General features: G+C 38.9%; 6 protein-coding genes and 1 long non-coding RNA gene across 13 annotated transcripts; 2 read left to right on the plus strand and 5 right to left on the minus strand.

Annotated features, from left to right (window-relative positions):
* Window positions 1-23,641: 23,641 nt before the first annotated feature.
* On the plus strand, window positions 23,642-32,453 carry LOC135945577 (zygotic gap protein knirps-like). 2 transcript variants are annotated; one of them, XM_065493353.1, is made up of 4 exons: window positions 23,642-24,423; window positions 25,352-25,454; window positions 29,710-30,152; window positions 31,844-32,453. In XM_065493353.1, exons 2-4 carry the CDS (start codon window positions 25,377-25,379, stop codon window positions 32,142-32,144), a joined length of 822 nt encoding a protein of 273 aa, XP_065349425.1. In that variant the 5' UTR covers window positions 23,642-24,423; window positions 25,352-25,376; the 3' UTR covers window positions 32,145-32,453. The 2 variants fall into 2 exon arrangements, with proteins under 2 accessions (XP_065349425.1, XP_065349426.1); XM_065493354.1 differs by having other exon boundaries at window positions 25,355-25,454.
* Window positions 32,454-34,228: 1,775 nt separating this feature from the next.
* Window positions 34,229-38,287, minus strand: Ubc2 (ubiquitin conjugating enzyme 2). 2 transcript variants are annotated; one of them, XM_065493355.1, is made up of 5 exons: window positions 38,010-38,287; window positions 36,862-37,000; window positions 36,623-36,818; window positions 35,847-35,994; window positions 34,229-35,071 (listed from the first exon to the last, which is right to left on the minus strand). In XM_065493355.1, exons 2-5 carry the CDS (start codon window positions 36,996-36,998, stop codon window positions 34,974-34,976), a joined length of 579 nt encoding a protein of 192 aa, XP_065349427.1. In that variant the 5' UTR covers window positions 36,999-37,000; window positions 38,010-38,287; the 3' UTR covers window positions 34,229-34,973. The 2 variants fall into 2 exon arrangements, with proteins under 2 accessions (XP_065349427.1, XP_065349428.1); XM_065493356.1 differs by having other exon boundaries at window positions 36,623-36,806; window positions 38,010-38,285.
* Window positions 38,288-39,111: 824 nt separating this feature from the next.
* LOC135945466 (vesicular acetylcholine transporter-like) lies at window positions 39,112-53,812 on the minus strand. Of its 3 annotated transcripts, XM_065493181.1 has the most exons (13): window positions 53,344-53,812; window positions 49,181-49,287; window positions 47,750-47,779; window positions 47,239-47,430; window positions 44,821-44,993; window positions 44,519-44,696; window positions 44,054-44,240; window positions 41,784-42,001; window positions 41,025-41,239; window positions 40,841-40,963; window positions 40,467-40,626; window positions 40,216-40,410; window positions 39,112-39,823 (listed from the first exon to the last, which is right to left on the minus strand). In XM_065493181.1, the coding sequence occupies exons 1-13, from the start codon at window positions 53,795-53,797 to the stop codon at window positions 39,617-39,619; spliced, it is 2,439 nt and encodes an 812-aa protein (XP_065349253.1). In that variant the 5' UTR covers window positions 53,798-53,812; the 3' UTR covers window positions 39,112-39,616. The 3 variants fall into 3 exon arrangements, with proteins under 3 accessions (XP_065349253.1, XP_065349254.1, XP_065349255.1); XM_065493182.1 differs by lacking the exon at window positions 47,750-47,779; XM_065493183.1 differs by lacking the exons at window positions 39,112-39,823; window positions 40,216-40,410; window positions 40,467-40,626; ... (7 more) ...; window positions 47,750-47,779; window positions 49,181-49,287 and adding an exon at window positions 49,343-53,127 and having other exon boundaries at window positions 53,344-53,483.
* Window positions 53,813-55,064: 1,252 nt separating this feature from the next.
* ChT (choline transporter) lies at window positions 55,065-66,890 on the minus strand. 2 transcript variants are annotated; one of them, XM_065493472.1, is made up of 11 exons: window positions 66,444-66,890; window positions 65,590-65,763; window positions 64,287-64,394; window positions 64,010-64,165; window positions 62,858-63,006; window positions 62,506-62,655; window positions 62,273-62,402; window positions 61,180-61,397; window positions 60,057-60,160; window positions 59,548-59,805; window positions 55,065-59,158 (listed from the first exon to the last, which is right to left on the minus strand). In XM_065493472.1, the coding sequence occupies exons 2-11, from the start codon at window positions 65,753-65,755 to the stop codon at window positions 58,843-58,845; spliced, it is 1,755 nt and encodes a 584-aa protein (XP_065349544.1). In that variant the 5' UTR covers window positions 65,756-65,763; window positions 66,444-66,890; the 3' UTR covers window positions 55,065-58,842. The 2 variants fall into 2 exon arrangements, with proteins under 2 accessions (XP_065349544.1, XP_065349543.1); XM_065493471.1 differs by having other exon boundaries at window positions 66,412-66,890.
* Window positions 66,891-69,221: 2,331 nt separating this feature from the next.
* Window positions 69,222-70,177, minus strand: LOC135947083 (uncharacterized). The gene is made up of 2 exons (XR_010575583.1): window positions 70,108-70,177; window positions 69,222-69,883 (listed from the first exon to the last, which is right to left on the minus strand). It is a non-coding gene; the product is annotated as an uncharacterized LOC135947083 (long non-coding RNA).
* A 1,442-nt stretch (window positions 70,178-71,619) lies between these two features.
* Window positions 71,620-96,481, minus strand: Adcy2 (adenylate cyclase type 2 Ac76E). Its single transcript, XM_065493142.1, has 22 exons — window positions 96,347-96,481; window positions 88,449-88,581; window positions 85,105-85,272; window positions 82,411-82,572; window positions 81,475-81,669; window positions 80,475-80,578; window positions 80,155-80,266; window positions 79,911-80,038; window positions 76,998-77,156; window positions 76,801-76,933; window positions 76,593-76,733; window positions 75,485-75,702; window positions 74,908-75,112; window positions 74,260-74,385; window positions 74,032-74,201; window positions 73,848-73,977; window positions 73,353-73,463; window positions 73,149-73,298; window positions 72,986-73,093; window positions 72,483-72,597; window positions 72,305-72,429; window positions 71,620-72,131 (listed from the first exon to the last, which is right to left on the minus strand). The coding sequence occupies exons 1-22, from the start codon at window positions 96,361-96,363 to the stop codon at window positions 71,994-71,996; spliced, it is 3,048 nt and encodes a 1,015-aa protein (XP_065349214.1). The 5' UTR covers window positions 96,364-96,481; the 3' UTR covers window positions 71,620-71,993.
* On the plus strand, window positions 88,497-103,485 carry LOC135945447 (ankyrin repeat domain-containing protein 13C-B). Of its 2 annotated transcripts, none has more exons than XM_065493143.1 (10): window positions 88,497-88,611; window positions 98,958-99,198; window positions 99,363-99,404; window positions 99,507-99,611; window positions 100,355-100,486; window positions 100,537-100,748; window positions 100,912-101,223; window positions 101,641-101,790; window positions 101,843-101,972; window positions 102,025-103,485. In XM_065493143.1, exons 2-10 carry the CDS (start codon window positions 99,084-99,086, stop codon window positions 102,156-102,158), a joined length of 1,332 nt encoding a protein of 443 aa, XP_065349215.1. In that variant the 5' UTR covers window positions 88,497-88,611; window positions 98,958-99,083; the 3' UTR covers window positions 102,159-103,485. The 2 variants fall into 2 exon arrangements, with proteins under 2 accessions (XP_065349215.1, XP_065349216.1); XM_065493144.1 differs by having other exon boundaries at window positions 100,927-101,223; window positions 102,025-103,479.
* Window positions 103,486-115,979: the final 12,494 nt, after the last annotated feature.

The raw sequence follows: 115,979 nt of genomic DNA on the forward strand, positions 1-115,979 counted from the left end.
CTTTTTCAATTGTATTCGATTTAAAGAAAGCTCGCGTCTCTTCTCTCTACATGTGTGTGTGTGTCTGTCTTTAATATTATAATGAAAACCACCAGCTGAACAGCACAGCGCACGTGAATTAAGCAACACCTGCTGCGCCTCTGCTCAAAGTTCATTTTGTCCTGTGCTGTAATTTTTCACCCATTTAACTAACTCGCGCTCGTAAATCTGCCGATCACATGAAAGGTGGCGCACCGAGCAATCAACCGATATTATTCCAAGACCAGAAAACGGATGCTCCGCATGATTAATAAACTAATAAAAAATTCTTTCGTGGCATACAGAACTCTCGTCTACTGTTTCTCTCCTGCTTTAGAGCCATAAAGTTGTTAATTTCCTGAACAAAGCAACAATTTCCCCGAACCCCCAAAAATTGTTTGCAATTGATTTTTCTTGTAAAAAAATGTAATTTGAATTGAGCCATCTTTTGGGTCAATTTCGAAATGATATAGCTTTTCACCGAAATAGCTATTAATCTAAAATGGGCTTTAAAATCCTCTTGTATTATTTATTGCCTAACTCAAGCTTCGAATTTACTGTAAATCCCTATGGATAAAACCATTATAACGTTGTATTGATTGATTGGCATTTGACGAAACAACTCGTAAATTAATGTAAAATTAAATTCTCAACTACTTAAATCATAAAAAATGACATGCTATAACATGAATGTATTTGACGAAATGTGAGAATAACCAACAATATTATAATATAACTAATTAATTACAAAATCTTGTGACATTATAAATGAGCCACAATCTCTCGAAGCAACAAATTGTTGTCCAGGGGTCGATGGATTTTGATGAATTCTGGGAATTTTGAGTACTTGATAACTTTGCTCAGGGTGGTCCTAGAACAAAAATTAAAAAACCCGTAAACTCGTCTCAACAAGGCAAACCACTTTTATAATGACCTCAAAGTGATTAGTCAAAGTTCAAGGTCATAAAAATTAATTTTTGAACTTTAAACTCAAATTTGAAAATGAATATGTATATTAAAATTTTTTAATTTTTCATAACCATTTTGTAGATCACAAAAAATTAAGTTAAAAACGTTTAAATTTGGAATGGCGTTTTTCCTCATTTTGTTAATAAAAATGTTAACTTCGAAAACCCTTGTTTATGCCGGGTTGGTAAAAAACGATGATTGACCAAATCTCGACTTCTAGTCATCCGAATTTCAAAAACCGGATACCATTAGACTCCTCTCGACGTCCTTAAGTGCACTAAAGGGGTATAAGACCCACCAACCCCCAACCCTCTTTTATACCCCTCAAAAACGTGGAATTTAGAATTTTTCGTCTGTTTCAACACCTTTGCACGACGTTGACGAGTAATTGTCTTCTTCAAACCAATTCAGTTACTTAGTTCACTTCAAATCGAGTCAAACGGCACTTAATTTTTGTTAATAGGACCACAACAACCTGAGATTCGGGTGCACAAAGTTTTTTTTATCGAGAGGCGATGCAATAAAATTCTGGATGATCGACCAAATCTCGACTTGTAATCATCTGATTTTGAAAAACCACATACTGTTAGACTCATCTTGACATCCCCTCATGCACTGAAGGGGGATGAGACCCACCAACCCCCTACCCCCTTTTAACCCCCTCAATAACGGAAAATTTAGCATTTTTTCGTCCGTTTCAACACCTTAGCACGACGTTGACGAGTAATTGTCTTCTACAAACCAATTCAGATACTTCATTCACTCAAAGACGAGTCAAACGGAACTAATATTTTGTAAATAGGACCACCACAACATGAGATTCGGGTGCACAAAGTTTTTTTATGGAGACGGATGCAATAAAATGCTTGATTAGCACCAAATCTCGAATTCTGCACTAAATGGGTTGATGGTTCTGGGAAGTTAATAGAAGACAAATTTGGATATTTGGGATCTCCATTTCTGTTGTCAGTGTCTCGGAAGTGGTTAAAATACACTTTCCGCACAAAAATGAATACAAAAATAAACGCTCGGGATGGGGTGTGTATTAGGGGTTGAATGGGATGGCACCATTTAATCCCGAAAGGGATGTCAGGACAAGTTGAATGGTGTGCTTTTTATTTTATGATTGCGACGAGATAAAAATTTCATCAAAATCCATCGATCCCTGGACAACAATTTGTTTGCTTTGAGAGATTGTGGCTCAAATACAAAAAAATCAGGTAAGGATTGACCATTTATGGACCAACACAAGTGGCTCCAACATGCACAGCCAACAATAGAATAAACCAAAAAACATTTTCTTACACAAGACCAAAGAATAGGATCAAGTTTAAAGCAAGGAAAATGCTTGTTGCCAATGCATAAACTCGCCCCTTAGGATTCAGTTAAAGCCTAAATTGACCTAAGAAGCACTGTAATTTTTTGAGAAAATTGGCTGAAAAGTTAGCATGCTTTTCAAATGGTAATGACTGTCTCCTTACTTGAAATCCGATTTATTTTCAAAATCAAGAGTTTCCCCAATAAGTGGCATACACCGTTGGACAGATCTCGACGAGAGGAATCGGATTATGCCAAGAAAATATGTTCAAGCACTGTAAATTTTGAAGAAAATTGGCAAAATTTGAATTTTTATTGTTGGAAGGTCCGTTTTTATAATTGCAAATTGTTGAACAAATTGTTTATGGCATCCAACAATTCAAATAATTTTCAATTTTCATTCCACTTTAATAAATTTCGCAAGTGGTATATTACTGACGGCTGGGACAGATGCAAAAAGAGTAAAATTCTTGCTACAAATTTAAAATTCATTTTCGAGCAAGATGGTACTTTCATTCTTGCGAACGCTCAAAGTTGTTTTTAATTCTTTGAAGCGCACTCATTACAAGTCAATTTATATGTGAAGAATGAACGAAAGCAGGAAACGCGCAGCTGCAAGAATTCGCTTGTCTTATATATTTAGTTGTCCGCAGGATAAAAGTGGCTATGAAAAATAAATCCAGCCGCTTTTGTTTACTGCTGGGTAACATGCGTTTACCATCGATGAGTGAGCAACAGAAATTTTCCGTTTCGGTAAATGTTTCGAAAAGTCAATGCACCGTTGGTTTAAAAATTGAGAAAGCATGATCCAATCTTGTTTGTAAATCTTTAGCTGGAAATTTACGACACTGCGACTGTTGACCCCAAAAAAACAAGATCAAATTTTATTTTTTATTCGTGTCTCAAGTCACTTTTCAAGCAAATTGCATAAATAAAATGTGTACATACATAGTGTTTTGGAGCCAGAAGTTGCAACATATATATGATATCGTAAAAAATTTATGTCACTTTTGCAAATAAATTTGCATTAAATTTTAAATTATAAAAGTATAATTTAATTTCTAACGGTGCAATCGAATCCAGAATCATGTTTCTAAGGGTTATATGGTCTACATTATTTACAATCATCCTGATTTTCTGGTGTTTGTTGTTTGAGTGCCAGATATAGAGGTGATGGAATAACCAAGTTTGCCGGAAATAATTAAAGGCGGTTTTTTCCGGAAAATCGGACTGAAATGTGGAGAAATGGACCTTCCGGCATTCACAAAAATGAGAATATCTCGAGTTCAAATGATGTTTGAGCTTGACACTTGGTACCAAAAGACATTCAACAATTTGAATGACATTAACCAAATTTCTGGTTTGTAGTTTAGAATACTTCTCGACAATTTTCTCCGTCTTCAGAGACTACATCAGAGCCGTAAGAATTTAAAATATAGAATTTTCGTTAAGATATATAAATCTCAATTTTGAATATTTTGCACTTGGAGCAGGTTTAATTTTACTAAAACTAATTTTTGTATATTTTCAAATCAATTTAAAATATTAACACTCTTCTATTCTATTGTTTCAAAGGTTTAGACGAATTGGCTACAATTTTGTCTGTATATTGGAGCCATTTTCGACTGCTTGAATTTTTGAAATTTTTGAAATTAAATAAAATTAAGGAGTCGATGAATTTTAATTATATAACCGCGGCCCATCCTGTTTTATAACAAAAAGGGTAAAATTTAAATAATTTTCAAAGTGAGGAAATTAGAAAAACTTATGTTTTTGCGTTAAGAAGAAGAGGCGGGGTTTTTTCCGCGGACTTCGCCGTCTTATTGACCGCTCTGCGAAAAATTGAGCAAAACAAATCAAAGTTCATGCATGCAGCTGCGGTCGGGAGTTACAATGCACTATTTGCAGTGGCAGCGGCGGCGGGCAGAAGAATAAAATCAAACACACAATATAATAATAATAAAGCTGCTTTTGAGGCCACCTACTTGGAAGCTCGCGCATATTTAAATGAAGCTTAGATGAATTCCACGTGATCCTGCATTGAAATGCCGAGAGTTAATGTCGCGCAGTTTGTTGAACAATAGATTTTCTTCTTTTCTTTGCGCGCGCGATATAATTGAAAATTATATTATAGCACTTGCTGCATACCTCGAACATGACATTTACTCAATTGTGTGTTGCTTGAGAAATGCAGCCGCGCAGCGCACGTTATGTGTTTATATAGAAAGAGAGAGAGAGAGAAGCAAAGAAAGATGGTTCGATGAATATGTATTGCGGTACATCTTCTCCTGCCGCTGCTGGAATCGTACCGGCCGAATATAAATTATTTCTGCTTCCTCCATGACGTGTGCGGTCGTGCATATGGATTAAAATGCTCTCTGTGTATGTATGTGTGTGTGTGTGTGTGTGGATTATACATATTCTTCCGAGGCAATAATGCATGCTCGCGCTGCCGTGTATTTGTTATACTTTTATGCCGCATATATGCAACCGCATTGATCAAAAACGGCAGATGAGATGCGCATATTCAAGGCTACAAGCCAAGAAAATCAAAGTCAGTTTCAATTAAGTTGCGACACACTGCAACGCAAGTCATGCAGCCGCGGATTTTGTTTTTTTTCCGCCGACAAAGCTTTCGAGATCACTCACAATTGTGTTGTAAGGGAGCGTCGGTTTTATTTTTGTTAAACTTAATGCCTTTTCCATGATTGCGGTAGGTGGAATATTATTATTTTTACAAATCGGTCATCTTTGTGTTTAATGGATAAAATAAATCATGATTTTTAAAGTTGAAAGGGAATAAAACTTTAAGAGGATCGAAATTTTCTAACAGTTCATTGAACGTGTCTACTAACCAATTAGCTGGTTTCCACATCTCTCTGGTGACTTTAGGGACGAATTTCTGGAGTTTTAATTCCTCAGTGCGGGGAGACAAACAGATTGCCACACTGGATCCTAATGGGATGTGCTAAGTTGAGGTTTCTAAAAAACAGTTTTTATGTATCTATTTATTTAAGAAACACCAAAGGTATGTACAACAGTTTACTTGCACGCATGAGAGTAAATGGGATCTCCTCGCACTTCAAAAAGTTGTATAGAAATTCCCATATTTTCATCACAAAACACACATTTTACAATCGAGACCCAGCCTTACTATGTTACACTATATTTCTCATCTGTACAGTAAACATAGTGATAGTCGTGGCAAGCGTGCCTGGTGATTACAAAATGGCATGCTGGCAAAATGGTCTGGTATTTTTCCAGCCCTGATTAGTTTTTTGGACAAAAGGAACCTTTCTTTAGGATGACTGCATTTCTTGTCTAATTAAATCAACCAAATTTACATCAGTTTGTTTGTCAACACGAGAATCTGAGAACAAATGTATTCATTAAAACATTTCAAGGAACCCCGGATTTAAAAAATAAATGTATGTGCATTTGATTCGTCTCGTCAAGTATGGTCGAATAAATTCCAAATTAAGATCTTCGTTCAAGGGGAAAGGGCATTTTTTAAAATTGATTTTCATGCTAAGCTCAGTTTTTAAAACACGCAGCCCATATAAGCTCCCGTGAAAATTTCTGAGTATTGTTCGCTGTTGGTTTTGAAATACTTATTCATTAGGATTTTAACTGTTAGCTCACTTAAGTTTTTTAATTAAAACTCTACTTCACTTTCACAAAAATGTTAAGAGTTGATTTCGGTAAAGATAAAAAACTATTGTGACGAGAATAATATTTTCACGAGGCTAATATTATGGAAATTTGACAGAGATTAACGTTAAACCAACCGTAACTCCAATTATTGCCACAAATACATACAAATGTAAACATTTGAACATCATTATTTACAATTAAAATAAAATGTATCACTACTTGTGCACGTGTTTCCTAGCCACAAAACATATGTTATTTGTATTAGACTCAATTGAAATAAACTAGTTTTGTAAGCCGAGAGAAAAAAATTGTGGATCTTTTCTTTCGTCATTATTAGTCAATAGTTAAGGCCTGTTGAGTCACGCTCCAGTTTCCGCCCTGGGAGGTCAGCAGACAGATTCTTTTATATTGATATTCATTTTCCGTCTTTTTATGGGAGTCTGTTCTTATTCTCTGCGTTCGAATCAAAGCAGGGGCGCAGACTGCGTCGAGGAATATTAATATAAAAATTAGATTATATAGCCGAGCGCGGAGCAGAAGCGTTTGAGAGAGAGAAAGAGAGAGAGAGAGAGAGACGCGCGCGTTGTGAACTGGTCTCTCTCGCTCTGTCCCTGGAAGTTAGTCGATTGCGTCACGAGCTGAATACTAATTAATACATGTCTGCCGAGGATAATTTATTAGAATCACGCGTATTTTTATTTGCTCACCAGCCAGCTTATCAGCACTATAAATTATTCATTTCGCACTCTTTTATATTTTAGCCCGCCGCGCGCTAAAACGAAAAACAAGCATCACATTCGGTAGCCGCGCAGATGCGAATCTCGCGGTTATGATACACATAAAATGTAAAATTAGAGCCGCTGCGTGAGGTGTGACGAGATCGATAAAAAAAAAACGCCCAGCGCAGCAGGAATAAAGTGCTTTTATTGTCATCTCGCGCGGGAATTCCGCGACTATTTGCTTTTCATTTCGCACCAGACACGAGAGAGGAATTTCTGCGGAGAAAGCAGTAAATGATTTGTGATTGCTTTTAGCAGAGAGTTTGTTGATAAAAGCCCTGCTAAAAAAAACTGGTTCCTTCCCGAAAACACGACAGATTTTTCACTCCACATTCCTGCGTATGCCTCTTAATTTAATTAAAACCTCCTGATAGACACGTGATGCAACTCGGCGCGTGTGCCGTTTGCCTTTAATTTCTCTAATTTAGTTTTCTACTCAGGATCAGGAGTATGCAAAACCAACTGTCGGAACGAAACAAACTGTATTTTAGTGCTTTTTAAAGTGCGTTTTATTTTCAGGTTGGTCTACAAAAACTTCGAGGTTTTTCTGGAAATATTTAAAATTTTTATTCTATTTTATAAATAAATTAAAATATAGAAATCTTAATTTTACATGCTTGGTATAAATCAGTGAAACGTGGTCAGCGACTTTCCCCATTGTATAAAAAATGCCAAATATTAAATGTCACCGATAGACGTAAACTGCATGTTCTAGTCCAGACTCACAAAATTTTGTATAATAATAGTCCCGAATACTCACGCAATCTTGTAACAACAATGCATGATGTATTGTCGATACTTTGGGTAGGTCACGGGGCGCATCGAATGCGCGACTTCGGGTCTCCTTTGTCAGTGTAACAATGTCTGAGCAGTGCATTCTGCAGTCATTTGTTATCGTCTGTGGAACTACCTGTCGCCGAACCTGTGTATGAATGGGAACTCAAGTGCATTCAAACAAAAAAGGAGCTAAACATTTCTTGCCAAATACTGATATGATAGACTGATTTTACTATTCCCTCTGTTATCAAATACAAAAAAAATGCTTTGTTATATTTTTGTTGTGTTCTGGATGTGGATGTATGGGGCACAGTTGCCCTGCTGATCCGTAATAAACCAAATTTTGAATCTAAATCACTGTAACTTTATCATTTCGCTGTAATTTATAGATTTTAATAGTTTTGAGCTGTTATTGTGCCAATAAATATTTCTCAGAGCAGATAAGAGCTAAATACTACGTAATACGTAACGGTTTTCACATGAAATCTGTGTTTTTAAAAATCAATATTTACCAGGTTTAGCTTAACCGATTATTTAATTAGTTTAAAGCTTTTATTATGACTAAAAATGGATAAAAAATTGATTTTTATTTCTTTAAAAAAGGTGTATGGAAACACCTGACTGCCTGTGTGGTTTACCTCATAAACTTTAAACTTTTACTCAGTATTCTTGAATGAATTTCTTCAATTTTGTTACTCAAGACACTTGTTTCTAAATGTATTTCAACCCTTTTTCTTGTTCAAATTGATTCTACAATAATGATTGTTTTTCTCCATGCACTTGATTTCAAAATGAGTCACAGCTCCCAGAAAAACACCAAACTGATTTTTTGTCTCAAATTTACTCCCCACGGAGAAGCAACATTATTAAAAATTTCCTGTTCAGGTGGAAGAGAAACGATAAAAAGAAAAAAAATTCCTTCACGGAATTAGCTATTCGAATAAATCTCTAGGTCCGAGAAATTAGCACAAAATCCTAGAAAGACCATAAATTTTTGCTCTCATATTTTACGTGCGTTCGCAGGCAGGCTGCTTCATATTTTGTGCTGTGTGGCGCATTAAAATATATCGCAGAGACCATTTTGGAGAAAATGTCCGGGCCGAAACGATATATTTCCAGCAACTGCTTGCGCGCGAGGCATACCAAAAGCGGTTTGATCAGGACGCATGTGTCGCGCGGCATAAATTATGACAGATTAACAAACTGGTCCTGGCCCACCAAATTTATCATAGAAATCTAGTTCACTTGTAGAATTTCTGAATATTTGTATGGTAAATAACAACGGCGGAACGGAATTACCCGCGGCCGCGGCCGCCCGGTGATGACGAGAGAGCAGAGCAGAGCACCACGGCGCAGTGAATTTTATTTTTTCCATAATAATAAAAATAAAAAACGAGTTTATAAAAAGCATCTCGCGCGGCGCGCATTAATCTTGAAAAGCAAGAAAGAAACACAAATAATAAAAAGAAGGTCAAAGAGATGTCAGAATAAATAAGCGTAGGTTAATTTTAATGAACGCACCCATATCAGCGTTGCGAGCTGGGGTCAGGGGTCACGATATAAGAGCGCTGGAATATTTTAAAACTTCGATCTCGTCTCGGCGGCTCTTCTTCTCCGCGGCTCGGCTCCGCTTGGAGCAGAGAGGAGCGCACTATAAAAAGCAAAACGATTTCTCGGCCGGCCGGCCGCTCTGCTCTTTCGGCCCAAGTGTTTCTTTCTCACTTTTAATAATTTACCAATATTACATCGTTTGTGCTCGCCTACTGCTGTGAGACGGGCATAAATTTCAGCATCACACATTTTTCCTTCCCTCGGCCGCCGAGCGATTCGAATCTGGCGGCGGCGCGCATTTATTCATCGGTTTGTGTTGGATGCGTGGACAGGATTTATGCGTTTTTCGGATGCGAACCCGGTGCCCCGTTGGACGAGAGCAATCCGAAAAAGCAGAATCATGGCGTGACTCGCGAGTTCGATACAAATGCCCCACTCTAAGCCCAAAGTCTGTTCCAAATCGCAGCTCGTCGTCGTTCCTTTCACCCTTTGAACTGGAGGACGCTCGCAGACAAAGCGGCAGCGAATTTTTACATACACCTGCACCCATGGAAATGCTATAAATGAGAGATCTCTATGGCATCGCAGGCGCTAATCAACTCAAAGCGCTCTGCCGCCCGACATGATTTTCTTACCACTTTTCTCACCTCTCTGTATTTTTTTAATGTGCGCCTCTGGTGGTTAAATTCATTAGCAAACGACACAATAATGCCTGGGCGATGAAACTGGATGAAAAGGCAGTTGAGCATTTTTTAACAGGGATTTTTGTGTGTAAGTCGTTCACCGCACCATTTCCACTCTATTTTTTTCGGTTCTTGTCGGCATGCTGTGCCTTATTAGTACTGCCCAAGGCGCAAAACCCAAAAACATTTTTTATAAGGTTTATCCAATCTTTATTAATGAAACTAATTCTTCAATAAATCATCATCATCACATTTTATCTTCTTTGTCCTTTAAATTACATGCGCTTTTCATGTTTATATACTAATTTCATGACAGTTTGTTTTTAATGATTAAAATACATTGATTGGAAAACTATAAATCTGTAAAATTAATTTTTACAAGTAAAAATGGTGTTTCGAGATTTTTTATACAGGTTAAATTTTCCCAGGCGTTCGTGCAAATTTCCAAGAAATTCGGCCGCGAAGTTTGCATGCTTTTCAAGTGGCCAGTTGAAAATCGTGATCTATTTCACGAAAAAATAAGAAGGTTCTCTCTCACAAGTCAAACATTTTAAGACTGTTGGTGATGAGAGGAAACTATCAAGATGAGCTGGTTTTCAATTGCTGATAAAATTAATATATGCTCAAAAAAATTTCACGGAAATACGGAGCTTATTCGTGCATTTGCATCGTTTTCCTCACATGATGGTAAAAAATGTGCCTCATTCAAGTCATTCACCTTGTGGTTTATTTTGGTGAAAAATGGAACAAATGTATAACCTACACAAATAAAAAGAAAATCGGTTTAATGAAGAAAGCCTAAAGAGTCTCAGTGGGGGTGCCATAAACGCATCTATCTTTTCTAAACCAGGTAAAGCCTTCACCTGAATAGGGAGGACGCTATTGAGGTCATTCCTTGAAGGCCAAAAAGGGGGCTTCTTAAAAAATATGAACTTCCTGGGAATGGTTTGACGCGCGCGTCTCTCGAATTGCGTCGCGTCTCAAGAAAAAAATTTGTGCACCCCAATCTGGCGTTGTGGTGGTCCTATTTACAAAAAAAGGTTCCGTTTGACTCGTCTTTGAGTGAACTAAGTAACTGAATTGGTTTGAAGAAGACAATTACTCGTCAACGTCGTGCTAAGGTGTTCAAACGGACGAAAAAATGCTTAATTTACCGTTATTGAGGGGGTTAAAGGGGGGTTGGGGGTTGGTGGGTTGTAATATACCTATGCTATATTAGCAAGTATAAAATAAATTTCGCTATAAATAGTGCAATAAAATAGGTAATTAAATCGAAGGAAACCCAATAATAAATTAACTCAATACTTGTGCAATGATAAATTCTCCTTGGGTGACCAGGGATATAAAGACACCAGCTTTGACAGCTAAAAGAAATTGATTTATCTTGAAATATAAAAAGGACCATGAGAAGCGGTCCCTCTCTGTATGATGTCCAGATGTGTTAATCTAAGGAAACTACGTATTATTGTGTACGAACAGGATAAGCAAATTCGACATGCACATGTGTTTGCTTATAGAATAATAGCAAAATGTAGATTTATGACAAGGGCGAAAGTGCTCGACCTTTTTGACAAGACATTGTTTCTGTAAACAGTGCTATTCATTATTATATGAACCAATGAGATGACAAGACCCAACAATTGGTTATTTTCCACCAACCAAGTTGAAGGAGGTTTGTTGCGAAGGAGCAAGAAGAAGGCTGCGTCCGAGCGGACGAGGCGAGATCTTGGAGATCAGTCTTTCGAGACACCCGAGACTAAGAAGACATCATCTGTCTTCTCAGTCTGTCCAAGTGCAGTGAAAGTGCTAACTGTGGCCAAAGACTCAGCAATCAGGCCCTATCAGAGGTGAGAGTGAGTTCTGCGATACAGGTTTTATGTGTCCGAGCCAAGCCAAATGGGCAGAACTACTTTTCCTGTCCCACACAGGAAAGGTACATTCAAGTGAAGCAGACAATCATTGTTTTCAACAATAAGCAACCACAAGAAAACTGCACTGAGAACAAGAGGTCACCAGCAGCACAGGTGATCAGCAAAGCAATACCATTCAGGTCCATAAATGACCAGGTCAACAAGCCGTGAGTACAAAAGCAAGTGAAGTAACGAACTGAAAGACACACAAGTGAAAAGACTTGACAAGAATCAAGATTTGAGTGAATATTTGAATTGATATCATTTGTAAAATCATATGCACAAGTATTGAGGTTTTCTTAATTAATTAATACACGTTAACTGAAACTTACACGTCAGTTTTTTATTATGCATGCAAGATCCTGCGCTAAATCTGCTTTAATTAATTTTTCAATTATTAATCGGTATTTGTCTCGATTAGTCAAGAACACCAGAGGGTACCTTTTAATTTTTACAGGTATTTAATTAATCACCATAAGATTTACCTTGCTAAAAGAGACATTACAGGGTTATATACCAATTTAGTGCACATGGGGACGTCGAGACGAGTCTGATGGTATGCGGTTTTTTAAACTCAGATGATTAGAAGTCGAGATTTAGTCGATCATCGTTATTTACCATCCTCCAAAAACAAGTGTTTTCGAAATTTTCATTTTTTATTAAAAAATTATGAATAACGCTATTCCTATTACTAACGTTTTTAACTTAATTTTTTGTGCTCTCCAATTTGGCTATGAAAAAAATAAAAAATATCAATATCTTCATTTTCTAATTTGAGTTTAAAATCCAAAATTCAATTTTTATGACCTTGACCTTTGACCTACAACTTTGAAGTCAACATAAAAGTTGTTTGACTTGTTGAGACGAGTAAATCGGTTTTTTTAATTTTTGTTCTAGTACCACCCTGAGCAAAGTTACGAAGTACTCAAAATTCCCATATTTTGACCTTTGAACGTCCGTAAAACCCGCAAAAATTGGAAAGTCAGAGTTTTCTCTACTGTTTTGTCGATCAATTAGGGATTAGGGCAAAGTTTTGGCAAAAAACTTTCGTCATAATCCATCGACTTGGACAATTTGTGGCTTTCAGAGATTTTTGCTCAAATAGAATATATCAAAATTCTTCGCAGTATTATTTTTTCGAAATTTAATTTCATGTTTTCACTTACAACAAAAATCATGTTCACGTCAAACTGCGATGTCACGAAAATAAAATAATTTCCCCCCTGATATTTCTTAGAGTGATGTCATCATATTTTATTAATTCATCTTAATTAATTCTAAAAAGTGAAAAAATCTTCAATTAATCAGTGCAATTAAAATTTCTAAGAAAACCAAGTTAAAGAGCAAATGCAAATTAAGCGGTGAGCACTGTCTCCTTATTGTAAAACAATGATTTATTTAATCAAAATGGTTAAATTTACCTCGTAGTTTGCACATTAAATAAATAGATCGTGACTGTAGGAATCGAAACTAACAACAAGCAAAAATATCCCATTTTTGAGAAAGCTACTTTAAAATATTTTAAATTTAGTTTGTTAATTGATCCTGATTTGATTTTTGCTCATTTTGAAGATTAATTATTATTGCTATAAATTCCCCAAACAATTCAATGGACCAGTTCCTGAAGCCACCAGTTCAAAGAACTGATTAAAATAAACACACACACACATACACGTCACCGACGAAAGCGAAAATGAGCCCATTTCCATTTACGTGCAGAATTGGGAAATTTGCCAAGGCGAAAAAAAATCGGCGCATCATTCATTCTGGGGTGTCATCGCTTTTCCGGTGCGCGGCTGGCCGGCAGGACATAAAAGTAAAATTTATGCAAATGCGGCCGGACGGACGGGGCAGGCGTTGAAATGTATCACGTTTCACGAAAAAAACCATTCCACTTGTGCGCGTTACGAATTCGTCGCGCGCGTTTCCTGTCCAATTGATAATTTTTTCAAGTGCGTGGCCGTGGCGCTAAATCAATACTATTTTTTTATTTTCTTATAAGTCGGTGGGGGGATGTGCTTCGTATTATTTGAATGTGAATCGAGTCAACACCCATGTTGCGCCGAGAGACTTTATCTTCCCCTTCGCGCTGATCTGACAAATCAGTTTTGCATTAGGAGCACGCACTTCCTGCCGCCGGCCTGTCCGACGCCGCCGCCGTTGTCGTCGTCGCCGCATGCAACTATTACTCGCGGTGTTTGTACATAAGGGACAGACAAAAGACCAAGACTCTCGCTTGTTCTAAAGAGGATTATTTCAACCTTTCAACACCACATTAGATGTTATAAACAGGGTATTGGGTTTTCAAAACCGCAATAAATTACACAAAATACATTTCAGTAACCGCCAGATGACCAGATAAAACATGAAAAAACTTGTCAGCAAAAAAATAAGCTTAACGTAATCCGATTTTTACTGTTTTAAGTTTATTCCTATTGTTTATTCTCAGTTAGTCAATATAAATTCATGTTATGGCATAGCCAATAAAATTTATAAAATGATGATAAATTGAAAAAGATTACAAAACCCACCGAGATCATTATCTTTCTTTTAAGGGTTTACAGCTTAATTTAATCCTGCATTGTCACCCTTTCTAAACATGCTTCTGGTGTTTTTGACCAGTTTTGGACCTGTTCACCCTGGCAATGAAACTAATCACGCCATCTCGCCCTTGGTTGGCCTTCAGGTGATTTGTTAACGCCACTCCATAAGAAAGCATGCATTGCAGTGGGAGGGGGTGGCAATGTTAGCGAATGAGCGGTGTTGTTAACACCACCACGGCAACAATAGCTTTCACAGGAGATAATTCCATTTGTATGTCACAACTTTCGGTGTAGCATTATGCTTGGTTTCATTTTCAATTCAAAGAGTTTTTTGAACAACGTAAAGCAAACGCGTTTTTTACTTAAATTTATATAATAAGCAATTTCTTTTGGATGAAATTAATTAGACTGAAAGTTTATATAATCCGTATATTCACTAGTTTTGATATTCGTTTAAGTTTGAAGCCACCATGCAATAGATGGCGCCAGCGGTAACATGGATTATCCGCGGCGGAAGTTCATAGCTGGTGTGGCGGCCGGCACTTTCCGAAATAAATATGGCCGCAAAATTCACAGTCGTCCCCGTTTACCGCCATGTCTGAGCGCTTTTAAGAGACTCGATTATCGATGAAATGGTCATTAAAAACCCTGACAAAGAACAAAAGTCTTAAATAAGATGATGTATGTACTAAAAATATTTATAAATTTAAAAAATTGGGTGCCTAGAAAATTTATTTTTATTTAGCTTTATTTGGTTTTCCTTTTTAACCATTTAAAAAAATACCTTTCCTGCAACAAGGACAATTTTTCCAAAAATTATCAATAAAAAAATTAAATAGTTTCAATCCTCTTTAATTGTTGGGGGAGATGTGCTCGAGCCGAGATTGTCGCTCTTTCCGCGTGTTTCCGGTCACTTCCTGCATGCGCGTGACTCACCTCGCCAATGAATACTCACATATAATATATTTATTTTCTTCCTATCTCTGCAGTGACTTGGGCTCCGCGCCAAGTAGACGCCCAGCATAGAGAAAGAAATTAATTGTGAGATGAGAACAGACTCGATTCATTACTCTCTGCGCTGTCGTGGGAATGAGATTTCAGTGGAAATAATTCGCCTTCGAGAGAGATTTTAACGCTCGCAATTATTTGAAAGTAAGACTCACTCCTCGTTGCTGCATCCACGATTCGGATGTACGTGTGATTATCAATCCACGACTTATTTTGTCTCTCTCGTACAGATTTCTTGAGCAAACCTTAGCATTTGAAATGTGATTTTTATATATAGGTTATGTGCTTGTGAGGCAAAACGATGGCATTTTGATAGCTTTCACAGGAGATAATTCCATTTGTATGTCACAATTTTCGGTGTAGCATTATGCTTGATTTCATTTTCAATTCAAAGAGTTTTTTACAATAATTAAGAACAACGTAAAGCAAACGCGTTTTCCACTTAAATTTATATAATAAGCAATTTCCTTTGGATGAAATTAATTAGACTGAAAGTTTATATAAACCGTATATTCACTAGTTTTGTTAAACCAGATAGTAAAACCCGGGTTTTTTAAGTTTTTCATTTCTTATAGCATAAAACCTAAAAAATTTTAATGATGAAATAATTTTCTCAGAGTGAACTTGTGTGGTGAAAGTGACACGAAACCAAGAAACAGTCATTTTGGGCCAAACTGGTTAAAACCTGCTTTAACCCGTTTAACCCAGCCCAGTATTGAGGTTTTCTTAATTAATTAACACACGGTAATTTAAAACTCAACTCGTCGGCCTTTTATTAACCATGCAAGATCCTGCTAAATCTGCTATACTTAATTCTTCAATTATTATTCGGTAATCGTCTCGATTAGTTAGGAAAACTAGAGGAGTAGCTATAGTTTGGAAATATTAATTTCACGCAGGTACTCTAGCAATCAACAGCGATCGTCACCTTTTAATTCTTACAGAATCATCTCGCTAAAAGAAACATTACAAGGTTCATAATGCCTTGGGGGTTAAAAATAGTCCCACGGACGTTGCCCCTGGATGATTTTTTGGTCGGAAAAATATCCAATTTACCTAATTCGACCCTGAAGAATCAATTAGTGTGCTCAGAAATTTCGTCAAATACGGTCTTTAACCTTCAATTAGAAGGGGGAAAATCCGAAGTGGCCCATCTTAACAAATAATGATTTATTGGTCCTTATGTCTATTGAAAAGCACTTTTTTACTATCAACAAGGCCAATTCCAAGAATATAACATTATCTGTTTGGAAATTTTCCATGAAATATAAAACTGCAATATGTTAACTTATTGCAAAGTTTTATAACAGGTTCTACATAATTTCTGTGGAAATCTCTGGCTATAAACCGGCAATGATTTTTATGTAACATCACTGTTACATAAAATTTTGGGCCTCTTAAAACTACGAATAAACAAAATCGGTCGACAGCCCGGTGGTCGGGATGTTCGGTATATTTCTTTAATTTAACGACGGAGAATTCCATTCACTTCCTAACTATCTCGGCGAACGGTTGTCCAAAAAAAATAGATATTAGCATTTTTTAATAGTGACATGGCAGTTTGGGGGTAGTTCAAATTTTATTGTTCATTTGATTTTTGATCCGATCGAAACTAAACACGCTGAAAGCTGATAATATTTTACTTTTTTATATGCTAATAATATCCATGATTTTTTCGCGTCATTTTTATTTTGGGAAAATTGTGTTTGTGAAGTAAAATAAAAGATGAATAATTTTTTATAAAAAATGGAGCTTCATGACCTGGCGGTCTGTTCAGAAATTTTTATAACCTTATCTTAAACTGCTAATGAGCCTTTTTCCAATTTCCCGAAAAGTCCCGATCAATTTTTCCTTGTAAGACGTTGGGGCAGTTCCGCCACTTACTGGCGCAAGTCAAACTCATATTATTCTCCCAAATCAGTAGAGGGCAGTGTAACTGCATGTGCGATAAGCGCTTTACCTGCACTGACCCTTCCACCTCGCACGACGATGGTCATGTCAACCGCTCATCCGAATAGGAAGTTCCGTGCGAGGAAATATTTTGAAGCAGCAACGAGATTATTGTAACTGACCCGCATTTGATCGGGGTAAGACATTAATTGTGATAAATTATTTTTGTTGTAAACAGTTCAATATTTGTGATTGTAAATTATTTGTATTACAGTCCTGTACTACTACTAAACTTAGACGTGAATTAAAAGCTGAGTGGAATCAAAAGACGTTTTTCCATTATGGGCTCTCCTCCGTAGTATCTCGCAACGTGTAATTCGACCCTCAAGAATCGATTGGTGTGCTCAGCAGAAATTTCGTCAAAGACGGTCTTTAAAAACATTTTGAACTAAAACAAAAGCCATTTTTAACACCCTTAAACAAGCTCAGTAAATGTTATTGGCATTCATTTTCGTCGTTGACAAATAGCAGACAGACAGGAGAGGCGGAAAGCTGTAAACATAAAGCTCGGGGCCGCTTGCAAAGAGAGCCCTTGGATGAGTCGGCGATGTAGAGCATGTGCATGGCGTGCGCGATATATCAAACTCATGATCGGTCACTTGCGACACTCAGCATTGATTCGCGAATGTGGCAATTGAGCTGGATTGCGTCAACATCAAGCTGAGTGCTCGTAATAATTTATAATAAATTTTGCCCCGCCGCGTGTGAGTGTGTTTGCTCGCTCGCGCGGCGTTGATCTATTATTCTGAATTCAGGGGACGTCGCTGAAAAAACAGAAGCCACGCAAGGCGTGCGTGAGACCTTCGCATTGTTTCAGGTAGCAGCCGATTAAGGGCGACGGTGTTATTGTTTGTGTGTGCTCCTCTTTTCTGTTGCGACTCAATCATTTTGTAATTCAAATCAGAATCGCACCAGCGAAGTAACTTCAACTGCGGCGGCGGCGGCGGCAACAACGACGCCGACGCGCCGATCAAACGTGTCACAATTCATTTCGATCGATGCGCACCACTGGCCAACCGAAAGGACAATAAAAAAGTACGCACCCACGCCAATAAAACGCGGCGCAAGGCGAAATTTTCTAATCTCAAATATATCCAGTCAAGTTCGTCACGCTTGCGAATTTCAGAAATTTATGCGGCAGATTAGATTTGGTCTGCAATTTTAAAATTTATGTTGATGCACCTTTTTTGGTATCTTAGGTTACTATGGTGAGGTTTGAAATTACCAATCTGGATTATACTAGCTCGGGCGGGAGCAGGGTTTAGGATTTCGTCTTGATTCAATTAAAATTTCCAAAATATCCAAAGGTTGAAGTGGAATTTTTCCATTTACTTGTACAATAGTTAATAATTGTGCAACAAGAAAAATTACATATTTTCAATTGGAGCAATTTCGGCTTATCCTTATCAGCTCATCCTCAAATAATCTGGCTATTGAGAACCACATTTAGAAATAATCTTATATTTTATTCAAGTATCAAATACCAAGGTGTTAAGAAAATTCAATATTTCTTAACAATTTTATCCACAAATCGAGATAGTATAAACCTTTAATCGGTTATTATACAAGATCACAAATTTTCTGACGAAACTTCCGCAAATCTTGTAGAACTCTTTATCGTTGCTACAATCATTATCTAACTTCAAATAAACATTGCGCAACTTTCAAAAACCAAGGTGCTAATTTCCTTGTTGCAAGAAAAGGGCAACAATCAATTCGACAATGAAAATTTGGGTGTTTGTTGACAGTTGCGCATATTTTGCCGGGACCAGGGTATATATTAGTCGACAGTGGTGCCAAGAAAATCTAATTTTTTTTTAACAAATGTAATGGTACTCTGATGTTAGTGAAACACATTAATTTCGATATTTGACATGAAAAAAATATGTAACAACAGTATAGGCATCAAAAGGAAAATAAATAAAAGATACAAAAATGTATTTTTCTGTCAGCCTAATACCGAATTCAATGGTAACAAAATGTATGAAATCATAACAACCTTTATAAATGGACCTTTTTTCATTTGTACCCCTGCCAAAAAGGTATTTGTTAATGATCAATAATCTGCTCACGTTCACTTGATTTTGGGGTGGAATTCAGGTTTCGTCAGAGGATGACAAATGTGTGAGATACAGAAGAAGAAAAGAAAAATATTTAAAAGCGGGCAGCGTGGCGCCGAAGACAAAAGCATTTTGGCTGCTGCACAAAAACCTCACTCACTTTTCATTCACACACGACAGCTCGCCGCCGTACGTGTACTCTAAATTTTTTCGCCAAATGAACCAGCTTTTGTTTTTTTTGCGCTTATGCGCGGCGCCTGCCGCTCTTTCTTATCTTGCTCTCGCAGAAACGTAACAGCAGACAAGAAAAGCAGTTTTAATCAACAAAATCCGTGTAAAGAGCGTATTATGTTTCAGATTTCGATAACTTTCGTAACATATTAGTTCTGAAAATAAAAGAAGAGCAAAAGTGGTGGTATAATGCACCTTAGGAAATTTAGATCAGTTAATCCTCTTTATCTCTATATATTCTGTGTAGTATTTTATAATTTCGAAAAAATATTATCATTGACGATCTATGAACATCTCGATTAAATCAGCGAACTGAATAAAAAATTACCAACGAGACTGCTGTAAAGACTTGGTATTCTCCAACTCAATCTTTTGGCTACAAATTTGGAGCATTAAAAATAAATTAAATATTATATTTTCTGACACTACATAAAAATTTTTCATCACCGAAGAAGATTGGAAATCTATTGACGCTGTAATTTATGTAAATATTAAGCGTTAGTTTAAATTGTTTGCTTAATCAGGTGCAATAAATTTAACCATCCATAGCTTTATCGTCTCATAAAACCCCCAAGGGAAAAATTCAACAAAATCGCTCAATATTCTTCAAAGAGAAACGCGTGACACATACGCTTGGCAATTAAGCTATTATTCTGCATACAATATATCTTTTGTGACACATATAGCTGAAAGAAAAGCAGCTCCAAATTTCCTGACCTTCCACCTGCAGGGTTTCACTTCCAAAAAAGAAGGATATAATATGCTTTGTTATATATTTGTTGTGTTCTGGATATGGATGAATGGGGTAAAAAGTTACCCTGCTGATTACCGTAAGCCCAAATTTGAATTTACTCACTGTGTACCTGGAACCTGTGGTGAGATATTTAACCCCTTTCTTTGGGGTTATCACGGTAACGGAACCTTGAGAAAAAATGCCTACGCTGGGCATAAGGCAAGCATTGTACTGTATGTCAAGGTCGAGCTAAAAAAAAGAAATGAGGTGGAAATTTGGAGGCGGTTGCAATGGAATGCTCAGAAAACGTTATTAGTAACCCAAGCCACCTGCTTTGTGATGTGTGGAAAAATATTTTACGCGCTGAAAGGGGAAAATTTAGCTCACGGAACAAAAAGGTTCCCTACCACCTGTGAGATGTGCGTGTTATTTAAGAAAGGGGTGGCTTAGAATTTGTTACATTTGGTCTTTGGAGCTTGCCTCAAGTGCCTCATGAATAGGTGGGTGTTTTTTAAGAATTGTATGCAATTTGTATGATTTTAGATGTGACATTATTGCATTGTTTGTTATTTGATTGTAATTGTAACTCATGATTAGGACGTACTTGATGACGTCGAAACTGGTCGAGAAATAAAGAAGACGAATTTCTCTTTAATTGACAATGAGGATGAAGCCTGGTTTTAATTATATTCAACATAAAAAAAAGAAGCCGTGATCCACCCCCTATGGTCGCAGGTAATTTGTAAATATCGTCACGTCCCCTCTGTTTACCCTCGGTCGTGGCACTCTTTGACCGCATACCGACAAGTCAAGAATAACATTATTTAATGTATAGAATTCCCCAGTTGTATAAACCGTCAGTGTTCAAGCCGCCAACAGATATGCGCCTTATATACCTTTGTAATAAATTTAATTTTTAGGTTCTTCCGCTGTGATTTCAGTTTTTCACTTAATATGTTTTCTTTTGACGTGTTGAAAACCAAAATCAGTTCAGCCATTCGCCGTAGAAACGTTGGAAAAGATTTTATATTCCAAAAAGCTCCGTAAAATTGTGTGCGGTTTAGTTACTTAAAGGCTAATATGCCATGTAATGTGCGAAGGGTCATGTATTTCTCTCTGGCTCATTCTTATTTGAATTATGGCATAACCGCATGGGGAGCTGTGAACTTGTCACCTCTATTGCACCTCCAAAAAAAATACTGTATAAAATGTGTTAAAGAAAACACCAACAAAACATTGAGAATTTCTTTCATTTTTGGCGCGTGTTGCCTGTTGACAAGATTTATCAGCTTAATTTATTGTGTGTTAAATATTTTGATGGTGACTTTGGTGATCAGAGATTTCACCAGTATAATACACGATTGTTACTTACCGCTCCAGTTGTCGAACCAATGTTAGATAACAAATATTTCAATAGAACATCTGAATGTATTTTGCCGAGACTGTGGAACATGTTACCGAGTGAGTTAAAAAATCTGAGAGACAAAAGTGATGTTAAGCGAAGAATCAAAAAGTGCCTTATAAACAATTAAATCGAACTCTTATCGACCATAATACTGCATTAATTTCATGATAATGTGTACACGACTGTATTAAATTATGCTGCCTTGTGCAGCTATGTATAAGCACCAGCAGTTAATTCTTCGGAATTGGCTGGACTTCCAAAGATTACAAATAAATATTATTCTTTTTAAAAATATATCTCACGCTTTTGAAAGCGTGAGAAAAGCGAGCAATGGTTAAGTTTAACGCTGCTTTCGCGCCCCCAGCGCATGAATGGTCAGAACCTACCACTGGCTGCCAAATGCACCTCCCCCAAATTCTTAAACTCCCCTCTAGAGAAGGCTATATTTGTAGAAAAACTATTTCAGCCACATTCGCTTCCCTACCGCTCTACGAGTCAGTTCGACTTAAACGGGGGTTCTGGCTTTTTGATGTCTAGAAACACAAATTGTGTGGATCGAAGAGTAATGGCATTTTAATGATTATTCCATTTCTATTTCTATACTTCTCAACGATTTCTGAAGATGCTGATGCCCGGGAAATCATTTGGTATACTCAAGATTTGATTATTTCTCGAAACAAAGCGCTTTCCTTGAGATTTGTTTCCGTAAAGGTAAGTGTTTTAATTTTTTTCTTTTGTTTTGAAAATTACCCGGGGAAAAGTCAAAATTTCTACGTTAAATCGGATACGGATCGTTGGTTAGGCGTTTTTACAGTAGAAAATGGGGAGCGTGTAAGATTTCCGAAATGATTAGAACGGAATAAGCCCGAAAGACCAAATTTAAGTTATCAGAAACGGAATGAGCCATAAAATTCATCAGTTTAAAAAATCCTTTACTTAACCGTTCGAATAAATAATATCTACACAAGCTACTTTCCGATTTAAAAAAACTAAGTTAAAAATTTTGTAAACACTTAAATATTGTCAAAATTATAAAAAATTACATCATTCAATTTTTCTCGACAAGGGGAGCCGGCACACCAAATTTCATGAAATTTGAACAAAAAGTGCACATTTTTTTAAAATTAAAATGAAAATCCCCAACACGGCCCTAAACTATTAAGGTTTGCCTCCATAGCTCACTCACATATAGATACTTTTCACCGATCACCGATCATTTTATTCTAAATAATCATGAAATTCTTCACGTCTGATGCAATTTCAATACGGGTTTTCTTTGTTGCGTGGCTTAAAATGAATAATTTACAGCCATAATCCCAATGAAAATTCTTATTAGCTTTTTAGAAAATATCCTACAAGTGAGGTGTGAAATGTTCCAGTAGTTTTGAAGATGATGGGGATTTTATAATGTGTTTGATTTTTTCAACTAATTTTTCTGGAATGTGTTACAAAAAAGTGAAATTTTAAAATTAACTTTCAAATAACTATTTTGAATCACGTGGGTCCAGCGATTCACACAACGGTCAGATATGGCGTATGGTAGAGTACGGCGGGAAAGTTAAAAATGAAATTGGCTTGGAAAATTTATCATGAAAATACTATTTTTTGAAAAGAAAATCTTTTCCAACGTTTCTACGGCGAATGGCTGGAATGATTTTGGTTTTCAGCACATCAATAGAAAGCTTATTAAGTGAAGAATGCACAGTAGCTAGATTGAGTCTGAAATCGCAGCGGACGTGCCTTAAAACTAAATTTTTAATAAAGTCTAATGGTTGCGCCATCCGTTGGCGCCTTTGAACACTAAGGGTTTATACAACTAATAAAACTTGAAGTGGCGGGAAACGCCCACAATATCAATAAGTGCAGCCGATCGGTGCTCCACGTATTAACCTGTCTTTAACTTATTCTGTGGCATGGATTTGATTTTCGAGTGCCGGTGAAAAAATAATTTTCCTTTTTTGCAAGTAAAATCTCAAACTTGTTATAAATTTTTATATTCTATAAATTAGCGATAGGATTTCTGTTTTCCACCAAGAGGCCATTTGTATAGTCAAATTTGAAAGAATTTCAAACAAATCTAGTTAACCCAGAGGAGGTATTTAAGAATTTTGAGCTAAATTTTACAGCACATGTTTGAGGCATAAATTTTGTAGTAAATTTGGCTGTTTGGAATACGAATGTCTCTTTCGTGACTGTTTTTCTTTATTTTTCGTTTAATTAAAAGACCGATACACGCGAGGCATTCCGAATTTCTTGCATTAAAGGGCAAAATAAAAAAGCAATCACGGTGAAATATGCAAACTGCGGAATTTGATGCGGCATATTCTGCGAATCCTAATAGAGCAAGTGAACTTTCTACCGGTGGAATTCCAGAATTGAAGAGCAGCCGGGAACGGCGTATATGGTCCGAGTAATGTTAACGCACGCATATAGCACGGCGCAAATCGGCGCAAAAATATTGCCAAGAATGCTGACGCGCGGCCGAAAGAAGAAGATCACTTATTTTTTCATACGTCTCTCTTTCTGTGTGAGTATATGCACTCGCGGCTTACTCGCAGCACACGCATACTTTTGATTTCGCCCCCTCCCCTCTCCCGCGGCTAAGGTACAGGCGTTTGGCAGGAAGAGGTTCACCTGTGGAGGCAGCGCGCTCGCTGCCAGGCAGTCGACTTTTGCCTTGTGTGCTCCTCGCGCGCCTCTCCTCCGACCTCTGCCGCCGCCGCAGCCGTGAGAGTAAAGATGCTGCGCAGGTGACTCAGGCTTTTCATCCTTTTTCAGGAACCACCCTGATGCGAAGGCCCCCTACACGAAAAGGAATAATCAACACACTTGACGGTAAGACCTTAAAATTCTATTATTCCGTATTATTGTTGCTAGTTGGTCTAAGGGGGAAATTGTTATTTTTTTTTTTCTAAATGTGCGAGCCCGGGAGGTCACACGTGTGACAGAACAGGTTTTTTTAATGCTCTCCTAAGCGATGTAATTTTCAATTGCGCGCAGTCCTTTTCAATAAAATTCCCTTTTTCGAGAAATATTAGGGGATGAGGAGCAGAATAACACTCAGTTGCTCCACACCTGCACATTCCTTTCTGATAATAGAAGATGGATAGGCGTGTTGGACCTTTGCAACATGAAATTGGATCATTTCTAAGGTCAGATAAATTTTAACTGTAAGGGTAGCTGCGATCGAGAGTTGGGAAACTTTTAGACAGAGGAATGTTGATAGGACGGAGCGTGCCGAGATCTAGATCTGCTTAATGGAGAGCCCAGCGTGAGGAAAGCTGTTGAAAACACAAGGAGGATCAAATGTTGCTCATGAGCGCAGCATTATTTCGAGACAAACTAAAGGTCGTTGCATAATGCGCGCTACTTGGCCCTGGCGCCCACCATAATAATCGCGTTCAGAGCTGCCGAAAATATTTTAATTGAAGCAAATAATTTTAATCAATTAAATCAATTGACAGCAATTTTACAGTATCAAAAAATCGGGAAATTTCTTATTGTTTGGAAATTTCTGGGAGCTTCCATTTCGGATTCAACCTTGCTACTGTGCAATTTCAGCATAAAAGCAAAATCGGTTCTTCAAAAGCGGTAGAAACGACAGCAAAGTTTTTTGTGGTGGCTTTGAATATTTTTCCCAATCGACCAATTTGAAAGCCGTCGGAATCCAGCAGCAATCAAAAATAAATTTTTGAATTTTCGTTTACACAACCTCCCGGACTAAAATTTAATCAGTTTAAATATAGTTGTTTTAATTTTTCAGCAGAAACTAAACAACAATTCAACAGATGAATCAGATGTGCAAAGTTTGCGGAGAGCCAGCGGCTGGCTTCCACTTTGGCGCCTTCACGTGCGAGGGTTGCAAGGTGAGTATTTTTATCTATATAAATTTTAAACGTCGTCGATGATCGAGCTGAGCAGCAAAAAACGAGTTATTTATCACCGTATAACAAGCAATTCCATATAGTTTACAATAATAAAACATTTGGCCAGAGGGCTATTATTAATTCAGGTAGTCGCGAGAGTGCCGCGCCCTGTCGGCTTTTAACGCCGAGCAGACTGCTCCCTGCTATTATCAATACACCTTTTTTACGGCGGCTGAAAAATACTGTGTATACATTTCATTAATTTTCAATCAACTAGATTGCAAGCCTCGGGAGTTTCATCGCGCTAATTCTATATATTTAACCACAACTTGGAATTCAAGGTTTTTATATATATAGAAACTGAAATTTTGCAGAATGAAATGAAAAGCTCACGCACGTGTGTGTTGCGAAGTGTAAAGAGCGGTGCATAATGAATTGGTAAAGAGAAACAATTGTGTTTGCGTTGGCCGAAAGCGGAATTAGGCCGCGCGCGCATTTTACATTTAGGTTGTGTTCTTGCGAGGCGCCGACGCCTTGCACACTATAGCTGCTTTATATTTCGTTCTACCTTTGGCGCAAGAATAATTATTGCAACATAGGTTATGCGGTTCACTTTATTATAAACTGCAACTACCGACGAGCAGGGCTATTGCGACGTCTTATTACCTCTGGTGTGCTCTCGTTATTAAGGTCACCGGAAGTGGTCATTTACCCATGAAGGATTTTCTGCTACCGCCGCCGCTTCTCCTTATCGCACACCTTAGCAACACTCGCGCAATTCGCACACATAAATAAATAAATCCTCGATAGTGCTGAAAACATCGGAATTAAGGACACTCTAGATTTGAATTACTAAATAATTGATAAGTAGTAAATTAATTTTATTGGCAGATGTCAAGGTGAAAATTTGGTTTTTATCAGTGGAAGAAATGGAAGAATGTTATTTATCGGTTACAGTTTCACAATACTCTTTGGTTCTTTATTTAAAATGTAAGGTCCCTTTACTTATATAGCTGTGGAAAATATTTTACCTGCTGCTCGGTCAGTCTCTGAAAGGGATATTTTTCAATTCATTTATCAGTAAAGTTGTTGCTCAATTCAATTAAATGTTGCGTGTGCGGCGTTTACATTGGTATTCGAATCACGGCAATCAGAATCTGGCGAATTCTTCTCGGAAGATTTGACGTCAGCGTTGGAAATAGTGGCCTCTGTCTCTGTCTCGCAATCGATTTCACAAACACACTCGGATCGCGGGGCAGGATGCGCGGCGCGGAGAGGCGAAGGTGCGATAACGATGAAGACATTTCATCGAATTCTCACGGATCCGCTGTTTTATGGCACAATCTGCATTTGTTGCTGTAAAAGTATCAATTTTACTGCGAAGCAATTGACACCGTTTTGGTACAAAAGGAAAAACATAAAACATATATACTGTGCGGTTTCTTAATCTCTGTGAGAAACACTCGAAACGGAATTATTGCTCCTTCCGAAAACAAAAGTGTATTTGCCATTCACAGAGTGTTAATTTTTACAGTTGGCTGAGCACAGCTTATTATATTGAGTGCTAATTGCACCAAAAATAAAGCACGAAACATCCTCTTCACTCGAGAGCATCAGCGAGATCTGCTTGGTGACTACGTGTAACTGTCGCGAATAACTAATGAGCGACGACCACGGTAACAAGGTCACCAATTTTAATCTGGGCACAGATCCGCCGCCTCTGGTGAAGTAATATTATAAGTGCTTCTCGTCAGAATAAAAATTATTAAATGGGAAGGTTGAGTTAGACGTGGGATTTTTTTGCGAAAAACTCTCATTTGCCATTTCATTAAGAAATTTATATAGTGTTTAGCACACAAAATGCAATGTCCTAAACGCGCATTAATTTTTATTGCCTGTGACAAAGTTGAATTGACGTTTAAAGACCAGGAAACGATATATTGGAAATATCAAAATAATTGATGTGTCTTCGATACTAGTCTGGGCCCACTCCGGCTCTGTCCTCCTGGACAGGGCTTTCGTAAGTTGTTTGCCAGGAGTGCTGCCTTTTCTCACATGCTTATTATATTTTTAATGACGTGCTTTAACATGAATGTATATGACAATTTGTGAGAGTGAACAACAATAATAATAAAATAATAATTTGCAAAACACAATTTTCCTTCTGGGAACGTGGATTGTTTTTAACAGAAGTTTTAAACATGCACCTATTATAAATTATCACCTATTAGCACCTATTGTTCAACAACCAATCAGAATGCTCGATAATGGAGTGAATCTGGGTTGACCAATCAGCCTGAGCTTTTAAGCATTGTTTTAAACAATTATATCCGGTACTCCAATTTTAATTTGAGCAACAATTATATATTTCAACAAACTAGCAGGAGTCCTATAATGATTTTAACACATTGTTCTTAATTGTTTTAGCAACAATAATAGTTTTTATTTTACCCTAGTTTAAAAAACAGCCAAGCAAATCCCTGTTAATAATTTTTTAAATTTATTCTCGCAAAAAATTTCCCTTTCATGGTGGCATGCTAGAAATTAATATTTTTAAAGGCATTTCCAAGTAGAAAATCGTAGGTATTCTCATCCATAAAAATAATATCCCTCCACTGGTCGAATGCAGTTGCGTTTTTTCCAGTGAAAACCAGTCCGTAGAAAGCGAATATTTAGAGGAAATGCAGCATCCGAATTTCGAGGAGATAAAAAAGCAAAATTAGAGTGTCCATGTGTGGAAGAGGTCTGTGATTAGGAGAAATTCTTCCTGATCCAGTTGAGACTCTACTCGCGGCGCGGAGAACGAGGAATTTTAAAAGGCCCATAATTTGAGGTCAGCCTGAGCGGTGGGTTATGAATCGCGCAGAGAGAACTGTCAAAAGGTCAGCGCAGCGCGAGCGGGGAGAGAAAGAGACATTGTGAGTTTCCGATAAAGCACGGCCGGTCGCGGCAGCGGCGGAGGGACGGCACGGAGAGAGATCAAACAGTACTGAACCTACTTTTCGGCTCAAATGAGAAGAAGAGGCATATTTTCTCCTTTTCGAGCAGCAAAAAGGACGCCGCACCTGTTTCTTGTGCGCCGGGTGAATTTAGGAGGTCAAAGAACACATTTCGCCAAAAGGGAATCCACTCGGTGCGAGTGAGCGAGACAAAAATGTATAAAAATTATGCGCGCCGCATGTACCCCTGCGAGCTGGCTGCGGCTGGACGGTCGCACCGAGAAAACAGCAAAATACTTGACTGCTCTTTAAATGCTTCAAATAAATTTATTCCGGTCCATTTAAGGCCGCGCGCGCATCACCGCCACCGAGAAAGACACGCACTGCACAATAGAAAGACTTACTTATTTTTTCATGTGCGCGCACGTACCTGCCGCTTTTTAAATGTAGTAGTAAAAACACGTCATTAAAAGTCGGATTTCAGCCTCGACTATAAACGGATTAGACACAAACTTTTATGGCCAAACAGTGAATGGAACTTTTAATTGGATAAAAGTCAAAACACCTTCTAGCAAATTGCCTAGTTTGCAATAAAATAAAATTAAATAAAGAGAGTTGTTGTTAATTTGGCATTCTTGCGGTGACATAAAACACCAAGCACGCACCGATCGCAAAGGTTTTATGTCGTTCTCTTTCCCTTCTAATTGCTGCATAAATTACAACTGCTCTCTTTGGAATTTACTAAGCCTCCCTTGTTCGCCAAATTTGAACACTGGTCCTCGGGAAAGTCACAGCATATTTGAATTGAAAATTAGGGCACGTACCTTCTAGAAATTTTTGCAGGCCAGTAGGTTATTTAAATTTATTTTTTTAACAGTTGCTTGCGTTTAAACAAAATAATTAATCTTTGATATAGGGTCCAGTTTCAGCTGATTCTGATTGCATTGAAAGAGATTCTGATTTTTGAATAATTCGGATAATATATTCTACATTACACAAAAAAATGAGGAGTAAAAATTTAAATCATGGCAATTTGCAAAATTAAAAGCCCTTGGAAGTATTTTTATGGCTGAGTTTGATTCCTGTCGTTGAGATCTACCCAATATTGTATATATTTTTACTGCCACGCAGTGTGAGATAAATATGTATAGTTTCAACTGGCTTTTCTAAATTTTATGTTTCAAGAATAATTGAATTAATTAATTAAAACATAACAAAGTAATCAATTACCTTTTTTAGAGAATTTTCTTGAGAAAAAAATTGATTCCAATTTGAATGGACTAATGAATAAACCACGTTCTGCTTCCTGTTCGCAGTCCTTTTTCGGACGATCATACAACAACCTGTCGAGCATAACCGACTGCAAGAACGGCGGGCGGTGCGTGATCAACAAGAAGAATCGCACCTCGTGCAAGGCGTGCCGGCTGCGCAAGTGCTTGGAGGTGGGCATGTCCAAGAGCGGCTCTCGCTACGGACGCCGCTCCAACTGGTTCAAGATCCACTGCTTGCTTCAGGAGCAGGCCACGGCGGCCGCGGCCGCCCGCCAGCACCACCAACAACAACAACAATTAGGAGGAAAGTCTCCGACGCCGTCACCGCCGCTCGACCATCACGGACGGCTGCACCATCGCGACCGAGCACCCTCCGCAAATTCCTCACCGGAGAGTCTACTGTCCGACACGAGTATCGATGCCACCGACTACCACCCTTTCCTACCCTTCCTGCAGCCATCGCATCTAGCCGCTTTTGCCGTACAAAGGTGAGAGATATAATTGTTTTTTTTTAAATATAATTTTTTATTATATTGTACTTATTTAAACCGTGCTTGGCTAGCGTCTTCATACATTAAGGGTAATTAAATCTTAACGTTTAACTATGATCAGAAGAAAACGCTGGAAAATAAATTTTGGTCGGAGAGATTTGAGTTTTTTTTGTCGTATTCATCAGGTTTTGCGAAAGAATTTGTGGAAACCAGGGTGAAATCTGGAAAAAAAACTGGCGAGTTAAAGTTCCCAAAAGCATGAATATCTCGAATTGTAGTGAAATCTACAATCTTTGCGCCAAACGATGCCAAATTAGACAGCAAAAAATATTTAAATTTTCATTTTAATGTAAAATAAATTTTATTTGTTTTAAATTCGATTTTTCTTTAAAATGGCCCTTCTGATTTTGTACAAAGTATGGGACAAAATGTTGCCTCAAGTGTGTATAGTATTCACTGAATTTTCGGGATGGAAAAACGTGCAGTTTTTGAGATACAGAAAGTTAAAAATTGATATTTTTAGTTCAAGTAAAAAATCAAAATTGCATGATCGGTTGATTTTTACCCTGGGAACATACTTTGGTTTATCCCTGAGGTCAGAAAACTCCATAAGAAATCGAACCCTGGCGTTTGGGTAGCCCTCGAGCGATCAATATTATTAAATTCCCATACAAAGCCACCTCAACGATGCCTGACGGCAATGTTTTGGTTCGGTCTACAAGATTTGCACACCGTTGGAAAGGCCAAGTCAAGAGCTTTCAGAAAATGTGCAATTTGACCTTCAGTCCACCTTACGGATGCTTAAGGAAGAGATTTGGGCACATTAGGGCGTTTCCTGATCATCCTGGTAGCTTTCCAAATGGTCAAATTGAACATATTCTGATAGCTCTCGGCTTGGCCGTCCCAATGGTGTGAAAATCTTGCCGATCGAACCTATACAGAGCCCGTCAGGCGTCGTTAAAGTGGCTCCTTAATGGACTTAGATTAATATCGATCCTCGGGGGCGGCCCTGACGCCAGGGTTCAATTTCTAACTTGTTTTGGTGGTCTTGTGACCTCAGGGTTGACCCAAAGCATAATTGAAGGGGAAAATTAACTTATTATCATATATGCAATTTTTATTTTTCTCCTATTCCCCTGAACTAAAAAATACCGATTTTTCAACCTTTAATATAGGCTTCTGTATCTCGAAATATGTATGCGCAGGTTTCTCCATCCCAAAAATACTAGGAAAACTATTCAAACTTGGGGTCAACATTTTGTCCCATACTTGGAAAAAAACCCTTCTTGAGAATAATCAAATTTTAAAAATAAATTTAAAAATTACTCGGATTTGAAATTTTTAAAAACCACACATTAAAATGAAGTAACAACACAAATTGCAGACTATATCAAATCTCTCTAAACAATTCAAGAAACTGATGCTGATTTATAAAAATACATTTTAATTTAGGAAATGAAATTTATATTTTTAATAGTATCGTAGCTGAATTTTCAAAATAATCACGTGGAACTAATTAATTTTTACAACTGTGTTCCAAATATTAGTTTAGCCCTCACAAATTGTAAATGTATATCGTCTAATGGGCTGCTTATTAAAAAGAGAGTATGTTTGAACGCCCTCCCGCCTCATCGATCATCCGCCTGTGTCACAGTTCGTTGCCGATCGATTAATTAATCAATTTCCAGATCGCTGCTGCCTCCGTTCCTGCTACCGGAGAGCATCAAGAGCGGCAGTCAGTTGCTGATGAGCATGGGAAATAGAGACCTGAGCAGAACGACCTGCGCAGATGAGTCGGACCAGGCGATTGATCTCTCTGTCAAACGAGACACTAATAAGCGGCGCTGCGTGGACTTTGAGGACGAGGACGATGAGGACGACGAGAGCGAATTGGTGGTAGACGAGCAGGAAATCAGGTGCTTACCAAAGGAGTCGAAGACCCTGACGCCGCCAGCCACACCGCTCGACCTCTCAAGGGTGGAGGCCTGATCTATGTTATTTATTTTTAGTAAATAATTATTTCAAACTCTCGTCCTCGCTAAGGAGAGTAAAGCTTAATTGACTCTCCTTAGTCCTCTCATTTTCTTAGGCCAGTATATATGATGTGTTTGAGTGTTGTTGATATTACATTAGTGTGATACTCACTGCGAGAATTTAGCAAAAACAGGGGAAGTGCAATAAATCAATCGAAATAATATTGTTCGTCGAACATGTAGTCAAAGTGAGTTCACCACTATAAAAAAACATTATACATATATTGTCAATGCAATATTTTTTAATAAAAGTATGAAACGTGTATATCAAATCTTCTGTTTTTTTCCACCCGCCCCAGATATTTACAGTGAAATAAAAAATTTATTGAGGTCTTCCCTCTGTTGCAAGAATTATTTTCTTTCGAATTGTGTCGCGTCCGTTTATTTTGGCTCATTAAACAATGTGTTGTGTCCGTTGTGTGTGGTATTTTGTCATTGTTGTAGACTGGATGCAAGTGCATATCCCTACAAATTCATTCAATTGCCGTGCGTATTTGAAACAGTCTAGTCCTCACAAGGAACCACCACATAAATTACGAAATTAAACTTTGTCCCTCAGAGAGTAATGATATTCAAAGAAAGTGATCTAACACCATAGGTGAGCTTATAAAGTTTCTGAAAAGGAATATTTTATAAATAGGCATTTTTGTCCTGCGAATTTGAAATTTAGTATGCTGAGAGTCTCCTTCACGAGACAAATCAAACGATGTTTTGTTTTTTTACTCAATTAAAGATATTTTATTGTGGATAACTTCCAAATTATTCATGTACAGAAATTAATTTTAAATTTTAATATTTCCCAAGAATTATAATTTAATTTGTTTATTTCCTAAATGGGCTCAAATATAGCAAAAAAATACTAAGACTATTGAGCCACGTTTAAAATCGACTGGATTTACAAGAAAAAGCATTATTTAAAATATAAAACTCATAATTTTCTACTTAAACGATACATTTGTTTTGAAAATATCAACTGCTGATCTGAGATTTTGGAAAATGTAATTTTCAATCCTGTTGGTTGTAAAATGAAAAAAGCCGTTTTTTTATCACGGAATCTTATTATTGTTAGTTATAAGGTGTCAACACTCAAGTTTGGTTTTCCACATCATGAAAGAAACGGAATTCATCATCGTTTCCCAAAAACGTCCTCCTTTATTTCTCCGACAAGTTTCGGCGTCTTAGTGAAGCCCGGTTTTATTATAACTATCGCAATACGCATTAGTATCAAATCAGATCAAAGACTTGTTTGAGGAATAAAGAAAGTTTTTTAGCAACGAGGATGAAGTCTGATTTGTCTTTCATAATATGGATGTCACAGATGTGGTTGTTCACATTTATAAGAAAAATGGATAGAAAAGAAACTTAATAAATTTGCTTGAGTTGTCTAAAATGATGCCAAAAACCGTTTAAATCCCCAACCCAAGTAGAAAAAATTTTGTGTGAGGTTTCTGCCTGTAAATTTAAAAGAATTATCCGGCTAAAATTGTTATTTAATACTCTTGCATACTTGCAATATTTGTAGCATCTTTTAAACAATGGTGATGCTGCGGGGCCCCTTAAATATCAACGGTCCGCATTGAATCTAGAAAAATTTGAGTTTTGAAAATATTTCAACCTGCGCCTCTTCATTTCTTAATTTTCTTACTTATACAAATAATAGAAAATAACAAAAGGAAGATGGCCTAAGTATGTATTACCCAGTCTTTTGTTACAGTTACTCAACAAGGCGCCCTGGTCCCGGCAAACTTGCGTAACTTTCAACAACCAAACGCGAATTTTCTTGTCGCAAGAAAAGGTCAACAATCAATTCGACAACGAACATTTGGGTGTTTGTTCAACGTTACGCAATTTTACCGGGACCACGATGAAGGGATGTTTTATGTGCACAGCAGGCATTCTGCGCCTGTATGTGTGTGCACTAAATAAGTGCAATATATTATATAGAGCAGCCTTGAAGATTTCGTTTCTAAATTCTATTACTGTCACGTGCAATGTTTATTTCTCATCGAGTTAAGCAAAATAAAAAAAAATTGACAAGGATACTTTTCAGTTGTTCTGTCATTTATTATTAAGCAAATGTACAACAGTAGCCACATAGAATTCCTTTCAAACACATACAGAGAAAATCGGGGGTTCGACAGTTTGACGAATTGCATGTGACATAAAATAAAGATATTGGTACGAGTACAAAAAGAAAATAAATGCCGTAGGATTACAGTTTAGCAATTTGACACTTTCAAGTTCTCGTATAGATCAGGGACGACTTTGCGCGCGGGTTTCTTTCTTACTTTCTTAAATTGATCAAGTTAATCGTCTAGAGTGTGTGACGACATCAAGATTGCAAAATCAGTAGTAGCTTAAAATCGGCGCCACTTCTGCCTGCGTGGATTTATTTCAGACATTAGCTGCTGCATTTCTGTGTACAGTGTCCTGCTCTTCTGCTCGAATTAAATTTCAATCAGCTGTCACGACTGTAGGAACACATCACTACTCTAAAATTAGAACTGCTGGAGATGGAAGCATTCAGAGAAGCAAAACCTGTCCAGTGCACTCACAATCAATGAATAATTGTCTTTCGTCCAATCTCGCTTCTTCACATTCGCATGAATCGGTTTAGAGACACGGGCCTTCGCTCACAACCAGACTATTTCAAACAAAAAACTGCGGCCATTTTCTTCTGGCGGCAACAGTGGATAGTGATTGATGGGGGAGCCTATTCTTTCTTTCTTTCTTTCTTGTAATACACAAAATAATACCAGATTCACGCTCGCGGGGGCGCGTCCACTTACGTCGCGTACCGCTTGGTCCACAGCCGAGCGATGCGGTCGTGCTCCTCTCGATTCTGCAGCAGCTGTGTGGCGATGCTGCCCACCAATGGGTCAGCTGAAATTGAAAAATAAAAATAAGCACATGCTCAAATGAACACCAAAGTTGGTAATTAAGATAAAATAAATAAAACCAACAGTGTTAGCAGGTTAAGGAGCTCTGAAGAATTCAAATCAATGGGAAGTAGTTAAAAATCAATTTTGGAACGCGTTATAGATTTGGTTTAAAATACCGTTTCAACTTACTTAAAGTCATTTCTTTTAGAATATGGCTCAAAATTGATCATTTTCCTGACAAGAGAACCCGGAATCTGTTCCGCTCTGAAAAGCACAAACCCCCCTTCATTTTCACGATGTTAACATGGATCAAAATTACAAAGTTTTAACTTGCATTGTTTTCGAGTTAAGGACAGGGCAATTTTTTGGGAAAAACTTAAAAATCAATATCAAATACAATTTTTGTTCAATCGTTGTGAATTTTGTTATGTAAGACTCCCCTTGACCAGACTAGTTGATTGACATGGATTATTAATTTGCTAAAAATTTTAATTTTCAGAGATTTTTCAACGAGGTGACATAAGAATCTTCTAACATAGAAGTACTTTATGTAAAATTTTAATTTTAAGGATATTAAGTTTGAAAAAGCTTGCTATATTTTTTCAACTTTACATTTTCATGCAATATTTAATTTTCAATAATTACAAATTTAATGTTGATTGAGTTTAAAATAATTTTACTTCACAAATTTTTATTTAATTTGCCTAAGTAAACGGAACCAGAAAGATATGCAAAAGGATTTCATGCCAACAAATAGAGATTAACATAAAACTTACCTGGGTTGCAATCAGTCAATAGTGAGCATATGGAGAGAAGCACTTTTGAAATGGTGAGAGCAGGAGACCAATTGTCCTTTAGGATGTCCAAGCATATCACACCTTGGCTGTTGATGTTGCAATGGTAAATTCGTGTGCGGAAGGTGACCTTGAACAGAGAACAGTAACAATAATTCAGATAAGAGGAAAACCTGAAAGTTTTTCATAAAAATGCAGTGTACCAATAACTAACAATGAATTTTGAAATCATTAATTAGTTTTGGCCCGTGATCTCAACTTAAGCTAGTTTAAAAGCAGCAATCTTAATTACCAGTTTAAAAAAAAAATAACTTGAAACCGCTCTGCCGTGCTTGAGACTTGAATTGAAAATGTATCTAGCGTTGATTCATGGGTAATTATCAGGGTTCGCCGATTTAGCAATGTGCAAAAATGCACCACTGGTTTTTAGCGAAAAAAAAAAACAGCTGGAAAAAACCATCAGGTTTGGGTTTCCCCGCATTTTTCTGAATATAACCCCTAAAAATTCATATTTCACACCACAAAAATCAGAAAATTATGAAAGTTAAGATTTTAGGTTTCTTGGCTTTTTGACTGATTTTGTAAAAATCCCTCATGTTGTCATCCAGCAACATGAAAATTTGTAATCATTAATAAAAAGGCATATATTTAAAAAAATGAGCAGAAATGCATAAAAACCTGCAACGTGGGTTTATCTGGAAAAATGCGGGTTTTTGCGAACCCTGGTAATTAATAACAATTTGCAAATAAATCAGTACCTTCGGGGGTTTGAAGGGGTAGTCTGGGGTGAAGTGGATGTCGAGGAAGAAGACGCCGCCCTCGTATACGGAGCCCGGGGGCCCAAGGATGGTGGAGACCCACTCGTAGAGATTGTCGCCCTTGGGGCCGGCTGAGCAGTTGGGCGGCGGATCGAGCGTGATTTCGGCCAGCTCCTTCTGGATCCTGGACAGATTGCTAATTGAGTGGGTGTGAAAGAGACGGCTCTGCTCACTAATACCTTTTGGCTGACGTGCTCAGCGCCTTCGACATCTTCGGGTTGCACCGAGGGGTGGAAGCAGGGGAGGAAGTTGCGCTTGTCTGGTTCGACTCCTCTTCGACACTATTATTGTTCGACGTACCTGCTTCAGCAGACATTTCTGGAATAAACAAAAGCCACTATTTATAGTGTTGTTCACTGTTGGTTTTCTATTAGGAAACAACATCGTTTTTATTTCAACAATAAATACATTTTAGAAATATATATTACGTACTTACTTGTTAGTTTTCAAAATAATCGCTTACAATTAGAGACTTGAGAGTTACTTATAAATTGAATAGGATTACTCGCAATTCGTTTCATTTTATTTGAAGGACATGGAAAGTCAAATTCTAAGCGCAAAACAGTATAAATCAAAGAGTCAAAAGAGGGAATAATTATCAGGAAAATGATTTAATTTTAAAATCAAGGAACATTTTCATTAAAATTTGAATGACATAAACGGTCAATGACGATAAATTGTTTATTTAATCAATGGCGTATTTTAAAGAGTAAATTTAATATAAGAGTTTGAAACTAAGTAATTGGTGGTCTCCATTTTTTAAGTGGTTTTGAGCGTCTATGTAAGATGCGAGCAAGAACTGCATAGTGAAAAAAACAGCTAAATGATACCGTTTTCTAAACTATTTAATCATAAAAAGAGCAAATACCGTTTTGAAGAAAACCAAAAATTTTCTTGGAAAAATTCTTGATATCCGAAAATTTCAATAAAGAATCACTAATCAGTCTTTGTGACAGTCGTCCGCCCTTTTGCCGAACCCTACTATAAACGCACGTAGGCCTGAAAAATCTGGCGAAATTCGCGTCCGAACGGCCGTCCGGGCTGACGGCTGGCCGAAAGCGAGCGGAAAATCTAATTTCCGCCGCGAGTCAATCAATTCGGCTGGGGAAATTCGAGCCGAAAGTCGATCGGTTGTTGACAAACAACATGACATCCTCCATTTTGGTTCGATCCTTGGCCGAAGCAGAATTTTGAGGGGAACCGCTTGGTGCGGCCACGTCCGGGTGGCCGTGGAGCCGCACCGGCCCTCGAGCACGACCTGGCCGCCTCCGGCCTGGCGCGACAGGGTTCGTGCAGTCCCGGGAAAAGGAAAAAAGGGCAGAATTACCTCAGTGAGAGTTAATGGACATGAGCGACGCTTCACTCGCAGTGCCGCCGCGGCACCGGCGTCAATTTAGACACGCTCGACGTCGCTCGCCGAATCTTTCAATCGGAGCCGACGCTTCGATAGATTCGGCCCTCGATTCACCGACACTTCTGCTAACAATCCGACGACTTCTACCTCCGCAAATTACGATTTTCCGGCTGAGGCAGTGCGATGAAAATACTCGAGTTCGTCGGGATTAGAGAACTTGCGCACGCTGGTCGTCATTTGTTTTTCAGCCGCGATTGGCGCTTCCGACGCGCTACTACCATCTCAAACATTACAAAACGCTAAAAAGAAAGGGAAAGGGAGACCAGCTTAACGCACGATTCACGGCCACTCAAGTGGATATAGCTCGCGGGAAATTTATTTCTTCTTAATTTAAAAGTCTCTAGAAATCGAAAACTCGTCCGCGCTCGTGGGTTTACAAAAGAATTTTCCCATGAAATGACAATGTTAAATTGTGATGTCCCGACTCCCTATCGTGAAAATCATGATAAATATCATAAATATTTTTAAAAATTAGGGAAATTTAGCTCATAGTTCGCACACTGTTGGATAGTGCGATGAGAGGAATCGAAAATCTTGGACAAGCCTTGTTAAAATAGAAGAACAACTACTGTTCCTCGGACATCCCGGCCGATGATTTTTTTTATTTTTTGTGGGATTCAATCACAAATAGAATTTTGCTAGAGCTATATTATAGCAATGCAAAATTTTACATTTAATATTATTTGTATTGGACTACAAATATCCAAATTAAGCTGATAGCTGTGTGAATTTAAAAAAAATTGGAAAAATCACAGGTTTAGCAAACTTTAGTGTAGTAAAAGCAAATGAGACAAAATTTATTTCCATAAATATGAGAGTTGAAATCTGAACAAAATACAAGTAGCATAATTATATACACTATGAATTAATGTCTCAAAAAATAATTTAAAATGCTGCCATATAATTCTTAAAACTGCCTTACTGATTTTCAAACTTCTAACACTTTTAATATGCTTGTGAAGCCCCGTTGTCCACCTGAACAAGAATCTTGTGTTCAATTTAAAATAAAACAACGTTTTGTCAATTTTCGTCAATCATATAACAGTGATATAATTTTGGATTTTCCATTTTACGACTTGTAATATTTGCATCAACAAAAATTACTGTTATATCCACAATCTTGTGCACATATATATAATTCCATTTCCAGCTCACATAATAATATGAATACACATTTCATTTACAACAGTTAGTGATATGTTTTTCAAAGAGGTATTGCCAAGACAATTTATTTGCAATTAGCCAGTGCAATAAACGTCTCAAAAACAATTAAAATATAATTATCTTGTTGAACAATATACAATCACATACGTTTGCAACTTTCCTCTATATGTCGAATTTCATTTTATTGCTTCAATTCATCTAACATTGATAAATATTTCGCGGTTTTCGCGTTGTGTGCCTCAAAGCCAGCTCTGCTCTCTCTATAACGACCGATTACATACTTTTAATCCTTTCCTTTACATTTCTATAACTCTCTGCTGTGTTATATTGATATAACAACTCGTATATTATATATTTTACTTGATCCTGGTGGATAGCAAGCGCTGCATGCTGAGTAAACTCTTCTCTAAGCTGTTGGCGAATTTCCACGTGCTGGTCGACTCGCACGAGATGAATGCTGACAAGCAGAACGTGATGCTGTCTTTCCGAGGGTTGTACGACGCTCCGTATCCGTCCGGCACCACTGGTCCATAACCCATGAAACTGTCACTCACCGTTCCCACCTGATTCAAATTTCATCATTTTAAAAATTGTCTTATTTTGATTAAAATTAAAATTATTAAGGGCAATATATTAAAACATGTAAATAAAGAGAAAATTTGTGTTGACATTTTGCATTTTTTTAACATTTTCATTTGAAACTGAACATTTACGTGGCTGTTTTTTTTTAAACTCAGTAGCTCATCCAATCTCTGAAAAGCTAAAATATCTCCCCATTGCCTTGACACTTCTAGGAATTTCGAGAGCCAACAGGCTGACTGACGGTGGTGAAAGAAATTAATGTAATAAACCGTCACTCTTTTTAATTGGAATTGTTACTTTTTGATTTGTTATGAATTTATTTGTGTTCAATTTAAATATTAGCAATTTATGGAAAATATATTTGAAATTAAACCTGGCTTGTTGAGAGGGAGAAGTGGTTGAGTTTTTTGAAAGCATCGTCCGCAAACAGGTCTGGTTCCATCTGGTATTGCTCTTTGGCTGCTTGTTTCCAGCCAAGGAGGTGGATGTCAATGCCCTGGCCGAGGATGTTGTCCACCATTTCGGACGTTTGCTTCGTCACAGCGTCGTCGAATAAGTCCAAGCACTGCTACAAAAAGTAAAAGAAATAATTAATATGCTATTTTAATGGTTTTTTTGAAATACCTGGAGTAGATTTCGGTTATCATTTTCGATCTCAAGGTGGCACATTTTCTCGACCCAGGCCATGGCCTCGAGGCTGGCCGACCTGATGCAGTCCACTCTGCCCATTTGGAATCTGCGCGTCGACGCGCTTTCGTACGTGGCTGTCAGTTTTCTGTTCAGCCTGTAAATTTTAATTTACGACCTAGAAGGTTGGTTCTTTATTTAACTTGAAGACGAGGTGCAGGAATGACAAAAATTAACTGAATAGTGTGGACAAAATGAAAAAAATGAGTCATTTTTAGCTAAAATAAAGTGGTTCATCCATCTAAAATGACGTGCAACGAATAATATATATTGAACATCCGTGCAGCGTTTTGATTACATCAATTCCTGACCTGAAGTAGGCGAGTTGCAGGGCTAACTGGATATAAGCATCCGGGCTAACCTTGCACGATTTGATGTACTCCTTACCATAATTAGTGAACCGGTAGACATAAAAGTCCAAATCTTGCACTGAACTGCTCGAAAATAATAATCATTAGCCAAATTGTTCGACTCCGCCACGGAGATAAAATTTGCCTGTTTAAAATATTCGCGGCGCTTTGAATGTGCTGGTGCAGTGGCCCGCTCATTTGCCACTGCAGCGGCTGCGGGGCTGGTATGGACGTTTTCGAGTAGGTCAGGGGCTCCTGGGCCTGCTTGTGCAGCTGCTCGACTAATTGCACCATCGCAACCCCTTCAGCCGGAGAGTGTTCGTAGCACAGGCCCCACACCCCGTCACTGCACAGAATCAACTAAAACCACAACAAAAATTTTTATTAGTCAGAAAATTGAAAACATCCCTTTCTAGTGTAAGCGAGATTAAATTTCTTCGCTGTAGAAACTGTGAAAAGTTGAGAATTTTACACTTTCAAAAAGGTTTTGTGCTGGGATTTAATCGATTAATTAAATTTCAAATTTCGCATAAATTATATAAATCATAGAAATATCCGGAAATATCAAAATATTCATATAATTATAATTTTCATGATTTTTCTAGCTGACTTGTGCTATATTTGTACCATTTTTGTATTCTGACTAGACGAGAATAAACAATTTAAGTATTATTATTATATATTATTCATTGCAGTTAATTGTTCCGTTTCTTTTCAAATTATAATTGAAAGAAAAATTTAAAATATATAAGATGCTTCAGAATTTTCATAAAAATCTAGTAAATTTAAAAATGAATAAAAAATAATTGAAATGAATAATTTAAAATTGGATTAATTAATAATTAACGTTTTAATTTAAAATTTGCTTTGACGCAGTACTCGGAACAGAAAGAATTATACGCACCTGAACAGTTTTGTCGAACCATCTGTTGCTCGAGTTGTGCGCACTGCCACCCCCGTGGATCATCTGGTGGGCCATGTTAGTCTCGTCTCGGACGCCCACCCTGTGCCCTTTTTCGTCTGAAAGTCCTCGATAGTTGAACGAGACTGGCAAGGGTTCATCCATGCAAATCAGCGCTAGCGAGCTCTGAATCAACTCCATGTTTTCGCAGTTCTTGTCACCTGTGCACAGAGGAAATTATCCTTAAAATTCAAATTTATCAGAAATTTATAATTAAATCAAACGACCGGCTTGATGAAAAGGGGAGTTTAATGGTTAATTTTTTTAATGTTTTTTGCTTTAAAGCCAAAATTTTAGCCCAAAATCTTTTCAGGGGTTAGCTGAGCAAGAAAAAAATATGCTAAATTGATGTTCATGTCCCAATTTTTATTTTTAGTAAAGTTGTGGAATTTTGCCTAGACCAATTTAGAATGAAAAAGATGTGACTATTCATTTTCATCTTTTTCTTTGCATCTCAATATTTTTAATGTTTTCAGACTGACTAGACTTAACCAAATCTGTTTCCGATTTTTAAAATTAGAAAAAGATGAAACTACATAATATAACTCTATGATTTGAGCCATTTTTATATAATTTCGCATTGATAACTAGAAACTATCAAATAATTTGATACAAAATTGATATTAAACTTGTAAACTAACATTTTAAGTCGGATATAAAATCGCCAAAATATTTAAATTATTGAGAAAAACAGTGAATCATTAACGCACTGAAAATAAATACAATATCCGGACTTAACGGTAGTTTAAGATCAAGCAGAGGGCTTTATAAGTCTATCTCAAAAGACATTGCGTGATTCGTGCTCATTAATAATTGGTGGTGTGTCTCTCTCTACAAGTACGTGAGACAGACGGTCAGACGTACGTAAAATTTATAGGGCTATTAAAATTTTTGCCACTGTAAAAACTCTAGTAAAATAAGCAACCTGTTTAAAACCCGGAGAGAAATGAGAGGAAAATAAATTATAACGGATTTTAGATTATGCAAAGAAATCTTTACGTTGCATCCCAGAACGCAACAAGAAAAAGCTCCCATTTCTCCCTCCCTCATTCCCTCTGCTTCCCATCCTCCCACCTTTTTGCCTGCAAATCGCCCGGAATTCTTTTGACCCCCAACTGTCTGTTTTTGTTGTGATTTATGATTGTGTCAGTGTGGGAGTGTAATACTGGTGATGATTACTTTATGAACACATTATACGTCCAGTGAAGTGCACAATAATCGAAGATTTGAAGCTGCTGGTGTGTGCAACGCATTCTAGTGTCGTGTGTTATGTTATGACATGTACTGTTATTATTAGTTCAGCTGTGAATTCCGTGAGGTGAAGTGACAGTGGTGGTGCTTATTATTGTTTTCGAAATATTATCTGTGTTCGTCTAGATATTGTGAGTTAATGTATTACATCAACAGTAGTTCAAACTGGAATAATATGTAAATAATCGCCTTCGCCTCCGAGACCTCCCAACGGTATGTACATGTAGGATGACGTATGAAGTTACATAATGTGGTAATACGTAGATATCGTAACGTAATTTGGGATAAATCTTCCGTGTTTTGACACTCACAGTAACGTCAGGGTCGGACTCCGAAGGTTTTAGTTGTCTTCAATCCTCAAATAATAGCTCAATTAAGTTAATCTTCGAAAGTTGAACGCAAATCATAATTTGATTTTATCAGCTACAGGCAAATTTTCACACATGTGTAGTAGATATTTTGCCGGCTATGACCTGCCACCTTTTTGTAAATGGGGTTATTTGCACATCACTCCACCATCTTTTTATATACAATTTTAAGACTCACAAGAACAGCATAAGCGCTATTATTGTTATTATTATTCACTTGTAAATAAGTACACAAACACGTTTTCTTTCATTTATAGTCTTACATTTTTTAGAAAATAAAAATTAGGGATTGGCTGCTTTCCTAGCTTCAAGCTTGGAATTTCCCCACTTTCAAACAAGTAAAAATTAGTTTCACTCAAAATTTTTGTCTCTTTACAGAGATGGATGAAATGGACCACGCTTCGAATTAAGCATCGACCTCCTCAGCTTTAAGGTAGGGGACCTCTTTTTTTAAAAAATTATTATTTGTACAATATTATGCATAAAATGACCATCTGAGCGTAATTTTAAAGGGCGAAGGGATTTAAAATCAAGATGAGGGAATTTCAAATGATCATATTTTACGCACGTCACAAACAGTTTTTTTAAACGTACTTTGAGCAAGTTGCTCCCTGACTTGGGCCCAGGTGTCTCTTCTGTTAGTGGTGAGCAGTCCGATGGCCGGCTGAAGGTTGTTCATCGAAAATCGGGCGTTGGCATCCTTCACGATGCCCTGAACGGCGGCGGCGATGTTTTCCTCGCTCACAGCACAGCCGTCCTTTTTCAGAAGCACCAAGTAGAACTGAAACCAGAATTTAACTTTTTTCAATTTGTAGGAATACAGAAATAGGAAAGGAAAATATCTGGCTTTTCGGAGATCACAACTAAAAACATTCTATGACTTTCATTTTTTTTTAATTATTGCTCAACAAGAAACAGTTTTAAACCTTGTGTTTAGAAACCTTGTGTTTAAAATTAAATAAATTTAATGCCGTCCTAAAACATCATTATTTCATACAAATTTTGTTCTCATCTCTCAGATTATAGATTCCCCATTTTTTTCCTCATAAAGGGACTGACCTGATTTTTGCAGGCGACGATGATGTGTTCTTGGCTGCGTGGTGAGCAGGGCTCGGTGATGAGCATGTCCCGGGGCACCGAAGGGACGCGGCATGATGTCAAAAGCCGGTAGAACTGCGTCATGCAGAGCGGCTGACCTTTTTCCCGACTCGTTGCTCTCTCCTGGGGTATGCCCCCGCTGCTCAACAAACATAAAACCATGACAAATCGGCACACAAGCGCGTGAACAGCGTAATTTTTTAATTACGCCAACACCTTAGAATCAGATTTATTGCTTCTATTTTATTTCATGTTATACTGACTGGTCTAGAATTTCTTTATGCTTGAGCAGACCGGTGGCGAGTCTGGCTGCGAGCGCCGCCTGTTCGGAAAGGTTCATCGGGCTCCTCGGAGGCAGCACCATCCCGGGGTTCGAGTTGATCGGCAGGGCCAGCGGGTTGCCCAAGTACATGTCGTTCAGCCACCACTCGTACGCCTGCAAATCGGAAAATTCGACTGTTTTATTTAATATTTTATAAACCACGCCATATTTCCTGGTTTGCGGCACTGAAAGTTTCATTTCATTTTTTTTTTTAATTTAGGCAAGAATTGGTACAATCTAAAAGGGAAGTAGTCGTAAAAAATGTTGAGCAGAGAAGATTAATGAATTTATGCAATTTTAGTCCTCCAAGCTTTTTAATTTAATTTGGTTTCTGGTTTTTCAGAAACATTTATTATCTTGCAAAAACGTACATTTTGCTTCATTATTCCGGTAAGTGTTTTGTTGCAGCATTTAAGTATGTATAAAAGTACAAAAAATATATTTGAAAATTTATTCCTCGCCAATTTTATGATATTTTCTGCACAAATAAATTGAGTCGGTATCTTTGCACGAGTGAAAACGAAATCAACTGCAGGATTTGCAATGAATCGAATGAAAAGCGGTGCTCGTTTAATTCAACAGCGTTGCCCTTTAGAGCAGCGTGTAACTGAATTGGTGCGCACTGCTCTTCATGAAAAATTCAGTCTATTGAACACGCAGCTAGCGTGCAAATGCAAATGCAGACAGGTCTGCGCTGGAGCTGGAGCTGGAGCTTCCACCCACCCACGCGTCGGGCGGGCAGGTTTAAGTTTGCACGCCTGTTTTAGGCGGGTTCAGGGCGGTGGCAACGGCGGCGCGAGGGCGGGTGGCGCTGAATCATTGGTCGGGCGCCGGCGCCTCCGCATCCCTTGCGACTCGCCGTGCCGGAGATTTTACTCCGTTTGGCCTCATTCGCGCTCGCGATCAATGCCTCTTTGTCTAATAAGCCCTTTTTTTCTCGCATCTTGCCCGCGGAATTCCAACTGACCACATTTGGACGCTTTCCATTCACGCTCTGCGCGCCCTTGAACTTGGCCTCTGCTCGCCAATTTGCCTCAAAGGCCGCGAAATGAGTAATTTTATGCCGGCAAGTGTCCTTGTTTCTGCATGCTAATCAGGCTCTCGCGGCCGCTTCTTCATTTCCTCCACCCCACTTTGTCAAACTATAAATTATGAAGGATTCTTCACCTTGTAAGCGTACTAGTTTTCTGGTATTTGGCGTCAAACGCGCAGGGTTTGGGGTGTTTTTTTTTTAAATTTATTATTTAAATTTGATCTCTACAGAATGCCGACTTAATTTTGCATTATTGGCTCCTGGAAAAGGTTAATTTTTTTTGCTTAAATGAGCAATAATCTAATCAGGACCGAGCAACAATTAAATTTCAAATTTTGCCCAATTACACAAAAGGTTAAACGGCTCGTCCATGGTTTTTCGCTTGATTTCGATTCCTCTCGTCGCGATCTATCCAACTGTGTGCTATTTTTCGGGTTAGACCAAGACTTTGTCTTGTCGGTCTGTACCCTTTCTGCAGAAGACACTCTTAAAAATTAATTATCTTAATTATGCGCTAAATTTTCCTCATGTAGAAATAAAATATGATTTTGAGTGATTAGATCGAAAAATTTTGGCGGGGATTTTCCGGGAAACAGCACTACCAAGGCAAATTTTAGCTCTTGTTCAAATTTTGGTGATATCGTAGGACAAAAGTTGAGAGATATTTTTAGAAATTTGTAATCCAACTGATTTAGATAATGGTTGCCTTTGATTATTACTAGTGTGTGGTGATTCTCCCCACTACTGTGTGCTGGAAACTTCCAGGCACTCAGGGTTGCATTTGCTTACCACCCGGTTTTTTAAGGTTTTTTACCACTCAATTTTTACCAATTTCGTGCGCAAGAATTGCAAGAAATGAATTTGTTCTATTTTTCTTCAATGAAAATCTAAAGTTTCGGTCGGAGTGCTCAAAATTTCCTCCACTGTGCAGATATTTTCTTTTAAATTGCCATTTTAGTGCCTCATTTTCTCCAAAAATGTATCTCTGACAATTTTTCAAGTCGAGCTCAAAATTAGTAAATTATTGAAAAATAAGGTGAAAACATTGCATGCAAGAAATTAGAAAAAGTTGAATTTAAAAAAAATGCGGCTTTTTGCAACCCTGCAGGCACTTCTCGTTCGATTACAACAAGTCTCTTAATAACCAGTGGAAACGAATATTCATTTCATTTTCCATCGAAAAGTCTAATTTTCCTCAAACCAGGTCTTCAACAGGATCGTTTAAAAATTCTTTTGCATTGCAAAAAACGAAAAGGGTGATTTAATCAATTATGCCAAAATCACTTGGTTTGTGATTTTTCAAACCAAAATAATTTGTCTACGTACCCAATTGTCGTGGTTTTTGTGCCGCTCGAGCAGTATGGCCTGCAGCTTTGGCGCTTCGTTGGTCTGGAAGGCTTGAACACATCGTCTGGTACGCTCAAACTCCGCGTCCTTCAAGATGACCCTGGCGAATTGAAGGTACTTGGAGATGGTCTGCTCCACACTCGGCACCGGTAGCTTTGGCAGATCGGCGCCCTATGCAAATTTTACCGTTTCAAATCGACAGTTTAAAAATTCTGCAGTCTTCTACGCAAGCAAAAATTTTAATTTTATTTTTTTCTTGCATTATTTAGGAGCGTGTAAAGCTGGAAGCAAAAAGAACAAAGCCAACAAATTCGTATCATAGCACATTGAACGTGAACTAATTGGCACGGCCAACTGCTTGCGCTTTTGCAATAATTCATCTGGCCAAAATCAAGTTGCTCAACCCGTCATATGCTTGATGGTTTAATTATAAAAGCAGCCGCACTATTTTTAAAGCGTGTAGTGTAGAAAAATCAGCCTCGGAGCTCACCGATTTGAATTTATTTTTTCCGTCTTCTCGCTGGAAAAGAAAAAGAGAAAATCCTGATTTACGAGCGACAGAGGCTAGTAAATAATTCATTCCTTAGAGTAACACTTACGTTGGAAATCATGAAATAATTATTATTTTTCAAGGGGCAGGGGAAATTCCTCGCGTGCAAACGGCAGGTCGAAACGCGACAAAATAATAATTATTATTTCAGTGCGAATATAGAGAGGCCGAGGGGAGCCGAGGGGGAGGGAGGGATTCAGAGGCAGCATCTGGCTGCGTGTGCTTTTCTCTGCACATTGTTTGTCCCGTGCCAATTGCCGGTACGATGAGCACTAACCGAAAGACGCATTGTTCGCAGATTCCAATCACATGACTCACAACGTTACGCAATAAAAATTTGTGTCAGTTTTCATGGGAAATGTTCGTAATTTTCTCCGGAGGGTAGAAAAAGCAACCCTTAATAATTGGAGCCGTGGTTCGTCTCTGCGGGCGGTTATGCAACCAGCTCGACGACAAAATAAGTCCAAGACGCAAATAAATCCAATTTAAATGTTGATCGCCAACGCAGCAAAGAACTCAATTGGGTGGAGGTAATTGGATTTTTGGGTTAAGAAACGCGTGAAAAGCGCAAATTGAACGTAGGCGTCGCGACGGGGGCGGCCGTAATTGGCCCTCGGTTCAGGTAGCGGGACGGCCAGGTGACTGGCTGGCCGGTCGAAGGTGTCGCGGCAATTGTATGTACGTATTTTTGGCAAAGCCTGGTTTAATCGATTTGCCAGCGTTGCCCTCTGACGTCAGTGGGCATCAAAGTATTGATCGAGGTGCCCTTGCCAGCTGCACGCCAGCGCCTCTGCATGTGACCTGGCGAAACGCGCACCCCTCAGTCACAAACCACCCAAAGCAAACGAGTGTGTGCAGCTTTTCCCTTCTCTCTCTCGCTCTTTCCCGTTGCCGTGCTTTGTGCGGGCCAGCAGCCGCGGGGATGTATTATACGCGATAAAAACTTCGAGAGCGTGATACCGGCGACGATGACTGAATTTTTCCGGCAGCAAGTTCGCCACTTGCCGCAGCCCACAAACTTTGACTGTTCAATTTTTATGATTTGAACAGAGAGATTCATGGATTGTGATATTAAAAATGGTTTAATTTGATGAAAAGTTATGGCTATTTAACGGCACACAAAAACCATATTGAATGTAATTTATTTGATCTAATTAAAAAGGTTGAGCCTTATTTCATGATATTATTTTAAAAATAATGTCTTAATTTTCACGTGTGCAATTTAAAAATGGATTTTTGTACCAGAGTATATTATTAAATGCAGTTGAATAATTTTCACAGCTCTACCGAACTCGATGCTCTCCTGAGCAAAATCGATAATGGCTAGTTAATAAACATTAGACGTAAGAGAAGAGTTGGATCGAGTTTTACCTCTCCCATGAAGCTGGAACCTTCGTTGGATGAAAAGCCGGAGTTCTCTTTTCCCGGCGCCGACGAGAAGAATCGCTTCGGCAGGCTCCAAATCGCATCCTTCCATCCTAAGATTTGAAAATATGACAGGCGGACAGTCAGGAATGAAACCATGGGTGGCAATTTCGTTTTTTCCTCTCGTTTATTTACATATACATGTTTATTTTGCTTTTTGTTTATCGACTCGTCTACAACGGATCCCTCCCTCATTCACGATGTGTTTTGTATTCGCCTCACGCCCTTCTTGCTCGCGCGCAGCATCCTCTCTCATTTAATCAAATTTGCTCTAATCGCCCAGATACATAATCTGTTTATTGCTTTCGAGTGTGTGACAGACTACTTTTTATTTATTTTTTATCTTGAACCAAAAACCAAGGCGCAGCATCCGATTTCCCGGGAGATTTATTTTTACTCTTTTATATTTACACAAACTCCCGCCTCTTCTGTTCAAACTAACAAATTGCAAAGGAATCGTGTCTGGGTTTACCTCCTGCGTGTGAGTGTGTTTGTGTTTATAATATGTATGTATAGTATGCTTGCAACAATAACAATAATTATCTTCACTGCACACTGAGCAAATTTCGTCTTTTGATACCTCCGCGATAGTTTTACATTATTTGATATGCTCTCCGTTGGAATTCTCGTTACAGCGATTATCCGCTACAAATTATACATACAGTAACTTTCTTTTTCTTGTAATTCGGTTACAGTGCGTTTAGACATGTAGATTAGGAGAGTATACGTTTTGGCAAAGACATTGTTTCCAACCACGTTAGAGAATTTCACATTCAAAGCAAAAATTCTGATTTTTTTTTCTCAAAAGACGCTGATTCGTGAAAAATGTCGACGCCAACACAATTTGTATTTTGTTCATTAAATGTAGCATTCACACTCGCTCACACCTAAATGGAAATTATAAAACAATGTGTGAGAAACAAACAGAAGCATTTTTGCTGCGATATAATTATAGGTCGTCGTAATATTCTGTTTAAGACACTTGCAAAATTGTTAAAGAGATTAACGTGACTAAAGATTTTGATAACAGACAGCTTCCTACGCTCACTCGCTCGCTCTTTTTTTCGTATTGATGCTTAATTGAATAACAGTGCGATTTTCGTAACATTCTCGCACTCACTTAATCAACGGTTATAGTTTTAATTACAATTCAGACGAACACTTCAACAGCTTTTCTACTATTATAATGCGCGATATAATTTAGGCATTCTACGATGAGTTAGACGACACAGGGCATTCGCATTCGCACGCATTCCTCCTTGGACTCGTATATATTTCCGTTTTGGTCGTCGGACTCGCAATCAGTCAGACATGCACACGTCTAACACTAATTTACAGTCTCTAGTAATTTTCAATCAAAATTCATGTTACGCGCACGTGAAGGCGGAGAGGCTCCCCGCGCTTCACTTTTATACATTAGTTAAATCTACGGTCGCACCACTTGACGTGGATGCTTGATATGTTTATGATCTTGGTTGTTTCTTTGACGGTTTTGAAACCGAAGACAGGTTAGTTGATTTTACACACCTCCCTCAAATATCTATCTGGCATCGCTCGTAATGAACAAACCTTCGAAATCCCTCTGCCAGAACATTATTATCACAGAATTATAACAATTGAAAATAGATCGATCGTTCAGTAACACTTTATATTATGCATTTACGTGCGCTAAGTAGATAACCTGTGCGACTAGGAGCCCTACAGTATAACATCCATAAATAATTTTACAATAATAATAGGCCAACAGAACGGTGTGAATCGAAAATTTAACTAGAATTTAACCGGTTGCGAGCACTGCTCATTCTTTTCTCAATAATAACTATCCTCTGCATGTCAATAATGGCAGTGCTGTATTTTTAAATTTATTACCCATCTCCGTGTAACATTCGTATGACTCTAATTATTTAAAATCAGTTTCTTCCGAAAAGAACTAGGATGAGACAAGGTTGTGAGTTAGAGAAGGTCACACTCATACACTCAGACGTGACAGAAACACAAAACTCGCCAGCAATCGGCAGGCGGCCGTATAAAAATCATTTTTTTTTTATTAATCTCGTCGTCGACCTGGCTTAGTAGTTGAAACCCTGTCTGAAGGGATTTTTACTGGCCGAATCTAGCGGCGGTGGCTGCTCACTTACCCCAGTTCTGAATGGATTCGTGTCCCTGGCCGACTGCGGCTGCGGTTGTTGAGGTGGCGGAGGCCGCTGCTGCTGCTGTGGGGGCGGAGGGACGTACTGTTGTTGGTAGCCCTGCTGGTAGTTGTCGTACGCCGCGCTGTTGTTGTCCACGTTTGTCTCCTGGTACTTCGAATACTCGAGGTGGTTGGTGACCTCGCCGGCGGCTCCGCCGATTTCGGCGGGGTTTGCCGACACGACGCTGTCCTGCATGACGTAGGTCTGATACTTCTTGTCCGGTGGGTCGGCCATGAGAATGTTGGCCTCGCTCTGGAAGGGCTTGAAGTCGTAGATGTCCTTCAGGTAGAGCAGCACCGGTGCGTAGAGCAAATTGGCGAACGCGATGCCCATGTTGAGCGCCGTGAAGCCGATCGCCTCGACGACGCTGCCGGCGATGATGGGCCCGACCGCGTACGCCAGCGAGTACGAGATGTCGGCGATGGCGTAGATGCTGCCGTAGACGGAGACGTAGCGCACGTCGACCAGGTAGCCGAGCGTGGGCAGCAGCGCCGTGTCGATCAGCGCGATGCCGAAGCAGATGCCGCAGATGGGAATCATCAGCATGACGTACGACGTGCTGAACGGGATGATGAAGCAGCACAGACCCTCCATCACCAGGCCGATGGAGGCCATCAACCACTGGTACTGCGGGTACTGCCTGGCCATCTTGACCGTGATGATGACGCCGATGACGTGCGGGAAGAAGGCCGGCAGCCAGATCATGCCGATCTTCCAGTTCTCCTGCGTCATGTTGTCCTCCATCCACAGCGAGATGGTGGGCTCGAGGAAGGCGAGCGCCACGTTGGACATCATGAGGGCGCCGGCGCACACGGCGATGTAAGGATCGATGAACAGCCGCCAGATGGGGATGGTCGACTGCTGCCTGTTCCGCTCGCTGTCCCGCAGCTGCTCCTTGATCGGCTTCATGACCAGCAGCAGGCCGAAGCCGTCGGCCAGCGAGACGAACGCCAGGATGAGGAACGGCATCTCCTTGCCGGCGAACTGGTAGAGCGCGCCGCCGAACGGCGGCGCCACCAGGCAGCCGAACGAGATGAAGGCGAGTGCTATGCCGAGGGCCTTGGAGCGTTCGGCCTCCTCGGTGAAGCGGTCGGCGATCATGGCGAGTCCGGCGGTGTCTGCGAACGCTGAGCCCACCCCCTGCAGGCTGCGCGCGAAGAAAAGGGTGCCGTAGCTGCGGCCGCACGCGAACACCGCCGTGCTGAAGAACATGATGGTCAGACCTATCATCATGGGGATGTCGTAGCCGATTCGGTCGATCAGGGCCCCCGAAAAAGGGTTCACCATCAGCTGCACGATCGCCTTGGAGGCGAAAAGGATGCCTGTCGCCTGGTCCTGGCCCTCGTGTCCGTGCCCAGGTACCAGCGTGCCGTTAACGTCCAACACGGGCGCTGGCGTTCCGAACGCGCCCGTGTAGCGCAGGTAGTCTGGGATGATGGGCACGATCACCATGTACAGCATGTTGTCCAGTAGCAACGCGATCGACACGATCACCAGGATGATCCGACGCTGGTTGGCCGGCTCCTGGATTTTGGCCCATGCCACTTCCTTGAACTCGTTCCACTCCATGTTGATGATCGGTATCTGGCGCGCCATTTTGCTAGAAGGGCTGTCTGTCGCGCGAGTCGGTCCTGATGCGCTTGCTTTCTTTCCACCCCCTTCTCGGCCTGGCAAAAACTTCTTTCTTTCTCTCTCAGGCACCTTTGAACACACGATCAGACACAAAATTAAAGACTCGCGATGCGTCAGATTGATTTCGGGAAAACTGAGAGGGATTGCTGCCGCGTTATCAGGACAGACTCGCGCGGAGGAGTTGAAATCTCCTGGGCATTGGTTTTCGCACGTGATTTGCATACAACCCCTCCAGAGGAATGAAAGCCACACGAGAGGCAAAAACGGATAAAAAATTGGACTCACCTGTGTCAGGCAGAGTGGAAGGCAGGCGATTCGAAATGAAGCTTCTGAGGTTAGAGGCCGTGGCGGCGGTGCTGTTGCCTAATTTGTCTGTTAGAAACGACAACGAGCTGGGCTGCGAGGCGGCATTGGTGCCCCTTTCGTCTTCCGAGTCTGCCGTCTTTGCCGCGGGTCGAGCGATCTGCCAGATTAAAAGTACTCTTCTCTCTCTCACTCTGTCTCTCGGAGGCCGCCTGCCTGCCTGCCCGCTCGATGGCTGCGCTGGTTCTGCACTACCTCCGTCCTGCTGCCCGCCCGCTCCGACCGCCCTTACGCACGCGCCTTTCCGCGCGCAGGTGAACAGCCGGCTCATGCCGCCGCCGCCTCCGCTGGCCGCAACATCGTCACCGATATCATCGCTGCAAACGCCACCCCGTTTAGAGGGTGCCCAACGGCCTTCTTCCTGAGGCCCAGACATCGGAACATCGGTTCCGTCGCCCACGTGCCGCTCGCTCCATTCACGCTTTTTGACAATGGCTTAATTCCTCTTTTAAGTCCCTGAGCGTGCGGTTGTAATTATAATACAGAAATAGCCAAATTTCCCTTCACCCAACAAATTTACGACATGCCAGAATGCACAATAGGCCCTGTACCACCACCGCAAGCGAAACAAAAGAAAATATTTGCACTATACTCAATTCCCTTCTCCTTTATTCGTTTTGTAAGCTCAATTAGCTATCGCAAACGGTTGCGGTTGATTTGTATGTTGAGCGTAATTCTAGCAGCCCTCGTCAGCAGAACGAACGAACGACCGGCGGAGGGGATGCTGACTGGGAACGGGGCACGAGGGAGCATCGCACACGCGCCGTGCAGCTCGGCTGACTTGGGCAGCATCTCCAGCGGGTCAAATATTGAATTTTCTGACTGGCAAACCTCTTGCTCAAGCAAAGGCTTGTGCCCTCCGCCGCAAAATCGATCTCGGCGCATAACACACACACGTTTAACTGAGACCGACAACCCTCAACATGAACCGAAATAATCCAGCACAAAATTTTATGCGATTATTTATTACACCTCTTAATTAGTAATGAGTTAAAGCTTGGTTTTCGATCTAAAATAATTTTTCTACGTTAAATTTCTATAGGCCTGTTATGTAATTTAAAAATTTCTAGAAAAGTACTATTTTAATTAAGTATATTATAGTTTTATTTTTTCTGCAAAGTATAATCATTTAAAAAATCCAAAAACAAAATCTATTGCAATGAATTGATGTAATTTAAAATAAATAGTCAGCCCTATTATTTATTTCAAAACCCTTGAGAAATTAATTTTAATTAAAGCGTTGATAATTTTTTTCCGCTTTAAAAGTCTGTATTTTATAGCAGTTGAAAATGAAATACTTCTCAAAACTTTGGGGAGATTTGCCTAATGAATAGGCACTAAGGCGAAATTAAGTGAATTGCCACTTGCCGCAAAGTTGGCTGCTGCAGACCAGGTGGCTCTGCTTGGTGGAGGTTGGTGGAACTGGGCGCTGACTGGGTCAGCAGGTGACCTGTCCTATTGATTTTTGCCGCCTCCTCCTGATGTATGTGTGCGTGTCGAGCGTCGCCCCCGCGCGCGCTTTGCTTACACGCCGGCTTTCTTGAGAGAGCAGAAAGATGCAATCGCTTCGCACAGCACACGTAAAATTCCCAATGACGTCGGAAGGTTGGAGGGTGGCAAAAAATAATGAAACACGAGACGGCTCACTTTTCATTTTCTAAACAGCTAAACATCAGTTTTATTTTTGCCTTTTCTTTCACCTACAAGTAAATAACAACAACGGATGTATATATTCCCTCCACTTATAGTTTCCTTTTTATGTATTAACAGTGTCTTGGCTGTTGAAACAAGTAAAGTAGCACTTTTTATAATGGTAAACTATCAATCAATTTCCAGAGGTTACAATTCAACATGTCCCAATTTCGACCGTAAATAATTTCCCGCAATTCAATTGATTCTGCTGTCGCAACGTTAGTTAGAGAGAGAAAGAGAGTTGGAGTAATATCACATAATACTCTTCAATGTGCAGAAAATTCATTCAACAACAAAATGGTCCGTTTCCGAGAGACGCAAACATTTCAAAAGCTGGAAATAAAAATATCATGTGGCCAGCACATTATAGCGACGGGAAGAAATGAGAAATAATATAGGAATTCCAATTCTTCGCGTAATGGACAACCCTTAAGAGATCGATTGTCTAATTAGGTCCTAGGCTACGAGTACATCGTGATTGGAAAGAAATGGCGTCTACAACAACACAAATGGGAAAAGAACCAAACTCTTTTCTCCTCTGAACACTGCATGTTTGAAAATGGAGCTGGAATATTATATTTTTCTTTATTATTCGACCATTTCAAACATTTAGAAAGCTCAAACCAACGCGCTGCCATTGGCTTGAAAGGAAATTCAATGAACACTTTCTTCGTACTAATGTGTTATCAGTTCGCTTTCGTTTATGAATTTACCGCATTTTCGCTTCTTGAATTTAGATAGGTAACTCAACTATGGTATACATACATTAAAGAGACAAGGCAACCGAAGGGACCGCAGGACCAAGGTTGTGATTTGCAACACGGTGCCTTTGAAACGCTGGTTTAGTTTTAGTAGGCCTTCCAGTACAACACGGTCCCTTGAAAACACAAAAAATTTCCGCCTCTTCCCAGTTAAAGAAAGTAAATCAACCTGCATCCTCGTACTTGTGACATATATTGCACTTTGAATTATTCTTGAAAATATTCATTTATCCAGTAAAATTATACATAGTATTATATTGCTCTCCTATTTGGTTTTTTAAATGATATGTTACACTAATCAATTGAGCTGGCTGATTTGAAGAATTTCCAGACGCAAGTTCACCAAAATTCAGACTCATTTGATTAAGATTAGTTTAATTTCATTTATCTGTGAAAATGAAAATGAATGCCGTCTTTTCTCGTTGATATTTTGCAAAAGGTCGAAGGTGTGTGATATGTGGCAGTAGTTTTACTTTTCAGCTCTAGCTACCGAGTCTACCCTGTGGTAAAGGTGTGTGCAACTGAAAAAGGGTCGGGCCTGTCGCGGCCCAAGGCACAAAATTTCAACGAGTAAAATCCGATTCATGTGCATTTTCTTGAATGTAAGCAGACGCACCCTCCTCCCCTCAACGTTAGTTAATTTGTGTGTAACATTTTAATAACACTCACCACTTATTAATCATGCGACACGTATATTTCTAAATCCAACGATTTTGCATATTCTGCGGTTTTTTAATTATTGTTTTAAATAATTGGGTATTGTTTCAGTACAACCACTCTGTAAGATGCACTTTTTGGGGTTTTCAATCGTGTTATGCATTTGAGAATTTTTTGCGAGGCAACCTTCGCACTTTCAACGCCACTGCTTAAATTATAAAGTCCGCATCTTACAGGCTTTCAACAGTTAAATGTGTGTTTATTTAAATTCCTCGTTCAACAAACAATTTAATATATTGCTTTTGACCAACATTCATTATACATTGTTTGAATTTGAATTGTGATATGTATGTGTGTGGGTGGGTGGGTGGGTGTGTATCAACTGTCATTTATAATTTCAAAACTCTCATCTCATTCGCCGCTCGCGGTTTATTCGAGTCTAAACTTCTAATTTATGTAATATATAACACAGCTTCGATTTCATGATCCTGTCAACAGTGGAGCAGCCGCTGTTTCCTCTCCATTATTGGGTGGCCCCTTAACAACAGCGCCAACGTGTCTGTGCTTGCTTGCTTGCGATTATTACAAGTTAATTAATTCTCTAGCGCCTACGACTGGCCGAGAAGAGTGCTCCAAAACAAATCAAATTGAACTTTGGGAGTTTCTCGTCGCTTTATCCGTTCCTCTCTGGCCAAATGCTGCGTGTGTTGTGTTAAGATTCGAGTCTACACCTTAATAAAATGCTTTCCCGTGACTAGATCTCGATTCGGCTAATATCTTTCCGTCTGCTCTTGCTGCGCACCTACGCGTATATGTATGTTAATTAACTCGTCTGGCCTCTGTTTGCTTTTTATTACGTTAGGTTTACACACTTATGTATTACTCCGTGTATACTTTTGGGTACATCTTGTCAGAGTAGATATGCTTAGATACTGACTGCGGGGGCTCAAAGACCGAAATTAATCAACAAACTCTGCTGCGGCGCACTCGTAATGTGCGTTTCGGCCGATCGAGAGTGCACCTGCATTACAACGAAAGTTAATAATAAAAAAATGACTGAATCGGGTTCGAGGGGGAGTTGTTCCTTGAGGTATTTATATACACGTTAGACACATTTCAAGAGTAACAAAAAATAAAACCAGCATTTGAGCTACGGTTACCCACGACATGCACTGTGCTTTCTTTCGGTGCCAGCGCCGGGCGCACGGCCGGTTTCCTCCTGCGGAATCTGCCAACTCGGCAAATTTTGAGGAAAATACTTGATGCTGACTGGCCAGTTACATTTCCAGGGCTGCATTATTTTTTTCGCTCAAATTTCAAATGCATTAATTAAATAAATAATTCCAGCCAATCGAGGCTGAAACGTTACCAAAATTTTCGGTCGTTTCTGTACCAAAGAAAATCGTTTACTCTCAACAAAAGACAGGAATAGAAATTGAATTTTAAGTTAAATCAACTCAAAAGACCAAGAATTGGATTTTTTACCAGTCAATTCACCATATTTTGCGTAAGCCCCTGAGTATAAAAGCTGCCAAGGGATAGCGCCACCGATTACTTATGATTTTAAGTCACGTCCGAACTCAATTCTGCCGCTGAGCATTGCATTCTTCAAATGATTTTCATTGATTTGCTGGAGAAAAAAATCGGACAATCTTATCGCTGTAAAAACGTAGAAAACAATTTTTCAGATAAAATTACTTTGCTGACTATTTTTATGGCGATTGGTTGGACTGATTTTTATTTACAGCAAATCAAACATGAAAAAATTATGAAGTGCAAAATACACAGTAGTAAGATTGATTCTTAAATTGCAGTGGAACTGTCTTAAAATCTCAATTATAATCAGGCGCCTTCTGTTGACAGCTTAAAGCACTAAGAGTATGCACAAAAAGTGATTTTTTTTATCAAGGGGTTCGAACAAGAAATGATTTTTTCAAATATTCAATCAAAATATTATGAAATTTTAAATTATCAGATATTTTGACATTGTCTTCTGCTTAATTATCAGAAACAAAACACCGAAAATCAAGCTAAAATCGCTCGAAATTTAATAATCATTAGAGAGTTCAACAAAAATGATGTTTTTATTTTATCTTCCGGTCGTGAACTTTGAACTGTAAAAATCGAAAAATAAAACAATTTTTATCAGTTAAAAATAATGCTGCTTTTCGGCTAACGAGTGATAGAAATGTAACCTTGCAGATTTGGCCCAATATTCGTCAGGAGATTCACACTATTCACTCGCGGATCGCGCAGAATTGAAACCGACACGTGAAAAATCGAGTGTTTGCCCGGCAGCTTAGTGCTGAGTTCAGAATGCGGTCTGGTCTTGTCTGAGGCGGTCAGAGCCTGCGACCGGCGGCGGCTGGTTGGCGCTCTGGCGGCGGGCGGTGATGGCCTCGGCGGCCGCGTCCATCTCGTCGTCCGGCTCCAGCGCCGGGTTGATCCTACCGTTGCGCTCGTCCACGGCCGAGTAGCTCTTCTGCGCCGCCGTGTTCATCATGGCCAGCTCGCCCTCGCCTGCCGGCTCGCCCACGCGCTCCACGTCCTCAGGGATGTTGACCACGCAGCGGAAGTAGTCGTAGCCCGGCGCCAACCGACCGGTTTCAAATATCCACTTTGTGAACCTGGGCACCCAATTATAAATATTTCAATCAACTGATTAAATTTGCTGCTTTTTAAAACATTTGAATCTGTAGCCATTTTAAATGGACAGAGAATTTGGGAAATTAAGGAAAATGCAACAGATGGCTCCACGGTTCATTTACAATCGAGTGCTTGCGATTCTTAATTGAATCCTGTTTTGGCGTACCAAATGAAATAAATTTTTACGCCAAGAATGCAAAGCAGCAGGAATAATTAAGGAAAATACAAAAAAAATTGTAAAAGAACCCTGCTGCCATCTGCTGGCAACTTCAAACACTAGCATTTAACACAATTGCAGCTCTGGTTTTCAGAAAAGATATAAACAAAATTGAATTCCAACTGAAACGAGTTAAATCCTTTCAAAAATTACCAAGAAACGCCGATGAGCGTGAGGAGGGACATGATCATGGCCATGGTGCGGAAGGGGAACAGCTGCTGTCCATCCTTGTAGCCTGGGTATTTGATCAAGGGCGGCAGACCGAGCAGCGGCTCGCCTCCGCTCAAACGGACGAAGAAGGCGACGATGTAGGCGGACAGACTGCCGTACGTGTTGCAGTGGTGCTTGAAGTGCACCACCATCAGCAATTGCGGGAACAGGATGCAGTACACCAAGTCTGAACACATTGACCTGAGACAGTATGCGTTAGTCACGGCCAATGTTTTGTAAAAAATGGATTTTCCTTGTAAATTCATGCAGGCCTGATTCAAGAAATTAATTCAACACTTTTTCCCTCACATTTTTGAAGGAAAAAATTTTCCAAGCCGAGATAATAACCGAAATCTAGAATTTTGCATGTTTAGATTGAGAAGGGTTTTGAGAACGGGGTCGATGAAGAAATTGCAGTGTCGGCCAATTATTAATAGAGACGTTGAACTCACCAGAGACCGTATATCGATGGGATGGTGAGAGCCATGATTGTGGATAGGATGCCTACGATGATGATCGATACTCGCATCACCCAAATGATCTCCATTTCAGAGGCCTGCAAAACACGACACAGAATTAAACACAGCGCTGTCTCAAAGTGTTCCATTTCGGGTCTCTCGAGTATAATTCGGGCGGGGATAACACGTACACGCCACAAATGGAGAACTATTTAGCCTTACAACGTCCTATTTGTTCCGAGTGTGTTCTCTCTATTTTTAGAATCGCCAGTTAAATAGAAAAACTGCGTTTTAGCTTTTCGCCAAAAAGGGCACATGCCAAAGCTGCCCTTCCAAAGGGCATGTTGTGACGTAATATTTGAGGCATAGTGTTTCCAGAATCAATTGCTCTTAACAATTTATGGGTGGACTGGCCTTGACCTAAAACTTGAGCCCAACTTGTGATCGAACAGTCCAACAGACAATGATTATATTCGATCGAAAATTTGCCAGATAAGTTATATTTACTAAAAATTAAATCAAGTCATGTGCTGATTTATCATATTTTATTTTTTACGACGAGAGTAGTGCTAGAAGAGTTGCATCTTGCGATTTATATTACTTTTTTATCGTTGTTGACGACTGAAGCAGTAAAGCTCGCACCACTGGCAGAATTGGATTTTTGCAATTGTTGCGCACGAGGATGCTTTTCTTCCTTCGTAGGCGGCATATTATGTCTCACGTCATGTAAAACTTCCCCTCCAAACTCGCTCCGTAAATACACCACCAACGCGCTCCACGAACGCCCGGAAAATAATTTGTGGAGCCGGCCGCAGCTCTATTTCTATACCCAATGGAAAAATCGCGCGGATCACGCATTCGGATTCGCTCAAGGCTCATTCACCAAACAAAAAGTAATGTCGATTAGCCGCTATCGGCTTTGCAAAAATGAAAATATTATCTGAAAAAGTGGTCATTTGAACTTGGCCGAACGTGTTGCATAAAACAAAGCCGCGGAAAGCACGAGATGTTTGGCTTCCCGCGCGCACGACCACAACGAAAGAGAGCAACGTTATTATATTATTATTTTATTTCGGAGGAATATCGATTGTGTAGGCGTCACGTAATCAGTTCTTACCCGCTGGCGAAAGATGAGTTTGTAAACATTCCTGGCGAACATGGAGCTGGCCGAGAGCACGCTCGAGTCGGCCGAGCTCATCACGGCGGCCGACACGGCGCCCAGCCCGAAAAAGGACACAAAATCGGGTGTCAGGTGCTGCAGCACCATCGGCAGGATCATCGACGTCTCCTGCTCCGTCAGCGGCCAGGGCCCTTTGTAGTTGGTCTCGTTCCAAGCTAAAACAAAAAACGGAAAATGCTCAACTTTGAAATGTTATACTTTCTTTACAAATTGTCGTTAATTGCATTTTAACCAAAGGTGTCCGATTTCTTACACAGAACTAATTATCCTACGCAAGTTCTGAGTTTTTGTGTGGTAAAATTGGGTCGGCTTCTAGAAATACTCCCTCCTATTCCGTAATTCACCAATGGGAAAGTCCTTTAGTGTTCGAAACTGCCAACAGACGGTGTCACCGTTCATTTTGAGGTAATTGGCTAATTTCACTGCGATTTCAGATTAATTTCTGCCACTGCGGTTCAGCCAATCGTGGTAGAAACGACAGCAAATATTGAAAATTAGGTGTAAAGGTTTCTACTGCAATTGGCCCAACCAATGTTGGTTTATGAGCCCGTCAAATTTAATATTTTTACGCAAAGAATGCACATTATCAAGATAGAATCTGAAATCGCAGTGTAAAGTAACCGTTGCTTCCTGATTGTTGGTTAGGTCGTAAACTGCTTCTTTTAAATGTGCCTGTGGGGATGTTTGGGGCAACCAAAGGTTTATCCACAGTAAAAATAACAAATTTTGAATCGAAACTCTATATGAACGGTGACGCCATCTGTAAATTCTCCAAACTCGACTTGAACAATTGACCAATAATTGCTGGGGTTTCACCACTGTTTTTCGCCGGACATCTTGCAAACAACTTACAGAAAAATAACATCCACACAACATTTTTTTTTTAAATAGAGCTGTTGCCAGAAAATGTCCCCTCGATTTAAATTAGTCCAAAATTGCCGTTCCAACACCATCAATTACCAGCTGAGGTCAAGGTTTTAGAATAAATTACTGAAAAATCTGTTATTTTTTATTATCAAACTGAACTCACGTGTCGCTTTGGCGATGGCGCCAATCAGGACGGGAGGGATGGCCATGAGGATGCAGCCAGCGGCAGCCACGTATGATAAAATTTGTGCACGAGCGGCTGTTTTGCTGGACAACACTCGCTGGAAGTAAACCTGCGGGCAGAAAAAGAAAATTTATAACCCCACTGTTCTATTTACGGCATGCGGGATTAATTAAATTGTTAATTGAATTTGTTGGGTGGGATTTGGGTCTTACCTGCCAGGGGATGCCGCCGAAAATGAGCAGAAGCCCGTAATCGATGTAAAACCAACGTTGGCTTTCGTCCACCTCGCCTATCCAGTCGACGACCGACGGCGACAGCGACCCCACGTGCTCGTCCATCATCGCGAACGGAATGCACATCCACTGCGAATCGAACATTTTGACATTTGATAATGGTGATTGTGATGGATTCGACGTCCAAAAGCTTCAAATTCAATTTATTGATTAAAAACTCTTTAAAGGCCACCAAAATTGTGTTGACAAAAAAGGGGAAGGATAGGCAACCTGGGCGACAGAGGTGTGGACGCGTTGCATATAACCTTCTTTTTTATTTTTAACAACTCACCAGTCCGATGAAGATGCAGAAAAGTTGGATGACGTCTGTGTAGGCGACGCTGTAGAGGCCGCCGAAGAGCGTGTAGAAGACGGCGATGCACGAGCTGAAGATGACGCTCGTCCTGTGGTCCATGTCGATGATGACGCTGAGTGTTGCACCTGCAATGTGCACCGCGCGCGCGATCAATTAAATCGATAATTGAAAGTATAGCGGCCGCGAGGTATGTATACGCTGACACGTAACAGGAGCTTAGCACGAAGGGAAAAATATATATGTCAGTAAGCCCATGCTGCCAAACAGCACCGCAGATTATCTGTTGGCTGGGGCTGAAAATGAGTCAGGACACTTTTAAGGCTTCCCTTTTATTCCAGGCATAGAGTGCATTCTATGCCGGCTGCCAGCGTACCCAACGCCGCTGACACCGCCGCTGCTGCGTTATAAAAAAATCTCGCCATGCTCGGAAAATAAAGATTCTCAAAAGATTTGAGACGGAAAAATTGGCACAATTTTTTTTTAAATTTGCGACTCTAGAAAATTAAAAATTAAAGTTAAAAAGTTCAGGAAGTGATAAAAGCAAAATATTAAATAGATAGAGACGCGGATGAAAATGATTTCATATTAGAGAATTGCTGTTTCTTCCCAGAAATAAGTTTTAAAAATAATTGTAAACCGGAATCCCTTGAAAAATGTTGTAATTGAGCGAATTTTGTTATTTCTTGCACTTGTCAAAGACGCTAGAACCACTTCAAAAAGTTAGATCACGGAGGTCATTTTTTAATTGTTGTTTTCCCCCATTGTGAAGTCAAAATTTCCGGAATATTGCATGATTTTGCGTCATTGACGTTTTCATGACAAATGTTTTTTTATGTAACTTTAAATTTCATTTACATATTCAACGACTTTAGACAATTTTCCGCCTTTTCGACTGAAATTTTTTTGTAATAAAATAAAAAATTATTTAATCTCTAAGCTTTTGTATTTGTTTTTTTTTCATTTTTTCACAACTGCAAATCCTGAAATCACCAGATAAGGATTTCGTTCTAGCCGCTTTCAGTGCGAAATTAACTGAAATGAACGAATGTACGCCCACTCGTGTTTATTTCCATCCCAGAGACAAATTTGCGCGCACTCCATCTGATCAAATATCAATTTGGGACTCACCAAGCGCAGCGAGAATGCCAGCGGCCCAGAAAACCTCGCCGCATAACGCGGGCAGGAAGAGCAAGCCGCCCATTCGCTCGCCGAAGTTGTCTTGCAGCGGGTCCAGCATGGTGATGTAGCCCTGTCTGCGCATCTCGTTCGCGAAGAAAATTCCACCTTGAACGCAGAAGCGTTTTGTTAGACGGAAAATGGCGAGTTTAAACGCGTCTGCTTTTGTCTTAAAAACAAAAAATTCAACAGGTACTTTTAAGCACTATTGTTGTCACAAAGAACTCACCGAAAACGAGGCTGAGGGCGTAGCCAAAGGGCGCTTGGCACCAAACCAGTCCAGAGGTGTAGATGGCCTCGGCGGTGCCGTTGATGTAGCCCCCGCCCACCCATGTCGCTAGAATTAAATGCATATTCCAATTGCAACAAATGTCATCAACTCGAGTGTGGCCCTATATTTTTGCTTTTCATTAAATTATGAAAGAGCATAGATGAACATGTTGATTCTTTAAACAATTTTCCTTGTGCTGCGATAATCCAAATATTATTTTACTATTTATTTATTCTAGTCAACCTTTCATGCACTCAAATTTGACCTGTATTAAAATCGGGACAGAAAATTTAGTCCCATTGGAAGACGAGGGGTTAAACAAATAAAAAATCTTGCTTAACATATCAGTAAAAATTTTGAAAAATCACCAGATGTGCTGTTAATTTGAGATGGGGTTTTCAAATAATAGTCTAGTATTTTTAGTCATGTAACTGATTTAGACGGCTTTTCAAGTAGCCGTTTTCAACACGACACTACAAATGTGACTTATTTTTTTTTAAATATATGATGGTTAGAGGTATTTCTTTTTAGCAATTTCTGTGACCATTTTATCTACTATATCATTTAAAATTTCGTCCAGATGAAAAAAGGTATTTTTCTATACTGAACAGACATAAAGCACTTTCAAATAATTTAATGTTCTCATAAATATTAAGAAAAAACTTTTTTTTAAATGTGTCAGATACTTTCTGGATATTTTCAATTTTTTATATTTAATATAGATGAGAGAGGATAATTGTATTTTTTTATTTTTAAACATGGAATTAAAAGAAGCTAAGGGCTTCACAGTTGGGACATTTCCTATTTCCTTGCTGGATTCTCTAACTCTTTTCAAATAGAATAGTGATTCAGAGCAGTTTTCTGGGTTGGAATATCACAAAGGACCTCATTTAAGCAATAGGACGAAAAGTTCGGTCGATCAAAGACTTTTAAGCCGAGTTGGGGTGATTTTAAGAATGATTTAGATGGCGAAAAATGCATGATTCGTGCTCCTTTGATGTCCGCAACGATTGGAATGTGAGAATAATATCCTATCGTATAAATTCACAGCTCTATAATGATCAGGGGAATCCCAAACCTGTTTTTCTTCTTTATTACATTTGTAGACACGTCATTTTACTCCACTGACCGTCTTATTTTATTAATGAGACGCACGAGCAGGAAAAGAGGCTCGTTTTTTCAATTACACCCCCACTCAGGCGAAGGAGGAAAGCGCGTGGATTGACGTCACTGATTGGCAAATCCAGTTTTGCTGGTTTACCTGTCATGGTGAAGATGCCAACGAAGAGGCCGATGCTCCTGCCGGCCAGCATGACCTCCTCTTCCGAATCATTGCCGTGCTCCTTCTTGCGGCCAGCCCAGATGCCGACGGCCAAGATGAGCACGTAAAAAAGCACAATCGACACCACTCCTGCGATGTTAATCATTTTGCGGGCTGTCGGCAAAAACGGGAATGAAAATTGCAGTTGCGGGCTGGGGCGTCATTCATACGACACGTGACCTTTGACCTTGGGAGTTGGAAATTGAAATTTTCGTCCTAGCACAATTCGAGACTGTTAAAACCCGATAAATCTCATTTCATGGCCGGTCACGTGAACGGGAAAGGGCTTTCCATAGCACGCGCTTTAATAAGGTCGTGTCAATTTTTATTGGGGATCAAAACAAACTAATAATTGGGATACGACTGCACTTTGCACTCTCCGTTCGGCCGTAAATCATAATTGGCCAGGCGTCATGTCTTAAAGTGGATCTGCGATTAAAAATCCTGGAAAACAATTTTTACCTTTACCTACAATTTGGGAATTAGCAAAAATTTCCAAGAGAGTCTATTGAAATTTGTGATTTATTTTCCTTATATTAAATGTAAAAATCGTGACGAGAGGAATCGAAATCCAGTGAAAAAAAATGGACAGGCCGTTTGATTTTACGAGGAATTTGGCAAAATCTGAAATTGAATCGTAATGCTCGATCTTGATTGGATTATTGCAGAGCTCCATTCGCGTGAAAGGTCAAAGGGCAAACGTGCGAAATTTGAAAAGTGAATACAAAAACCGGGAGACTTGGGCTGTGGGCTTGACCTCACCTGTTCTAGAATCACTACAGCGGCACACTCACAATTTTCGCGTGTCGTCGGCGGAGAAGCGAGAATTTGCGTGAATTTGTCAGTCAGTCAGTCAGTTGAGCAGCAACATCACTGCCTGAGGTGAACAGTTTGGGCACCAAAAATCCGCACAGCAAAATAGATATATATGTATTTAGTGTTTAACGGTGAGGGGGTGAGAGGAGGGTTGGTCGCGTCCAAGTCGAGTTTGAGGTCATGCACTAGAAGACGGCGGAGTCAGTCGTGTTGACTTTCGGCTGGCGGTGCTGGCGGGGACAACAGTCGCCCCATCGCAGGCTAGTCTTTTGAGACGGCGAATTTCTGGTCCTAAAGCCGAGACCGCACATAAGGGAAAGGCCGCGTACTCATTCCGTGTGCCCGGTTGTCTCTCTCTCTCTGTCAGCAGCGAGCACCGACACCGCACTCCACGTCCGCCTCGCTCCTTCTCCGCTCTCCTGCTCTCTCTCGGTGGTGGCGGCGGCGGCGGCCACCTATTGATCGGCCTGCTGACGTCGGACCGCCCCATTGGCTCCGCCGCCCCATTGGCCGCCTCCGAAGCCCAACGCCATGCGCCCCCGGTGTGGGTGGACACGGCTGCCAATTCCTGCCTGCACTCACTAAATCTGGGGACAACCAACCTTTTCCACCCCCAACCATGGTTTGGAAAAAGACCGTATATAATTTATAACACGGCTTCTACCCTTTTCTTGAAACGTATAAAAATAGGAAAACCTAAATTTATTCGTTTGTTTTGGTATTTTCAAGTCCTTGGGAAACTTCAACCCTTCAAAATTAATTTTAGAAAACTTTCACTGTGTGAGGAGCCCGATAATCATAAGGCGTCAAAATCACCAACCTTCCCCCTGGAATATTTTAAATTGAAGTTTGTTTCGATTTTGAACAGGATTCTATTTTTAAATCAATGAAGTAAATTGTTTTTTCCGGAGTTTCAAGCTAAATATTTTTTTATTGTTGCAAATTTTAATTAGATAATTAGGATAATCGAATTATTTTTTAAGATTATTCCCCATTGAGCTTCTGATTGATTTGGTGATTTTGCATAGAATTTAGACAAAAAATTCAGAAAAAACGGTATATTTTCAACTGGCCGTAAACTACCGGACAGACAATTGATCAAACCCTGTCAGGACGGAGTGCAATTTTTACCCCCGCGCTTTCTGGGTCACGACGGTTTGCCCTTTTCCTTTGTGCCTCGCCAGTTGCCAGTTGTGCCGCTGGCTCTCACGCCTTCTTTGCAACAGCTCGAGTTTCCAAACGAATTTGCATTAGGGACGTGCTTTCACTTAAACGCACTCCTCTATGGGGTGCAAAGTACTTGACCCTCGCTTTGACCTCATTCGCCAAAGCAGGTCGCCATATTCATGCATTGCTGATTTTTATTTATTTCGGAGCTGAGATTTTTCACCCTTTTGTTTAAAATAATATAAAATGGTTCAGTCGATCACACTGTCTCGCGCGTGAATTCGACCGGCGAGCAGTCTATGACGTAGAGCCACTCATACAAAGCTTCGCAGAGTGTGCATGAAAGAGACGGTTCGAGAGAGAAAATTTGAAAGGACGCTGTTTTCAGGGAAACTTTAAATAACTAATAAATTATGTTTATTTTAACGTCTCATGAAGGAAATAATTTTTATAAATAATTTAATTTCTCAATTTATTTAAATATTTTTATAATAAGCACCAAGTTCATCGTCATTTATTTTTAATTCTTTTAAATGGAATGCAATTTTTAACCAGACCAATATGAACAATTACTTTGCTAGTTTAGTTGTCTTTTGCAAGAGGCTAATTAAGTTGCCTTTATCTTATTAAAGAAGGATCAATGAGACAATTAAACTGGTTTTCGTGGAAATTTCCAGCTAACCCACATTTTTATGAATTTCATTTAAATTATTCTAGTCGCGATCAATCGAGAACAGATCCGTGGCTTGCGGCAATTTTCCGTTTAGCAAAATAAATCACGATTTTCCGCTCACTGCTTGAGAAGCAAACAGATCTTCTATATTCTACTTTACAACATTTTTTTTCTTGCCCTCTCAGGACCTTTCATGATGCAACGGAAATAGGACACAATAAAACACCACTATTTTTCTGTTCAGTCCCCTGGTAATAAAATAAACCGAAGCGAAGTCTCACAATCGGTGCTTTGCCCTGACCATATCCTGTTGATAATGCACCGGTTTGTGCATCAAGTTAGTGCTTTGATAACCATGCCACATTTTTAAGTGGTTTAGATGTCAGCTAATTAGTTGTACGACAACGAAACGCACAGTTTTGACACATTCTGGTGTCACTTTTGATTATCAGGTTCATCAATCGAGGGATCCTATCTGATCTTGTCACAGAATCTGTCGGGGGAAATGTAAACCGAAATTGGGTTAAGTGAAAAATCTGTTACTGAGATTAATGTTCAAGTGAAATTTATTACATTGTTATGCGGGTGGTTCTTATTTTGCTAAAATATGTTCTGCAATTTTTTAACGTTGACCACGCCGTGAAAACATTGACCCATACGTTCATTCATAATAGGAATCATGCATGGAGTCGATTGCGTGCGCAGTGTAATTATATGGAGGCGCGCACGTGAAACCTGAATGCTGCGTCGCCTAGTCGCCAAGCCAGAGAACGTGGTAAATAGGCACTCAATGAGACGCAGTACATCAAGCTTTGATAATCATTCAAAGATAATTGTTCTTTTACTTAGAACAACTCTCAATAATATTTTGTGTGTCGTACTAATCTATTAGATAAGATTGCGAAACCACTTTGCATTTGAGGGTTTTTATAAATTTTATTTCAGCGATTCTTAATACTATACAATAACTTATACTCCTCAATAATGAAATACCCTTTTTGAAGAGCGTTTGAACATTTATTTTGCATCACATAGGTTGGAAGATGTCGTAGAAAAGAAAACGAGTAGACATTTAAATAGAACACAATAGAAAAAGATCAAAGAGTGCAAAAGGCGCGAGGATTACAAACATGGTGGATCTCCAGCCGCTCACGGTTAAAAGGGTTTACTCAAACGGGGGGACCCTTTCGGTGGTGACAGGCTCCGCGGGAGCCGCAGTCACCCTCTCGGTCGTCGGTTCGGGTTCAGGCGCGGCCGTAACCCTTTCGGTCGTCGGTTCGGGTTCCGGAGCGGCAGTCACCCTCTCGGTTGTCGCCTCGGTCGGGGGTGCAGGGGTCACCCTCTCGGTGGTCGGCTCCTCAGGGGGAGCGGGGGTCACCCTTTCGGTCGTGATGGGCTCATCGGTCGTGATGGGCTCATCGGTCGTGATGGGCTCATCGGTCGTGGTTGGTTCTTCAGTCGTCCAGGGCTCTTCGGTTGTGCTGGGCTCCTCAGTGGTTGGGCACGGGGGTGCTGTTGTGGGGCATTGGGTCGTCGTGGTCGTAGATGTAGGGGCCTGAGTGGGAGAGGGAGAGGAACCTGCCACAAAAAATAGCAATTAGTTCAGTTTTGGAGGTTTTAGGTATATAAGTAAAAAAAGAAATTTGAAATTTAATTTTTAACCTTCAAAATTTCAACACTTTTTCCTTCAAGACGGTTATTTCTCAAAAAAGAAAAAGGTTTATGAAGGAATTCAGTAACAATATAAAATGCTACTAGGAAAGCTAGAAAAGGATCTTCTCCTCAATAAAAATTTGAATTACTGCAATCGCCGCCACCGCCGCCTCCACCTCCTCCACCTCCTCCGCCACCGCCTCCACCGCCGCCTCCTCCGCACTCTCCACCGCCGCCGCCGCCACCGCCTCCTCCACCTCCGCCTCCACCGCCGCCGCCTCCACCGCCGCTAGGTCTGTCAACTAAAAATTAAAATTTTATTAATATTTTTAACAACTAGAATTCCGTGCTAAAATATTGTAAACATCAAAACCCTTTTAAAATAATTTTTTGAATGTAATGAACGAGTTCGTTTTTAAATAATGAAATTATTTTTCGAAGAAAACTCGTGTTAATCAACTACTTATGAAAATTTATCTGAAGCAAAATTTCTGGTAGGACTTCTACAGTTTACCGCTTTTCCTAATTTTGCGATACGCAAAAATGCACCGCTTTTTCTGAATTTGACCCCCGAAAACGTCACAGAGAGAGTATGGAAAATTGTATTAAAAAATTAAATTTTAAGTATTCAGTGAAATCTGTGTCATTAGAGTTAATTTTTTTATATCCAACATTAAATATTTATGATTTACTTAACAAATTGGCATACTTGGAAAGCAAAAATGTTGAAAAACCCGCGAAAAATAGTTTGTTGAGATGTAGTGGGAATTTTGTCCGGAAAATTGTGGGCTCTTGGGAACCCTGATAGATTCTGCTCATAGCGTTTGACTCTTTAGTAACCCTGTAGTGACAATAATTGACGATTTCGACTTACTTTCCTCCGTTATTTTCCTGGCATGATGCAACTCATAGGTGAAGCTGGAAGTGGCCAAGCACAGCACCGCCAAAACGGTGAAAACGCTGCGCATACCTGCAAGGAAAAGCCAAAAATAGTGTGAAATGATACTCTAAAATTATATGAATTAGTGTTACCTCTCATTTGTGCCTTCGATTCGTCACGTATGCGTATCCAATGAATAAGTATGCAGTACTCTATAATCTACTCACTTGTCAATCTCCTTTTATATACCCCTCGTTCAGATTTTATCATCAATTATAATCTAATTAACAAACACTTGACCATTGATTCGCGTATACAATTTGCGTTTTATTGGTTGTTGGCGGCACTTCACACGTGTCTCGAGTGTTTTCCTTGGACAACAAGATGTGCATGCGGGATTTGACACTGATAATCGCGCGATAGCGAATAATCAATGCCGCCTCTTTCGCTACTATTGAAAATAAAGTAGTAATTTAAACCAATCATTACGCGCAAGCCGAAGTCACGTCACTTTGTCTCTTTACAACGCACCTGCATGCTGTAGTTTTTGACGTCACTTTGTGTGTATCAGATCATCGGCAGGTACAAGTAATTTCCGTTCTCATTTGCATTCCACTCTCCCCTTGACGCATTGACTGATAGAAAATTTCTAGACCTTTGTTAATTAGCTTATCTTGCCACTTAAAAAAGAATTAGCCATGTTCTTTTTATCATAATGTGACAAGTTCGTTATTCTTCAAATTTGTTGCTTCATAATTTGTACAAATAATAAAAATGCAGCTTTTCCGGCGTCGGTTCAACTTGATCTTTATTTAACGATGAAGCAGTGGATAAAATTATCAAACAAATATTCATATTACAATTATTGCCTTGAAATTTGCCTTTCCTAACACTTAATTTTGATCAATTTGCCACGAAAATATTGATGTAATGTACACAAAATGGTAAAAACCTAAAATTAAAAGCACAACGGACAGTTTATCTGAGCTAAACACGTTTACAAGTAGCATCTTTAACCTAACTATTGCCTTTTCTGAATATGAGGAACGTCGTATCGTGGCTAGAAATGCATTGAAAAATGAGAGAAGCGTAGGAAAAATAAAAATTGCACGATCACACCGTTCTGTCTGAGAGAACACTTAGATATTTTGATTATTATTTCATTGACTGCGTGTCAAATGGCGTTTTCACGAAGTAAGTTGTAAGCTGGCCTTTCCCCTTGACGTAGATTAGCCCTCGACTCTCGCACTCGTAGCCGCAGCCCATCAAAATTCGCGCCGTGTCCTCGGTCACCTTGAAAATTCAGATTAAAATCAACAAATCGCAAAAATGAAAGGCAACAAATTTTTTTCCTCTTCTTGAAATGTTCTGAGCTCAAATTCTGATTGCATAAATCGGTTTGCCTCCGAAAAACTCCTCATAAAATTTTCTGCGCTAGTTAAAATAATTTATTTAATTTTCAATACCTGCATTCTGCCCATGACTCCGCAGCTGTCCATCCTAGACGCGACGTTGACAGTGTTGCCCCAGATGTCGTACTGGGGCTTTTGCGCGCCGACGACCCCAGCAATGACCGGGCCGTGACTCAAACCTATTCAAATGGTTCATCAGAACACACAAATTTCAAAGGTGCACGCGGCTCACCTATGCGGAGGCGAAACCTTTGGAATGAATCTTTATTGATCTGGTCCAAAATTGACATGAGTGCCAGAGCGAACTCCACTAGCACTACCACGTGATGCTCTTGTCTGGACACATCCTAAAAAAATGAAAATGAAAACACTTATTAAGTAAAATTTGATTAATACATTTTGTTTTTATGTTCATCAATTACTTAAAATTAAAATTACTATCGTATCACGTATAAAATGATTGTTTTTTTTTTAAAAAATAATTCTGCTTAGTGTGTAAGAGTTTAAAAAAATCGATAGTGAAAAGTGGTGCTTGAGATTTAATGCATTCATACTTTTAGTCATTAAGACAAACGTCAGAAAGGCATTTTAATTGATTTTTCTAGACAGATTAATTGTGATGATGATTCTTGCAATCCACCGCATATCACCACTTCAGGGCTATCAGTTGCGACGTCATTTTTACCACTGAGTATGCACCGTTCACCGGCCTCTTAAATTTGCATTAAAAATTACCTTGCTTCCATCCTCTTCTTTTCCTGGTCGCAAGCCCGAAGCCAGCATGTACGTGCTGCCGATGGTTTTTATCTTTTCAATGCAGCTGAATTTTGGCTTCAGCAGGAGCTGATTCATCGAACAATTAATTAGAATATTATTCCGTTGTTATTTGTTATTTTACCTTATCAAAATCGCATATTATTTCGTTGAGTAAGCGCAAGCACTCGAGGCCCTGCTTGTTGACGTCAGTTTCGTCGTAGAATTCCTTGTAGTTCGGGATGGACGCGAACATGACCGCGATGCATTCGTACCGCTCGTGGTACAGATCTTGCTGCAAAGTTTTATTAATTCAGGAAAGAGATCCACGTTCTTTCTATTAAATTACGTTTTGCACTGGGGTCGGCGAGAGAAACTTTTCAGCTACGTGCGCTGGTAAAATGTTCTCCAGCAGGATTTTGTTTATCCCTCTCATCGTCTCGACTTCTTCTTGCTCAACCTAAATATTCAAAATGAATTAAAATTGGCAAAAAGGGAAGGAAAAATATTTTACTTTTCATTGTTAACCACTTTTACAGCGGTTTTTGGAATAATTAAAAACAATTACTAATTTTAATCTTTTGATTACTGTTGTATTTTCACTTTTATTTAGTTAAAATTTTCTGATTTATGAACTTTATTGACGTTTTCAGATCAAATTTGTTTAAAAGGGATTTTACTGACAACTTTCAATCCTCTAAACTTTTTAATTTCAACTATTTTAAAGCTTTGATTTATCGTTACCTTTGTGAAAACAGCTTTAAGCCTTAAAGGTTTCTTTTTACACTCTTTCCAGGCAATTTGAGAAAAAGTTCCAAATATTTCGGATATTCGGAAAGCATACCTTAAGTTTTGAGGTCCACAAGAAATCGGCTCTCGAGGTGAATTCAATTTGCCTGTCGAGAATGTGCAGGATTGACGTCACAAGTGCCAAGCAGAGGACAATCTGGGCCTCGAACGGCAGGTCAGTGAGTCTGAAACGTGATCATTTATACGTAATGCACTTTTCGTGTGCGACTGACACTCACCCGTCGTCCAGTTTTAGATAGTATTCGTTGAACTGCGCTGCGCAAAGAGTTATGTATGTGCAGAGATGGGCAACCGTGACGCCAGCCAGCAAACACAGTTTCAGCCACAAACTTACGCGCAGGAAAACAGAAATCGATGCCAAACATAGAACAGAGCTTTTTATGTAAACCTGAGGGAAGGAAATGTTCAATTATAAACAAGAGATTTAAATTTATTTCTGGATTTACTGGTGTTATCGTGAAAAAGGTTGAATTTCCAACCGATGCAGTTTGGTTTATTGCTTCGACAACTTCAAATGTGCTGATATTGTATGTGATTAGCTCCTCTACTTGCTGAATTTTAGAGTCGTACATCTGAAATACAATTATTAAATTTAAATTAGTCCACAATTTATATAAGTAAAACTTTTATTCTTTAAATTGGGGCCGTTCAGAGCCATTTTTCCAGTGTAGCTATTTTTGTTTACTCAATTTTCGACGATATCTTGGTATTTAGATAAAATAATCGTGTTTCGTTAAATTAAAAATAAATCATTATTTAAAATCGTTGATTTTTTTCATTTGGAATTTTCCGAATAATCATGAGTTAAAATTAAAAAAATGGTTTTAACAGTCTTTATTATTAATTTCCTTCATACCTTAATTGACTTTATTTATTTCAAACGCTTTTTGGCGAAAAATATGTGAATTATATATTTTTAGTGGTGGAAAAATGTCGATTTAATGGAGCAGAAAATTACTCATTCGTGGAAAAGGTTCTCGATTTCATGCCATGCTTAAATTAATCAAATAAAATCTCTTCCAGTGCCTTCTGAATCATCAGATATCGATCAGATGACGATTTTTATAGATTTTATCGGTCGTGATGAAACGTACCGCAGGCGCTAGTGACGTAATTGAAATGAGTGCGACTACGATGAGGAAAATCGCAAGTCGGAGCCCCTCGGAACTGCCGACAATGCCGACCCCGTCCTCTCCCGAGAACGAGGCAAACGAGCACGGCTCTTTCAGCCAGCTGAGGTAGAGCAGTAGCAAAAGCGCCACGAACGTTGCGCCGAGCGTGCACAGCAGCAGCCAGTCCCTGAAGCCAAAACAGTCCATTAATCAAACATGCAATTTCCAGCGCCTCCACATGCTTCCGCGGGGCACCGCAGAATTTATTACGGAGCCGCGGCAAGCGAATAAATTATTTGATATGGATTTCTACCCAAAAATGCTTGCGAAAAACTCTTTTATGATAAAAATGATTCAAAACAGCTACAACAAACAAAGGAAATTTGCCATTTTCTATCAGTTATCTTCAGACTTAAGAGAGATAATTTTTACTCTGACAATTAGTCAATAAAAAACTTCTAACAGGGCCATGTCCTAAAAACAATTGCTTATCAAATTAAAACCCTTTATCTCTGCTTTTTGCATTCCACTATGTTACAATGGTTTAAAATACTCTTACAGCGGAATGATTAAGATCTGGATGGTTGCGATGCTGGCAAACAGGCTGACGGCGCCGAGCACGTAGAACTTGTAGTTTGAGTCGCTCTGTTTGCGGTACAACTGCTCCTGAGCACGGCTTTTGAACCACAGCAGCAACGGGTTGAGATCTTCGGAGCCTCCACAGTCCAGACACGAGTTCTTGCCTGGCAGCAAATTCGACTCGACGGCAGCAATGCTCTAAAAAAATTTGAAGAGTGTGAAAGGAGTTTTTCAGTTTGCAGATGAAGGGTTTAGAAAAAGAGCATAACACAATCGGAACTAAACAATAGTTTTTTTTTAAATTATTAAAATATTTAATAAATCTGGAATTCTTTTGTTTTGCTGTAATTTAAAAATTTGATCTATTTTGTAGACAGTAAAGATGCAACAATTGCCTGAAAAGTTAGGCTATCTATTTAAAGAATCTAATCGAGAACTTAGCTTCTGCCAAAATTTTAGCCACTTTGATTTTCAGTTTTAATTTTGAATTTTCATGACTAAAAGTTTAACTGAAACTAAATTTCTTGACCGTTTTAATTAAGAAATTTAATTTAGAAAACCAGACTTCACGTTTTTTTCTCTCGGAAGAAACCGCCTTTGCAAATTTGCGAAACATCACTGCAAGATGGAGAGTTTATTAAAATTATTCTGACGTGTGTCCTTTGGGGATTCGCTCAACTTAGTTTCGGCTCTCCGCTGAATTTTTTATGCGCGGCTAAAGTTTGTTTTGTTTCTCTTGAGAAACGGTTGTCTTGACGCGGAATAGAAGAAAGTTTGGATTTAATTTTTAAAATAAATAAACCCTCAAGTGGATTCTTAACTATCATGGTCAACAAAAACTCCTTTAAAATCTCGATAAATTTTTTGCAGCTCTGGCGTCAGTCTAATAGGCTTCTTAAGGTACTTGTTCGTTTAGTGGTGCTGGCAGGCTGCCTAAATAAACCAACCACTCTCTCTACGAGCGCATAGTAAACATAATATTACTAGCAACAGGTAAGTTATGCAACCCGCGCAGCGGATCTGCGGAGATTGTTGCCTGCACGGCTTTCGCGCTGGAGCGATAAAAAGAAATAAGGGAGAGAGATTACCGTGAGGCCGATGTTCTTGGCGAGCATATTCTCCGTGATGTTCGCGAACGGCTTGTCTGCGCCCCAGCACTCGATGTACTTTGTCATTTTGGCGTGCGTGCCGCGCCCTTTGTCGGCCGTCGCGTCGCTTTCGCCAGAGTGCTTGAAAAAGAGAGAGTAATGAGCAAAGTTAAACAAGTTTTTAACGTCTTTATGCAAAACAACCGACCGTGGGCGGAATGATGAGGTATGTGTCGACTTTGTGCTCGTCGAGCAAGGCGTCCCTGGTGCCGCCGTTGCCGGGCTCCACCTCGAAGCGGCTGCCCAGCTGCAGCAGCGTCGCCTTCGTGATGTGCACCCGCCTAAAATAATTCGATTTGCTCAATAATCTGAACAGGGGCAGAGTAACAAGTTTTGGGTGCTCACCCCGGCACTCCTCCGGACTCCATGTGGTTGGCCAGCGTCACGTCGTCCGACCAGACGTCAAACTGCCACTTGCGCAGTCCCAGCACGCCGCACAAAACGTTGCCAGAGTGGATGCCGATCCGCATGTCCACATTGAAGCCGGTCGCCTCTCGGACAAACCTGCCAAAATGTGAAAAAAAGAATCGTCGCAGATAATCAAACAGTAAAACAAGCTGTTTATGAGGACGGTTGATTTTGTTGGTCTAGTTGGTAGGTGATGAAATTACATAAAAGGATATTTGGGCCGCTCCTTTTATTTTTCAGCCATTTCACTGGTACGTGCTACAAAGAAATATGAACTTTAAATTATAACGGTTCTTAGAAAAACCTTAAAATTTGTTCAAAAAAGTTATTTTTGGTTTTGTTTTAAATATCCAGTTTTTAAGATTTTTTATAGTTATTTTAGTTTTTTTTTAACTGGAATATTTTATTCTAAACCACCTTTTTGCTTAAAGTATTAACAAATTACTTATTTTTTGTTATCAAATTCCCGATATTCTCTAATTTATTTTTGTTGTGCATTTGCCTGATCGCATCAGTCATTTTACTGTATTTGGATCAGGGTCCAGTTGATAAATAGTCATTTGACTTTTAGTTGGATGGTTTAAGAGATATTTTTAACAGACAGTTTTAACGAAATCGTCGAGCTTAATAGTCAGTTTAAGGGTGGTACAGAGTCATCGGACCATAGATTCCCTGAATAACTTTAACTTTACACTTAAAATATTAAATTTCATTGGTAAAGCCACCTGAGTTTAAAAAATATAAATTTTTAGAGGCAACCAAATGAAATTAAAGGTGATTTCATAATTAAGTATTTTTAGTCAGAAAATCACCTCGAGAGATGGGTAAACCACCGTCTAAATTGAGCTTAAAACCGTTTAAAAAGTCTACATTTTCGCTAAAAAAAATCGAAAACCAAATTAATTAAAATTGGCTATAATCCATCCATGATAGTTTTTTTATAATTGTAATTTTAAACTTGGAAATTCCGACGGTAAAAATTGTTGGCTCAAAATCAGGGCCATTATTTTGTAATTTCTATCAGCCTATACTGATTCACAGATTTACAAGTGTTCTTTGTTGTGTCTTTCAATGTAAAATGTTTCAAAAAACACAAATTTCATCTATATATTTTACTTAAAAAAGTTTTGAACGTGGGGATGTATGGGGCATAGTTGTTGCTCTGCTGATCCGCAAAAAAAGTACTTTGAACATAAAAAATTGACCTCCTCTTTGTTTCGAATTGGCCCTCACTGAACGGCTTGTTATCCGAAACTAATGGGTTATTTAAAGCTCACTTGTGTTAAATTGAACCGAGCGGACAAGAATTTACGAACAGGAGCATCCCTTTATTAAATTGCGCTGACTAATGGTCTCATCGGGCATTGGTTCCCAGCAGGCCCTAGGCCCTGCTGTAAAAACGCATTGGCCTGTGTATTATTTTGCCGCTGACCCATGTCGGCGCGGGCGGCTGGCCGAGCTCCGAAAGAGCGACTGCGGCTGGTATTGTCACCGGAACTTTTATAGGATTACGTAATGCCTTGTTTTCCCAGCGAATTAAACGAGACCTGCGTCCGAACTGCTCTTGTGGACGAACGGATCAAAGTGCGTCACTTTGTGTGACGGACAGGGCCAAACGATCGATCTTTCATTTGCCTGCTTCCCAACCGATCAGAGGAGAAGAGAGACGCAAACAAAAAAGTTAATTTGCTTTGATTGTTTCAAATAAATTGATTTTGTGAGGTCTATTAAGAAAAAGGAGTAAAGACTCTTTGCGGGAGTTTGCGTGAAACGAGAGTTGATAAGCACCTCAGGACGTTTATTTTCATTAAACTTGGCTTTGTGTTAGCGGAACTAACAAGTAATTAATAACAGTGTGATATTTAATTAAGAATGCAGCACATGTTTTGTAACGACTCTTTCAAGCTTGTTTAATTGGACATAAATTGTCGTAGTATAGAGCTTGATTGGTGGGGTAAAATTTTACAAAAGAAAATCGTAAAAAATAAAATAAAGAAGCCTTTCTTGATTTTTAATTTAAAATTAAATAAAAGCATAATCAAAAAATGAGCAAAAATGTGTTGTATTTTTTTCAATTTTTATCAGAAACATTTTCAATGCATTTCTCAATAAATTTGACTTCGCAACTAGGTTTGAAGACTTGGCACGGAGGATATTAGAAAAAAATTGAAAAACAAAATCCTATGTGAAAAGGAAACACAACCTAATAAGAAAAAACTCAAATTTGTATTTTCAACCTGGTTTGGAGTATTTTTGCGATAATCTAGTGATTTTTAATAATATTTATGATTGCACTGGGAGTTGGAACTGATTATCCAATTCCCTAAAGGTATCTAGAGGTTGGTTATGGAGTTAAAACAAACATAAATCAAAATTAGTGTTCTTGGTTTCGTTTCGACGGTTCCTCCTCATCAGAACTTCATATCTGAGATGATATAGTATATCTCTTGTCCTTGGCCAGTAAAAATATTTTAAACTTCTGGAGGATTTATTCGAAGCTGCACAATATGTATTTCATGATAGTGATTTTTTCGCAAAATCAACGAAGCTACTGAACGGGAATTGCGTGTGGAACTTTCTTTATAAAATAAAACCTATGCACGTTCTTGTTTGACCTGGATTCCAGCTGGGAACACTTTTCTCTAAGCGGCTTTTGCACGTTTATCCCATAAAGGAAAATAATTTGCAACGCTCATTTTCCTTGCAGCACTGGCAAAAAAAGCAATAGGAGGGAGGCGTCTGCGCCGCCGGCTGCTTACTCTCATCGCATATATTTTTTTTTCATTTTCAGCCGCACATGGCTTTGCATGCGGTTGGCTAATCGGCAGCTTTTTGTGTTGGTGTACACACCTTATGGCTTCGATCATCTGGAGGCCCATTTTGACGCAGTTGTACGCGTGGTTGGGTCGCGACACGGGCAGGCCACTCACGCAGTAATAGCAGTCGCCCAGGATTTTTATCCGCATGCATTGATTTTCCTGCAAGCACACGAAGAAGAAGAAAAAATAATTGAATCCTTCGACTGGCTGCGTGCCGGAGCGGCCGCCCTCTTGCTTTCCCCTGCGGCACACACGTGAGAGACGAGACGACGTACTTGTGCGATTTGATCGAATCGGCCGAACAGCTCGTTGAGGGTTTTGACGAGATCCGAGGCAGTCAGCTTCTCTGAGAGTGGCGTGAAGTTGACAATATCCGCGTACAGGATGCTGCGAGCACACACATACACAAGAGTTCGTTATATGTGGCCAAAGAAAGAGGAAGCGACCCGCATAAAATCAAAACCAAGACGTAAACAGAGACGGCGGCCCTCTGACAGAGCGAAACAAGCGGATTTCGCGCTCTCTGCCGCCACACGTGAGACGAGAGGCAAAAAATCAAGATTTTCAGCATCTCGACAGTGACTGATATATATACCTGACGTTATTGTGTCGCTGAACGAACATGTCGTGGAATCTGGTCTGCTTGCTGCAAATGTCTTGGCACGCGTCAGCCATCTTCAGCATTATGCTCCGCTTCACCTGTTTTCAATCTCGAATCAATTTGTTTCATTGATAGAAAAATCAAAATGTTTCTAGAACATTGAATCTTCGTTCAGGGAGGAGTTTCTTTTTTTGTAAAGAAATTATTTCTGGCCATGACTGTAATTAAAAGGAACTCTTAAGGATTCTATGTTTTAGTTTGTTGGTGAAACAATTAAATTCGTGTAGCTTTTCCTAAAATAAACCACGTACATTATGAAAACTTTTTAAACGTCGAATCCTTAGAGTTTTCTAGTCAAATGAATGTTACGGAACAAAAGAAGATTTTTTTAACCAGTTAAAAATTTTAATTCAAAGAGGAACTGTCTCACTTGAAATTTTATGTTAATTCAAAACAATTTTTTATGTATCAAGTTCCTCTTTTTACTATTGCACACATTATAGAACTAAATCACTCAAAAAATAAACTAAATCGGTTCTCACTTTATAATTTTCAATTGCTGCCCTGTCTTAATTAACTTAACTTTTTATTTTTAATAGAATATTTCGTTTCCATATTTTTGAAATAAAAGTACTAACCTAGATTGCTAAGAGAATTCAATTAATTTATTTAACAATTTGTGCGAGGCACTGCCAATGAAGGGCAATAATACAATTCTTCCATTTTTATAGGTACCACTTTTACGCACGCACTGAAAGCAATCCTGTAAATTGGTTTCATTCAATTCCCCTGTCATTTTTATTTCCGCAGTAAAAACTGCCCTTAAAGCTGATGAAAATCAATTAACGTCGCTGAGTGGAAACGTGCACCGATTGTGGAGAGCGAATGAAAAGATTTTATACGGCTCATGAGCCGCTGAATTAGCTTTTAGAAGCGGAGAGCTGGAGCAACAGCTGGCAGTTTGTTTAAAAAAACTTATTTTTCTCATGCGGACCTCGGCTGCGATGTAGGCTGGAATGACGCTGAGCAGCAGCTGCTCCTGTTGCTCCTTTTCACACTCGAGTTTGACTCGCGACTCGATGCAGGTCCTCGTGCCCTTGAAAGTCCTGCGGTGCGCCGCGTTGGTCAGCGCCTGGTAGTACGCGCCCGTCGCACTCGCGCTCGCCAGGAAAATCGCGTCGGCCAACACCTGAGTAAATCAACACGTTTTTCCAAAGAGAAAGAAAAATTACAATTATTAAACGAGAGCACAAATGGCAATAAAGGGGTTGTATTTTTGAAAATATTCAGTTCGTTTTCGTTAATTTAAAACTGTTTTATGTTATCTTAAAATGTCGGGCTGCATTTTAATTTTGACTGAATAAAATTATCACGAATTTCTTGGACAAGAATTTGATTGAATTTAAATTTTACGAGCAAAGAGTTAGATTTTTCGAACGCGCCTGCTTTGAATTTCTTTCCACTTCATTCGTTTCGTCTCAAATTTTCTGCTTTTAAACAGTCACAGATTTAGAAAATATATTTTGACAAATAAATTTTAAAAAACTAAAAGGAATAGATGGGGAATTAAATAAATTAAACAATAATAAGTTCGTTTATAAACTAACACATGACGAGGGGAACACCACAGAAATGGTTGAAAGTATTGGTTCAGTTGTCTTACAAAAATAATAAGATCGCATTTACTTGCAAACGTGGGCAACAAACATCTTTTTCAAACTTGCATGTGTATTTTTACCTATTGTAACCTTTTCAATGGGGAAAAAACTAAAAAAAATCAGGAAAATTTTAAATTTTGACCTTAAAATTTGATCCCGTAGACTTACGAATAAACAACGAGTAAAATTAAAATAAATATTAATAATAGTGCAGTTAAAAATATAATCAATTAAATGCTAAATAAATAATTTTTTTTTAAATCTTGACTCACGTGCATGCTGGCGTAGTGGTTGCTGACGGCGAGGGCCGCGTTGGTGGTGACGACGGCGATGGAGAGGCCGATGGCGAGCGCCCGGGGCACCGGCAGCATCGTGTGCACCGCAAGCAACAGGGTGAAAAGCGGCACCGCGCGGCTCGAGTCGCAGCCGCCCACCTGTGAGTGTGTCGGAGGGCAATTTCGATTATTACCAGGCCTGGCAGCTAGAGTATAATGCTGCAGCTGCAAATAGGGGCTTTGCGCCCACCACCGGCTTGTTGGCGGGCGCTTAATCACGAGATGCGCACAATATGAAATCATTAAATCCCAGCGACCGCGAGCAGCAGGAGGGTTGCGTAATGAAAAAACTGGAGAGACTCGCTAATTTTAGCTCCCCTTTCCCTCGTTATGAGGGAGGCGAACACCTAAATATAGCCGTAATGAATTGTCAACAACGATGTTTTTTGTTTGTTCAAACTCTGTTTCGGTCCATAATTGGAAACGGATGAGTCTGCTAATTGGAATATTAGTAACTTTTGTCTTGTTTCCTTCTTCGGTGTCAAAAGGAGGGCAATAAATTGTATCACACGAAAATAAGAATAAACAGAAGGGGTTGGTGGATGAGTGAGGGTGTTTAAAATCATTTGTAAGATGTTTTCAAACAGTCTACTCTACGGTGCAAATAACTCTGGAAAAATGAATTAATTCGATCCTTTAAAACTATGTGAAAATCAAGACTGTGTTGCTCTGACGGGAAAAGTTCTGCCAATTTATTAAAACAAAAATATGGCTGATTCCGCCCACTTACAAAGTCGTGGAAATTTTAAGTTGATAACTTGGGTCCATTTCCAGATTTGCACCCTGACGTAATGGACTAATAATTGATGTCTAAAATTAATCGTCAACGTGAAGTATGTTATTTAATTTTTGTCTTACATCTATGACGAAGAAAATTTGTCCTGATATTTGGACTTCTAGTGTGTCTATGTTTTTCCTAAGCTCTGTAGACGGAAAATGGATAAAAAATTATTAATTTTTGTTTACATGACATGTAACAAACGAAATTGCCGAAATCCTGACAAAAATCTCGGAGTTGCTTTAAAATATAGAATTTCCTACAAATTGTAAGCCTTTAAATTTCTAAATTTAAATTAATTGTTTTTTTTTTAAATTTAAAATTTATCTCCAGTCTCTATTTATTTTCCTTTTTTGTCCCCGTGTGGGTTCCAGCAACTCGAAAAACTCAAAATTTACATGAAACCTAGCATATTCCAGAAAGGAAGTTAAACAAAAGTTACTTATTATGTACATAGCTAAATTTTCGTACAAAAAATCATAAAAATGTCTTTAAATTTTTGAGAGCGAATTTTTAGCCGTAGCTAAAATTTAGCCATGTAAAATCCAAAGAGAGTGGGTTTTTTTTCCTGCTGAAAAACGACTTTAATTTCGCCAGAGGAAAATTTGTGAAAAGAGAATCCGCCAAAAAAGGAAATTTTCAAAGAAAAGGAGCAAAACAAGGAAAGCCAATTCTGTTTATTTGTTCAATCTTGTAACTCTCTGCTAATTGGCAACAACTCTCCTCGTTTACCGTCGCCCATCTCAAATTTCCCTCCGCGCGTGCATCAAATTATTTTGCGAAAATCGATGGGCAGGCCGCAGGTTTGATGGATGGAAAGCAGGCGAATAACTAATTAGGCGAACGGCGATCGTAAAGCCACTCTTATTGTTGCCGTGACCGATAATGGGCCTTTCGTCGAAAATGAGTTTGCCCCAACCCACCGCATCGCACGGGATAAATGGAGCGTCGCTTGGCGCTTGGCGGCCGGTAATGCCTGCGATGGCCGCTTATGCAGCCTAGTGGTGCAGCGGCGTCGCGCGGGAAGCATAAGGCTTCCCTAAAAGCTTTTACCTGCTGATGCTGAGAAATTCGCAAGACGAAAATTGAATTTGCTGCGGCGGTGCCTGCAACGTTCGTGCGCGTCTGCAGGTTAAACCACCCTCTTAGAAACTCTTTTGAGCCGTTTGATCCACTCGCATGTTGCCAAACAAAATTATACCTCGCATGTTCGGTCAATTTCGTTAAGTTGCAATTAGCTTAAAAGGCACCAACATCTCGGTTTAAAGTATATGAGATGGATTTATATGGCAAAATGGAGCTATATTTTCTCTTGCGTATTGCAAAGTAGTGCCGCTGAATAGAAAATAAATTTAAATACGAATTGCGAATACATTTTTAATTTTAAAAACAAATATTTAAATTAGAAATTCATTTTTAATTTGCAATTCAATTTTATATTAAATAAATATACGTGCTGCTGTTTGAAATTCACCTTTTGAACTAACACACACACGCTGCAAACTCATAACGAGCTAATAATTTTCTCTCGTGCCGTTTTGAAGCGCGTTACGCGATCAAAAAGCGAAATAATATTCCATCACCGACGCGCGCGAGGCAATTTTAAACTGACGTTTGAGTGCGAATTATTGATTGGCCCTTTGATGAATACATTCTGTTTGCTTGCCAAGTGGAAGCGAATGCAAACAAACTGTGACTACATGAATGTGCAGCGAATTTCTGTATTGCACATAAGCAAAGGTAGGCAGGCAGGCGTCGGTTCAAATAAACACTGAACTCGCTCTCGGAAGCGTTAAAACAAATATCCGGCGTCGTCTCGGCAAATAGGCAAATCCAGAAGCAGGGAAGCTTACCAGCAGGATTATGGAAGCGAAGGCGGCGCAGAAGACAAGGAGGCCGAGGCTGGCGCTCAGCTGCAGCGAGTTCTGCACGGCGGGCGTGTGGGCGACCACCAGCGTTGCCAGCAGCAGCAGCAGCAAACTCGAGCCGACCACCACCTCTTGCCAGCATGACGAGTAATCCTGAGGCAAAAAGCAAAAAGAAAAACAGCCGTAAATTTCGTTAGGCCGCTTAAAATGGAGGGCGCGTTTAAACGCCTGGCATGCACTCTGCTCCTGCAATTAACAACTTTGTCTATTAAGCCCCTGTCTACGCCGAAACACACTTGACACCCCACAGTGTCAAGAACCAAGAACCACCCAGAAAGCTACAATGCGTGAACTTCAATGAATCGGCGATATAAAATATTTGTAAATGCAGGAAATCATCCACCTTAATTTAAAATTAGCCCTAAAATTCGATCAAAATACATTGCACCAAATTCTAATGAAAATTTTGATGTAATTATGGGGAATGGTCGAGATAAGTCAAACCCCACAAATTGTTGCAATGCCTTTATTTGTATTTGCCGTTATTTAGTCTGAAATAATATAATAAATTCCATAAATACATAGAAGAGAATGTTAAAACTAAACACATTAAAAAGGCAAAAGGCCATTGTCAATTATTAAAATATAATATATAAAAATGACAAGAATAAAATAATAACTCAATTAATATAACACAACACAATATATAATAACATAAGCTTACCCCTAAAAGGGAGTTGTCAGAGATTGGCAATATACAAGCAAGGTAGTTCAATTATTCGTCAATTATAGGGTTCGTACTGTAATAAATACACGTCAATATAACTAACTAAATTCACAAACCACAAATAGTAATATTGTTCACAGAGATAATCACTTACAAAGGGAGCTATGTGCTCAAGGTTAACGAACTCCTAAAATGTGCGGCCGAGGGAGCAATATTTGCTGCTACCGCACACGTTTATCGTCGAGTTTAGAATAATTCCTTATCAGGTTAACACGGATATACTCAGGCAGCCAGGGTAGGAGAGAGCGCCACCTTTCGGCAGCCATATAATAAACCAAGCTAAAAGAGGAGTTTCTCAAAAAAGCAGGGTTTTTAAAAAAGCAGACGATGGCAAAAAAAGCTACTTTTTATTTCGGAAATAATCTTTCACACAGCAGTTTCCGGTATTAAAAAAGACATAATTCCATTCTCCCATGGTTTAAATATCTAGGAAACGTTATTTTTTCGTATTAATTTATAAATTAAATGTTCCTAACCCAATTCTAAAATTTAGCTTCAATTTTTTTTAGCAATTTTAAATTTTATTTGCCCTTCGTAAAATCATAGATAATTTAATTCGACCTTAAAGGCGTTTAGAACTGTTTCTACTAAATAAGCCATATATATTCCATTTTATGCGTTGCTATGCAAATCTCCAGGCCTAGACTGATTGTGAGGGCCCATAAACTCTAAACCCCTTAATGATATTCAAGATCAAACGCATCCGTTGCGGATTTTGGTCTTTTGATTCCTGGAGCAGAATATCAGCAACGTGCTCAATTCGGAAATTCGATTTTGGCTCGTCTTCAAACCATTCAGAGGCCACAAAGGCAGGCAAATCGCGGTGCCCCCAGGTGAAAAGGCTGCTTTTAAGAATATTACTTTTCACTTTGGTTAATGCGCCGATCCTACGGAGAATACTATACATTACACTTTATGGCAGCCCCTCTCGCTCGCCGTTATGATATGCATGCGCGCGATTTACGGCCAAAATCAATGTACTCGTAAATCAATTCCGTTTTATTTTTTTCCCGCTGAGCTCAAGGGACTCTAGCGAAATTCGCCACTTGCTCGATCCAATTCTATTTTGAGACGGATGCAGCGGCCAAAACGCAGCTCGGCGATTAAGACGTGTGTCAACGGCTGTGGCTGGAGGCTGAAAATAATCCCGTGATTGAAGGAAGCAAAGGACCAAATGAAATTGCCGGTCTCTTGCAATCAGAGGAAAAAAAGTTGGTGTTTCTCTGGCTGCTGCGACACAGCGGTGGTCTGCCTCCACCTTTGACCTCCGAAAAAACAGGCGGTGGCGACACGGACGAGCACTTTGTGCCGCGCTGAGAGTCGCTTGCTCGCTTTTGTTACAAGTGGGCCAGTCGTAAATTGTGCAGGCAAGGGGCAAAAATGTCAAAAGCAGCTCTGCACCTTTCCTTCCTTTTACCCTGTTAATTGCCTGGACCTTAAAAAAGTTGCCGCTTCGAGCATTCTTCAATTTCCTTTTCTATTTTTAGCGTAGTATGTATATACATTAAAAAAGGTTCTTTTTTTGGCACTTTTTGCTGAAATGTTTTTTATATCTTTCCATGAAAAAATTTATACAGTTACTGAGAAGAAGAAATATGAATTTAATAAAAAAATTCTTATAGGCACATAATGATTATGATTCGTGAAATTTTATTGCTAAAACTTTTTTATAAGCTTTTAAAACCGCCCAAATGTTACGTGCTCTAAAAAATAACTGCTAAAATAATTTTACTGCACACAATTCAACTTTTCAGATGGTTTCCGAACATATTATTTAAAAAATTGGAAAATAAAGTATAATTTCAGCTTGTTTTACTTTTCAACCAGAGGAAAAGTTTGCAAAAAATAACGAGAGATTTAAATCTCCTACTTCAGTTGCGTATTTTATAATAAATAAATGTTTTTTGTTCTATGAATGACCTGAACAAAGTTATGTCGTGCTCAAAATCCTAGTTTTTACTTCAAACCTCTCAAATGCCTGTAAACCCGCAAAATACGTAATTGGGAGATATGTCGACACAAAAAATCATTCGAATCGCCGGACCCCTCAGGACATCTTTCTGCTGCTTTCATATAGAAATTGGCTTAGAAGACCACAGAGACCAGCCAACGAAAAGGAAGAACGAATGAATGGAATGATTTTTTTTAAATGAAATTTATACCTTAATCAATATTAGAAACTTTTTTATATATATATTTGGAGCAGTGCCTTCTGCACTGCAAAAGGGCACAGACCGATCGACAAGGTTTTTTCCGACCAATAGATCTTATTTAGCGAGTGAAATTATGATTTTTTTTCTTGAATTAAAGTTATCTAAATATCTTCTATAATTTTTCCTATCAATCAACGAGTTAGAGAAAAATGCTGCAAAGAAAAGCAATTAAATATTATAGAAAACACTAATTTGCATTTATAGGAACCAACATTACAATCCTCTCAGAGCGTGCAACAAGTCATAATGCAACGCCCTACTTGTTGCACGCGCTGAGAAATTGCAGTTTTCAATCAGACACACAATTTCTTCTAGATTGGGAAACGTACTTGGCAAAGGAGGAGAAGGGCGACGACGACCACCAGGGTGAAAGAAGCGGCCACTCCAATGCAGCCGATGAACAGCGAGTGCTTGAGGCGGACGCAGTAATTGCGGTAGAGCAGCTCCAACTCGCCTTCGCCCCTGAAAAACGAGCACCAAGACCAGAATAAGGTTGTTGTTTGTTTGTTTGCTGTCAATCGGGGACAAACGCGGGTGACGATGTTTGGCCAGATAGAAGCAGCCTCTCTGTTAGCGAGCGCGAATGTTGTTTATTTTTTTTCTTTGAAAAGATGGAAATATGCGGCCGACTTAAACACACTCGTCTCTATTCAATTTCAACGCTGCTCTTGCTGTCGGTTGCTCGTTATAAACGAGCTGAAAGGGCTGTGTGCATGTATAAATAGAATAAACCCTTTCCTGAGTGATTGCACCCTATTCTCTCTCGCACTCACGGCGGCGACCTATATATTGCGCGCGGCCCAACGCGTGGTTTGCGGCCAACCCTGACACACAGCCTTGTAATTTCACGGAATTAAGGCGTTCCTCCCATCCAGGAATAAATCAATGCGCGGACAAGTTCTTCGCAACGGAATAACATTCTCGGCGCGTACGTGCTGATTTAGAAAACAATCAGACGCTGGGACAAGTTTAGTTATATGGCTTTGTTGCTCTTCCATCGCGATTGGAAAACTGAATGCCTCCGTTTCGCGTGGAGTGAGTTCCTCGAATTGATTGGATGTAAACCAGTTTCAATGAATAATTCAATATTAACTTTTCGAATTGTCTATTTTAGCTGCAAACTCGGTTCTCACAAGGAAAGTGTAAGGATGCTACGGTTTTATTTAGTTGGTGGTGAATTTATTTGTGTTCATGTAGGCGTGGTTTGCTGTCGCTCTCTCATTATCGTCATATTGTGATGAAAGTTTCGCCTGGATTGGTTTTTTGTCATTTTGATTATTCCGAGTCACACTCAAACGTCCATCATGCGCGGCCCGGTTGGGTGACGGCGCATGGCTAAGCTATACATAAATAATTCGTTGACAAAATCTGGATCCTGATTTTCCCGTTCCATTAACTCTACGAGTTTACTGAATTTCCTGGAAATTATAAAATGGCAAATGTAAAATTGGCCACTTATAAAATATTATTATGATTCATTGAACGAAAACTGTTAAAAAAATTATACACGTTTTTTCTGACGCAAAATGAGAGCAATTAATCGTTTTAATTTATTCCAAATATTCCTCACATACATGCAAACGTTTCCTGTCTTACTTCGCGATATTTATATTTGAAAAGCCTTATTAAATTTTTAAGGGTGAGAAAGGTCAGGATAGTACCTGGTGCCAATGAGCTCTGATAATTTGTATAGCAACTACAGCTACCACACGGCGTTAAATAAGATATTCACGATTTTCTTTCCCCATTACGAAGAGGTAATTGGCTTTTCGTGATTGCAAAATTACACATAAAATCGATTCTACACACGTCAAAGAAACTAGGAAAATTGCAAACGAGAAGACCTGAACTGATAACTTTGAAATTTGATGGAAATTAGAAAGAGACTCGCACTACTTCCCTCTTTTCGTTAATAGTTGTCTCTGTATGGAGCAAGTTTTATGAGAAACCTTTTTTTAAAAAAAAGTAGATGAAAATATTTGACAAAAACTGCAATTTTAATTGGAGTGTTGCAAATTTTAAACATTCCTTCCAGCAAAGGTGAATAAAATGTAGCCCAATATTTAAAATTTTCTCTTTTCAAGTGGCTCATTTAAAATTCATTACCAGGTTGTGGAGTAACAATGCCTAATTATTTTCCCATTGTTTCACTGAGTGCAGTGTTTGCCGGCGTTCGAGAGTGGCTGAAATACGCACGTTATTAAATTTTAATTTATTAATCAGGCGCACAGCGTGTTGTTTGTTTGCTGAGGGTGAAATTCCTCGGCGTGATTACACCGCAGCTCGCCATCAATTCGAGCAAATTTGCATATTTGATGCGATATTAAAGGCCACAAATTTGCGGCACACGCGCCAGCATTAATTAGGCACGTCTCCGCGTGCGTTCACTCGTTCGTTCGCGGCGGTTGACGCTTTTAACGACTTGTTGAATAATAAATGGCAGTTCACTCTCACTCTCACTCATTCTCAGCCAACCCGAATTAGCGAGTGGGGCGCGGATATTGCGAATGCAAACGAAACCAGTTCAGGCAAAAGGAAGGAAATTCGGTTTTCCACGCGCCGCTGCACTCTTTAATTGCTTTTCTTTGGTTGGACGTGCGTGTGCTGCGCGCGAGCCAGCCACACAGCCGCCGTCGAAATGAAAGAAACGAGCTTGTTTTGACTGCCGATGCGTAATGACGCGATGATGCACTCACTAGCTGCTTCAGGGTCGCCGCTTCAGTTCCAAGCAGACCGGACAAATTAAAATCCCACAAATGATCGACACGCACAGGGCTTGGAATAATTTAGAACGAGTGGGTTTATAAAGTTAACTTCTTTTGAAATCAAAACCCCTATATGCAATTTATTTTTTTCCCAGTTTGGGATGTTTTTCCGTGTGTCGGAACAATTATTTTGTTTGAAATTGAAAACCAGACACACGATCCTTCAAATATTTCCCGTTTTATGCATCAATTTTTTATCGTGAAATATGGTGTTCCCCGTGGAAGAGGCTCGTATGACATTTTTAGAAAGGCAATATTGTTTTTCAGGAAAAAAAATCAATTCCGTTTAGTCTGTCTGGTTTTTCCACGGACGCTTAGTTAGTTTTTGGGTTTTTTACTCAAAAAACTGCTGGAAGCTTTAGCCAAACTTCAATTTACCATTTCCTGCCAACCAACAACCCTGAATTTGCAGAATTCAGAAGAAATAAAAATATATTTGGGGGTGTTCTGTCGAGTCCAATCAAGGAGCACGCACGGGAAAATGCAATTTGAAGTGTGCCGAATTTCCCTCCAATTTCCTGCCCGCGCGAACTTTTCCGCGAACAGCAATTGGCAACAATTACGGGTTGCCATGTGCGTGTATCGGCTGGTGCGCGAGCGAGGAGCGAGAGCTCAAAAGTAGTGTGTATACTGTGTATACGATGAGTTGTGTGTGGCGGGAAGTGACAATGACGGCCCGAAACCAATCAATAAATAGCCGCCCGGCCTGCCTGCCTGCCTGTGAACGCGCGCGGCACAAAACGAATCTGCAGCAGCTTCTGGAGGCGAGAGCGAACCAACGGAGGATGGGACAAATCGCTTGAGTCAACAACTCAACACTCTCGCATTCGCACAGCTTTTTACTTTAAACAAGGGTCTGCCGTGCGTCAGGGCGACACACACACACCCCGCACAATCCCCCGGGGGGATGCACAAATATGCTTGAGGGTGGAAACAAAGCGACTGTGAATCTGCAGTACAGGATTATTCTGAACTGGCAGAACGGCTTTTCACCTGAAGTGCCCAAAGAGCCATGATGGGACTTATTTGCGAAATATTATTTATAGGGTTGGGAATTTCAGACATTAGACCCTTTTATACACTATTTTACGCAGTTTTTGAGCCATGTTCCAATCGTTAAAATCCGTTTAAAACAGGGGAAATAGTCCACATCGTCAATTTGCATTTAAAATTTTTAAAAATGAAAAAACAAAAAGAGTTTATTATTTTTAATTTCGCATTATGCGAAATTTGCGCCTACGGGGCCAGGAGGTGAGTCTCCACCCCCGACCATGAGCTTGAATTGTCAAACTAATCATTTTCAATTAAATTTTAGTCCAATCCTCTCCAGACGTGGAAAAAGTGTCACATTTAAAAAAAACTTGATGATTTGGGATCGAGGTGCCGTGACCGAAAAGCGTCTTTTGGTAGAAATCGTCTTTTATTTAGGTCTCGTGGTTTGAAGTAAGATTAAGATCAGGACTCCAGACTCGTATGTAGTGCGGGACTGATAAGAAATTGTTTCTAGGATTTTCTCGCACGAAATCTCTATCCTAGTCGGAGAGTAAATTTTCGTTTCGACTGCTGTCGTGCGCGGTTGAAGATGTATAAGGGAAGCAGCAAAGGTGCGCTTCGAATTTGCACTGCTACCTGGCAATGTGTGTGTGTTTAATGAAAACTAGTTGCTGGGAGCGAGAGAAGGGGTGAGAAGGCGCCGCAAATCAAAATGGCTCTAAAAACCAAGTTTTTTCAGCATTAATTATTTTCGATGTAACTTGTTTGGCGTCAAATGTAGAACATTTTTTACCCAAATTTTTTTTATCTTCAATGCAAAAGTTATTATACTCTGAAAATTTATTCTTTTTAAAAGATTGCACACTTTGAGCCCCTGTGAAATAGGAATTTTTAGAAATTTGACTCAATTCAATTGGTCTACTAAGCAAATATAATCCAAATCTGATGACCGCCGATGCCAACAGGGTGACGACAAAGTTTATTTCGCTCAAAGTAGGATTTCATTTATTTTTTTTTTTTTTTTGATATTGCAAATGTACGCATTTTTATTTTGCTAGAATTATTCCGATATTGGCCGTCAAATCTTTCACAAAAAATTTCCATTTCATCTAGAGATTGAGATTTAATCTTTCCCAACAAAATCTTGAGCTTTGCAAATATTTTGTCATTTTTTTAAATCTGCATATTTTTTAATACCGCCAAAAATTATTTTCAAATCAACCAATTTAACCTGAAAATACACTGCTCTTTGATCAACGTCAAAAACACAGCAGAATTTCAATAACTCATACCGTGCAAAAGTGCAGGGGTTAGGAATTTAATTTTGCGAGGCCAGTGGCGCAGCGTTCTACTCACTCACTCAGCTATTTATAAGATGGCTGCTGTTTTTCGCATCAAATTGCCTGCAGCCGAAAAGAATCTTTTTTTGCGGAAACGCACGCCGAAAGAGAGACAGAGAGCACGGTACGATAGGACGAGTGGCGCGCGCCCTCGTGTCGCTTCATGCGCACGTCTATTTATAATTTCTGGCAGCGGAATCTGAATATCGCGCGCGCGGTGACATATAAAATATAAGTGCCGCACACACAACGTGTTGCTCATATGCGATTCATAGCCGCGCTCCGCCAGCGAATAAATATTCCGCGCCAGAGTTCTATTTTTTTCCTTTCTACTCACTCCCTCGCCGCCCTAACGCTGTTCTTCATTACAAATTTGCCTGCTCCGTGCAGCAGGCAGACGGCAGACTCGAGAAAGGCAAGCACAAAGTTTGCAAGTACTTCCTTAACATTGTGCTCTCTTCATAATTTCGCTCGCTTGCTCCGCAAGTCCGGCTCATTTGATATTCAACAGTTGGTTTCGCTCTCCTTTTTATTGAGCTGTACAAAAACTAATTTGTGTGCAAACTTCTTCCGATAAGTTTTTTGTGTGCAGGAAAAGCGAGATAGCTCCGAAGAGCCTGCGGGCGGGTAAAGTTTCGTGCTTTTAGACCCAACTCGAGTGGGTTACGCAGACTCGGAGGAACAGAGACAGAGACGAAGTGCCAAGGCTTGCGAATTCGACGAAAAAAAAGAGAAAACAGCTGTTTTGAGAGTTTTCAGTTGGCGTAAACAAATTTCTCGCGTGGAAGCCCATAAAATTAAAATATGCGGGTGAAGAGAGAGAAAAAGATGTATAATAAATAGGGTTGGGATTTTCAGACGGTTTTTTAAATAGCTATTTTTGGAGACTATTTATAGACGTTTCGGGTCGATTTTCTGGTCAATTAATCACGTTTTAAGGGATTGCATAGTATTAAATATTTTGTATCTTCAAAAAGGTGGTGTTCTCGATGAATTTCGATTGTGTTAAATAAAATTTTTAGTTGATCTTAGTCTATAAACTATTTTGGTTCCACTCCGTACAATCCCAAAACTGAATATCTCATCGAGATCATTAAAATTGTCTCTTCAAATCAACTATTCGTCTAAATTTCGAACTAAATTGACGAAATTATTCTTGATCCAGTAAAATTTCCAATGTGATTGTGGAAATGCGCGACGAAAATAAATTGAGGAAGGTCGCAAATTCGCTTAAAAATATTTTTGCATGATTGTACCGCATATGGGTGAAATAAGAATATTTAATTTAATAATATCCGCTAATGAATCTCTTTTAAATTTTCTCTTACAGTAGAATACTAAAAAATCAACTGAGTCTCATGGTTTAGAAAAATAATTGACAGATGCCAAAGTAACTAAAAATTTCTAAAATAAAAATCATCCAAACAATTTAAAAAATTGATTACACCAGAATATTTAAAAGGTTTTGAGGTGAATTCAAGTTCGACTCTGTGCTCATATGATACCTAAAAGAAAATTGGCCGCAGCCGCACAGAAAAAATTTTCGTCTCAAATTCCCAACCCCAATAAAGAAATAAAGACACAAAAGACCCCGGCCAGCAGGCAGTTTTCGCTCCTAAAATTCTGCACCTTGAATAAATTATACGAACTTTGTGTTTAACTTAATTTTCTTTTCGCTGCTGTTGAATTCCTCTCTTTTCACGAACTCGTTGCTCGAGGCGTTTTGGAAAAATATGTTTCATCACACACAGCAATTAGCGAGAGCTGAGAGCTGCTACGCTTGCAACATGGATTTATCCTCCTCATTGCAGTATACCAGTTTGTTTATTTACCCTGCGCCGAGCAAAACTGTGTCAACGAGCAAGCACGCCAGATTCACACCAGGTAACGGGAGCCTGATTCATCAAGCCAGAGAGGGTAATTAATAGGGAGGAAGGTGTAATTAAATGTCCTAGAAAATTCGGATTTGCGAGAAAATCGTCTTAGGTGGCGAAAATAAAGACCGCTTGCCTATATTTAAATCGCGATTTTTGTTTTAAAAATAATGGATCTTTGGGAGATATGAAGAGGGTTTGAAATGATGAAGACCGATGAATTTAGATGACGAATTAGGTTACAGTTGGAAATCCGATCGGATACTTTTAAATCAAGTACAAGAACTGAAATTGTTTTTCAATAATGAGTTACAAATTCTGCACAATTAAACGAATCACGTCAGCACCGTGTGGCTGACGGACGAAAACTGAATTTTTATTTTAAAATCATCTTTCTGCTGTCAAACAATAATGCAAAATTACAATAATTCAAACCGCCGACAATTGTTGGCTTCCAACAAAAAGGAGGACCGCGCTCCTGCACCGCTACAGATCTCTTATAGAAAAAAATTAGACAGATCTTGCAATTTGGGCTCTAGGAACAGGATAGGGTCCAATTGAATTAGTTTTTTTTGCCAACAGTTAATCTTTAATATGAAATGTAACAGTCAAATCAGGACCAAGGAAAAATCCAGAATATATGCCAAAATTATCGGAAAATTCCAAGGTTTTTCGCTTGATTTCGATTCCTCACATTGCAATCGAATCATGAGGCAGATTTCCCCTCTTGCGAAATAAATCATATTTTTCTAGTGCTTAATACCGCTTGATTAGCTTGCAAGCTTTGAAGCTTTACAGCCGATTTGCATGGAATAAAAACGGCACTTGGGGAAAACTTTCGTCCAATCCCGATTTTTAGAGAGTAATTTTAGGGAAAAAATGCTAAGAACTTTGCATTGATCAAAACAACTTAGCGAACAATTGAATTCAAAAACATTTTCCAGCCTTTCATTTTTACGGAAATATTGTTTTTTGTTTTAAAAATTTTATTTTACAAAAAGACAAATTTAAATTATAAAACTAAAAATTTTCCTAAAAAATTTTCAACCCTTCTATTGAAAAGTCCACTGAACTCTTAAATGAAATTAGAGAGTCTAGTCAATAAATCTGCTCATGTCTAGAAGGCTTATTAAAGCGTTGGGACGAAGGTCAAGACTTGATTTGCTTCCAATCAATTACCGAGGCTCTAATGAAGTTTAAATCGGATCAAGCCGAGCAACCTAGAAAGACCGGGGGTTGTTTTGGGGCGACTCACCCTCTGGCCGCGAGCATGATGCTGCTGCAAGGGTTGGCGATCTGGCGGACGGACGGGCAGGCGGCGGAGGCTGCTCGTCCGCGGCCGCACGAACAGCCTGTTGCAAGGGGTTTGCGCGACGCCGAGGCACAGACACAGCTTTTGCTCTCGTCGGCGCATGCACAGCAACACACACACGGCGGCTGAAAACCCGCCCCGGCCGCCGCCGATGTGCACGGGAATCCGCTGCCGCTGCCGTTGCCGCCGCAATATCAAAACGAATATATTATATGGCGTGCGTGAGTGAATTTGAATTCGCATTCGCATTCGCACGCTTTGTGCCCACGGTGAAAGGAGGCGCGAAATCGATTGTGGAAACTTGTCAAAAGCCGCGAGTTTTGCCGTCGTCAAATAAGTGGAATGGGACGGAAGGCAAATTATTATTTGGTTATACTCGGCTTAGCTTGGCGGATTTTGTTATTCCAGCCTCGCACGTTTGCAAATCCGATTTAAACTTGCCTTTCTGCAAACATCATTTTCAGTGAGCAGCATTTTGCTTCCTAATACACTTGCAGCGGAAAGAAGATTATACAGTTTTGCGATTGTTAAAACTTTTTTTTGTATAATAATTTTATTTTATAAATTGAAGAATTTTCGCGTATTTAGAAAACAACCTGGCCTTTTCAATTGCATCAGTATTGAAAAATAATTTGTATCTTTACTAAAAAAAGGAAAGGGCTGAAATTTTATCCCAGGTTAATTTTTTAAGGAAATTTAAGTTACTTAAACCCTGATTTGATTATTGAACATTGATGGGATGATTATTAACACTAAAAATTTGAATGAACTGCTAATTGGACGCCTATCTGACTGGCTCCCACCCAAAACTGTCTAAACAAAGGGTTATATCAGTCTAGTATGCGCACACGTAAACAAATCTGACGCTCGCGTGCGCTGTGCTCTTGCCTTGGTCAACAATTCAAATTAATTTCCATATTCGCCCTCGTTATACATGTCAATCCACTTCAATCGTTTATTTTTCCTTATTCTAACTCCACGGTCTGGAAAATTCCAACATTTATCACACTTAAAAAAATTGGTTAGCCGCCAGCTGGATAAAAAGCCAGCTACCTCTGCGAAGGTAAAGCCAGCTTGAAATTACCTCTTTGAAAAAAAAACATCGCCTAGCATCGAGCTAAAAATAAGTATTAAAATTTCATTCAGACCAACCCTTTAGAACGAAAAAATAGTTTTTTGCTATATTATGGAACTGACTGAAAGTTAAATAATCATGCTTACAAATGAATGAAAGAATTTAAAATAGGTAGGGTAAGCATAAACGATCGAATTATTGTTTGATCATTTGAAACCACACCTTGGAGAAAATTTGAAAATATTCTACAAATTTAAATCAGATTTTTGACCATTTTAATTCCTATCGTCGAGATTTATCCTGGGAACTCCATGTTGTGGAATAAAATTCGATTGTAAGTTGGGAGTTGGGAAACAATGCTCTACATTTACAAGAGAAGAAAAATCACAAAGTTTTCTTTCTTACCGCATTTTGCAGTTTTGAAAAAAAAAACTCAAATATTCTTTGTATTAAACCTTTTGTAATTCACGCATTAATTTGTTGCAATATTATACTACTTAAGAAAATATGACGTTAATACAGAAATCTCACACAAAGAAAATATACAGCCCTATAGTTATAATTCTAACGTTTTAAAATATTTTAATTAATTGCTCTGCATTGTGAGCTAGGAAGAATCTCGTTGAGTGCATTCGTTTTCAAAAGGAAGCAGATGTGATGATTTTAATGCATTTCTCATCTCGCTACCTTTTAAGCCTTACTTATGATTGATAAGGCGTTCACGCCACAAATGCCGAGAGCACTTCAATCAAGCCCCAGGTGCAAAAGTTGCTCTCATAATTTTTTGCATTTTGAGTTTTTGCACTGCCACGCCATGACCATGATACGCAGATAAAGTTTGCTTATTTCTTTAAATCTAAAAAGACAACACAAGAGAGTTGCAATCATGGGGATGACGCATTTTAACAGTGAATAATCAAGGTACTTACAAGTATATAGTTCTCAGTTCTCTCAGCTGATTATGAGCACATGACTCAATTCCCTTTTTGGCAACTTTTGGGATTCCCCAAACTGATAAAATTAATAAATTAAATAATTTAAAATTTTTACGTGATGAAAACAAGCATTTTTAGTTAAGAGAAATTAAATAAATTAATTTCAACAATGAATGTGAAATACCCTGTTCTAGAGAATTTAATTGCAAAAATAATAGGTGAGTGCGATACTGGAAGATCATAATTTGAGAAATCAGGGATTCATATAAAATACAGAAAAGTGTATAAAATAATAATGGCTTATAATGAGCTTGAATTTGCCAAGAACCATCTTATCTTATCTCAAATATTTTATATGATAAAAAAATTCAACACCCATGTTCATCATGTTCATTTCATAGAGTTTGCAAGGAGTACAATAGTATAAATTTAGAGTGCAGGAATTTTAAAGCATTCAACTAATTGAAATCATGGTATGGGGTTCCTCAGTTTTTTAATTGATAATAGGCTTTTTGATGTGTTTATTAAGTCGATGACTTTTTAGTGCCATTCATTCATGACGTGTCTGTAAAGAAGTCGCATCCCGCACTGTGTTAACAACCACTTGATTCGAGTGTGAATAGCAAGGACGATTCAAGTTTTGGCGGGAACGGCGCAGTGGAGAAAAAATATGGCCGCCTACGAAGAGGGCGATTACCCTCTTCACAGGTGCATTTTCTCGGACGACCGAAAGCGGCTGTCGCAGTTGCTGCGGAGCAAGGATGTTGGCGCCAAGGACAAATACGGTGAGCCCGCCGACGCCCCGAATTGGGCCCCGGAAGGCGCCGAAGGGCCCGAAAGGGGCCTTTTTGCTTGGACCTCCCACGGTCAGCCCCTGGTGTTCGGCCTCGATTCGGCTCGTTCGGCCCGGACAGCGTCCAGGTTTTAATTCGAAACTCTCTGTCCTCAGGCAACACGCCGCTGCACCTGGCTGTCATGCTCGGCAGAAGAGGTGAGAACCAGCACTTACCATTTTTTCCTCTGCAAAAACCCCGCCCACTTCTGCTCCCTGAAAGTCAACAAAACCTAATTTTCATGTTTTTCTTCGTCTTAGAGTGCATCCACCTCTTGCTGAACCACGGGGCACCGGTCAAAGTGAAGAACAATGCTGGATGGAGTCCCCTTTCGGAGGCCATCAGCTTCGGCGACAGACAAATCCGTGAGAAACCGAAAATCAAAATAATATTAGATCAAAATGTGTCCCAGAGCCTATGTCCAAGAAAGATGAAATGGTTCTAGGGGTCTGAGGTTCTTGATGGAATTTATGTTACTGAAACTAGGCCCCAGTTGACCTCAAATTCCGTTGAGTAAACCCCGACCTTTCCGTATTTGCAGTTTTTACGGGCTGAATTTCAAATTATAAATTTTTAAGTTTTCATTAACTCAATTCAAATTGTTCATAGATTGTAGAACAAAAATTTAGACAATGTTGAGCTTTTATCGTCAAGTGAAATGATTTTCCAGTTGATTTAATTTTGATATCGCCTTCATTTAGACCACAAAAATTTTTGTTTGGGAGAGTTTTAAATGATGGATTATGGTAAGCCTTATTTTTTAAATTAAATATCCAAAACAACTAAAATAGTGGTTTTTCTGGTGTTATGGACATGTATTCGCACCCAAATCTCAGCTTCTGGGGGTCGGATTTTAAAAAGCCGCCGTTTTGATTTTTAAACTAATCTATATTTTTTGGTTCAATCAATGAATGTTGAGATATTTAATTTCCAGCTCAATTTAAATACAGGAAATTCTAATGACTACTTAAAAATTATATTATATCACACATTTTTTAATAGCCTAAACAAGTCATTGTCGGGATCCAAAATGTAACAAAAATTATACGATTTTAAACATAAAATCCGTCAGACAAATGTGCAAACCCTGGTGTTTATGTAATTTCAGTTTCTTCCCTGCTGCGTAAACTGAAGCAGCAGTCCCGGGAGCAGGTGGAGGAGCGGAGACCGAATTTAGTTGCTGCCTTACACAGTATAGACGACTTTTACATGGAACTCAAGTGGGATTTCCAGAGCTGGGGTAATTTTAAAACCTCCAAGTTCCTCCGGTTGCTCATTGTCTGCCCGCAGTTCCGCTTGTGTCTCGAATACTTCCATCCGACATCTGCAAAATCCACAAAAGAGGCTCGTCAATGCGGCTGGACACCACTTTGGTCGACTTTAACGACATGAAGTGGGAAAGAGGAGACATTAGTTTTATTTTCAACGGCGAGCAAAAGCCGTCACAGTCGCTCACGGTTCTCGATAATAAAGAAAAGCTATTCCAAAGAGTTAGATACGAGGTAACATATATTTTGCTTCTAATTCATTCACATTATTTTTTTTCTTGCTGAAAATATTGATTTCAATCATTTTTTTTTGTATTTTTTAAACCTCTGGCTGATATTGTCAAGCTAAAATTTTTTAACCATAGAACTCATCATGTAATAGCTTCCTCGTGAAAAGAATATCCCATTGCAGGAGACTGAAATGGAGTTGGAAGACGAGGTCGACTTGTTGATGAGCAGCGACATAATTGCAGTGCAAATGTCTACAAAGTCAATAAGTTTTAGTCGAGCCCAGTCGGGCTGGTTTTTCAAAGAGGACCGCAAGGAGTCTGTGGGTGCGTTCAGCGCCGAATTCTACCACGTCAATGGAATGGTTCTCGAGTCGCGCAAGCGCCGGGAACACCTCACTGAAGAAGATCTCCGCAAGAACAAAGCCATCGTCGAGAGCTTTACCAAGGGAGGCACGTCGCAGGTCGACATTAATGGGGAGGTAAGCCGAGTTTTAAATTTATTTCAGCAAATTTCCTTAGGTTTAACTTTTTTAATTAGAAATTGCTGTGCTTCAAAATTCTTGAGCTAGTTAACTGACAATGTAGGCTTAATTTTGCCCTTTAGATTTTTAAAATAATTTAATTTTGGAAGTCATTAATTTCATTAAAACGTAAAACAATACGATAAATAGGCAAATTGGTATATTTTCAACATAAGTCTAACGTGTTTTGCTCACAATTTAATTTTTGAAAATATTTAATAAACTCAGGGGAATAGTATTGTTTAAATTAAATAAATATTTCTACAATCCAAATTACGCCTAACATAAATAAGTTTTTATTGTTAATTAAAACCCAGATTTTCCTGTTAGCTCAAATAATGTTTTAATTACAAGTCCATATACATTTTCATTCAGACAATTCGGCGGCCGTCCCTGGCTCCTCCTCCGCCTTGCGCCCTTACGTGGGAGGAGTACGTCGCAAGTCCAGGGTCGAATCCTCCAGTTCTTGGCAGAGACATGGTGTACAAACAAACCTGCAAATCTTTCAAAGCAACAGTTGCCATGGTGAGATTTCAGAGGTTTTTGTGCCATTATTCTTGACTCATGGTTGCTTCAGAGTTCCGAGTTTCCGTTGTCTGTGGGAATGCTGCTGAACGTCCTGGAAATCGTCGCGCCTTTCAAGCACTTTACTAAGCTTAGGGAATTTGTCAATATGAAGCTTCCTCCAGGCTTCCCTGTGAAGATTGGTAAATTCCTCTGCGGTCTGGTAACCTGTATAATTCACGGATCGATTTGCAGATATCCCGATTCTGCCGACAGTGACGGCCAAGATTACGTTCCAGCAGTTTGACTTTAAAAGTGACATTCCTCGAGAACTATTCGAAGTTCCGGCCAACTATCACGAAGACCCGACGCGCTTCCCTGACTTGTGACTCGTCGACTGCAGCTGCAAGGGGTGGCATTTAATTTATCTTTCAGTTCCTTCTTTCAGTTCTCTCTATTTCAATAATCTAATTTATGCTCACGTTGCTTTGTCAGGTTTTCAATCAAAGCAATCGTCACAAATCTGTGTTGGCTGGCTTCTTACGTATGTACTTCTTTTGATGTTTAGCAAACGCTTTCAATCCTAGACGTGTTGCTAGATTTTCCAGGTTATTTGAAAATTATTGTCTACGCTCAATATTTTGCAGGAGACAAATTTGTTGTTGTGAACTTTAAATTTTTTTCTTGAAATTAAGAGATTGGTTACAAATCAAGCACGTTTTTTCATGAATCACTGAACGCTTCCGAGGTGAAAAATCCTTGATCGCTCATAAACATTTGCTCCGAGTGTGCAACAAAATATATATTTCTTGACAAATGGGTAATTAATTTTAAGTAACTTATTGCCATATTATTGTACGTTGGTTGTTAATTGTTGTGTTCTAGTAAATGTTTTGTGTCTAGTCATGAGCAAAATAAAGAAATAAATCGAGGCAATAGCACATTTGGCCAGGCCTGCCAGCAATCCAAGCCACCGACAAACAGTTTCCACGTTTAGGGACCAGAGAACAATCAGATACTAGTCTCCCAGATGAATCGGCAGGTTTCGTTCTCGTTAATATTATTTTATTGTCGTGCCAGATAATAAGTTGGAACAAACAGGTCTTGGCCAAAGTCAAATAAATTTTATGTCACATAGTGAGTCGTAGCGATAGCGATATGTTGATTAAAACGCCTTTCTTGAATCTAGGAGAAATAAAATAATAACTATGTACATCCATTCGCTCTCCATCACACCCGAGTCAGCGAATGGATTCATTTTTACAGATGCAGGTGTTTGTAAAACACAAAATGTAATACTATTTAATGCAAATACATGCTCAGCTACGATACAAACGGCTTTTCCTTTTAAAACTATTAATGATTGGGGCTATTCGCTGCAACATTAATAAGGGAACCCTGATTGTGAGTATGTTCCGCTCAGACATACAATTTATTTCCTCAAAAATGTGTTCAATTTTGTGATGATTACATGGACCACCAGTCCAAAGTTTTAAATCTAGTGTTTTTGAGTTATCAAATGGAAATTGTTTCGTAAAAGCTTTAAAAGGAATTTAAAATTAAATTTTTGTTCCGTCTTGTGATTATTTTTCGTTTCCCGACTGTCTTTGACAAGACAAATCGATCGATCGGTCAGGTTTGACTTTCCAAAATTCTCGGCGATTTTACTTACAGAGGTGACTTAATGTGTCTATTGTTAAATAAAATTAATAATAATAAGGTAAACATATTCTTTAAAATAAAAATAATAAAATTATCATTTTTAATTAATTTTTACCATTATTTAAAAAAAAAATAATCATGGTAGTTTAATTTTTTAGGCCAAAATGCATACATATATCCTGTCCACTATGTTAAAAGGTTACTAAGTGCTGAAAAGACCATTATCAAAAGGAGGAGTACATAGGATGATGAAGTTGAGTCCAGAATAGAGTTTCTCATGGCGAAAATGTATGAAACAACACCATGAGAATGCTCATATACATTACAATTTGATTTAACTAAAAAATTCATTCCTTAGGGCAGAGGATTTGTTTTTTTTTATCCCCAACCATTTTTTTCCATAAAATTTGAGTTAAAATATGCACAAAAATTGTCATTAAAAAATCTTGCTTTTTCATGGCGTAAAATAAACTTTTCCGTCGTTTGTATGAAAGGATTGAAATTCATGATAGAAAATTTCTGCAACTTGTAATGTACCCTGCCATCTAAAATCGACCACTTTTGTTCTGATAAAATTGAATCCTACATGAATTACTAAATTCGAATACACATGGAAAGCACTTTCCAAAATGGTTTGTCTTCACAAATTTATTAAAAAACCCTTTTAATTGATGTATGTGTCATGTACCCTTTAAGGAATTTTTAATTTTTTTGTTCATTATTTTCTCCTTAACTGTTTATTCTTACAAAATCATACACGGTAATTTTTATAGAAAATTTAAAAGAAATATCGCAAGAAATGGCAAAAGAGAGTGAGCAAAATATTGCAAAAACGATAAATTACATTAAATATTCTCGGCGCACTTAGCATTATAAAATATCTATTTTTTCTAGATATAAAATTATTATGAGACTTAGAGACACTTTAATTGCTGGATATTCTTGCATCAAGGAATTTGACGTCTAAAAATAAATTCGAATTTTCGTTGCAGAAAATATTATATTTGGGTAGAAAATCTCAACTAGAATGCTAACCTCCTGACCATCAGCAACAGAACCCTAGGTCAAAAGTACCGAAAATAAGCTCAAAAATTTTCTAGCAAAAGTTATTATCACTAAACCGAAAAATAATATTTTTCCCTAAAATTCACAAACCCAAATGATATTTTTTGCTATTTTTCAATTCGACACCCACCTGTTGACGATTTTTTACGATGGCAAGTTGACGGTGGCCGCCCATTGATAAGTACTTGAGCAGCAGGAGGTTGCCAGAAATCAACTCCTGCGGCACTAGTACTTAGTAACGGGATGCTAGCATCTTCTTATTGCCATTCGCTGAAATGACAATTTCATTTGACGTTTGCACGCGGCGGTGGCTGCCGGGGACCAGAGATTTGTGCCGCGAGTCGAGAGAGTCACTCACTCTGCATGCCTGTGTGCTCCCTTCCGGATAGACCTTAACGAGGCTCAATGAATTCGCCCTTGACGAATGATAATTTTTAAGTAGAGTAATAAAAATGATCATGCGCCCGCGCAACTCTCGGCGCTCCGCAGGGGGCTTCCTTCTGATTTCCAATTCCGTCAGGGAGCAAGTACCGCTTTCCGTCAGCCAAACCTGCGGGTTTTATGGAAAATAATATGCACAAATTTGGTTATGATAAGTGGTGTTTTTTTCTCTCTCAGAAAATCGGATTAATTTAGCAGTTCAGAAAGAAATATATTGTTTTTGCTGCGGATGTATTTTTATCGCGGCTGGACGTCATGCGTGTCAAACTATTTATCTTGAAAATTCATCTCAATCTGCTCTTCATCCATGGTTTTAGTGAAGGCTGTTCAAGTGTTTGTTAGAAAAAAAATTAAGGATTTTAATTAAATCTCTCTTGAGAATATCAACGTGTGATTCGAGCAGAAATTGAGTTTCAATTCAAACCAAATTGCCAAATAAATTACAAAGAATGGGGAAGGGCGTTTTTGGCTTTGGCATGCAAATTACGTACGCTACAGTTGTTGTGGTGTCTGTTCTGTCGGGTGGCGGCGAGTGGAAGCTTGGTCCGTCGGCGCGTCCAGATGCAACTGGGGAAGAGACGCGAGCTCGCACCAAGATAAACCCTTGTGTGCTCCAATCCCCACCCAAATAAGGCCCAAATGAATATAAAAAAGAAGCGCACATATGACTAACCGACCGGCTGAGAGAGCAAAGAGCTAGATGATGGCCGCGGCAGATTCGAGAGAGTAGCTCAATTATGTCACAATTGCTATTATTCTTCGGTTTTGCTTGCCCTCATGCCCTCTCCCCTTGATCTGCGTGTACGTGTCCAGGAAAGACCATTCCTCCCTCTACAATTGCATTAACAAGTCGCCCGTATCACTTTCCGTCCCTAAGCGCTCCCAGGGTGTTGAATTGTACACTTTTTGTCTTGTCTGCTGAACCAAAAAACTGGGGATCCCCAACTCACGCGCGGCAGTTTGACATTTTACTCTGAATAGGGGATTATAATCTCTTACTTACAATTAGATTTGAATTTAGGATATTCTTTTTGCTAATTTTTGAACAATTTATTTTTAAAGGCAAGAAACATAATAGTGAAAATCAATAACGGTATTTAATTGTTTTGGTTCTTGAAAGTTTTTAACCATTTTGAGCACTCCGGTATTTCGAACTATAGGATTATACTGATTGTGAGTTCAGGGAAAAGTGACTAACATGCAGCTTTTAAGTTTGGAACCACATTCAAACCACTCAGCTGTGTATAATCATTCGAATATATTTTCATTTAATATTAGCTTTCAGTCTTATTTTGAGAAAAATTAAAAATCATTTATTCCTTTCTATTAACTGCGCAAACTGTTTATGCATATAGCTTTAAAAAAATACATTGAGCAGATAAAAATTAAATCTTGTCTAGTTCTCTGTACAGCACTTATTGTTATTTTCAACCCTTGACAATTTTTGACAAGAAACTTACTAAAATATCCGTAATTTTCGCAGAAGTTTTAAAATTAATTTTATAAAATCGCTGTAATTTATAAACTTAGTATTTCTTGTACGAATGAGAAGTGACTTAAACTCCCTCCAAATGTTTTAATTATTAATTAAGCTGTTGCTGTCAAAAATTTTGGATTAATGCACAATTTTGTGTTAGTGACGTTTCATTAATTCATTATTAAATCATTGTTTGAAAATTCGAATTTTCTTAAAAAAAAATCCGACACTTTAACTTAAAGTAATTTCATTGAAGAATTCAATAGCCACTAATTGATTTTAATTCTACTGCACTCCGTAGTTTTTTTAAACATTGATTTAGACTTTTCTAGGCTTGCAATAAATCTGAAACTTTTAATTTATCCGTTTAGACAAAAAATAGTTAGCAATTAATTCAAATAATTCCACAAACAGACAAAACTGCAAGCCCTGTGGTTATTTTCTTTTTCTCCAAAACTTTGATCCAGCTGGGGATTTTAATATTCAAAGTTTTAAAAATACAAAATCGAGCTCAAGGAGGAGGAAATTAACACGGCTATAAAGCATAACACGGCTTCAATAAAGCTATTAAAAACTCATTTTTACGCAATTTACTGTCTTAACGTTGAAGAAATTAATGCAGTTCTTGAGCAAGAAATCGGGTGACGCTTGAAAGGGTTGTAACGAAAGAGCTGTAAAACAAATGCAACCGTTTCATCATGTAAGACCCTAAATTTCGGGCGAAGAGAAACTCAGATACCGTGAAAGTGAAGAAATATTTTCCAAGAATAAATCGCCGCATTTGTAAAGCACAGCAGTCCTTCTTTGCGCGGTTTTTCCTCTCCTTCGCTCCCCTAAAATTATAACAAAATGAAAAAGAGCGAAATATATGACAGCTTTTTGTCTTGACCCATGAAAAGCCCAGCATGCAATAATGTGAAATAGTACGCTAAAAAATGTATTTTTCACTATCTCGTTTGCTCGGCACCCCCATGAGAGAAATACGCACTTAGAACTTCCAAGTAAAAGTGCATCGGCGCACGTGACGTGTGTCCGAGCTGCTGATCGAATGCAAAAGCTGCTCCGATGCCGCATGCACCACGCCCGCATCACTCGGAAAGGCAGACTCGGCATTTATTTATCAATCTCGTTACATAAATAAGTACATAATGCTGATGGAGAGAGCGAGAGAGAGAGAGAGAGAGAAGCTGGATCGGTCGCGCGGCTCTTCACGGTTCACAAAAGAAAAATTAAGCGGCCGAGGGACGATGCATTTTTCTTCTCGGCGCGTATTTCAATTGGTTTAATGTGGTGACGCTGCTTCGCGCACATTTTATTGTCTGATCTGATGCGAACCTAATTTTACAATCAGACCACTCAACGCTTGACAATGTGACCACTCAATCTCGTCTACGCCGACCAAAATCGCCCCGCCAGCCTATAAAAGAAGGCTAACCCCCCTCCCTCGAATTTCACTCATTCACGCACCTAATAATTCATAAAGAATTTTAGAAAAATATTAATACGTGAAAAATCAGCTTTCAAATTTATAAAAATAAATCAAAAGTACTTGAATGAAATATCTATTTCTTAAATTTTTGTAGAGCAAAATAAATTATTAAATTTTAGCCGATTAAATTAATTTTACTCTTGACTCACTGTAGATGTCCTGAAAAAAATATTTGCTCTAAAAATTGGGAAAAGATGAAATTTGCTCAAGGTTGCAGTTTTAATTGCTGAGAAAATTGACTTTAAAATTTGCGTGTTAATCAGTTGACGAGCACTGTTCCAGCATTGAAATAAATCGCGACGAGAGGAATCAAAATCTAGCAGAAAATCTTTGACAAACATCATCAAAAGCCGCCGCAAACGCGGAGTGTGTTTGACAGCGAGCGTTTTCATTCAGGGTGGTAAATCGGTGGATCGACTTGCCACCCGCATTGAAGGGCTGCACACAGTGGACGAATTCCCAAAGGTCTGCAAAGGCTACTTGTGGAAATTGCATTGTGACGTTTCAGCTGTCTTTGTAAACAAAACCTAATCCGGCAAAGTCGTTTGAAAACTGCAGCTCTTTTGAAAGAAATCTCAAAACTTAACAAGGGACTGATACAAGGGAAAAATGCGGCTACATTATACGTTTTGATACCTTTTATATGCATCTCTGCTACCTGCCACACAACTCGTTCTTCTGCTTCCGGGACCCCCGGAGAAGCGGCGGAGACAAGTGTGAGGCAGTTTGCAGAGATAAAAAATCAGTGTTCCGAAAAAGCCGGCTTTTTCTAAAACGAGGTGGTTTTATCCGGTATTTTTGCACCAAAAAAATATTGTTTAAACTAACTTGTGGATTTTTGACAAGCTGTGAAAAAATTCAAAAAAGGCAGAATAAAGCCGGCTAAAATAGGGTGGTTTAAAATAGAGAAACTGTTATACCATAAAAATGAAGAAGTATTTTCCAAGAAAATAAATTGCCGCATTTCTAAAGCACAGCAGTCCTGGGTGGTTTTTCTTCTCTTTCACTCCCCTATAAACATAACAAAAATGAACAAAGAGCAAAATATATGACATCTTTTTGTCTTGACCTATAAAGAGCCCAGCATGCAGTAATACTTTATACGTGAAATAGTATGCTAAAAAAGGTATTTTTCACTCTCTCGTTTGCTCGGCACCCCCATGCGGAAAAAAATTGTGAAAAAATCGGGGTTTAAAATAGAGTTTCACTTGAGGTCTTTGGTCTTTTACATTCTTGATTAAGAAAATGAATTACAGAATTCCATCCTATAGCGGTTTACAAATAATCCATTCTTGGTCGGGTGCTGAAGTTGAAATTAATCGAGGTCGGCAGGGGGTTCAGATTGTGCTCGAAGAAATGAACAGTTAAAGTAGCAAATAATGTTCCCTCCATCAAGCACAACTCCGAAACGACAACTGCTCATTTTTTTGTTTCTTGAGTAGCGATGGGTGCAAATTGTGAGTTGAAAGCCATTCGTAGGAAGTAGGTGCATCGACAGTAATTCTTTTATAAAATTACAAATCGGTGCCCTACTTGGTACCAATGACATCCTCGTCTTGTCCACTGCTGATGCAATTCAATTCAAATTCAATTCAAATTTTTTTCTTTATTCATTAAGTCGGAATATTTACAATGACTTTTGAATAGTTGTCAAGATCAAATTAAAAAAAATACATCATCACATATACGTTATACACATTTACAAACACAAGTTTTTCCAGTCACACGTCAAATACTCATTTAAGTCATAAAAATTGTAGTTACACAGTATTTTTTTCGCCACTTTCACGAATAGTTTATAATCTGTGATATCTTTCACTTCTTGCGGGAGATGATTATATATTCTTGGAATGCTAACTGTTGGGCTTTGCGTCGTCAGCTTTAAACTCACTATTGGCACATATAGGTCATTTTGGTTCACTTGGGGATTTTTCCTTGTACACCTCACAGAGGGATCAAGCACTTCTCTATTTACTGGAAACTTTTCAGGGTAGCGCCTTGCAAACTTGACGCACTCTAATACGTAAAGGCAAAAGACAGGGAGAATTTCAAACTTATTATAGAGAGGTCTACAAGATTCGTGTTCAGTCCCATTCCAGTATCTTCTTTTTCCTGCCATTGCCCGGACTATCCTCTTCTGTGCTGTGGCAACCCTTTGCTGACGCTGCTGCTGTTTGGTTCATTCTGCCGAAAAGGGGTGAGGAGCCGCGCGTAATAAGTAACACAATCCAGGCGGTGTGAAAAAAACAGCCTAAATTGTGCTACTTAAAACGTTCGACACTCTATGCGGTGGCTGATGGAAAATCTCAAATCTCGGCCATTTCAGTAGCTTCTGTTTGTGAATGTAAAAATGTGCACTATTCGAATGTCAGCACATTTTTCCAATCACAATCGGAAGCGACTGCTCTTTTGAAATGCGTTGACGACAAATCGATGTTTTTATTTTCTTCGTAACGCACACGCGTCTCGGGAAAATACATTTTTAAAATTTCTGAGTTAAAAGCTTACTTCCAGTTTGATGCCTGCGGTTGCACAAACAAGCTTTAACGAAGAATTCCATTATTTGAGAACATATTTTTGGTATATAAAGAACGTTGACCGCGGGGATAATTCGATTCCCACACAAACACATCAACTGGAAAATAATTACAAGAAAAATGCATCTACTTGACACAGATGTTGTTTTCATAAACAATTGTGGAATTTTATCTTGTGAAATTTAAAAGAATTTTTACAATTATTTCTTCAAAAACTGTTCACCTCCACTCAATTTTAAATTAAATTTTGTTCTACACGCACAATTACTACATTTTCAATTGAAAGCAATCAAAGAGTGGAAATGTATGTAAGAACGTAATTCAACATGAAACAACAGACCTCTTAAGGATTTTTCTGTAGAAATTCTGAAAGCTGGAGCGATGGGTTAGAATGCACATGTCTTAAGTAATCCACCGATGGTGATTTAAAACAACATCTCCACCGTTGAATTGAACTTAAAATATGAACAATCTATTTCACTTTTGACGAATCAGGCGTAGAATTCTACTAACTCGTGAACTTTTCCTCGATTTAAAATTAAAGCAAAAGCAATTAATAATTTCCCATTTTTACCGTGCTGGCTATATTGGTATTCGAAATAAAATTTAATTTCTGCTGTTTTTCATTTCAAAATACTCAACAAATCAATTTTTAGAAGAATGTTTAAAAATACGAATCGAATAATGTTTACTTATTTTAAAAAAGACCATTATTTTTAAATGGAACAGGGCAATCGCGAGTTTAATGGCTTTAGATAGTTGTTCTAAAATTTTCGAGCTATTAGCTAACATGGGCTAAGAGTAATGAAAAAATAAATATTATAAATTTTTAATAACCATTTAGAATGCCCAAACGACACCTCAGATCAAAAGTGAAGTTTACTTGATAAGGGAACCCTGAATTTGTTTGCCTTAATCGCGTATCGCTTAGATTTTAATGGAATGACCAATAAAAATTAATTCAATTTATGAAACATAAAAAAACACTTTTCAGATTCAATGATAATAATTAAAGTAGCAATAAATTAAAAAGATAGCCAGAGTTTACCTTTAAGATGAGTTCCCTGGGAAATTTAAAAAAAATACCCATCAATCGATTCTACATGTCAAGGGGAGTTATTAACACCAAAAATCATAACGATTTCGGACAATAATTCTGTAGTTTAACTTCTTTAAAATAAATTCCAGTCTGTAATATGGCAAAAAGTGGTTAGTTTATAGTGACTCGAATTGCTCAAATTGCCCAACGGGCTGGGAGGCGCACCGGCGCCGACTCGCTACTTGCTGGTTTGCACCTTTCCAGCATGCGTGATTTGGCTTCACGGGACGAATGTCTAGCGTTTCAATGCAGTCCTCGGTGCGGAGGCAAGTGGCCCTTGAGTGGGCTGGGTCCCTGTGCGGCCTGGTGCGCCCATGTTATCCGTTCGCGGTGTTATTGGGACCCGGGTTTCAGCATTCGTGCTAGTGCAGTGCGCGCCCTTCCCGGTCCTCGGACGGACAGGAATAAAAAGAGCAAAAAAAAATATGAAAGCAAAGTTTAATGCTATTGAAAGTTTTGGGGTGGTATAAACATCACAAAAGTGAAAACTGTAAATAGAGGCAAAAAAATATAGGTTGCAGCAGAACAAAGCCAAGCAGGTAAAAATCTGTATTTAAAATAAATAATGAATTGAGTGACTACCGAAACAAATCTCTCGTCCATATCGGACAAATCCAACAAGTTCGTTGCTTACCTCAGAGTGGTGTTTGCTTGCGAGCACTTGTGAGTGTCGGTCTATAGCTCAGGTTCGTCTGATACAAGGGTGTCTGATGCGCCACCCTAATAACATACTCTGCTCGTCTCCCCTCCAAACCACTTGCTCAACCTTTATTTCTAAGTAAGCTACCTGGTACGCGTGCTGTCAGATTTTGGGGGAGGGGGGTTTCATAACACATTGTTTTGATAGCCGCGTTTGGAAATTTTATATGTCAGGTGGCCGCCTAAAGAGAATTCATTATTTAGGATTTCCTTTTTTAGTTTTATTTTTGAAATATATTTCCAAACACGTTTGATGAAAATGCTCTTTTCTCAATTTTCCATTGTATTTAATTAAATTTGATTGTAGAGGAAATAAATACTTGTTTTTTTCCGGTAATATTAATTGTTTGGTTTTCTAGAAACGAAAACTGACGAAATTTTTAGGTTTTGATGGTCATGTTTTATTTTCCTGAGCTTTCTGGTCTCTTCTGCTCAACAAGAGTTTAATTACATTTAATCAATGTTGAATTGCAAAAGGGTTAACTCTCTATATTTTTTTTCATTAGCTATACCAAGGATTACAATAAATGACCTGTCGGTCTGTGTGTGCTAAATGAAGGCACTTATATTCCTAACAAGGGAACCCGCTCTGGGTATTTTCCACCCGGCGAACCGGAATACTCGCCACCAATTTTTAATATTAAGTGCGGCAAGAAACGAGCACCAATTAAAATTGTTCTATCTAGCATAGTTTACGAATAACAGAGCTGCAAAGATTTTCCAAGTGTCAACGTGGAAAAACCAAAATATTATCTAAAGTGTCAAAAAATGTTTGGTTTGTTAAAATCCGAGCATTTTTCAAAAAGTAACACAATTTTTAAAAATTTCCTTTGTTTTAAAGTACCATAACTTTTCAAATAATGCTTGGATTTAAAAAAAAAATTTCGAACACTTTCGATAGTATTTTGGTTTTTCCACCCGGACACTTGGAAAATCTTTACAGCTCTGATTTTCGTAAACTATGCTATAGATAGAAGAATTTTAAAGTGGAATGATACAGGGAAACAATTGAAAATTATTTGAATTGTTGGATGCCATAAACAATTGATCGATTAACAATCTGTTCAACGAGGTGCAATAATAAAAAAGGACCTTATACACACAGTAAAAATTCAAATTTTGCCAATTTTCTCCGAAATGTACACTGCTCGAACATATTTTCTTGGCATAATCCGATTCCTCTCGTCGAGATCTGTTCAACGGTGTATGCCACTTATTGGGGAAACTCTTGGTTTTGAAATTAAATCGGATTTCATGTAAGGAGACAGCCATTACCTTTTGAAAAGCACGGCAACTTTACAGCCAATTTTCTCAAAAAATTACAGTGCTTCTTAGGTCAATTTAGGCTTTAACTGAATCCTAAGGGACGAGTTTATGCATTGGCAACAAGCATTTTCCAGGCTTTTGCAGTATCATTCCTCTTTCTGCTTTTAATACTAAAAATTGGCGGCGAGTGTTCTTATTCGCCGGGTGGAACATATCCAGGGTTCCCTTGTAAAATATATTTTTGGGTGTTTCATATCTTTATTAAATTTCTATAAAAATACAACCATTTGTATTATTTATTTCATATTATTCATTAGTTCACATCATTATATCTCCCTTGTAGCAATGAAAAGGTCGTCGTTTAGAGCCTGTATTTCGCCACTGTCTTTCTCCTCAGGCCGTACATGTGTGTATATAGTGGCCGCCACCAAGAGTCTTGGAAATTACTTTGATTTTTTTTGAACCCACATCAAGTTTGATATAAATATTTCTTAAATTCAGCTTCCACGTGACGTGTTTAAAGTTTGTGTGCGGTGCATACCTTTTTCACAAACAAATTTTAAGGTAAAATGGCAGTATATATGTAAATTGCGGAGCACACAAATGTTATTGAGGGAAAGGAAAACCGATGTTGTATTCGGAATCTGATACAAAAATACAAATCTGACAAAAAGCATGGCGCACTCTTTGCCGTGTTTGCGAGAGCGGGACGATGCAAAGCAGCGAGTGGATGATGACATGGCGAGGGATAACAGTCAAACTAAATTGCTTTCAAACAGTTTTCGAGTGTCATGAAATTTTAGCATTTAGAAGAAAAATTAAAAAATTAACCATCATAGATGTAGCCAATGATATGAGCTTTCTGCTGGTAAAGCCATTCTAATATTTGATCCTCCCATAATTAAGCATTTTAACGTCAAAGTTGAAAGATCTTTTTAAATCGTTATATTTTGCCACTGACCAAAATTATCTCTCAAATTTCAACTAATTCAAACCAGAAAACAAATAATAACTCGTCCTAACCAATAGTTGTTCATTGTCCATTCATAGGTTCGCAAGTGCTAAGAAATATTATCTTAACTTTAAGTTTGTTGCGGTCATGAAAAAATTATCACAGTGTATGGAAATGACCACCATCCCTACCCAGCCCCCCCGAAAAGGAAATCGGCTCATTGGAGAAACCTATCATAGAGTTCAGGGAAGTTTCCTGACAAGAGCCAACTTTTTATAGATATTTGCGGAAACAATACTAATTAAATATTACATTCATCTAAAGAAGCTGTCAATATTTTTGGTTCTCAAGAAAATAGTTTTTGAATAATTCTCTGACCTTCCGTATTATTTTTATCCTGCATCAAATTACAAAAGACCAATAAAAATAAGAAATAAACATATTCTTTCCGAAGCAAACTACTTAAAACAGGCGAAAATATAAATTCAAACCATAAAGCAGAACTGCTAAAAACCACCATTATTTTGTAAAATTGTTATTTTTGAAAGTACAAATTTTCGACCAAAAAAGATTTATTAAAAAACATATTTGTTCATTATGTCTGGAAAAAAACCGAAAGCTGTTTTTAATTTTGTTTTTCAGTATATATTGTTTATCAAAAGCAACACGGAAACAACAAGAAATTTATTTTAGCGTGAATAATGTAAAAAATAAAACACCTCACTGCAGGTTTCTTTTAATATTATGATGATATAGAGAAGTAACATGAATATTTTTTAGTCGCTGCTCAGCACATCCCGTCTCATGGTTAGTAAAATATTCTTGAGCAATAAATGAAATACATTGTTGAGGGCAGCAAAAAATGGACGCACAGCGGTGAAATCAACTTGTTTGGAAAGAAAGTGCAATCCTGTTCATTATACAAACTATTCTTACACGATACTGTACAGTAATATATTATATGCTTATTTTGAAAATATTTCAAATTTATTTCTTTTGTAATTTTGTTTGATTTTCCAAGGACTTGAATGATGGAACAAAATGGATCTTCAGCTAGAAATCAAAGTGCCGCCGTGTTGGAAATTTTGTCAAGCACCCAATCATCCCCTTTTATAGATTTGTTCCGCTCAACCTAAAATGGAAATAATCCACAAATCTACAAAGCGTAGAACGCCGCCTCCGTGGGGGATCCTTTGACAAATAGGGGGTTCCATTGGTATAGGATTGAATGGAGTGAAATACAATGGACTCTAGTGTTGGACCTTGCAGTTCTTCCTCCAAGCGAAAGAAATCCACCTCGTTGGCTCGCATTGTTAAAGGCAGATTTACAGTTTCAAAGTAATGGGAGGTATTTTTGAGCATTTCGGAGATCCAATAACGACTCCCCAATGTGAGAGATGGCAAAGGTGGTTGGTTTAGTGGTCTGAGCCCCCCACCATGACCTCGAAAAGTCAATATTAATTATTCATAGTCAAATTTGGGTCAAATTCTCTCAAAATCTACAAAAGTTTAGCCATGTTTAA

Source organism: Cloeon dipterum, chromosome X (genome assembly GCF_949628265.1).
Source record: "Cloeon dipterum chromosome X, ieCloDipt1.1, whole genome shotgun sequence".
Lineage (NCBI taxonomy): Eukaryota > Metazoa > Arthropoda > Insecta > Ephemeroptera > Baetidae > Cloeon > Cloeon dipterum.

Excerpts from the sequence above, each read along its gene's own strand:
- LOC135945577 (XM_065493353.1), top strand. The coding sequence starts at position 25,377 with ATGAATCAGATGTGCAAAGTTTGCGGAGAGCCAGCGGCTGGCTTCCAC. Across the intron at positions 25,455-29,709 it reads TCACGTGCGAGGGTTGCAAG|TCCTTTTTCGGACGATCATA; the intron begins GTGAGTATTTTT and ends TCCTGTTCGCAG. Across the intron at positions 30,153-31,843 it reads GCCGCTTTTGCCGTACAAAG|ATCGCTGCTGCCTCCGTTCC; the intron begins GTGAGAGATATA and ends ATCAATTTCCAG.
- Ubc2 (XM_065493355.1), bottom strand. The coding sequence starts at position 36,998 with ATGTCTGCTGAAGCAGGTACGTCGAACAATAATAGTGTCGAAGAGGAG. Across the intron at positions 36,819-36,861 it reads CTGAGCACGTCAGCCAAAAG|CAATCTGTCCAGGATCCAGA; the intron begins GTATTAGTGAGC and ends CCACTCAATTAG. Across the intron at positions 35,072-35,846 it reads ATTGACTGATTGCAACCCAG|CTGACCCATTGGTGGGCAGC; the intron begins GTAAGTTTTATG and ends TTTCAATTTCAG.
- LOC135945466 (XM_065493181.1), bottom strand. The coding sequence starts at position 53,797 with ATGTCTGGGCCTCAGGAAGAAGGCCGTTGGGCACCCTCTAAACGGGGT. Across the intron at positions 44,697-44,820 it reads CATAAAGAAATTCTAGACCA|CGGGGGCATACCCCAGGAGA; the intron begins GTCAGTATAACA and ends TTTGTTGAGCAG. Across the intron at positions 42,002-44,053 it reads CAGGGAGCAACTTGCTCAAA|GTGACAAGAACTGCGAAAAC; the intron begins GTACGTTTAAAA and ends CTCTGTGCACAG.
- ChT (XM_065493472.1), bottom strand. The coding sequence starts at position 65,755 with ATGATTAACATCGCAGGAGTGGTGTCGATTGTGCTTTTTTACGTGCTC. Across the intron at positions 64,166-64,286 it reads CGCCCTCAGCCTCGTTTTCG|GTGGAATTTTCTTCGCGAAC; the intron begins GTGAGTTCTTTG and ends TCTGCGTTCAAG. Across the intron at positions 61,398-62,272 it reads CGCCATCGCCAAAGCGACAC|CTTGGAACGAGACCAACTAC; the intron begins GTGAGTTCAGTT and ends TTTTTGTTTTAG.
- Adcy2 (XM_065493142.1), bottom strand. Across the intron at positions 76,934-76,997 it reads GAGTCCGGAGGAGTGCCGGG|GCGGGTGCACATCACGAAGG; the intron begins GTGAGCACCCAA and ends GAATTATTTTAG. Across the intron at positions 73,299-73,352 it reads CGCCGACCCCAGTGCAAAAC|CAAGATCTGTACCACGAGCG; the intron begins GTAATTTAATAG and ends AAAACTTTGCAG.
- LOC135945447 (XM_065493143.1), top strand. The coding sequence starts at position 99,084 with ATGGCCGCCTACGAAGAGGGCGATTACCCTCTTCACAGGTGCATTTTC. Across the intron at positions 99,612-100,354 it reads CTTCGGCGACAGACAAATCC|TTTCTTCCCTGCTGCGTAAA; the intron begins GTGAGAAACCGA and ends ATGTAATTTCAG. Across the intron at positions 101,791-101,842 it reads TCAAAGCAACAGTTGCCATG|AGTTCCGAGTTTCCGTTGTC; the intron begins GTGAGATTTCAG and ends TGGTTGCTTCAG.